The sequence below is a fragment of the Papilio xuthus genome, unplaced genomic scaffold (assembly GCF_000836235.2).
Source record: "Papilio xuthus unplaced genomic scaffold, Pxut_1.1 DF825017.1, whole genome shotgun sequence".
Lineage (NCBI taxonomy): Eukaryota > Metazoa > Arthropoda > Insecta > Lepidoptera > Papilionidae > Papilio > Papilio xuthus.
Window position 1 is genome coordinate 454,449 of NW_013533632.1, and position 120,253 is coordinate 574,701.

Genomic DNA, 120,253 nt, shown 5'->3' on the forward strand with positions numbered 1-120,253 from the left:
GTTTTCTTAAGCTAATAACTCCACTGAAACCAAGTTTCAAACTTTAAGTGACAACTTTCAGGCTTTAAAGTTAATCCGTTAAGATGAACTCCCGCCGGAACTTAACAGCTTATATTTTTCCGAGCGTATTGTGATCGACGTTAGCCTTCAGGCGCTAATTATATTGAAAAGGATATCTTCTACCAATGTAATTTGTATCGTGTTTCCGGCGACTGTACTCGAGCGACTTCAGCATGCTTAGTAGCGACTACGATGTGACCATAAGTTGAGAATATCCATCATTTCAATTTGAACTTTAAACAAAAAAACACAGAACATTAGTTGCTACTGTCTGTTTTCAGCGGATGTACGCTTGGAAGATAATCCTCGGAGTAAAAGGTCGTAAGTGGCGGAATATCCTTTTGTGGTTAAGTGATAAGGGTGAATTGGTGTTTGTGTCCTTTTTATATGGGTAGATGGCTGTGATGTGGGCGGTATCGATCGATGCGCAACTCTAGCTTTAGCGAGAGTAGTAAACAGAACTTCACTTCGCACCGAAGCAGCCGACAAGATGCACGCAATCCGGGTGATCGTCATGGTCCTGACAGCGTGGAATGTAGCTGAATATTATGGTGAGTTTTTATTATTATTTTTTTTTTATTTGTACCTTTGTTTTCTGTCGCGTTTATACTTTTGCGAATTTTAGAAGAAGCCGTGCGATTATTTTTGCGTGTTAATTTTTCGGGAAAGTAGTTTGTGCTCGCAACAGTTCGCGTGTGACACCTGTTACTCAGCGCAACATTTGTAAATTGCCGCCCTTATGCAGTGCTTTTCTTGTTTTTAAACATGTTTCTGTCGTAGCGTTTATTTTTTTATAAATTATAAATTAATGATGTCGCGTATTTCGTGATATTCATTAATTTGCGTTGTTTAATATGTTGAAATCGGAAAAAACTTTCAAACAAAATTCGAAATTATCAAAATATAAAAAAATTCTCTTATTTTTACAAAATTATTAAAAACGGAAAAAAATAAAAAACAACGAAAAAAAATTAAATTACATTAATCGAATCGAAAGCACTTTTTTTTAAAAAAAAAGGAAAAATAGAAAAAAATTATACATATTCGGACTAACAGAAACATTTTAAATGTGTAAAAAAAGAATTATTCTTCAACACGCTCTTGTTACGACGGCCTTCATTAATTTTTCATTAATCAAGATATTTTAACGTAAGTCGAAATTTTAATAAAAAAAATCTTATTTTTAATTTTTTTTTATTATTATTTTTATGCGTCTCGCGAACTATTACACAGTATTTTTTATTATTTATTATTTCTTTACTATTTTAATGTACCTAAATAAATATATAAATTATCAATTAATGAAATGCTGTGCGCATTGTTAACCAAAGTTCTAAAAAAAATATTATAAATATATCAACCACGGATCGCGCGTAACAATTTAAAAAATAACAAAAAAAAAAGATTTGAGTCTACACATATTGAAAGAATAAAATAAACCTTGTCTCTTTATTCCAAGCGTAGAAAAAAGATAGTTTTTTGATGCTACTCAAGTAGTTTATAAAATTAAAAGTTATCCCTCTGTTAACTAACTTAGATTGTCGGATCAAACGTCGATAGTTTGTCAATGAAGCGGCGCTCTATAAAAGTTGCCTCAACTAGCGCGGCAACTGGACAAATTGTTTTAATAAAGTTATACTGGAACGATATCGGTATGACTAGACATACAGAATGATTGAAATGATCGGTCGGTTACGAAAATAAAAAAAATACAAAAATGTATTGTAAAATGATAAAAAAAATATTTATTACTCTTGAGAGTATAAAAAAAATTACGATAAAAAAGAGCGGTCAACAAATGAACACAATATTTTGATTTTTTATAATCATATTACGAACAAACTTTTTGGACACCGGTGCACCAAGGCTCCACGCGAAGGATTCTGACAAAAAAAAACTATGTCTATAAAAATGTTTTTCATTGTTAATAAAATTTTATGAAATGTGGTTTTATTTTATCTCTTTATTTTCACAAATGCTTTTTTGGAGCATGTGTTTCAAATTGAAACGCATATTCCAAAACAACTAATAAAAATGCACGCGGTGGGGAAGACATTGCGACGAATAAAACCAAGGATATTGCGTACTTGTAATACGCAGCTGAAGTTGATTCCGATGTCTTTTTTTTGATTATGATGCTGCGACCGTGAATCAACTGTCGTATTAACAACTTTATTATTCTCTCTTTTGTTTTGCAATGAGTATTAGGGAGACAGAAGTACGTTTCATATATACTTACGACAATCGGAACACGTGAAAAAACATATCGTCCGTCACTGTATTCAAATTGACAGATTATAAATCGTTTTTGTCTGCAAAACAAATTATTATTCGACCTCTTTTGATTCTATTTGTCAAGAATTGTATTTGTAATGTATTTTTCCGGTTTGAAATCATTACAATATTTGAACATAAAAAAAAAATCTACTCAAAATTCCACCGAAGTGTACGTAAGTCACACGAAAGTCCAGATAATAAAATGTTAAATGATATCTACAAAACGTAATACCGAAATATCTATAACAAGTTTGCTCAAAAGTAAATTAATATAACAAGCATGAAACAGTACTTAATTTTACATTGCAACTATTATTTTATTTATTCTTATTGAAAACAAAATATGTAATTTACCTTCTTAAAAAAATTGTAAAAAATGTATATTCTTTAGGAGTATTTATTAGACATAGCAACTGTTATCGAATAGATTTAATGTTAACATTCAAAATGTTTATTTCATCGATCGAAATTGTAATACGTTATTTCATTAAATATTTATCTGCTACTAAATATTCTATTACTGTGTGCTAAGCTTTTTATAAAGAACTGCGCACGATTTCACAAGTATAGTACACGTGAACATTTCTATTCCAACGTATACAGTGCTATTTGATAACCATAGTCACATTTCAAATCATTTAAAAAACTAATTTACATACGAAATTATTTTTCTTGTTTATTTAGATCCTTTTATTTATATTCTATTATTGTATCCAAAAGTATTCATACGTTTCCTAACTGTTCAGTGTATATGCATATAAAAATTGTCAGTTGTGCTGTCGGTACACCGTTTAACAAACGAAGTCTCGGTCGAAAGCTAGTATGTTCTTAAAAATTGTAAACATTGCATGCGGCAAAAGTGAAAAAAAAACGTGCAGCTGATTAAATTGACTTTGGCCTTTGGTTATTGCAATTCTCAAGTTGACGGCGCGGCGGCGTCGAGATGAAATCGCTATTGCGACGTACAGATTCCTTATAAATTAAATTGTTCCAGAGCAAACTTGTACGATTGAACGTTTACTTTGAACGATTGATGATTAACCTTGCCGTCGCACGTATTTTCTTTTTACGTTTTGTTTGCTTTGTAAAGGTTGTAACATTAATCAGTTTATAACTTTCTATATTTAACAAATTTCTATATTTAAACTCAAAAGTCACTCATGTTCGATAAGTAGCTTTTGTAATGCGTACGTGCAAACAAACACAACTTTTATCTTTTTTATATGAGTGTTGATTTTAGTACTCCGACTGGTATTCTGATTCACTTAACCGTACACATCCACTGCTATGCTTCTGTTGAAAAAAATCTTAGTAAACAATATGTTTTTGCGTGGTTAATTCGTCAGTAAAAGTTCACTTTAATTTAAACCTGTCTGGGTGGCGAATCAACAACTGTTATGCAATAGTTGCCACTGTTGTTGTTGAATTATCATAAAGTACTTCGCGTATAAATAGACTTGTATATAATGTTGAATTCTGATTGAAGTAATTTCGATAGTTGTTATTGCGAACAAAGTAATTTCCTATCAACCATCCTGGGAATTAGAACCGTATGTACCAAACACAAATGCAATCGGATTCCAGCCTTGAATTTACAATTCCAAACTCACGTACAAAGTAATAACATTGTTATCTTAGTATTTATTTAACAAAATGTGATGGATGATGACATGTTTTTATAGCAGACTTTCTGCACTTGTTATGCAGCTTTGTTTATTTAAAGGACCTGACAAAGATAAGGTGATTTGTGGGGTACAATAACTTCGTGTTTACAATAACGTGTTGAATACTTCTAGAAGCTTCCAAATGACTAACAGATTAATTTATTTTAATACGCAGTTCGATACGAAATGAATCACTTGCCGTTGTTAACTTGTAGCGCATCGCATAAATTTCCACTCAACAATTCTCAAACTTTCTTCGAAGTCTCTTTATAATGTACTTATTGTTGACGAGAACGCTACGTAGTTTTACCTTTGTTGTATACACTAAGGTAGCGAAACTTTTTGATGATAAAGTATTATGCAGTACAATTCCTATAAGCAGCTTAGAGATACAGGGTGACCGGGTAAAATGTGTACAACGCAGTACCATACATTCATTGGTCGAAATATGAAGACTTATCTAAACATATTTCTATCCAAAGTTTCGTAGTTTAGGCGCTAGAGGTCCTCAAAGTTTTAAAATTATTTGATATTAATTAAAAATCTTTTACAGATTTTGCAAATAAGACTACAGATATTAGTAGATTTTAATTAATTGTTTTTTTTATATAATGTCATTCAAGATCTGGTTACAAAAACTGGACTTGTTTAATATACGTTTAAATTCAAACCTTGGGATGAGACTTAACAAGGTTATATCTCAGTTGCCCGGGAGCTGCTTACGTCATTGGATACTTTTTAATTAAACATAAAGCATTCTAATCAATAGTTTTTGAAATTTAATGGCTTTTAAAAAAGTTCTAATGTTTATTTAAAACTGTTAACTTAATTAACGTAAAAGTATTATAGAAGAAATTAGAAAAAGATTAGAAAAAATTCAAATAAATACTAATACTTTTCTAATAGTATTCACCTTTAGATAGTTGTTTACATTTTAGCTGGCGACTATCAAAGTACATTATTCATAAATAAAGCTTTTGTCTTTTAATTTACGGAAAAGTACAATAATTTATTTGCGCACTTAAATTATTTTGACAACAAACCATATCCTTGACCTTTAACTAGACATAACAAAGAACGACGACGCGCCGGCGCATGGAAAAACCTTAAGTAGCAATTATCATGGCATTTAAACGTAAACAACCCTTTGGATGTCACTGGAAATGTACACCGAATTATTAATACGTTGTATAGCGCATAAATATCAATATAACACGTGTTTTAAATTAATAAAAAAAAAGCAATTGCGTCTAAAAGCCAAGGACGCCGACGACATGTGCATGCACGCACTTGACATTCAATGATGCGTGTTGCATTCTTGTTTCCAATGTGTACGGAAGCGATGGATTTCGGAAATTTTTCAAAGCGGCAACCATTATTGATTTGATATGAAATGAATTTTCATAGAAACATCTGACTAACGTTGAAATGGAAAAACTGAAGTTTGATAATAAAAAAAAAAGTTTTTGTATGTTTAAGACACAAACCTACTATGGCGTCTTTATAGTACGAGTAGCTTTATCAAAATCTATTTATAGATAAAAAAAATATAAGACAGTGCATAACTTATAAAAGTTTGTAAGGAACCGTGTAGCCTGTAGGACAATGAGGAACTAATAATTAGGTTGGAGAGTGATGTTCAGTACTACTTTCGAAAAAATAGAAATTTTCCTGTTAATAATAAAAGCTCAAAGGTCAGCCGGATAATGGATAATTTAAAATAACTTAGTTTTCTATTATTAGAAGCTTTTACATTTTAAAACATAATACAATTTTTTTATATTACTCCCCTGCAATCTTATTTTTCAAGTTATAAATGCGAATGCTTAGATGATTGTTGGATGGATGGATGTTTGTTAGAAGGCATCTCGACAACGGCTCAACGGATCTTGATGAAATTTGGGATAGATGTAGAACATAGTCTGAAAGAACACATAGGTAACTTATTTAGTTGTTTTTTTACTCCGCGCTGACGGAGTCGCGGGCGACAGCTAGTCATGTCATAAATGCGAATGTTTGGATGTTTGTTAGTAAGTATCTCTAGAACGGCTGCATGGATCTCGATGATATTTGGCATAGTTGTAGATAATAGTATGGAAGAATACATAGGCTACTAATTAAGTTTTTTTGCTCGCGTGCGACAAATAGTATTATTATATTTCTATTACTTTTATATTTATAAAATAATAGCCTTTTTTAATAATTTTGAATTTCATATAGTGACGTTTCATTAAATTAATGGCACAATAGTTTTTTTTGGAAAAAATGTGTTATATCGGAATAATTCAGAAGCTCGGTAATGACAGGCAACAACTTAAAATATTCAAATAGTTGACGGTTGTATACCTAAGCGTCTATACTCTAGCATAGTTAAGGAGTTCATAGTTGTTGGAACGTGTGCCCTAAGTGCTAGTATGCGATAACTTGACTATAACATGCAATAAAATACTTTACAAGTTATCGACGGTATTCAAACTCTATAACTATCGCTCAACTACCGCTAAATATGTCACGTCGATTAGAAAATTAGTTTAACATTCGAATTATCTCTAAAATATATAATGTTTTTCTAATTCTTTTGCAATCCTTACATCGGTGATTGAACTAAATTAATTAAAAATTTAAATTAAAATTGCCAAATATCAAATCAAAATGTAATCATGATAATATTATTATTTAATTATAATTTATAAATATTAGAATGGAGTCTGATTGCTAAGTTTGAACTGATAGTACCAATTTTAATTAATTTTACCAACTTTTAAATGGGCATCTTCGCTTTGCTTATTCACGCGATCAGCCGGGGGCGATAGCGAACTGTCATAATTTAGTTTGACTTCTATTCATCGGGTCAGACAACTTCGTCTGTCAATCTAGTGTGACAAGGATCTTGTGACATTTTTTTTAATTTAAAAAAAGAGAGTGATAGAGAGCTGACACAATTTATTTTGACTTGTTTACACCGGGTCTGAAAACTATGTCTGTCAATATAGTATGACAAGGATCTTGTGACATTTTTTTTTAATTGAATGCGAGTGATAGAGAGCTGTTTTAATTTAGTTTGACTTCTACTTATCCGGTGAGACAACTTTGTCTGTCAATCTAGTGTGACAAGGATCTTGTGACAATTTTTTTTAAATTGAAAGGGAATGATAGAGAAATGTTATAATTTAGTTTGACTTCTACTCATCGAGTCAGACAACTTTGTCTGTCAATATAGTATGACAAGGATCTTATGACATTTTTTTTTAAATTGAAAGGGAGTGCTAGAGAGCTGTTTTAATTTAGTTTGACTTATATACCGCGCGTCAGACAACTTTGTCTGTCAATATAGTATGACAAGAATTTTGTGACATTTTTTTAATTTAAAAAAAGAGAGTGATAGAGAGCTGACACAATTTATTTTGACTTGTTTACACCGGGTCTGAAAACTATGTCTGTCAATCCAGTGTGACAAGGATCTTGTGACTTTTTTTTAATTGAAAAGGAGTGATAGAGAGCTGTTATAATTTAGTTTGACTTCTACTTATCCGGTGAGACAACTTTGTCTGTCAATCTAGTGTGACAAGGATCTTGTGACATTTTTTTTTAAATTGAAAGGGAATGATAGAGAAATGTCATAATTTAGTTTGACTTCTACTCATCGGGTCAGACAACTATGTCTATCAATCTAGTGTGACAAGGATTTTGTGACATTTTTTTAATTTAAAAAAAGAGAGTGATAGAGAGCTGACACAATTTATTTTGACTTGTTTACACCGGGTCTGAAAACTATGTCTGTCAATCCAGTGTGACAAGGATCTTGTGACATTTTTTTTTTAATTGAATGCGAGTGATAGAGAGCTGTTTTAATTTAGTTTGACTTTTACTTATCCGGTGAGACAACTTTGTCTGTCAATCTAGTGTGACAAGGATCTTGTGACTTTTTTTTTAATTGAATGCGAGTGATAGAGAGCTGTTTTAATTTAGTTTGACTTCTACTTATCCGGTGAGACAACTTTGTCTGTCAATCTAGTGTGACAAGGATCTTGTGACATTTTTTTTTAAATTGAAAGGGAATGATAGAGAAATGTCATAATTTAGTTTGACTTCTATTCATCGGGTCAGACAACTATGTCTATCAATCTAGTGTGACAAGGATCTTGTGACATTTTTTAATTTAAAAAAAGAGAGTGATAGAGAGCTGACACAATTTATTTTGACTTGTTTACACCGGGTCTGAAAACTATGTCTGTCAATCCAGTGTGACAAGGATCTTGTGACTTTTTTTTTAATTGAAAAGGAGTGATAGAGAGCTGTTGTAATTTAGTTTGACTTCTACTTATCCGGTGAGACAACTTTGTCTGTCAATCTAGTGTGACAAGGATCTTGTGACTTTTTTTTTTAATTTAAAGGGAATGATAGAGAAATGTTATAATTTAGTTTGACTTCTACTCATCGAGTCAGACAACTTTGTCTGTCAATCTAGTGTGACAAGGATCTTGTGACAATTTTTTTTAAATTGAAAGGGAATGATAGAGAGCTGTTTTAATTTAGTTTGAATTCTAGTTATCGGGTCAGACAACTTTGTCTGTTAATACAGTATGACAAGGATCTTGTGACATTTTTTGTTTAAATTGAAAAGTGGTGATAGTAAGCTAATTTAGTTTGACTTATGCGCACCGGATCAGACAATTTTGTCTGTCTACATACCCAGATAGTATATAAAATGTCAAAATTAGTAATTGATTAAATAAATAAATTCTACTACTGTCTATGTTAAAATTTCAGTAAACGCAGGTAAATCAATCAGTGATTATGTTCCGTCGCAATTCAATATACATTTCTATTAAATGTAACTTGTAGGTGTAATTAAGTCGATTGAACTTAGCGGCACCGCAGCTCGCGGCTTCCTTCATTTATTAATTCAACGCAAAGTCGTTTACAAGTTTCTCTACGAACTGCAACTGAAATCGTTATAGTGTTTAAATCTTAAAGGTATTTTATATCAGAGATACATTATATCAAGATTATAGTGTATTTTTTTGGCTTTGGGCTTTAAGTCGTTAAGTGTACTTTTATGCATAAATAATAATGTTTTTGTACAAGTATTTCGGCAGTGGAAACTTACTGCTTAGCACATCTTATGCTGTTCGTTAGTTCGCGGGTGCTATCAATACGCGTATTTTTGCCGGCGTGACGTCACAACACGACACTATCGCTCCCTGATAACGAAGTGTCCCTTCGATGAACTTTGTTATTAAATAGCACAGAGTTAACGGAGCTCAATTTAAACTTTCTAAAGCAAATCAAATTGAAGAGCAAAACGAGCCAAACTAATTTTAATTATCTAAAAATCTTTCTGAATTTTAGAATAAATATCTAATTTCCTCCTATCAGTGTAAAGGTACTATAAGACTCCGAAATAAATGTCCGACATTAATGATGGTTACACTTGTTCGTACTTTTACATAGCGGCTGATGCGACACTAATTATGTTGTCACAATAAATTTTGCAATCAGGAACACTCGTGTTCAAAGAGAGACATTCTATGTATACACAGCGAGTACTGTGTAGTAGTGTAGTCGTACCATAAGTATAAGAGAAGTGTTGAAAATAGTATTATTTTATTAAGATACTATAGGATATTAACATTTTAAGATATTTCGTGATATTAATTGTGTAAATTTCTTACAGCTAAAGCGGTTCTACCATCCGATGCCGACTATGAGGACATGGCGAAGCATGCAGATGAAAACATAGCAAAACTGCGGACACTCCTGACTGCCGTGGATGTTCCGCCGGCGAGCAATGGCAGATCGACCCTGAAACCCGCTACGACGACAATTAACGCGCAACTGAACGATTGGCTGGAACACGTAAGATAACACTCATCCCACGAAAAGAGTTACATCTCATAAAATATATAATTATATAACCTTTTCGTCGGTTGAGATAAAACTTTGTACCCCGTATCCTTTTTAAAATTTCTAGCTATATTTATCTTTGATAGAGCTGCCACATGTCAAATTGGACGCCATCTCTAGTGAAGAAAAAACAAACGACTGCTACACAACCCTTGGCGCCTAGTTTTTACGAAAAGAATTCGTTCAGTGTCAAAAACAGCGTCCCTCTAATGGCTAGATTTCACACAACCACATGGGGCTTGCATTGCGAAGAATATTCCCATACTATAAAATAAGAAAATCCGTAATAATTAAAATATCGTATAGCTTTGTAGCTAGCGACGTAGCTTTGTTAAATCATTTCAAGAATAAACATCGCGCCCGCGTCTCGTCAAACATTGTAATTTGCTTCCTAATTTAGATCAAATATCGCATAGCTAAATGTGACCATAAGTTCTATAATTTATCGCGTATGTATTTTGCTATGACAAATTTTCTTCAGTGAGCTTCAAATGACATTAGAATGGGTAGTCCTCATTCTCATACGGGGGGATGTAATATAAGAAATAAATTCCGCACCGCCGAAGGCTATAATTACGTCTACGTTGAGACAGCTAAACCTTCAGTAGACTGCTGGCTTTGTATAATTGTTGTTGAACTGAAATAATATCTATCAATTTTAACAAAAAAGAAAATGACTGAAATAAATTAAAATGTAGTATTTTTAATATTTATATTTCATAATTATACGGTATATTTTATGCGATGTAGACCCAATAGTTATTGCCTCCTTTAAATACAAGAACAAGCAAATAATTTTCATTTACCTTAAGCCGTAGTAAATTCTGTAACACACCGCTGCAAAAAAGAACCGTAGCTTTTGAAACAGTATTAGATTTGGTTCGTATCGATGAGCAAGTATCACTGCGCCTAACTGATTCTAAAAACGAGACAACTCTACTTTCCCCTTACGCTTCGTTCTTCTCGATGTATATTTAGTGAAGTTTGCAATTTTTTTTCTTTGGTATAAAAAAAAAATAGTTTTTATCTATCCGGCTGTTTTTTGTTGTTAACTTTGTGCTACACTTCGGTTTCGATATGCTTTGCTTCGGTCCCCTTCGCTTCCCATTACGGGCTGTGTTACAGCTTAAGTGAATACAATAATCCGACGCAAGCTCCCGCGGCCGACGGACAAACCATTAGCCGCTTTGTGGTATTAATGCTCTATGATGATAATATTCTCTAATCATAATGCTCTGATATAATCCGCGAACAGTTAACCCGCTTACCGTGGAAATGTAATTATATTTAAGTCTAATTCACATCATCAAACTAATATTGTAAATGTGAATGTTTGGATGGATGGATGTTTGTTTGAAAGTATCGTAGGAACGGCTTAACGGATCTTGCTGAAATTTGGTACAGATGTAGAATATAGCGTTGAAGAATGTGGGCTACTTATTTTAATTTAGTTGTTATCTACTTCATCCACGTGCAACTCCATAATTAAATGCTTGTTTTTATTTTTTGTGTTTTCTACTCGTCTAATATAAAAAAAATACAGATGAACTTGATAACCTCCATCTTTTTGAAGTCGGCTAAAAAGGGAAAATGCTAATTTATGTTCTGTTACATCCTTCAATCCTTTTTTAAATAATATTTACATTTATATTCATAAAGAAAAAATTGGAACAGATAGGTAAAACAGTTGTATTACAATGTACGAAAACAACGTCCATTTTGTTCTAATTACGCCCACCGACACATTAACCTTACCGACTTTGAAGATATCTGCTTAGTGATATCCGATAGAGAAAAGAACTCGCAACTTATTGATCGTGTTTACGAACATCACAGTTATTTATAGACAAACACAAAGAAGCGGCCTAATATTTTTAATCATTCTTTATAATTGAGTCCACGTTTAAATACGAACGTACAATTTAGGAAACATAAATTAAAAAATCGAAAATGAAAACCAATGTCACAGTAATTGACATACTAGAAAATATGCTTATCATCATCATGAGAATATTCATAACAATTTGATGATCTTTAGTGATATGGCTATATAGATAAAGCACGCGAAAATATCATACTTAGTTTCCATAACTGAAACAGTCACATAAAATATGTTATGGTCTTAATTATTCGTAGACGGAGAGATCATAAAAGTTAAAGGTTCACATTTTTAAATTAACGTGTCGGTGATGTAAAAGAACTGTCCGCTCTAGATGGCTATTTTAAATGGGCCACGACGATGTTGTCTATTTACTTATAAATGTAGAGTTACGTAAAGTCAAGCCTCAGGGCTGCTGCAAATGTACACGGTTGTACAAAGCGAAGTACACTATAGTCGCATTGTTCCAACTATTTCAATATACAGCGGCAAATACATATGCCATCTACAAGTCGAGAACACCGCCCGTTTCTGACTTACCCAGACAAATTGTTAATCATTTTGTAAAAGTCATAAATTGGCATATTTCACAAATTCTAGGACTAACATAAGCTATATTTTTATATTGGAAAATGATCTAATGTAAATGTGTATCTACGTATCACAAAATGGCGATCATGAAAATTTCAGCGTAAACAACCCACGATTGAAGGTCAAGTGCCAATAAAGGCAATAATTTGATCAAGGCTCGTGCGACGTAGCTTCCGGTCAAATGCATTTTAAATTCAATAACTACCCGGTAGAGTGCTGCACATTTCCGTCACGTGCCTCACAACGTAAGTGGATTTATGAATCCATTAACACCTCGTGCCATCACCTCAAAATTTATGCAATTATTGGTCAATTTTAAAGTCATAAATTTTCAAAGGTTCTAGAAAGATAACCTTTCGTAGCACAATCGTAGCGATTTCTCGGGCGACTGGTTAAAAACTTCAAATGCTGAATACAGAACAAGATTCTGTAATGGACATAATAAAAGAAAATAAAACGATGTGTTTTTTTCTTTAAAAAAATAAAGGGGTTGGTTATAATGCTTTGACACGTGTACTACGACAACGGAGGTTCACCGTAACCTCACGGTAAGGTCACGTCGCGTTTAATGCAATAACGCAGTATCGTGCATCGTGTTCTATATTACTGTTAAACTTCGTTACAATTCCCCCTTTCCCCCATCCTTGGCATCCATTATACATCCTGTCTATAACTAGTTCCTGCTGAAAGTTTAGGTGGGTCCTAGTAATTATATTTGCTTGACAATTTTACTGTAATCGAGTAGATGAAATAGCTATTACAGTCGCGTTACATGTCTTCTATAATGTGTACCTGTGAAAATTAAGATATCTTCTTATCTTATTTGATTTTTCACATTATCCTTATCATCAAAGGACCGAATCTCTACTGATGTGCAATACGTATTTGAGTCCCAGCAGCTATTTAATTCAATTTTGACATTGATAACAATTTCCCTGAATATTGTACAAGTAATTAAAATCACACGAAACATTAATTTATTTTCGTTAACAAGAATCACTTTATCAATTTTCGAATATTTGAAGTGAAAACTGTGAATACAATATTTATTTAATAACACGAGTTCGCGGAAGCTTGCTCGTTATTTACACGTTATAAATTATCTGAGTTCATACAGCAAGTGGACCAGGAACATAATGTGTCTTGCGACACTAGTTGAGGTTCCCGCCTTGTGGTTTAACGACGCGTCCCGACTTCGAATAGCTAGTTACTCTACACTACTTACAATTATAAAAGACATTCGTTTAGATAATAACTGTCCTTACATTTTAATAATTTTAGGATTTTATCTTCACTTCAAAAAGGAGGAGGTTCTCAATTTGTCTGTATGTTTTGTAAGGTTTCACAAAACCTGCAAGGACATATAGGCTACTAATTAAGTTTTTTTTCATTCCGCGCGGACGAAATCGCGGGCGACAGCTAGATTACATATGTACATTACATATTATTGTTTTGTGGCCAGATGTTACGTCATAGTAAAAGGGCGTGGCCAAACGGGCATGATGATGAAGAAAATACTGCGAAGCCTTTCGCCTGGACACCGCAGAGCTCCCAATACTACTATCTGGAGGAAAACCAATTCCGTAAGTACAAACATCATCTCCGTTCTTATCCGACTCTTGACCAGAGCACCAGACCACAATGAAGCAGATTAACGTTTACCAAATCTATGTATTATCCATAATTTCAGTTCGTAACTATCCGTTCGTTATCGTCACATCTTATAATAAGCTACGTTTTACGGCTAAATTTTAAAATTGTTCGTACTTTCAACGTATTAATGTAATATTTTCTATTCAGGGACGAAAACAACTGAAAATTATGAAGAAACTGACGATGTGATGGAACACATGAAGAGACTGGGCTTGGCGCCTAAGATCAGTCCGCGCTCGGAGAATAGCAATGCACTTGTAGCTGACGAAGTGGACGAACTCACTCGTGGCTTGTAAGTTTAATTATATGTTTTTTTTACATTTTCATTCTAGCAACAGAATTGAGATGCCCTATTCAAGCTATTTCAGCTCTCTAATTAACTCGTTAACATTGTGTTTTCTATGAAAAAAGTCACAGCACTTTTCCATTTCAAATCTGAATGTATTTTTAGAATTTCATTTGAAAATGTAAACATCATTGGACTCATTATATCGTATCTAAAAGATACCGAGTTGACCTTAAGGTGTTAATTAAAAAACAAATTAATTATTCTTAACTCTAATCCATTACACAAAAAATATTTATAGACAAAGTTACCTTTTACTGGATTCATCCATTATTTTTCTTTTCACAGGAAAATAACTTAATGCCATTTATAAATAACTTCTATATTTTTGTAACATCTTCGTGTTTTCGCATTAAATAGAAATCGGTTTAAAAATAACTTGAGGTCTCCCTCGGGAAACTCTGCGTAGCCGTTACTTTATTTATTAAGCCTCTTAGTTTGAAATACTATTAAAGATGATATATTTAAAAATAAAGTCGGAACACGTTATACAAAATTTAAAAGACTTTGACAAAATTAGAGCGACAAATTATATACAAGAATAATAATAAACCATCATATTTGTCTCCAAAAAGCTGTATATTAGAAAATTACACAAAAAACTTGCACAATTATAAAACGTAAAAATGTAACTCGTGCCCACAAGGTTTTATTAGGCCAAGGTTAGAATAGGATATAAAATAGATTTTTGCAGTGTAGAGAATTTTTCGTTTTGACTTTTGGTTAGATTCCATTTCCGAGAACAAGTTCAATTTAAAATCCGAACGATAGAGTGTGGTTTTGTCCACCAGTGTTACCAAGTTATTAAAAATGCTTTTGTGAAAAAATAAATATCGTCCACTGTAACATGTCAGTGTTCCGTTAGTCGGTTCCACTTTATCGGTTCTTTCATGTTAGTGACGTAAAGGTTAACACTTTTATGAAATTGAAATTATTAAGCTGTTCTGAATTCGTAAACAACGCAATGAAAGCCTTTGTTAAAAGTGACTGTTTTTAAAACTATATTATTTTAGATTTACTTTATGTTCTACTTTAACATAAGCCATGCATCACCGAAAGCTTTTAACAAGGACAAATATGCAATTCTACTTATCGCGTCATTCTTCTCTGTTTTCTATAACTTGTTTTTCTACTTTTCGTGTGCAACATTCTTGGTGACCAGTAAGGTCACTAAGGTGGTATTCATAAGGATGAATACCACCTTAGTATATTATATTAATATGGTAAATATAAATATTATATTACTATAGTAAGGACCAGATACAGGACACTAACTTTAATAAATACGATGGACAAGGGTGTGCCAGCAATGTCATATTCAACAGCGAATAATCGTTCGGGGTGCGGTCATCGAGAAAAATGATGCCTCTATCCGCTCTGCCCCCAACCGTGTGGGGTGGATAGGGAAGGGGGGGGGGGTCAGATGCGGCGGACGTTGACAATGAACTCACAAGAACAATATCCCAAGCTCTCAGTGAAGTCCCGCAACATATCGTAAAACAATCCGATGTCTCAATTTAAGACAATTTTAAAATTCATATAAACTTTTATAATGTCAAATTCTAGTCTTAAATAACAATAAGAGAGACGTCTTTATGAAATTATATTTAAACTTTTATTAATTGCCACCTATTTTCCTTTTTTTGGTGTCAGGCGAATCCTCGTAAGATACCCTGCTTTTTGGACGAAAGACAGTTATGTGAGATTCCCACTCACTTAAACCCTTCGGTGGCAAACGTATTTTTTAAAAGGAATACATTGGTAGATCGTAAATATATTTAACAAAATACATAAGGGAAATCAAGAATAAAATATGTGAAGTTAAAAGTATGTTGTTCGATTTAATTACCAGTGTATGTTGATGGCGCTGTAATCATGAGCTGAATAATAAAATCTTTGATAACAGTAACAGTAGAAAGGATATTAATTCCAGGGCTAATATGGAATACCGCGCGCCTGTCTCCTTAATACCAGCCAATCTGCGCTGGTTGAAAATATTGCATCCGTCTATTGAAACTTATACCGAAGAGAGGTGAAAGTAGTTTGTGCACCGGCAGGAATCAATATTCGATCTCGAATCTTTTTTTAAACATTAATCAAAACATCCATTAGCAATCAATAATCATAATTTATATTGTTTAAAGGGCAATCGAACAATTTTTTTGTCATACAAAATAATTAAAAAGACGTATAAATGATCGAATATTGATTTAGGTCGTTAGAACTAACCCGACTCCCCCACACCCCACCTCTTGAAACTGTTAGTAGAATCGCAACACAACATTTCTTCGTCGACATGGCATTATCGACTTTATCAATTGGTCTTTAAATTAAAATTTCATGGAAATTTATTTGTTAAACAAAACGAAATGTGATGTTCGATACTTTGATTTATTCCTTGAAATATTCTATCTTCTGTTATTTAATTAAGGTTCTGTATACTTTCGTTCATTTAAGCTGCTTACGTTCTGTAAAATGATTCTTAGAAATGTTATTTTATTTATGAGAAGTTACTTTGATTACATTTTAGTTTATTCTGTGAAGGAGTTTGAATTACGTGTACACGGATTGTATTGTTTTTTTTTTTCAGAAACTGTTTTAAGCATGTCACTTTTGAAAACTTGTTTTTAACGGTATTGTGAGTAGTAATATATGTTAGGAATGTAGCATAGTTAAAGTCGGTACGAATGAACGAGCGTTTTTTTCATGAAATTCGCTTTATGAAAAAAGATGATAGAAAAAAATTTAAATTAACAAAAATATGTATTAAGATATTAAAAGACCGTAAAGTTCGTAGTTAAAAAGATCTCGTTTAATCGTACTATATAAATGTATAGATAGTAATAATTTGTTAGTGACCACTTTGTTGTGAATGTGTGCCATTTGCAGCGACAGCACGGACAGGCCTCGCCACACCTTCCTATACGAAACGAACGCCTCAAATCTCTCTGATTCTATCTACAGCATCGCAATTCTGATCGGTGTCATCGCTGCCATCACTGTGTCCCTTATTGGATTGACTTACGGACTCTACGTGTAAGTATTTATAAAACGGTGATCGTGGTCAAGTTTAGAACACAACGCTAGAAACTACTTGACATATTATGAATGTAGTAAAGATTTTTTAGATGTGAAGTTAGGTCTAACAGTGGAAGACGCCAGCAAAAACAACATCTGTTGCACGAAATTGCCGGCTCTCCCGGTGTAATACCACGACCACACAGAAAACAGGCGTGAAGTGGAAAAATTCCCGATTTCGTCTTAAGTGTGTGCGTTCCTGAGGCCTTGTTTTAGTCCTCTTCCCCTACCCACCCTTTTCTTATAAGGAAAGAATGGGAAGGAGAAGTGGATTTGACGGAGCAGGATGCATGTGAAGCGAAATATTATCTTTCTGTGCGTCCCCTCCTCCGTCAATTTAAGGTAGGCAACGCATCTGCATTTGTAGATGTCTATGAGCAGAGGTCGCTTCGCTGTTTAGGCGAATTCAGTTGGCCGCTTTGCTTTGCCACCTTATGATATAAAAAAATGATAAGAATAAAACATTTCGTAAAATCTTAATTTATTTTTTATGATCGTACGTGTTATGTTCTTAGTCGTACGCGATTGAAGTTTAGGCTCTTGTAATTTGTCAACGACGTCCATTATGACTCCATTCTGACAACATTAAAAATGTTTTGTATATATATGCTATATTACAAGTGCTTGTCATTTGCGATGCTTGCTATAAACATTTAGCAATTCATTTACGTATCGAAGTCACTTAAAAGATTGGCTTTCTCCCATTGAGGTTGTCAAAGCAATCTCCGGGAGACATTTTGACAGACGGTGTCTTTTTGGGATGATGGCAATTACACGAACGCCTACTCTTGTTTATCTGATTGTTTAGTGTAATTTTGTGTTGTTGTTATATTTAGTTTATCGAAGAAGATACGAGCAACAGGCGAGCCCGAATACCCTGCTTACGGTGTAACCGGACCCTCGGATCCTAACGGTGACAGCAGACTGGCGCACTCCGCGCATCTCTACCACTACCAGCATCAAAAGCAACAGATCATTGCTATGGAAAGGTATGTTTACATCTAAAACAGTGATTCCCAATCTAGGCCTGGTGAACTCAGCTCACTCGACACATGTGTAAGATGGCGGGTAAAATTGGAAGTTAACAAGTTAAACAAGTTAAAAAAAATGCATAAACAGGGTTTCATCGAAACCAAAAAAGTTTTAAAACAGGTATTCGATTAAAAAAAAATGGTAACCTTCGTACCATACGTCCTCTCTAAAACCTCTAGACTATCGAGGGTTACCAATTTACGTTGTATAAAAGATAGCAAATATCGTTTTAATTGGATCCACGAACATTGGTTAATAAAAGCGGCTATAGGAATGAAATCTATTCAATTTCTATTCTTAAGAACAAAAATGAAAAAAATCATGTCCCATTCGAGCAGCTTCTATTTCCGTGCTCGTTTTATATGATATTGATTTTTAACATAACATCATTAATAAGTAGACTTAATTAGAGAGAATACGACTTTACTGAATAACGACTTCTTTTATTTTAGTTAAAGTTTTGTCAGATATGTAATTGTGAACAAATTAGATTCCGGTCAGTTTTCGCAGAAGTGTACTAAGGTATTAATTTTAGATAGTATTTGGACGCGCGTTGCTACGTTCATCTGAAGATGTTGATGATTATCAAATCTTAATTGCTAAATATAATGTAAACTAATGATAGTGACAAAATAACTTTATCAAGTTCACCTTATAGTACTGAGATCAATTCTAAATCAAGTCGGGAACTGCATCGTTTTTATACGACTCAACTGAACAAATTGGATTTCGACATTTATCAGAAACAACATTTCAATCCACCGCGCGCTAGCTTTTTAGAAAAAATGTACAAGGATTATTTATTTAGTCCCCGGGAGAAGGTTGGAAATGTTCTACCTTTTCGTTCCACGTCGCCCACGCCGCGCCGTGTGGCCTCGCGCGCCCTCACGCCCACCGCCGCGCCACCGCCGCCGCCGTCGCGGCCGCCCCTTTTCAATAATTTCAATTACATTTACGTCTACAAATAGTTATTTGTAATTTCAGTTGAATACATTTTACCAGATTATATTATTGGAATATTTGAAATATACAAATGAATGAATGATTGGAAACCTCAAAAACACAATATTATACGTAATTGCGAAGATCCCTCGAGCTTTTCACATCAATTTACTTTTGTGATTCCAAAAATACATTGCGAGATACAAATAAGATTTAATGAAATATTTTTAAGTAAGAATTTATTTTAAATTCTATACAGACTAAATAAAATTATTTATATATATATGTTAAACTACATCTATTCCAAGAAAGATTATGTGTGCAGGGGTGGTGTGCCTGAGATTCGTCCTGGATCCGTGTCCGAACCAGAGTCCGATGAAGAAAACGAAGAGGGAGATTACACTGTGTACGAATGTCCCGGCTTCGCTACCGTGAGTACTCTTCCGCAATTATACCTTACGCCTGAAGTCGGCAACATACTGTTGGAAATTGAAATTCATTTTTTATTATTTTTTTATTTTATTTCTTTATTTTTAAAGTTTTTGTTTAATTTTCAGCTACGTTTTGCATTCTACATGCTGCATGTGCATTCGACAATAGTCACCAAGCAGTTGAACGACTTTTTTCTACTTTTGTTCGTCGTGTTTGAATTGCCATCGAATATGAGAAAGGTCATCATCATTTAAAAAGTTTGTCCTCGGCGTTGCAGCAATTCAGAACATTGTTGTCTTAACTACGCCGTTCTCTTGACAACTCCACTTTCTCTTTTACTTAATACTTTGATGTGCCTTTCCTCTAACATGTTTCTTCTTCTCTTTTTATTGTACACACATATGTAAGACTGTTCTCATGAAACATATCTTTTTCAATTTAACCTGGAATATTTCTTACACACAAAAACAATTGTAAACTAACAAAAACCTTATAATTTTCTTCTATTCAACAATCATTTGTCACATTTTGCTTCTCGTTTACTCAATTTTAATTCTTCTCTGCTAAAGGCGGTTTAAGCGCCATTAGCCTTATCGAAGCGCCAATAGTTTAATGGTCAAGGTTGCGGACTTCTGACTTCAGAGAACGTGGTTTCAAATCCCCCCATTGGACTATTGTCGTGAACCATATCCTAACACAAGCTTAAAGCTTAATTGGAATGGTAGAAGAAATATTAGTAAATTAAGAAAAATCTGCTAATATTTTAATTAAAAAAAATACTTTTGTTATCCTTATCAGACATTTCCGTCCAAAAATGTTGTGTGTGCATGAAAGTGTTGTATGTATGAACTTGTGTGCTGCGCGCTGTCGGAATAAATACATTATTTTTGATTTTGTGGTTCACTATAATTTTACCGTAAAATTGCAAACTTCGTGAGTTTTTAATTTCAACAACGTTTTACATTCCAACTTATTCTTTGGATTATTTTGACATCTATTTAAGATAAATAATGAGATAACTTCACTATTAAAGTAATTTATTTTACATCATGATATGTCAAATTGAAATACAGTAAAATACTTTTTTCAATTGTAAATGATCGGTGACTTAAGGATTGTGAAATTACAACATCGCTACTCAGGTTAGCTAACGAAGTTTGCGATTGGACGGTAACACGATGATGTTTCAGACCGGTGACATGGAAGTTAAGAATCCGATGTTCTCTGACGATCCGACGCCGGCCACACCCGGCAAATGCGAGATCGTTCGTCCCCAGCCCAAGGAGTAATCGCCTAGCTCCAGCATCTGCGCTCTCGGCTATATAACGAGGACAACGCTATTGCTCTATTTTGACAACGTATACTATCTACTGATCGATCTCTTTGTAATCGATCCCTTTTTTTAATATTTTGTAGTTTTAATCATTTATATAATCGATAATGATATTAAATCTATGTGAAAACTATTTCATGTCGAAGATTTGAATATGTTAAATCGTTTATACTATCCAAACTTTATGGCGGCTTTATGAAATCTCTAAAATGTTGGGTATCCGTGGGTAGTGAGGGATTAGGGGGTCACGCCTACTACCACTACACCAGCAGCGGGCAAACCCAGCACCAAGCTGGGTAAACATTAGCTCGCAGCTAATTAAAGCTGTCATGATGTTTTGATTGTAATACTACATACTTATGTGTTTGTTCCCGGGTCAGGTGCGCTTAAAGCGCGGCCCGTTATTTACCTTTTATTAATTCGTTAATAACTTCTATAGTCTACTGAGTTATGTTTTTTGTAGATTGTTTTAAATTTGTTATATAATCAGATTATATATTGTAATAGTATACCATCACTTGTTCAAATTAATATTTATAATGAATAGTCTATTTTTTCACGAATATAAGATTATCCGCACAAATTACAAAATATCATTAAAAATAATTGGATATATGAAAAGAAATACATATTTACAAATCTTACAATATTTTACTGTAGATAAAGAATTTACGACTTGCAAATAACCTTCAGTCTGCAGATATATAAACACATCTATATTTATAATTATTTAGGTTTTTTAAAATTCCCTTGTACATTTCAAAGTTGTTATTTTTGATAATAATACCTTGACATTGCACATAATGTGTGTTACAATTTAAAACTTTCGTGTTGGATAGATAAGATAATCTTAATTCTAACTTGGGTGTTATTTCCTGGTAATATACTAATAAACAAAAAATAACGATGTTTTATTAAACAATAACCTCACATTACTTCCGAAACATCCCCTCATGTAAATAAAGTTTGAGTGCCTATCGATAAATACATTCTCACGACAGATAATTCTCTTACTATGCAAATTAAAAAATAACATTGAAATTAAAAAAAAATAACTTCACATGTAACAACTACATGTGAACTTGGAATATAACTAGCTGTCGCCCGCGATTACGTCCGGGCGGAAAAAAAAACAGAATAAGTAAGCCTATATGTTCTTCTAGATTATGATCTATATCTACGTCAAATTTCATCAAGATTTGAGCTGTGTCGTAGATCCTTTTCCATCCATCCAAAAAATCACATTTACAATATTAGTATGATAAGGCTTACTTGTTCCTCAAATCTGCTTCAAGTTTTAAAGACTTATTGCAGATAAAGCTAAAAAAATATGGTTAGGCAACTTCTTGTTACTTCTAGTACATACGAAATTGAAAGTCGGCTTATAGCCAATGAGAAAGTAAGTAGATTTATAACTGAGACAGGTAATGTCTGCCGACTCCTCTACGATCCAAATCTACACATTTACCTCAAAAAAAAAACTGAGTACTTTTGTGCCTTATTTACCAAGTATATCTCTAAGTTACTGAACTCCGGTAGGCTCCAAAGCTTTAACGTCACCCTGTGATAGATTAACTTTAGACTCATCATCTACTGGACATATTGTTCCAATCTTCTCTGCTGATTTCAGTTTTTTCAAATCAGATTCTATTCTCAGTAGTTTCTCCTTGCAAGAGTTTGTACGCCAAGGTCTTTTTGGATCAACAGCATTTGACACGTCTTCGCTTGGTACTTTTGCTGTTCTAGAAACAAAAAATCAAGAAAATAATATAAGTACGAGAATATAAATAACAGATTTTAATATTAAAATACCGGTACAGTAAAATTGATTATCTTTTTTGCAACTGAGAAACAAGAATGAATTTTCTTACTAGTGCTTCAGGCAATGGAAGGTAAACCTAACTTGATATTGAAATTGTGATTTAATAAATTCCTTGAAAATTATTGACATGATACTAGTCACAACTGGATGTTTGATGGACACAGCCTGGTAGAAAACATAGGCTAGTTAATTATGTTTTTTTTTAAATCCGCGCGGACATAGTCGCAATAGATAATAAATGTATAATCAAGGAATACGCACCTTTTCTCCTCACCGAGTAACTCGCGGAGCTTCCTTTCGTTTTCGTCCAATAAAGCTCTATCAGGTATGTAAGGGTTCACATACTCTTCAATCTCGGTACTACTTTGTTCCTCAGTGTCTTCTTCAGCAAACTTCTCGTGGAAATCCTTCACCAGCGGCCGACACCGTTCCGGCAGCCTGTCCTCAGGTACTTCCAGGTCTTGCAGAAGCTTCGATATCCTTGCCTTCTCTTCATTTGTCGACATTATTCACAACAAATACCTAAAACCAACGCTACTAATCTAAATATGTCAAGGTAACTCCATGGTAACGTATATTTTCTGTCGCCGTTACATTGTGTTTACCGCCAATCTTTAATTTGCCTAGGCAAATAAATGTAAATTGCCTTTCAAATGATTTCATTAATAAATCTGTTATTTCGATCATATTCAGACACTTTATAAACGTGATATTTCAATGCCTGTTATTTAGCCTAGACAAATTGAAAACGGGCGGTGAACACGATTAGCCGGTGTCATGTCTTACACGCGCCATTTTATCAAATGTTCCCATCTTAGCAACAGTATTATAAGAGGGAAGTGATCTCATCTAGTACAAAAAGTATTCCGCCTTATTTCCAATGTCACCCTTGACACCAGCCATAAATACAATAGCTATTGTAGTCAAATAAAGGCAACATTGTTCGGGTACACAACTAATGCTAAGTTAAAGATAACCTTACTTTGTTATTTAGCTCATGAAAAGATTCAGGTTACAGGAAGCTTGTGATGTCTATCTTTCCAATTGTTATAAAGAATAGTCATGTAGGTAAAATATCATAGTTTCTTATTAGAATTTTCAAAACAAATTAGGATTTTTATGAAAACCCAAATCGAACAGCGCTTTAGAAACGCGTTTTAAGAACGGGCCATAGAACCAGAACATTCTGACAGTTTCGTACATATTTGATGTTTGACATTTGCATGAATCTGTCAGAATGTATGGGATACTTTGGGTAATGGATCAGAAAGTTAGCACTTTGAAAAGCATGCATTAGAAATAGCTCGATGTATACTAAATAATTAACACACCCTTTTTCTCTACTTAGTTTAATTTAGCTTATAGACATTACGTCGTTTTATTATTTCATCATCATCATCATCATCAGCCTATGCTAGTCCACTGCTGGACATAGGCCTCTCCCATGGCACGCCACTGAGCACGATCCTCGGCTACTTTCATCCAGCTCTTGGCAGCTGCCCTGCGCAGATCATCGCACCACCGCTCCATTAATTAAAAATGTAATATAAATGGAGAGTCTGATATAAAAATGAAACAACATTTATTTAATTCAATATATATTATTGAAGAGGGCGCAAGGCACATACACAAGACATACGCATCCGATATTAAGACACAAAGCTTTATAATATTTCACACATTCATACAATTTAAATGGAACTTTTGGGAAAGATGTATGGATCAACAGATTTATAGATTATCAAAAACTCTATAATTTGATATATAATTGGAGATCATTTTATATACAACTAGCTGTAGCGCGCGACACCTTTCGGGATTATAAAATATGTATAGGCTACCTATTCTCAAACCTACTGAATATGCTTATAAAATTTCATAAAAATTTTGCTTTTCTTAAGCCGTTTTGAAGGAGTATGGTAACTTTGTGACACGAGAATTTCATATATAAAATTGATTCTTTGTAAAAACAAATATAAATATTATTATTAAATTGTCTACTTTGATCTAAAATTACCCATCAAACTATAGTTATAAAATTTAACCCTTTGCGAACTATTCAAAACCAATGAGGCCATTTTTTGTTATTCCATATTATTACAATGATATTTGTAGCTAAGTGGAATATCATAATATTATTTCAAAATGGTATTATTAAAAACATATGTAAAAATCGTATAATCTTGGTAAATAAAGGGTTAATAATATATTTGACACTTCAGTCCTTTTAAATCCATTTACAAATAATTTAATATCGCAAAGATATAACAATCGTTATAAAACCAATATTCTAGGAACTGTTCATTAAATTCCTAACAAAAGTTGCACTTATGAAATTCCACTATCGTAATAATAGTATTAGAACGTTGCTTTGTTTTTTGTAAGATAGTGCGAGAGTTATGTATTTATACAAGTTGTGCGATAATGAAAACCTACGGTAAGACTTGATCAGTGATGAATTCAAGAGGAATGGCTTCTAAAAGGTTAAACTTTTATCAGAATTCTTGATCACAAAATCTGGTGACGAATTGGAGACTTAGATATCGATGAGATTAAATAGTTCGAGATCTTTTCCTACAAACACGAACGAATCTCCTTCCGTTTAAATCTGCCATAGTCCATTTTCAAAGTGAAATATAACTGATTCGTTATTTAACAAAAAAACATGTATTTTCTTTATCAAACCAATATCATATCCAATTAAAAAAAAACAATAAAATTTCCTCTTTTCATAATATTCTGACTAAATTTTAAACTAATATATATGTTCTCTTATCTGCTGTAATTTACTTAAAAACATATTATTACGACATTTATTATAATTCGTGTTTAATGTATCTTTTTTTACGACATAAATATACCAAAGTTTCCATACACTTTCCCTATAACATATATATTTAATGGAATATAAATGATAAATCTATACAGATCTATAAATACGGCACATTGCGACATAATGCAATACTATTTATTCTTTTAACATACATAACATATATATTTAGGCCCAAATTATTAATTAAACAAACGCATTCAATTGACCAATTATCAATTTCGACAGTTTATAATCACACTAGATATATTATAAAATATCAACATATCGTAAACTAAATTAATTCGAGACAATGCCGCACGAGATTTAAAAAAACATAATAATTAGTACCCTATGTGTGCCTAGTTTAGCGAGATCCATGCAGATGTTCTGAAAATACCTTTAAACAAAAATCCATCTATTAAAACATTCGCATTTATAATATTAGTAAGATTGACTTACTTAGTTAGTTCTTAATATGTCTAGTGGGATCATAAACTGAAGAATTTCACATTCGATCAGTAATATATTTAAATTCTAACTTAAACACGTAATGAGAATCTATATTGGCAAATAACATTTGTTCGTATCAAAGCAAACAAACAGCTTTCCGACAGACTTTAACAAATAACACTACAAACAAAATTTATGATATTTGTACATTTTGGTTGATCGACGACCATTTACATAATAATATATCCAAACATAGCACGGTATTAAAAAGATTTATAATTATAAATATATATATATATAATAGAATCAAATGACTTATAGTTGATTTCCGAAACCAAAATCCTCGTTTAAAACATATAGTTTTCTGTTTAATACAGAGAACTTGCGTCTCAGAAACCCACTGTTAATGTTGCAATTATCAAGGCTTCCGAGCCAACGTGGGCACCAATTACAAATCTTAATACAGGCAAAATATGTGAAGTCACAGATACCAAAAAAAAATAATTCGATGAAATAACGAATTATAATGCATATAGGCTAAAGCATTAGGCGGAATATCACCTATAAGTGAATTTAACAAACACTGCATATTCCAGAGTTTTTAATAAAAAAATGAACCGGTGGGGAGATGATATAAAATTGTCTCTCAATCATTAAAATATAGCAATTAACAACCACCTTCGTTACAATACGGTCTCATATCAGGCAACATACGATCAAACACACAAACAGACTGAGATATCATCCCTACTAAAGAGATCTAAAACATATTACCTCTTTTGACCTCAAACAAATTAAAAAAAAACAATAACATTTTAAAATAAATGCAATGCGAATGACATTTCGATGTTCGGCGATAGTTAACACAAATAATTTGTTATCTTTTAATACAGAATACAAAGACAATTGTTGTATTGTCTATGTTTTGTCAAATGTAAAGTAAATAGAAGAGGTAGAAGCCACGCCCACGCGCCGCCATTACGGTTGCGTGCGTTTTGTGCATTATAATAACGATAAGAACTTCTTTGGCTAATTTATTGAGCACCATAGCCCATTTTGTAAAAGTATTTGATCGCTTCGAGGACGCAAACGTAGCGATATTCAGTACATAAGATAAATATTAATACCGGTTTCACACGAGGACAGCATAGAGTAGTAAACATAGCGGCATTGTACTGTGCTAGTGTTCTACCCTCGTGAGAGACTAGCGTAAGTTTCCACGCCACTTAAATTAATAAAATATATAAGTTAAAAGGCGGCGAGCGTTACTCGAAAGACATAAGATTTGCTGGAAGCGGCTTCTCACTTCTGTTATTCACCTCCTCTATTTTTTCCACCCACTGCTTCGCCACAGATTCAGATCCCGTCCTGGAAACGAAATTATACTTTTAAACAAGTAGCCAATGTTAAATCACTTTTATTCTATCTCTATTCTTCTCTAGAATGATGAAAGTGATGGCAATATTGAGGTAATCTTATTAATATTATAAATGCGAATGTTTAGATGTATGGATGTTTTAAGTTATCTCCGGAACGGGTCAATAGTTATTGATGAAATTTAGCATAGATGTAAAACATAGTCAGGAAGATCACATAGACTACTTATTAAGTTTTTTTAATTCCGCGCGGACGGAGTCGCGCGTAACAGTTAGTACATACTATAGTGTAGATATCCCTTACTTGAACCTGTACAGTGTACCAGCGGCGTGGTGCAGCAGCTGGAAGCAGTCTGGTGGCTCCAGCGCCGCCGCCCAGCCCGCCAGCGGCACCACTTTGCAACGCTCCGAGCGGAAGTCGTTGCGGTTGCTCCTGATTTACAAAAATCGAATTACAGATAATTCCATTGTAAGGGTTACTATTGTTCGATTACTCTATTTTGTTTTAATATCTATAACGAACTAATCCAAGAAATTTTAACTGATTTCATTAATTCTTGATTGTATAAAATAAATGGATAGATGGCGCTGCAAAGTAGTAAAGTTCTCGAGGACAATTATTTAAAAGTAAGCTAACGCGGTCTGTTATTGATTAGTTTTAAAATACTAAAATGTACCCTTTAAATGACTTGGAAGCGTAGAATACGAGCGCGGATCCGGCAAGTTCCAGCCAGAAGCGTTGCCATGACGACAGAGATATCTTCCTCCCATCCTTCAACACCGTCTTCCTTCTCACGTAGCTTTGAAAATCGCATTGCAAAGGCGCAGAGTTGGAAAGTTCACTGTAACAAGAAATCATCCCATTAGATATATACATTTGAATACATTCCTCCTCCAATATATATTCAAATGTATACTGACTACAGAAATGGTCTTTACATCAGTAGGTACCTATGCAGGGCTCCGGGGGGCGCAGGCGCCGCGGCGACCGGCGCCTCCAACAGCGTATCATCCAGCAGGTTGACGGAGCCGGGGGGCGTCGGCCCCGCACACCCCTCTCGCTCCTCCCCCTGCCCCGCACCCTTGCCGAAGATGCTGCCAACAATACCCTTAACACAACCTGACCTTATATACATCTTACACAATATGACCGTACAATTGTAGAATTCCAATGTCATGACAATTGCATTAATAAATATTGCCGTCACACTTTTCTCAAATATAATGAAAGGGACGGAACAATGTCACGGCGTTGGAATTCAACGGTAAAGCGACCTTCAGCCGGTAAGCAATCAGCTCACCGAACGCGGTGTCACCTATCCTATTTTACACTATACATTTCCTCCTGTAATTTAGTTTAAAATAATGGAATCTAGATTCACAAGGGATTGTATATAAAGCAGAGACAAGCGCGAACATAAATGGTCTAGATATTCATGCACAAACGGACGACACAAACTAATATAGATTTACGGACTGTTTGATATAATATGGCTAGTCAGTCAAATTTGAAATTAAATATAAAATGCTTCAATAACTTACTAAATGAAATCAAACAAGCCAACTAATCAAAGAAAATTCCTAATTTTAAGATCAGGGATTTGCGAGGACTGAAAAGTGGTAGTTGTCATGCGTGTCACATTAGCCGTCATGAGATATGTAAAAAATGACCGTAAATCTGCATTTACTTAAAATCTTACTATATAATTATAAATGCGAATGTTTGGATGATTGGATGTTAGAATTTATTTCCAGAAAGGCTGATTAGATATTGCTAAAATTTGGAATGGATATAGAACTTAGTCTGGAAGAACACATATTATGGAATGAGTCTAAAAAAACTTGCAAATTTTAATGTTTAAAATGCAATAAAAGCTAAAGTGAAACAATATTTGGCGCGAATTAAGCGAATTATTTCCTATCATTTTGATTATGTTACAATATTTTGCTTTTTATATTAACCTGTACCCAAAGGTTTTATTCAAAAAATGAAATGATTTTATACTCTATGTTGCAGAACATAATCCGTGACACCATTGTGCAGCATAGACAAAAGCAAAGATTCAACATAAGCTTGGATAGATATATAAAAATCATGCGATAGATTACGGACCGTTTTTATGAGGAAGTTTGATGAATATTTCTTTTCATTTTATGGACGACTAGGTCAAATGAGTTCATTGTTCATAATAAGGGTTTTGTGGCTTGATAACTTCACCAACTAGGAACCGGGCATTACTTCCGTAAAATCCGTACCAAAGTAATATTCACATTTATACAAAAGCTAAATTAATTTAAACAAAGGGTAAATTGTAATCGGTAGCTATGGCCGGGCCGACAGCAGGTAGCAGGCGCACCCGCGGCACCCGGCGTGTTCGCATGCTTGTGCTAAATTACAGTACAACACTACGCAACAACAAATGCAAGCCGTCGTACTAATTCCAATACAAATCGACTCACCCAACACCAAAATTGACCTTGTGAAAATTTCTTGGTAAACTCGCGCTACGAAACCTAAGTGCCCAGTGACGGGCAAAAATAATGTTTCAATAATTTGAATTTCAATAATATTACGTGTGAACGACGGATCGCCAGAGACAAGATTGTCTTTAGTTATACAAACAACGTTTCAATTATCAAAAAATAATTAAAAGTATTGATTAAAACCTTATTAGTAAAAATTGTTGTAAACATCAAAGACAAACTTATCTCTTTCATCTCAAACAGGAAACAATGATAGTTACGTGTAACGGATAACAACGATGCTGGCATGAGGGGCACGAGAAACATGAGGGGGCACGAGAAACATGAGGGGGCACGAGAAACATGAGGGGGCACGAAAGGCGAGGGGGCACAGAAGGCGGAGAGGCGGAGAGGCGGGGGACAACGCCGGCAGCACATCGACAACAACAACGATGTCGATATTGTTACATGCGGTCGTTTTCATTTAGTTGCGTTAAACATTCATTCAGGCTTACATATTCTATCATTCGGTAAAACATTAAATTTATTACATTCCCCTAACCAGCTTTTAATATCATCTGCGAAACATCATTTTACGAATTAGCACATTAATAACACAAATTAGTATTAATAGAAACTAGTTTAAAATAAATAATATCGTTGGATATATCGCGTTTACGAGAGCGTACGTATTGTCCTGTACGTACTTGGAGCCGAGCGAGCGGCACTTTCTATGCGTCGGTATGAACTTGGGCTGGAAGGGGGCCTGCAGCCGCAGCGAGCCACAGCCGATTCGGTGCGACGGCGACAGCGACGAGGGCGGAGCGCCCGCGCAGCCCCCCGCCGATGTCGCAGCCGCCGCGGAGCCCGCTGCCGTACACGAGGACGCACACTCCTTCACGGACTCCTTGGAGCCCGTGCGACTTCCCGTAGGTGACGGAGGTTCCAACTTCACCGATAACCTGGAAAAAACAAAACAAATCATATAGCCTCGCAGGTATCACACTTTTCTTTTGCATTAAAACCACGATTTACTTTCCAAGACTAGTTGTCACCCGCGACTCCGTCTGTGCGGAATTTAAAAAAAATGTGTTCTTCCAGGTAATGTTCTACATCTATACCAAATTTCTGTTCCGGAGATACCTTCTTACAAACATCCATCAATCTATACTTTCGCATTTATAATATTAATAGAATTATAAAAGAAATTGAATTATACCGACGTACAGGTAATTTGCCGCTATAATTTTATTTTCCCGGTTTGATCGGGACATACGCAACACAACGTAGAAAGATATAAAGTTAACAACATGTCAAGGACAGAAGGAAGCGAAATGAATAAAGAAATCTGATCATCATATAGGAGAGTAGGTGAGACCGGAGAGATATGATACTGAACGACGCAACCGTTTTATCATAACGATGAATCAGAATAACTGCGTTGCTAATAATTCCAATGGAAAAGTTTTACTCTTAAATAAATACTGTTATCGCTTCCTTTATTCAGAGTTAACTTTGTACTGTTCAATTGCACTAATAAATTACAGATAAGCTTTAAATAAACATGAACAAAGTCGTGTGAAAGTGTTAGTTATATGTTAAAGGGGAAAAAAGTGTAAGTCACATGTTTATAACAATACAGAAATCTAATCTCGCAACATCAATATAAGTAAACAATCATTGTTTTGGTTAACATAATATACATAATGTAAACAAGCGTTAAACGAGTGAATAAGCGTGATTGTAGTTTTTATTTATCTCTTTATTAATCATAATTAATCCCTAAACCTACACCTGAAGACGTCCATCTCACTAGTATTCACTAGATAGATGGATGTATGAATGTTTGTTACTAAGTATTTCCAGAACATCTGGATGGATCTAGCTGAAATTTGGCATAGACCATATATGGAAGAACACCTAGGAGTGTGCAACAGACAGTTTATAGATAACGTCTAATTCCTTACGAAATAGTAAGGTTCAAAACTTGTTATAGGGACATATGGCTAACTTTATTATCTCACTCATATTCGTTAAGCGGACACTGAGGGAGCCCCTTAATGTAGATGTAATTGCGGCAGTTATATAAGTGGGAACTGAATATAATTTTTCGTCTGTGCGATTTACGCATTTATCTCTTGTTATTGTTTATTTAATACGTACTCGCATTTATTTATATAAGTCAGTTTATTTTGTGTGATGTGCGCATATAGAAATATTCCGACGAAGACGCTTAATGCCTGCGCTTCACATTACTAATTATCTGAATCGAAGCTTCGCTATAAATCGTCCAGTTAATATTTATAAGTAAAATATTCGCCTACATTTGTTGCAATAACTTCAAATCGGTCGATGCCTACAAAAAAACTGTTCCATTTATGTCCAATTGTCCAAGATGGGCCAAGATTGATACTTGTCGGAACCGAGGCGATAGCTTGTACAATGTGAGACGCAAGCATAGCACTATATAAACGTAAGATAAGCTCTCTCTTGAAACATTTCTGGTTGGATGTGCGCTGCGCTGCGCTGCGCTGCGTACGAAGTGTATATTCAGGAATATTTGTATTTTGACGCGAACTTTGAAGTGATAAGATGCAATGGAATATGGAGTAAAAGGTAAAAAAAAACAAAGAACTAAGCATGTAATTATTGCTCGGTATGGCTATAATAAAAAAACCTAACCCTTTTGCGCTAATTTAACCAACAACTGCGCAGTTAACATTTCGCGCGCTCACGATTACTTTTAGGGACAGTCGCGTAATGGAATGATAGTGTAGGGGTTTCAAAGGGTGTGATTGTATTATCGGATTGGTCGATATAGCGAGATAATGATTACTTAGGCGAGATAAGGTGACGTAATATCGTAGGAGGGGTTGTACCGACTTGTACTGATCATCCTCCAAGAACTTCTGCAGCTCCTCGATGTACCGCACACTGTTGAGGTAGGCCGCGACGTGAGGTAGAGGCGGGACCTCGTACTGGGACGCCTGGTAGCGACGTAACGCTCGTAAAACCACTGCCATCTTGGCGGCGCGGTGAGGCGACTCCGCCGGGTGCGCCATATCGATGTACACCAGGTCCGTCAGGAATATACCTGACATACCACACAATCAATATCACCAAACAAGATACATAATATAAAAACTCTTTCATGGATTCAAGACATATTCATATGAAGGACAATTTTAAACTTTACAGTTTTGTCATATATAATTACCTATGTAAGGTAAAACGGGCATACAATGCCTAACTTGTGTGGCCTGAGTTAAAAATAAATCAGTTTCATAATACCTACATAAAATACATACAATTTCGCTTAATATCTGATACATTAAATAAAATTTGAGATATATATGCATACATACATATATTGACTCACCGAGGTAGGGTATGCAAGGCAGTGAGATAGTCCGAAGATATTCCCTTAGGGCAGACCAGTTGTCCTTCTCACCGAATAACTCAGCCATTTTATCGAACTGCTGTTTATCTTTCTTCGACAAACACGCCCATGTCTTCGTCAACCTGATATAAGTTTATTTCTATTATCAATAGTATATGTATACACAATAATATATTAAATATAACAATCGTATCGCAGAGCTAGTGACCTAGTTGTGAATGTCTAGCGCTTTACATTCTGAATATATTAATAACTTTGAACTATCATCATATTATAGTGAATTAAAACAAAATTTTAACTCATATAATCCCAGGAATAATTCAACAGAAATCTATTTGTGAAAATAATTATGAAAGTGTCAAAATAGATACAAAGAAAGGAAGAATTTACTTAACATGTATTTTTGTGTCAAAAGAATAAAAAATGTAGACAATTCAATCTTACTTCTTATTAGTATTAAAAACGGCAATATTTGGATCGATGTCTGAAGAAGGCATCTCCAGAACGGCTGCATGGATGTCGATAAAATTTGTCATAAATATAGAACATATTGTGAAAGAACACATAGGTTACTATTTGTTTTTATCCCGCTCGGACGGAGCCGCGTGCCACAACTAGTACTTAGATAAATGTATAAATGTTACCTGTATATACTGGCGCTGTTCAATGCTGAGATAATAGCGAATAGAGAATGGAGATTGTTGAGTTCATGCAATTTCTTGGCAACCTTTATGAAGTGTGTCAATGTCTCCGCTCGGGCCTTTGGTGATTGGCCATTGAGTATTTCTTGTACTGTCCAGAAGCTCACCTATGATAAGTAACGGCTACATTACAACTTCTCTTAAAAGTAATTTGTAACTATAATTAAAACATCTGTCTGTTCCTAAAGCAAAGGACAGATTTTAATGGAATTATGGTGAGATACTTTAGATGTAAAATATGTTTATAAAGTTTCAGGAAACCTTTTGCTTTTATATTTACGAACAGTAATAACTTGACACTAAATAAGATTCAATAAGTACTCACCCTATTGAAGCGCTTAGTGAAAGCAACAACATTTGGGGCAACTGTCAGCTTATTGCGTTTATTCCATCCACATGTGGTCAGCTCCTCAGCCTGGATGGCCTTAAAGCAAGCCAGGTCAAGGAGTGAGAGTTGATTGGCTATATCCTCAGGGGATATGCGCAGAGCAGAGCAAACTATTTCATCCCAGGACTGATTGATGGACGATGCCGCTGGCAAGCTATTAGTCTTGTACTGGTATATTGGATCTTGCTGACGGTTGCTTGTTCCATCCCCATGGCTAAAACAAATGACAACATATTCTCCTTTAGACAACATATCTTCAGAATATTATATATTTTAGATATATGACATAGTGATGTATGTATTAAAAGCACTTCCATAACAAAAATTAGATTTGAAAATATTTCTGATAAAAATCAATTTTATCTATCAAACTTCTTGGAATTAAAAGTACTTACGCGAAATTAAAGTAGCAGGCACTGTCATCTTTAGTGATAACTTTCTGGCTGCTCGGGGCGGGGTTGACAATTTTCTTGTTTGCTTGTTTACAAGCTGGTGCTTTGTCCTCCAGGGGCCAACTTTCTTCATCTTCATGCTGCAAATATTTAAACTACATAATCACCCACCAATGCACAAATATTTTCCTATGTTTCAAGTAAATTATAAAATAATGAGGAAATTCCTTACATATTTTACTGTTACGAAAAGATATTTAAAGCTGAACATTTAAGAATGTGTACAATGCATGAATGACTCTGGGAATGTCCCACTAAGTGCATATAATTAACAATGCACACAACAGTCTGATAAGTGTAGTGACACATCTATGTCCTTCCCACATCACTCATTATTATTATTATTATATATACACTTCATTACTAAGACCAGAAAGAAATTATAAAAATACTAGCGGACGCCCGCGACACCGATCGCGCGGAATTAAAAAAAAACATAATTAGTAGCCTACTTGTTCTTCAAGACTATGTTCTATATGTATGCAAAATATCTTCGAGATCCATTCAGCCATTCTGATACCTTTGAACAAACATCCATCCATCCATCTAAACATTCGCATTTATAATATTAGTAAGATGTCAGAATATCAAAAACAAGAAAACATCACAGTAGCAGTTGTTTTTAAAAATATTACAAAACATATGCTTAGTAAAATGCATATTTATCAACAATAGTTTGTATTAATTAAAACAAAATGATGAGCAAATGCAAGCACACAGATATATATCTATAGCAATATAAAAATGTTAGTTGAGAGCTAATTTTTATGATTAAAAAAAAAGTAAAAGAAAACTATATAAAACAAACACAATCTTATAATTATTTCATATTAAAAAAGATAATGATTAATAACTTTGAAATAAGACTATGTAAAAGTAAACAAGAAAAAGATAAAATAAATGAGAAAATAATAAAATAAATCAAAGCATACGTCTGATAAAATGATGCTGCATCTTTCATACACAATGGTCACACATTCCATCAATTACCTTCACATCTAGCATACTCAGAAATCTAGGCCTTTGGTTATGATAGGCAATTACATAAGTTTATTCGTTTTACTAATATTTTAAATGTGAATGTTTGGTTGGATGTTTGTTTTAAGATATTTCCAGAACAGCTGAATGGGTCTTGATGAAATTTGGCATACATCTAGAACATAGCCTAGATGAACACATAGGTATCTTAACTTCCATACTTTGTATGTGTTATTTACTATAAATAAAGACTACAAATGTAAAGACTGTGAGATAAATATTTTATCTTGTAACAATTAGGATGCTTTGGAATTCTTTTATTTCAACCCACACAATTAATAACTACACAAAGTTCCTTCATAGAATTCATTAAACTTTATCTTTTGTTTACATCCTGTGACTGTCAGCGGATATAATAGGTAGTGTTAATAATAGTTTGTTGTTTATAAATTAGAACAAGTACAGTTAGATTTATGAATATACTAGCTGTCGTCCACGACTATGTCTGCATGGAATTCAATATAAAAACATAATTAGTAGCCTATGTGTTCTTTCAGACTGCGTTTTACATCTAAGCCAGATTTCGGCAAGATCCATACAGGAATTTTGGAGATACCTTTAAACAAATATGCATCCATCCATCCATCCATCTAAACGTTCACATTTAAAATGTGTATCACATGTAAGTACGACTAAGTACTTCTTTCTACCTATAATTAACAATGGAATATGTTCTCATTGTCAAAATCCACTGTAATGTAGCCATGCCATGTAGGTTTCATACCCAAGAGTTTGGATCTGTATGAGCTGATATTAACAGGGTTATATAACCTTGATAAAAAAAGAAGACATAAAAAACAAATCTCATTGCTAGGGAATATTTATTTATGACACAAACCCCTTTCATATACATACTATTCCGTAATGTAAGAAATGATAGCTGGCACACAATATGAATTTACACATCACCTTATCTCACCCACTTACATCATAGGAAATTAGGATAAAATAAAGGAAGAGCCTGTGTTGAATGCTCTTCATGAAATATAGATATTTGTAGACTAGATTCATTTATCCAAAAGAAGCTACTTTTTTTCTATGTCCGATTATCCGATATCATAGTAAATGGAAATCATTGTCAAATGATTATAAAATTGAATGTTTTAAATGTGATGTTACATGCAATAAACACTAACGGTGTATTGCAACTCCATCGGCAGTATTATTAAAATAAACATAATTAGTACCCTGTGTGTTAGTCTGTTGTAAATCTATGCCAAATTTCAGCAAGATCTGTTGATCCATTCTGAAGATAATTTCTAACAAACACCCATCCATCCATCTAAACTTTCGTATTTGTATTGTATTAGTAAGATTGTTTTTTGTAAAATAAAATATCAATTCTTTTAGAACATAATAACTTACCTCAATGATCCGGAGGACAGCCAAACTTTCACTCAGAATATCCCGTGGCATGTCGGTCGAACAAAAATCGCATATTTTCGTAATATTTTATGAAAACAATTAAAGCACCATATTTTCACATAGAAATTGCAAAACTATAATTAATATTATGTTGCACGAACTGCAAATAAGAAATACGAAGTGGAGATGCTCGGACAAATGAGGAGGTTATCTCTAAGTACACAAATATGATAACAATTAGTTTAATGAGTTGTAAAGGCCATCTTATATTTTAAGCTAACTCAAAAAAGTTGCCACAGATATATAAGTACTACTTGGTGATGACGATAGTTTTGATTGAATTTGAATTAATAGAAGCAAATTCAATTAGCAACCGAACAATCCCTATCGATTGGTGATATCAACTAAAAATATTCTTCGACACTGTTGTAACGATACAAAAAAAATTATCACACTTCATTGTTTAAATTATTTGCTTTGCGGGTAAAAATGTTGTACCATTATTAACTTTCTTATTTATGTGCAAATCTATTAATTTGATCTTAAAAATACTGCTAGCCTTGCTGCTAGGTGATAATTTGACAGATGCTTATGTCAAGTCAAAGTTACGAAAAGCGCTACAGAGACATCTGTAGCTTATTATCTGAAAAATTTCTATTATAACTACCATATACGTTAAAGAGTGGTAGATTTCGGTAGATTTATTATAAATTGAGTTTATCGACGTCGAAAACAAGAACTCTTCCCTATTTTTGGCAAATTTTATGCAAGTAACATGATCCTCATCATCTACCTCCCGTTAATACACTCTTGTAGTATTAGCGCACCAGATTTTCGTCCTCAGATTGATTTGTCTTCCATCATTTGGAAAACAATGAAAAAATGTAACTAATACCTCAATAAACTACCATTTGATTAAAATGATAAATCCTTACTTCCCGTTTGTCGATCCCATCTGAATTAAATTTGATATACAGTTTAGTCCCTGAATAAGGACATAAGCTACTTTTTAATGCGAAAAAAAGATTTTAAGAGGTTGAAAGGGGGTGATGGAAAGTTGTATGGAAGTATGAAAGAGAATATAAATGGGAAGTATTGTCATTTTTACAATAACAATATGGAATATGTGGTTTTATTTTATGTTTACATGTATTTTTATGTTAATGCTTTTTAAATCTAATAAGTTTTTTTTTCATTTTTATAAGTTTAAGTAAAATAATTAGTCTAAATAATTAAAATCCTACCCGAACAGAGTACATATATATTTTTGATGTTCGAAAATAAAGAATTTTAAATTTGCAAAGTATTTCGCGCGGACGAAGTCGGTGGCACAGGTAGTTTTTTAATATTCGGATTCTAATCAGTGGATAGAGATATAAACAGCAAAGGGCACAAAAAATTGTTCTATTTTATGATGCCACGATGCAACTATAGTATGTGTTATTGATTAAGCGAAAGAAGACCGGTTGGTCAGTTTTTTGTTTAATTTATAAATAAAATGACTGATTGAAAAAACAACTTAACAATTCCGAAAAACTGTTAACCTCTTCCTGAGTTCTGATGCTGAGCTAATCAATAAACATATAAGAAAAACAGTTCTGCGGTTAGGCGTGGGGCAAGGGACGAAGAGGAGGTCGAACAGTATCTAGACGTTCATTGGATGCCCTAGAAACAGTCGATCGATAAGAGAAAAATTAAAACTTCGTTGTGTTGTGTCCTATTACACCGTTTACCATAGATTATTTATTGCCTTCTGATATCGCCAAATAATTTTACCAGAAAACTTGAAATATACGAAATATAAAACAAATTCATTACATTTATCAAAAGCCAAAAATGGTCATAAAGTACATGTCAAAAAATACTACCAAATGGGTGAAAATTTATTTAACAATAAACATCGAAATTTGAACGACGCCGTTAAAATCGATTTTTTACACCATCGACATGCCTAGCTTTAAAATTTACTTCCGTTAAACGTTTAATCAACTTATGTCTAATAAATATATTTTAGGTAAAAACCATTTAATATAAAAATATTTGAAAACAAAAAAACGTAGTAAAATTAATAACTTTCGTTGGTACTTCAGTACTATAATATGGTATTCAATTATTTCAGATAAAATTATAAAGTACATGAATTGTTTGCTTGCTAAACTGTTATGGCGTTTGTGTTCTGATACACAACGCATATTCGTATCTGTATTTAATCGCGTAAAAAAACTGACTATAACATGATAAATTTTCTGCAAAAATATAGCGTTACTATGGCAAAAAGTTTTTTATAGATGTGAAGAGTGATCTGTGATTGCGTATCGTTATAGGTTATGTTTCCATCTTTTATTAGTATTTTGGGTGAGTTACAGTGAGACGGTGCGCCGACAGTGTTGTTTCCAAAAACATAGTGAAAAGTGATGTCTGTATGAGTTTCTCACGGATTTCAGATATTCAATCATGGTGGGAAGTACCAAGTATCGCGTATTTTTGTTCCTTGTTCAGGACTGCTTTCAATCTTCTAGATTTTGACATTGAAGTGAGTATTGAATATTGACCGCGACTATTGCGCCGAAGTTGAGGGATTTTTTTATTGCAAAATATTTTTGGTATGCTAATGGCGTATTAAATGGAATTCATTTTACAGGAATTAGAAGAGGCCTTGTTAACAGATGGCACAGAAGAAACTGCGAGTTCGCTTTTGACAGAGTTAATAGTGCGTTTGTTAAACGGCTGTTTCGGCAACAATGATATCTCTGCATTTAATTATCAGGTCACTATTGCTGATTTTTTTTCCCTTCCAATCTAATATTCAAATATAATTGATTCATGATACTAATTTCAATATTAATTCTAGATGTATTTGAGGCGCCTATTTAGGCGAAAATGTCAAGAAACTGGCCGGTATAATCCATTTAACACAGATATTGATTTCCAATTTTTGCCACTTCGGACAAAGGTGGAAATATTATATGCATTGTGTGATTTTCGCTTGGATGCCGAAGATGTCTTTGAGTTATTCAAGAACCTGGAGTCAGAGAGCTTAAGGGTTGAACCTCTTGGGTAAGATCATTTTTTTAATTTCATCTTTGTTTAAAACACTATATATGGTAACTGAACTGCCAGCGTAAAATAGAGTTATTAGTCATATAAGCAATTGACTTACAGATGGGACAATAATGATTCAGCATACTGGTACTTCTATGGGACAAGACTATATCGAGAAGATGTAATAAGGAAGCCAAAGTCAAGGGGCAGGAGGAAAAGAGGGCGTGAAGGCAGGAAGCGTGGCTGGTTTTACGGTGATGACTGGCTGGATGACGACGAGTCGGTGCGAGTGTGGCAAGTGGTGTGCTTCACCGAAAATGACTGGAACCACCTGACAGACAAGTTTAGGAGAGCAACCAGCAAGGTTGAGAAGGAGCTGTACCGCTCTCTATCACAGAATTTCCTACCAGAAATACCAAGACTCTTCCATGAAAAGGAGCGCTTGCAGAGGAAAAGGTAGGCATATGTTTGTTTAATATATGATGAAGGCTGATTATTAACTATAATATCTTTAAAATGCAGTTCTAGCATAAGTTACAAAAATAACCTCTTTTTTTCATAAATACCATAACAGTGTACATTTTTTGTGATATGTTTGTATCACTTAATTATAATGACATGAAATTGTTGTTACATATACAGCTAAATCTTTTATCCAATGGTAGAGAAAGTCACAGTTATTTGACACAATTATTTTGCTATTTTTTCTCATTTTTACATGATAATACTTCACAGTAATAACAATTGGCAAATAGACAGTTTTTGCTGTTCATTTTGTTTGTTTTATGGTAATAGCTGTTTATTTCTTGTTTTGTTTCAATTTTAATTAAAATACAAATGAAGTGAACAAAAATATAAATAATGCAATTCACTAGTATTGTATGTTTTGAAGTGACAGTACTTTTTATTTTACAAGATGGCAGTTATAAAGTAGACCATTTTATAAATCAATAGCTTATATCAAGATGTCTGACTGATTTTAATGTCAAATCATTTATTCCCCAGCTGGCTGACACACTAACAACTATTTTTTTTTATTACTACATTTGTGCAATTAAGCAAATATAAATGTATATTGATTAGCTCATTTTTATTTGTCCACTAGCTGTCGCCCGCGACTTCGGTCACATGGAATTAAAAACGAGTTAGTAACCAATACATTATTCCATATTATAATATATCTTGGTTCCAAATTTCATCCAGAATTGTTCAGCCAATATAGTTACATAGTAACTAACATTCATACATCTATGTAATCTTTGCATTTATTATAGAAGCACATAGAACTAAAATATATGAAACGAAATTGGATGCAGCTTAGATAAACCATGACTTTACAGATACATGATACTGAAGTATTAGTAATACTGTCTTTTGTGTGAGGCGATGTTTAACCAAATTCACTTGTAATGTATTCAGGAACGGAAATGTTATTCTTGTTTATCTGGAAGTGAGGCTATTTTGGTTGTTGTGAATGTGAAATAAGTCATTTGAATACGGTTCAAGAACCTTTATGCTCTTGCGTTGCTTTGTTATGAGATGTTGTTTGCTAGCAAAACATTTTGACAAACATTTATGCAGCTGTGCGAGTAAATTGTGTTTTATTCATTTCCTTGCAGTACCTTTAGATGCACCGTTGTAAACAGTTTGTTATTGTATTTATCGATCAATGCATCAAAATAAATTAAATTTAATTGAGAAATATATTAATTCTGATCAATCTTTCCATTTTAAAGTCATACATTTTTATTTCACGTTCTGAATGTTTGTTGCATTTTTAAATTTTACTATTTATTTTTTGAACCTTTTTATATACTGTAATATATTATTATCCCCTCATTTCTGTACTTGTTTTCCCTCTAATGTTATAAATGTTCTCTTCTAAAATTATTTTGTTTTAGTCCAACATACTTTATATTATATATACCTGTTTATATTTTTTTATGCTTATTAGCACAATATTTTTGTTTATGTTGCTCGCGTCAATATGCCTAAGTGTTCAATGTGTGATTGCTATCACGAATTTTGTTTTCTTTAAGCTTTTGTGAAATGAATGCGAACAACAACCAAAATAGTTACCTTTTTGAGGAATAAAAAACTGAAACAGTTTATTTTTTATTATATTGTAAACATTAACAATGATGTATGTATATGTATATTAAAGTAATTAATACTGTTGATAGTAAGCTGTATCCAATTAACTGTTATGAAGTCTTTTCTACCAGTTACCTGCTAAAATGATACAATTATTTACTCTCATTTAATATACAAAGTATTATGCATTTAGTAAATGCAAATGTATGAGATGTGCTATTTATACTAGTTTTTGATATTTGTAAGAAAATTTAAAAAGAAAAGTAAAATCTACAGATATCTATTGTACCCCTTTAAGGTTGTTAGAGGTCACGCCAAGGCGTACATCCAGCCGCGTGCTGCAGAAGATTGAGGAGAAGGAGAGAGAGCGGAAGCGCAGCCTCCATGAGGCGACAGAGAACGAAGCAAAGAAACAAAGTGCACAGCTCGCGCGGGACACCAGGGCCCGGAGGAGGGAACGACTGAGGTGAGTATATTTCATAATGATACTAGCAAATTGAAAATATAATTATTATTTTTAATTTGATTATTAATTCAAAATACATGAATAATCACTAGTTTGTAACAACTCTAGGTTAGGCAGAAATAATAGGTGATTGGATTTAACTGTAATAAATATTAAATAATACACTTTCATCATATAAATTAAATGCTGCAAAAGGATAGGCAATGATATTGTCATGAGATCATTAAAAATATACAGATCCATTTCACTTTATAGTTTTGTTTCAATAAAGGTAGAGGTACAAAAATAAAACTGATGGTTTTGTTTTAGGACTAAATCCACGTCATCGGATTCATCTGACGAGAGCTCAGACAGTGAAGAAAAAGAAATGCCCCAGAAGGTTTCAAAATCTAAGAAGACAGAAAAACAAACGAAACAATCAACCCCCAAACGAAAGGGCTCCTCGCCGCCCCCGGTGCCGCCTGTGAAGACTGGCAGGAAGACAAACAACTCCTTAGCCTCTGCTACTGGACAAATTGTTATACCCGATACTGTCGAACCTGTTAATAGTACCAGAAGGAAACTGAAAACATCACAAATGTTAGTATTTTGAGATCAATTTAATACCTAAAGTACTAATCTAGACTGATTCTAATATTAATGTGTTTTACATTTTCAGATTTACTCAAACTGATGAAGATGTTCAAATTGATATGTACAAAGTGCTGGAGCAGCTCACCGCTCATGATGACGCCTGGCCGTTCATGGATCCAGTGGAGGAGGACTACGCGCCCAATTACTACGCGGTCATCCGGCGCCCAATGGATCTACATAAGATGGAAGAAAGACTGGATTCTGGATTCTACACAGACTTCAATATGTTCAAAGCAGACTTTAAATTGATTGTGAATAATTGTCGTCTCTACAATGGACAAGACAATGGTGAGTTATTGTTTACATTCAATTTCCTTCAAATTTAATTAAAAGCACTGCGTGAATAATTATGTTTTAACCTGTTTGGACAGAGTATACGACAATGGTGGACAACCTGCAAGCGGCTTTCGACCGTCTCACTGAGAAGTACGTTCATCAAGTGTCATCTTCGGACGAGGAGATTGCAGTGGAGTACCAGCTACCCACACCGTCGCGCAAACACAAAATTAAGACAAGTGAATCTCCCCCTCGGCATCAGGGGAAAAAGAAAAAATCTCAATCAGATGCAGGTTAATTGGCCTATCATACATTTTCTTATGTATTATTTTGAATAGTAAATTTAATGTCTTTTTCGCCTTTCTCGATTTATGATGATTTCATATGCTTCTACACTTATTAATATTTTCACATTGGTTTGTTGCAGCAGAGCCGCAATCCAGTTCCTCGGATCAAGTCGAACTCGAGGAAAAAGAAGATGAGGAGGAAGAGGAAGAGGAAATACCAGAACCAAATGAAGAGGAAGAATCAAAAGAATCTCATAAAATTAAAAAGAAACGTAAAGGTCATCACAGACACGGAAAACATTCCAAGATTCACAAGAAATATTCTCATAAATATGAACATGAATCTAGAATTCGACACAGTAAAAAACATGCAAAGAATAAAGACAAAGACGGTAAAAAATCTAAGAGGAAGAAGAGTAAGCATCAAGAAGTGGAAACGGAAGAGATGAAGCGAAGCGAGTCACAGGAATCCCTGGAGAGTTCAAATAGGAGCCGCAGCGCCAGCCCTCTGCCCTCCATACACACACCGTCACCTTCACCTTCGCCCTCACCGACACCCTCGCCCACTGAAGCAGACCGCCGCCAGAAGCGCCGTCTGCGTGACCAGCGCAACCGTCGTGAGGTAGGCGAGCAGAGCGTCCCGCGCCGGAAGCCGGAGCCTCAACAGTCGGACCAGCTCGCCGATCCAGATTTCTACAAAGATAAATATGACAAAATTAAAGAAAGGCGACGCCATGCCGCCAAGGATGCCTGGGACACTCTCTTTGATTATAAACAAAAAACTATGGATAAACAGAAACGGAACTTACGTATTCCAGAGAAAGACAAAAACCAAAAATTGAGAGAAACAATAGAAAAACTAAAAGCGAAAAATGACAAGTATGGGGCTACTTCCCTTTTTAATAGCTTATTCACATGCCAGAGCACCAGGAGGAGGAGGAGGAGTTCAGACTCCGATACCAAAGATTCTAATGATTCTGCAAAAGAAGATGACAGTTCAGACAGTTCATCAGACGATGAGGATCTAAAACAAAAAATTACTCCTAAGAAAAAGGGAAAAAAGACTACCGCCAGAAATGAATCTGCTACTGTAGCCTTGGAGCAAGCAGTTAAAGACATAAGTAAATGGCTGGATGATACACCAAAAGGTTCTGCTGTAAGCTGTGCATCAAACAGCCCAACACAAACTATATCTACAGAGGACCCAGAAAACAGTCGCCAAGATGATGAATCGTCACAAGGAGATAAATCCTTGCAAGCCAAAAAAGAAACTACTCGCAAGAGACCTTCCTCAAGAGAACCAAAACTAGTGAAAAGGAGGGAGATACAAAGAACTATTGATAGATTGCAGCCTGGTAAAAGCAAGGGTAATCTACTGACAAATGTAAGTAACAAGACTTCTGATAAGTTAGAAGAAACAGACCCTACGGGTCCACTCCACAAATCACGGGAAACGGTTAAAGGTGAGGAGTCCTGTCCCAAATTAAGTCTCGGGTCTGTTCTGCCCTCTGTGGAGTTCACTCTCGGAAGCGATCACAATTTTACCAACGACGAGGACAAAACAGCAAAAAAAATAGAAACTATCACTTCAGCTGACCTGGAGCAACCATTGCTTGAGGAAGACAAAGCTGTATCTAGTAGCGAAGACAAGCCGACGCCAACTAAGAAAGACGCCGAGGTCGAAACGGAACCTACGATTCTGCCAAAGCCTAACCAAGAAAAAGCAACGCCCAACTTGAGTGCCTGGTTCAAAGCATTCGGCGCTCCAAAAGCGTCTGCCTCTTCAACTATAACGTCAAAGAAAAAGAATGAACATGAATCTGATGAAAAGACTACAGATAAAATGAACTTTGATAATAAATTGACCGGCATGAAGATTGCTACGAAATTTGATTTCCCTAACGGGCCGGAGACGCCGGAGGGCGGCGGCGAGAGCCCCTTGCCGCACGCTTCCACCACGCCGAGACAGCGGCGCACCAGCACTGGCAGCTCGGTTTCGGAACGATCCTCCTTCAGCCAAGACCTAGACTCACCTCGGCACCACATGTCATTGACCTCGCCGCTCCTGCGCTCACCCGCATCTCCAAGATACGACGATTTCCAAAAGGTATCCTACCCAATTATAAATGGAACCGTGAGAGCTGGCTTCTATCAAGACACGACGTCGGTTAAAAGTAGCCCTGAAAAGAGTTGCAGCCCTCGTGAAATGCCGCAGTCACCATATTCACCATACTCACAACACGTGTATATCTCGAGCACCGCCACGGGTTCGGCCACTCCTAATTATTTCGTCGACCACAATAAGAGTCCTTTGCCCGCTTATGGACAAAATGCGCCATCGTACTACGAGGCATCAAAATCTCCGCTGGTCAGTAAGCCAGCTCGAAATCACGACGATTACTCCTCATTAGCAACAGATTCATATCAACAAAATGTTTATAAGGAGCCCTTCCCATCCACCTGCTCTCCATACCAACAAGGTCCTGCCAAGGACTATTCACATCCAAGTGTATCGACACACCCTGTCCCAGTGATGAACAACCCAGTATCGTGTGCTTCTGCGCAGATTAATTCTGATTCTAAAACAACTCATTTCCCAGTCAAGAAACGCACTTACAATGAACCTGAAGAATTAACCAAAAAATCTGTGGAACCAAAGGATATGTCAGCCATGACAAAGACACATGATCATCAAAAAATAACGCAACCTTCATACCAAATGTCGAATGCCTCAGTCGATGACATAGCATTGGCGTTAACTGAAAAATCGGAAAACTTGAGTAAAAAGCTTTGCATGCGCGAAAAAAGTGCAATGGAATATAGCGATAGACATTCTGTAGAGACTACAGTAATTGATTACGACAGCGATGTTCGAGAAATCAGGAGTGAGGACGTTATCTCGGATTCAAGCAAGTCTATCGGTATGATGAGAAAAGATTGTGTCGATATGATTAACATGGGTTATATGAACTCGGACAAGGACAGACGAAACAGCAGCGAAATGCGCGAAATCGACTACGCCAAAACTAACACTGCTATAAATCTTGGAATAAATAATCACCAACCGCAAATATCACTATCAAAAGCGAGTATGCCCCCCAGTAATATGACGCCCGCACACTGCCACGATCGCCAGATCAGTGACATGCCTATCAATCACAACGTCGCTCACATGCATCACAAGCAATATGACGCCGCCAACTTTTCTCTTAATGATATTGAACTAGCAAACAAGAAATTATATGGGTGCAACTCTTCTCTGCCGCCTTCCGCCACTGCCATCGACTATGGAAATTGGAAAGTTACCAATCAAATTAGAAAGACAGATATTATGCCCTCAGACTATTCGAACTCATACACCGCGAACCACGAGGATAAACTTAAACCTGAGATTAATCTCACCACCACTGCAGCACTTAACTACAACAAGAACTTGCAGCAGGAACAGTACAATGCATACAACAGCGTGCCGAGGGCCAGTCTGCAGCGGGCGCAAGAGCTGCACCAAAACCTTCAGGGTGAGATACGAATCCCGAACCCGCGCACCATGCATAAGACTGACCACATGATGGCACCTCCGACCCATTGCGACACCGAGGCCATAGCTAAGAACATTGAGACTTTAGCCAAATCACAAAAAAGCGACAAGTTTGCACAAAACCATCGGCTCGCCTCATCGATTCCCTACAAAACTTCGTACAGTACACATTCCTCGATTCCTCTCGAGACTCTACGATCTATACCTAACATACCGCAAATGCTAGAGCGGTACTCCAATGAGGATAGGTACTTATCAAGCTTTTCGAGCACTGGCGCCCCTCTGTATCATGATCCCATTACAACGTCGGTGAACTCTGTTTACTCACAGCATTCACCATCCGTTAGCAGAGAAGACAACATGTACAAGGCGTCGTCGACCATCACCAGCGCTCACCAAGAGCTCAAGCCGAAGACGAAACGGAAAAGAACGACGGAGAATAAGCCGTCGCCGGTGGTTCAACAAACGTACCACAGTCCGCCTTGCAGCACCGACATGCTAAATCCAGTCAAAACTAACATGATGCCGACGAGCGCTTTCAACTTCGGCGCCACGCCTACCCTCGGAGCACCATTGTATGGCGAAAACAGCGGGTTCTCCATAGAAGACTTACGTAACAGCACTAATCAGCTGATGGCGGTCAACTACATGGCAGCTGCCGTGGCCCATCAGCAACGGAACACGGCAGAGACTAGTGCCGAAAAGCTCGTTAAACCTGCACATCAGAACACTACTCATGGCAGTGGGTCCTTCCCGTACATTGCGCACGGACAAGTCCGAGCGGGCTACCCCTTCGTGAGCGCCGAAGCGTCCCAGCCACTGTACCAGCAGTACCTGCAGCGGCACCAAGAGGAGCTGCTGAGGCATTCGGGCGCGCAGATCATGAGCCTCTACTCACCGGCGTATCCCGCCGCACTAGGCGTACGCGCGCCGCCCTACGATGGCATTAATAGACACTCGTGGCTCTGAGGACCGCTTTGCGCGCAAGCTGCGCGCCCCGCGCCGCCGCTGCCGCCCGCGCCTACCGCGTCGCCGCCGCCGCCCGCGCTCACCGAGTCGTCTTCCATCCTGCCGCCGCTGCCGCACCTGCTGCCGCCGTTGCCGCACCTGCTGCCGCCCCTGCCGCCGCTGCTGCCGCAACACTACTCGCACTACTACTGGATGCCCAAGTAAACGTCACTCCAGTGTACCACATATTGTGTTGATGATGTTTGTTTTTAGTTTCAAGTAGTGTTTTATAGACTTTAGGCGGCTAATAGGAAGGAGACCAGTGCACATTGACAATTCAAACTTCTTTATGACTATGTATATAGATATAAGTGATTATGAAACTTCTTTTAGAAGCAATTCCCTAAATGTATGACAAAAACAACAAAAACATTTCTAGTTGTATTATAATAAATATCGGAGTTGAAGTGCAAGATACGGCAAAAGCCAATAAATCAAGTTGTTTACGCATTTGATATGAAATTTACAAGGAAATGACCTTTAATTTGTCACAAAGACAAAATAAGTACAAAAACGAGATAACTGTGGGTTTCGACTGCAGCGACACTTGTATTGACATAGCATTATAACATCCCTGTCGCTCTCTCTCGCTCACATGTGTCACAGCAGTGGAAACTCACAGTAATGAGGACCGAGTGATATAAACTGATGAACAAGTATGTTGATAGGTTTTTAAATTTAAATTCAGACCATTTCAAATAAAATTTAGTATTGACAAATCTAATTTGGACTTGCCCATACCATTTTTATGCAAGTTCAAATTTGATGTGCAAAAGCTACAATAAAATTGCGCGTAATTTGATTGAAAATTAAAATTAAAATCCTATAAACATCACACGATAACTTTGAAAATACGGCAGATGAGATAATATTGAAGAGAATTTGATTGCGACATAAAAATTTTATTGACATTTTCAACACAAATGAAAAGAAATAAGATGGAAACATGATGACAATGGAAAACTTTAGGATTGATGAGGAGAGGAGTACACTATGTATGAATATTAATACCAGGATAAGACATAATAAATATTGAATATTGTAACAGTATTGTACTTTACTATCACTGACAATTTCTGCATTTGATAATGGGAATTAATCAATTATGCTAAATGCACATAGGATGCTGAAAGCATTGTTAGGGAAGTATTATCTTCGATAAAGCACAAAATGATTGATGATTTCTGGTACATTTGATTGAAGAAGGATTTATGTATGTCATAATATATATGTATAATGATGCACAATTAAATATTGTTTTCAAATAAAAAAATATAATAATAATATATATCATACTGGTGATTTCAAGCAGATTTTTTTGGATAAATTAATTTCTATAAATATATTATGATTCACTGTGAAATATTGTTTTGGTAGAAGATTGATATGTATTGTACATTGATCATTGTTGATTTCAGGAAAGTTTTTTTGGAATTACGTAATTTTTTTTTTATATGAAAGTATTTCAGGAATAATTTGGTATATGTGTTATGATGCACGATGAAGGATTTTCATATGAGGAGAGGCACAAGAGTAATTTGTAAATAGTTCGATTTGTGGATTAAAGTAATTTATATCATTGAGAAATAATGAAAGATTTTCTTCGATGATAAAAGCAAGAAGCTTCAGGTTATATTATCGTGGGATTCAGGAAGGCTTTGTAGAACGGATTATTTTGTATGACAATGCACAATTATATTTCTTTTGATGCGATAAATGCAAGAAGCTCACATGTAATGCACGATGTTTGGATTCAGGAAGGATTTATGGGATGAGTTATTTTCTATGATGATGGATCTTGAAAGATTATTTTTAAAATGATGTGACATTTAAATCAGCAGCTTACAATGTTGCATTCAGGATTTGTGAGATGGGCTTCTTTAGATTTTGTATATGGTAAAGACTAGAAGCTATTTATGTTGAATATGGGAAGGATTTTTGGAACGAAGTATTTTTCGAGATGATGCATAATATTGTTTTGATATATATATGTCAGAAGCTTCAAATGTAACAGTAAGATTTATTTTGGTATTGAATGTTGGGTGTGGCAGAAAATTGAAGAAGGGTAAAGGCAGTGAAATGCGTCCAAAAATCAATATTGAAGAGCAAGCGAGGAGTGAAGATGATAAGATTTTTGTGTGTTGGGAAATGCAGAAAGCGTATTAATTGCGCGTGAAATGGAAGTCTAAGAGTACTTTATCGTCGTAAATATATGGATTTTGTGGACGCGAGTGAGGCGCATTGAGGTTGAGGTAAGAGTATATCGGGAATGTCTGCCCGCCAAGCTGGCTACGGCGCGAGTGTTTATGTTTATCGTAGATATTTTTATTGGCATAATCGCTTCGATCATGACAATTATATTAACCAAATAGATGTACGTATATCGATTATATTATTGATGTTTGTGTCGACGTATTGTGCCCCGCGGCGCAATACATCTCGTCGACGTCCCCGTAGTGGATCCCTTACATTATAAGACGTGTCGCAACTATGACGCATATAGCCATGTTACTGTAAGTCAAGTATCTACGACTAGCATAAGATCTATCTTTGATTTTCTCACAACGCTTTTGTTTACCAAGAGACCGCGAATAGATGATTGTCGGTATTCGGTCGTTACGTTGACGATGCTGTCTCTCGGCACCTCTGTTTGTGACGCATGCACTAGCAAAACCAATATTAATTTACTAAAAGCGATAACAAATCAAACGATACAGAATTATTCTGAAACCTTTTTTAAACTACTGTTTCTAACATAATATCGATTTGAAGTTATAAAATAATTGTTTTTGCTTCTACATGCCTCATATTTCTTATAATAAATGTATTTTTATCTTTAAAATTTTTACTCAGATATTGTATTTAATTATTTTGCATTAACGTACGCATAAGCTTTTAAGGCTAATTTTTAATTTCTTACAGAACATCACATTCTCAAGTCACAGAAACAAATTGTTATTTGATAAAATATTAAATTGTTGTTTTAAAATTTTATCACATGATAAAATAGTATTTTAGATTGTTATGTAAATATTTTGCTTTGTTTACGTACATTTTTTGTTAGGATTTATAGTTTTGTTAGATAAGTTTCAATTATAATTATGCAAAGTATATGAAATTAATAATTTTAATTCTTATTATGCGAAATTATGATATAATTATAAAATCAATGTATAAGGAATAAAAAAAATCTTGATGTGTAAAAATGGAAATAAATGTTTTAAAAATAAGATGCCTATTTTTTTTAAAACAAAAGAAAGGCAAAGAAAGAGCTGGATAACCGAGGTGTTCAACGACGCCCATCAACATTTCTTACGTGCAACTTCAATATCCCTTCACCAATTATCACTGCACCGAGGCTAACCAGAAATGAAGAATACACCTTATTTACATTTATTCTTTCAGATAATAATACAAACTCTTTAGAAAATCTACGTTTCTAGTTGAAGCTCTCATCCCATGCTTAAAAATATATCTTCTACGAGCTGTCGCCCGCTACTTCGTCCGCGCGCTATTGTAAAAAACTTAGTAGTTTTACATCTGTCAAAATTTCATCAAGATCCGTTACGCTATTCCGGAGATTCAATCAAGCATCCCCATTTATAACTAGCTGGCGCCAGCGACTCTGTCCGAGCGGAATTAAAAAGAAGTTAATAAATAGCATATGTGATATTCCAAACTATGTTTTACATATGTACCAAATTTCATAAAGATCCGTTGAGCCCTTCCAGAGATACCTTCAAACAAACAGTAGGATGTATGGAGTAAACATTAGAAATTTTCATTTTGTATTATTAATCACCTCTTCAGATAAATTGTCTCTTTACAATAACATGTTTACTTGTTGAAACTTAAGGACATTGATTTTTACTTATCTTTATGTAAACATGTTCTATAAATGCAAGCTTGGAGGTTATCATGTCTGCATGATCCTTTTCACACAAACAACTTTCTTATAAACAAACAACACATCAATTATTCAATATTATATACTTTTCTATGGTAGTTTTTTAAATTTTATTATCTTTAATTTGTATTGAACAGAAAGGTGACTAAGTCTCAAACGATGTTAACCATAGAACAAAGTGAAAGGTATGATAAGAAAAACTGAACCCACCACCATATCTAATTATTATAAATGCAAAAGTTTAGTTCGATGGATGATCATTAGAAGATATCTCCAGAACGGCTGCATGGATCACGCTGAAATTTGGCATAGATGTAGAACATAGTCTGGAAGAACATATAGGCTACTGATTTTATTATTCCACGCTGAGGTAGTCTTGGGTAACAACTAGTGGGATAAAAAGCCACACAGAGAGAGAGTATTTTTAGCCGACTTCAAAAAGGAGGAGGTTATCAATTCATCTGTTTTTTTTATTAACTTAATTTATTCAGTAAGACATATCAATGTAAGCCCAACATAGTAAGAGCTCTTGACATTTCACTCATCAATGAAGAAGATAAAGGTTACAATAGAATATAGATACTGATGCACTATGATTTTTACCCTCATATATTTTTAGTTAGAAAAAAATGAAGGTACCTCTATATTAAAAAAATATTTTGAAATAGTGCTAAGACTGACAGATAAACACTTTTGGACAGGTGTATGGTTTATCAAGTTTGTAAGAGAAGAAACCAAGATGCCAATCTTTTAATTTTAGAAGAATATATTGAAGCAAGTGGTCATGGATCGGCCACATGCTTCGTCGGGATCCCAGTCATATTCCCAGGGTGGCTCTGGAGTGGATCCTGCTAGGGACAAGATGTGGCCTTCCTAAACAAACATGGCGGAGCTCAGTGGCTGCCGACATGAAGATAATCATGGCTGACATGGCCCAAGACCAAACACACACCCCAAGATAGAGCGAACTGGTGGCACACTGTGGATGCTCTCTTCCCCATTACGAGGACATTGGACTTTAAGTCAAGTCAAGTCATATTGAAACACTTCTATGCACAGTTGTCACAGATTTTTATGTGGCCACATGAGTTTACATTTTTAACTGTTTCGTACTGAATCATTTAATGTAACATATAAAATACATTTGCAACAGTCAGAATTCACAAAAGTAACCATTTGTTACAATTTTACTGTTCAACATTATGCCTATTTATGCTATTGCCTGTAAATTATTTCTCCCTCAAGAAGTCAAAAAAATGAAAGATTAACAATAAGACACAAATAAATAATAAGTTTTTATTAGGATTTATTAATAACCCTTTGAGACAGTAACATCATATGGGCAATCACAATTAGATCATTTAATTATAAGAATTTATAAATAATTAGTAATACAGTATATTTGCAGTCAAAATTAATCATAGTAAATTAGTAATTAAAAATCCTCCATAGAATTTGAAAGTGCATTTGTAGACATACATAATTGGGATGCATTAAGACATTTTATTGACTTCACTCTCGAACTGCACCTTCCGTAGCTGAATCATTTCTCTGATGTTATCTTCACTTTCCCTACGTTTTCTTTCCAAGTACTCCTTTTTGTTCTCTAACTCAACGATACGTTCATTAAGCATACAGACACGGTCGTCGATACTTTCCTTTAATTCACCTAAGTCTGCCTGAAGAAACATTCTGCTCACTGGAATATAAGCTTTGGTATCATTTTCCAAAACCTGTAACTCCTTTCGCGAAGAATCAATATACTTCAATACTTTGTTCAATGCTGTAATTTGAACGTCGATAACGTTGATTTTCTTTCGGGTTTCGACAATTTTTACTTGTAATTCCGAAAAAGCTTTCTTCAACTCTAAATCCACAAGTTTCGCCATATTTTAATTTTGATAATTTTTATTATATTCAATGAGGTATTGGGTGAGGTTATTTTCAACTTTTTTTAAGAGAGTAGAGATTGAGATTGACATTGGCAATTGCAAATGGCAGTCGAACAATTGTCAACTTGACAGCATTGCTTGAAGACAAGAGAAGAAATATTGCTACATTTCGAATAATTAACAAAAATCGTAATTATATTTTCCGACAATTTAAGTTTAGTATCTTGAAAAATTAAAAAATAATCGTAACAACTTTAATTATCTTTGCCATAGAGTAAGGATGACTATTAATTTATCTATGACAAAAGTTTGTAGCGTTGTAAATTCTCCGAAAAAAATTAAATACATACTTGGAAATCAGACAATCAACTTATTTAAAGATTTAGTCAATTAACTAAAATATACTTTAATTTATAAAGGATAATCATACACAAAACTATGCATTAACCCCCGTCATTCTTCTACCAGTATACGTTGTCGTTTTACTTTTTATCTCTTTCGCGTTTCTATCGACTCTCTCTCGAGTGTCTCGAATGTGACATGGCGTCCATCAAGATGTATTGCGGCCTCTTATAAAACTGTAACGGTGGTCTTATTTTACATTTTGTCACTGATGCCGTAAAATATTCGTACATTTGCATTGATGGTAATGCATGCAAGGAAACCTCAGCGAATAAGCGATGGGTACGTTACGTTTTCTTATGCTAAGTATTAGCATATAATATATAGATGGCGGTCGCCGATCGACAAGTGCTATGTGGATCCTACGAGAACACTAAATGTTTTTTCTGATTTCAGGTACTTTGAGAAGCACCAAACCCATCCGTATCAGGTAAGCCTTTCTTTCAAATTATTTTCAAATGACATCATATAGATAATAGTTAAAAAACATGCTTACATTATCCAGATTCGAGTCATTCCCGATGTTATTACACTGGAAGCATCTTTTCCTGCTAGATAGCTTCATTTCTATCAGTACTTTGCTTGAATTAGTGATCAATTTAGGTGTCTTTGTTGTACACTTTCCTTGCAATAATCTAATTAACTCGAAGACCATATTAGCATTTTTATAACTTTCGTAATTTGTCATATATTTGTTGGGAGTATATCGGAAACTTATAAAAACTTAACGTATTCAATTTATTGGACAAGCTCTATTCTATATATGGGCTATTTTCAAAGATTCCTTACTGACAACTTGTACATACATAACCTGTGCAACTTTTACTTTCGCATTTTATAAACAAACATGTTTATGTTTACTGCTGCATTTGTGTTGGTGATGGTTGTATTTATTTAACAATGTTTGTTTCCCATTCAGAAGTACAATTCCAAGATTGAGAGGACAAATAGTGACTACATTCCTGATACACGCTATGCATCACTTAGATCACCAAATGGCAATGTGTTTACACATGGACATGGCCACAGCGGCCACACCGGTCACTCGACCCACTCGGCCCACCACCACTACAGTCATGTGTCCGACCAAAGGCCACATACAGTACCAAGAAATTCCTACATGCAAAAAGATTCCGAAAAGGAGAGAGATCGAGACTACAAATCATCTAGAAATAAGTACACAGGTGGGTTTCATTTCATTATCAAAGTACTCAGAGAGTTCTATCAATAAGCAACAAAAAAGCTGTGCTAATACTTCTGGCTCTTTGCTACTTTGGTATATAAGCAGCTAGTGCATTATATCATGCCATATTTAAAAAGCTACTGTGATATAAAACATGTCTGGTATAAAGAAAGTAAGCATTTTCCTTGCCTCTCAAAACTAAACTCAAAATAAAAGCAAAACCATTACTAAAACATACTATATTGTTTCATCTAAGTTTTACTAATTATTGAGTAAATGTTATAATTATATGAGTAGTTATATAACAGCAAATGCGAATGTGTTTGATACATAGTGAAAGCGAATGCACATATACAAATATTGACATTTGTTTATGTACACAATCTAGTCATTTTCATTACTAATTAATTAATATGTTTTCAAATTGTACACAACAGTCTCCATCGTATATGTTCAGGTTAATAATATCTATTATTAACGATTTTCAGACAGTGTTCGATCACCGAAAGAGAAACGTAGCAAAGAATGTGATAGAGAGAAGAACAACCATGAACGATGTGAATCTGAGAAAAAAAGTAGGACTAGTAGCATGAACTGTAGTGTTAGTAGGAGTAGTAAATATGATAAAAGAAGTGCACCAGTTTCAAGCGTGCCTGCAGGAAGTGAATGGTCAGAACATATTAGTTCATCAGGGAAGAAGTACTATTATAACTCTATCAGTGAAGTGTCACAGTGGGAGAAGCCACGGGAATGGGACTCCCGCAGGACAACATCCAAAGATTCCACATACTCTACCAGAAGCAGTGAGTATTGCATGCTAACTCTTTTTAATATAATATGCTATGTACTAAAATTCATAATTATCAATATTTAATAAGTAGAAAATTACATTTATATATAACTTGAATACATTTAATAGTAAAATTATGTTTACTTATTATTATAAACCACATATTTTAAGGAAATGATTTGTTAAGTATTGCATGGGGAAGAATGACCAATGTGGTATTGTAAAGAGCCATGTGTTATTTTTTCTAAACCTATTTTATATGACAGAAGAGACAATTAAATGATTAGGAAGTTAAAAGGTAGTTTTCAGATATTTATATTATATATTGTTTTATATTTAAATCTATATGCAATAGGGGTTTTTAAACTAATATATCTATCAACCTTTTACTGTTAATGATTTGACAAATTTTAATAATTAACATAATAATTACTAAATGTCATAACATTAAGTGTACTTCATTCCAAAATAACTATTTAAGTAATTATATTATTCAATGGCAATTGTCATCTATATCAAGTTTTATAAATAAATTGATCTCCCAGAATTATTTACAAAATAGTTTATCATTAATTGTAATTGCCAAGTTATTAGTCTGTATTAATCAACTCAATCTAGGACTAATCCAATCACATCATAAGTCTGTTTTATTTTCTGATAGTGAATCTATCATGTCCAAACATTTAAATTTGTTCATGTTCCATTATAATACACCACAATAAGTTTCTTCAGTGTGCTCAGGTAATGAGCAATTTGTATTATAAATAATTATGTTTGTAGCATATAATTACTATGTTTACACATTGTCAGGACCTATATATGTAGTATCCTACTACATGTAATACCGTTATTGTAATCTATAATGACCAAAATAGATATAGGCAAAGACAGGACTCTTTAGGATGGTCCTGGCACTCCTCTCTCGCTTCTTCTAAGCATGTCAGTTTTGTTTGCTCTGAATACTGCCCTTTTTAAATATTGAGAAATATTGCAAACATAATGGACCATCCTATGAAACACAACTAGAGCCAAATAATAAACATTTTGCCTACATATATTGGAACTATGCTGTGCTCATCACCTTGAAATATCCAAATATCTCCAAAAATACTTATCACAGAGATTAATCTTTAAAGATTATATTTGACATGCTTTGTTATGAAGCTTGGCTTTAGATTCTATTATTGAAAATTTGGGGCCTTCTATTATTTAAAATGCAGACACAGTGATGACCTCCAAAATATGTTCATGCTTTGTTGTTGCTAAATATAATGCCATAGAAAAATTATATCTCTGAATCATAAGCTAGGATGGGAAGATCCTTCCCTTGATACCAATTTTTAAGTTTTTCTGGCTATTCCCTAACTAACATCTCTATTTTTAAATCCGTTATTTTGATTTACCACTTTCATCTCAGAACCTCCCCTAAGTTTTTTGCAACATGCACAAATAACATTTATATTTGTATCCTATATTACATTACATACCAACATATAACATTTTCTAATATACATCAAGTAGATAAGTGACAGTGTGTTTGAACTAAAAATAATGTGATTGTAGTACAAGAAACCACTTTCTAGTTCTCTAAGGGAAATCTGTGTGAGGAGCCTAATATAAAAGCATTACTTTACTGATTTGTCAATACCAGTATATGTATTGTATGTTTGAAGTAAACTACAATGTAAATGTTCATTATTAATATAAAAAGTATAATGTTAATATGAAGTTGATATTCATGTACAAAAAATATTTTAGTCTAAAATCAAAGATATTGTCAGTACTGACCAATCAAAAGTTTATACTTTTATTTATGCCAAACAGACTACATTTAGGCAAGGCGTAGTGTCTGCTAGAAATATACTCTGGCATCTACACCCCCTGTTGATAGTCACAAATCATCTGCATATATAGATTGATGGCCAATGTTAATTTCATTGGACTATTTTGGTCAAGAGGCTGCTTGTTTGTCTACTTTCATTTGCTATAACAAAGCTTTCCCCATTTAAGATCTCTCACACTAGTTGTAACCATTTTCATCAGATGAGTTGAAATTTTTGGTGTGATTTGTTCATTTCTCTTACATTCTTACCAGACAGTGAATAAAGTTAAGAAACTATTGCGTCCTACATAATACCTTATTTATGGTTCTATATTTCATCCAACTAAATTTTCGCTAAAACAAGTTAGTGTTACATTGTAAGATGATAGGTTGTTGTTATTGTGTGTCAGTGTAGAGCATATTATCAGAGACCTAGGTCTTATCTAGTAACATTAAGCATTTGCAATTGACCCTATATTGAGTGTTTTAATTTATTAGCAAACAACTTTCACCTCACCATCAATCTTATACTATTTGTATTTCTTGATGTACTAAATCTCACCGAATAAGTGTAAATTTCTTCCAAATTAAATTGTACTTAAGTCATGATGATATTGTAGCAGGCAAAGTATGTCACTACTTATGAGAAAATGTTACATTGTTGGTTTGTTAACAAAATCACTTTCTGTACAAAATTACAAATTGTTACTAGATATCTTTCATAAGTTATATTTGTATATTCCCTGCCTGTAATATAGCTTGCAATCACATTTTATAAAACTGTGCAAATAGTTAGAAATTTAAGGCATTTGAAAGTATTTTAACTCTGCGCTATATCCATTTCAATTCATTCTCTTTGAAAAAAAAACATAATAAACAACATGAATCAATAGAAGTGTCTATTTTATGCTTAAATTCGTAGTCCATAGGGATTTTGTAATCAGTGACATGCCCTTGGGTCGCCATCCCTTAGGTAAAACACAATTTACTCTAGTTAATAAAGTAGTAATCTATTTCTATTAATATCAGGTCAAAAGTGTTCCACTATATATTTTTAAGGAATGTTAGTGCAATTTCATCCTCTTTAATGAAACTTTGTAATTTGATTGTTTATATTTCTTATATAAACTATAAAATCACTAAACTTAATATACTAATTTGTAACATAGATAGCTTAACAACTATGAGCTACTGCTAGTTACTGCTGTAACAACCTGTACATTGACATTTGTATTTGTCCAAATAATTTCTATTGAGACGGTTTTTGGTTGTCACGTCATGTTCGTCTTCACGCGAGAGATGTATGTTGTATAATGTATATGATTGTTTTTATACAAGTTTTGTGTATGCAGATCGTGACAGAGAGAAAAGGTCGCGGTCGCGGTCCGGAAGGCGAGAGTCGGAGCAGTCGCGCAGCAAGCGTTCCAACAACGCCTCAGACCGATACTGGAGTGGACGCGATGACGATTCGCATCCGCACGAACGACCGCGAACCAAACACTCGCACGATGCCAAGGGTAAGCACCATACTAGGCATAGAGAGAGAGAGAGAGAGAGAGAGAAAGAAGACAATCAAGATATGAACAATATCTTTGATACTGAGATAGTTTTGTTATATGTGCAGTTTTGTAACTGAAATGTGTACTGGTTGCAAGTGTATGAAAGTGTTTGTGTTGACTGTGTAAGCAGATGGGCAGACACAGGACATGGACATCTCGCCGGACCGCAGCACGCCGCTGTCGGAGAGCTCGTACCCGCGCGAAGTCCCGCGCTCAGACAACGCCGTGCCCCCAGTCGTCGTACTCGACAACTCTAACCAGCAAGTAAGTACTACAAACAACACGCTGACACTATCATAACATACTTTATATTATATGTATCTGCAAATTTTTATTATATTTTAATGATTATAAGAGTATTATAATGTTCCTTGTATTATTAGACGGGATCGCTGCTTGCGGCGGCGTTGCCGCGTATCGTGGCCACGCCGGTGTCGATGGGCAGCGGGGTGGCGGGTGTGACGTGTTCGGGGGGCGCAGTGGGCATGGCGGGGGGCTCGGCGGCGATGGCGGGTGTAACCGGGTGCTCGGACGCGGGCGGGTGCACGCCGCATCGTGACGCTGGACCCCCCACGCCCACGCACTCGGAGAACACAGACCCCCACGCGCCGCCCCTACACCTCGACACAGCGCTGCCCAGGAAAAGTTAGTGCCCGATACATATTTAAGTTTCGTCTAGCCTTGACACTGACGCCTGAAATATCGTTTCGGTTAAAAAAAAAACTTGTTTAGGTAACATATTTATATTATTAAACAAGCAATATATTGTATAATAAATAAATAAGAATAAGCTAGCAATATGTATATTTTTATATTGTATTAAGATAAAATGTGGTTGTGGTGTAACAGTGGAGTGCCTGGGCAGCTACTCGTCGGTGGTGGGGGGTCCGCTGCAGCACGCCGCGCCCATGCTGACCCCCTCCCTCATGAACTACGTGCGCGCGGACCTCACCGCGCACGTCGCCGCCTGGCCCGCCGACATACTAGAGAAACAGGTATCTACCTCAGCACCGCCTTTCTCCTCTCCTACACACTTAGCTTACCTCATAACACTAAACTCGCATATATTTTTTTCCTCCGAAGTAATCTGTTGTTTAAAATCGTATAAAATAATTGTGACAATGATGTGTGTTTGCAGGCGAACAAGTTTACGGAGGAGGCGTACCAGCTGGGCTGCCTGCAGTGCACGCGGGTCTCCGCTGAGCTGAAGTGCGCGCGCTCGCTCGTACGACACACAGAGATACAGGCCACGCTGCAGGAACAAAAGTAGGAATATACATTATAACTCTACTTTACCAGAGTAATTTATAAATATAGTTATATAAATGTTGAAATTGATTGTGCAGGGTGATGTATTTGCGGCAGCAGATAACGAGGCTGGAGGAGCTCAAGTCGCAGAACTCGTTCATGTCGGACGACTAGGAGTCCGCGTGGGGCCGGGCCGCCTCGGATATGCCGCGCGACCCACGCGTCTACCACACGTGACGACCGTGTCATCGCAAAGTCGCGCCCGCCCCACGCTAACACTTCTTTCATAATGAAAATCATCGGTCAGTCTTAAGGGTACAGTGTCTTGTAACGTGTTTATTTGTAAAGATGGAAATTATAAAAACCAATTTGCTAGGTGTCCGCCGCTCGTAGTGTGCATTGTGCGGCCGTTGTTGCCTGGCCGCGTCCATTGCCCGCCACGCATACAACGGTCTTACAACTTTTGACCATTATTCTGACATATATAAATACATTAAAGCATCGTCAAGACAACAGGTTCATTGTTGTTCATTGCGGAGTGCACATCACATTTGAAATATATTAAATGCAGCACTTGTTATATTATTCCTTATTAAATGACACGCAGCAAAAATATTTGACAGAAAGGTTTTGTGAACAATGTGTCTCAATGACAATTAATTGTAATTATATTTCAATTTCAAAGCCTTTCAAATGTATTTGTTTTTTTAACAATTGATATAGTTCGTTTTGGTGAATCCAATATGTGAACTTTTTGTTATTCAATGTTTCATTTGTGTTGTCCATAATATGCCATTTTTTTATTACAATATTGCCTGAAAATATGTTAATATGTTAATTTAAATTTATCATCATAATGTTTTCAATGATTAATGCTAAACTAATTTTACATTTGTTAAATAATAATGTGTAATGTACCATCATATTAATCTTTTTGTCATATATATGACAAAAATTGGAGGAAATTTCAAGAGCAATGTATAATTTGAATAAATCAATGTAATAATAAAATGATTAAAAATGTTTTCTGTTTTGAGAATGAATTGTAAAATATTTCAGTGTAGTTCACGTGTAGTGTATTTTCGTATTATTCCTAAGCGAATACTTAAATTAATTGGATAAATAATAGCAATAATAATTGAGCAATTGAATTCACAGAGAATTATATTTTGAGAATAACTTATATTGGCTTGTGAATATTCTCTCTTGTTCCTAAAATGTTCAAATGTATACATTGAAATACTTTATAATTATTCATAAACATTCTTATTGTAATATTAATCCAATGTGACTTGTATTTATCCTTTTTTTTTTCATATTTTCTTTATTTTTTAATTTGTAGACTGTTTACCAAACCCGTGAGGGATATCAGTTCAAATATTTGTAATGAATGTGTGTGGACGCAATTATTCGGAAAGAGACGAGCTGAAGATAAATTGTTATAAAGTAAATGTTGCGCTTTCATGTATTCAAGTAAAATAGAACTTTGTTAGCGGCAGAGATTATACCAAAAAATATCGACTTGCTATTCAGCGGAATGTCTCTTTTCGATATCAATTATTATTATAATGAAATGTACCAAATTCAACTTCTTTCATTAATACATTTGTCTGTCGTTTTCATTGCCTTTGTGTATATTATTTTAACACGCATTCAAAGAGAGAAAGTTGTAACAATTTCTAAATTAGTTTAATGATAATAGTCGTATTAAAAGAAATTATTAAAATTAATAATTTGTTAGTGTGTTTGTGTCGAGTGCGCGTCCTCGTGAGATGTAACTGTAGAATTACATTGCGGTGACTCTTGTTTGATATATGCTGTTGTCTCTGTTTTTATCAAAGGGAATGAAAGAGATGTCAATATGTGTCAAAACAAATGTCAGTGCAGTGGAGTTGTGCGTAAAGCCCTCATTCGCACGGGTGCTTTTTTAACGCTGCGTTACAAATCTGTTTTAGAGACTCGCGCGAACGATTTAAAATCAGTCGTTTCGTTCGGCCAGAGCTCGTAATGCAATACTGCGCGATAAAAGCGTCGCGTCATAAAAGCGATGCCGTATGAAGAAATATATAGAAATGCATTTGTTATAGTGGAATGCATTTTAATGCGCGATAGAATAGCGTCCGTACAAATGGAGGCTAAGTGTGTGTGGAGTGTTGTCAACATGTCAGCTCCACGCGATGTCCCTCTGTATAACATAAACATGGTCCTGATTGTTTATATTGTGTTTATTTTGTAATGGAAGTAAATGAATGTTTATGGTTTGCGATTGTGTGTTGCGTGTGCGAGGCAGGCCGGGTGTCGCGCACTGTTTGTCTCTGCTGTGATATCCATTGCGGGCGCGACACGGACAGCTCAACACTGAACTAATAGCTACCCCACGCGCTCTACAACATTTAGAGGGGACAGTTTACAACAAATAATGATAGAAAAGATTGTAGATATTGGTATTTTTATGGAAGAAATGTTTTACATATAAGAAAATCTTTAGAGAAATAAACTCATTTGTAAAACTTAACATTGAGGTAAACATTCAAAAATTTTCATATTGCAGTTACGTATGAATTAATGAAAATGAAGGTTGAATAAAACTAATTTTACGTATTTTTGGGTTTTATTTAAACATTTGAATTCCTGACGCTGCGACAATGTTACGAGTACAACTCAATGTAACCACATTGTTACATGTCCTGGAAGGTAGCTGCTATAGTTTTATTGATATTAGGTATATGGATGTATATATTTAAATTAATCTTCTAATAAAATGCTTCTCTCGTAACGCTTTATACACCACAGTTATAGTCTACAAAACAATATTCATAACAATAAAATAGAGTAACAAAATAAAATATTCTACAATAAAATGATCTAGAACAAAATGTAATCATCTCAAAAGTATTCAGTCCGAGAGTTGTGTGAGCAGTGCGGTGCCGCGCAGGATCCAGAAGTCCGAGGGATGATCTGCCGGCAGCAATATAGCGATGACAAAGTTTGTGCTGTGTCCAGTAGTGGCGAGCACGCCCGCGCGCGCCGCCGTGCGGTACAGCGGCGCCTCGTACCGACCGCCAGCCGGCGGCGCGCCCACGCGACAGCTCACCCGCACTGCCGGCAGCCACGACCATGTCTGACCTGCACACCCACATGGTATGGTAATATTGCGTCAACCTACCTTATTAAAAGAAATGTTGTTGTAAAACATCAACTGGATGTATTCGAGTTTGTCGAATGAACTAAAACACATGCATATATGCCTATCCGAAGAGTTTTCTTCGATTTATTTTGATTTTAATGCCACCTTGTGACTGAAAATGCAAACACAAAAATGAAATAAAAGTAGTGAGTAGTAAAGACTGTATAGTCAAGGTTAAATAAGCTGGTAAAGTGATTATGGATGTGTACCTGGCAGAGCGTCTGCGAGGCAGGCGTTGGGCACGTCCCAGCGACCTGCTTCGATGTACAGGCCGTGGATGATGATGCCCTCGTCTGGCGCCTCCAGCCCTCCGTACACATCCACTTGCTCCTGCACAACGTAAACGTACTTTGCAATCAATATTGACTTGTGTCACGTGCTTAAATAGGTATATATATGCAGTTTCTATAACGGTGATCACTTTTTCTCTTTTCCAAAAATACGTAAACAGTTACGCAAACCTTAGGGTGCTTGTTAAAAGTGTAAATATCGTCTTGATATATGAAGACAGAGGTGGGGTGGAAGTCGAAGGCAAGCACGTCAATAGGCAGGCGGTTGCGGCGCGCGTGAGTCTGCAGCGCCCCCGTCAGTAGGCCTTGAGGGAAGAACAGCCCCGGCAGCCAGCTGCTCTCGCCACGCCCCTTGCGCCACCACGCCTGCACCACATTTATAAGATTAATGAAGGTCAAGCACATTGAGCCACTCCCTACATCGAGAAATATCTAGAATCTAATAAATATTTGAATGTTCGATAGGAAACTGTAACTTACCTCTATAAAATCAACGCGCAGTGCGAGGTCGTGCAGCCAGCTGCCGAGCGACTTGAGTGAGTTGTAAGCGCGGGCGTGCCACATGGCGGGCACGCGTCCGTTAGCCAGCGCGTTAAACACCTCTTCCAGCGCCTCAGACATAACCACCACGCCCTACGCACATGACACGCTGTCATTCAGATAACATTCATCAGGTATGTCGAGTCATTATTTTAGTAGTATTTTGTACCTGCACAGCGCGCTGCAGCTCGCGCAGACTGGAGTGCAGCAGAGCTAGCAGCGTGTCGTACTGCTTGCGCTCGTGGTGCAGCACCGTGGCCAGTGATAGCGGCTGCCCGCGCTCGTCCACCGCGAACACTGACTCGTGCGTTACCGACGTGTCCACCTTACAGCAATAGTATATATTACTTATACGCTAGTCAAAGAGAGGCGCAGTATTGTTTTATGAAGGCTTTAACATTAGGTGTGCAGTTAGACAAGAGCACCTTGTGGGGCACGGAGGCGCGCGTGGACTCACAGATGCGCCAGACGAGGCGCTCGGGCGGCTCCCCGCCCGCGCCCCCCGCTCGCGGCTGCACCTCCGCTATCGTCTGCAGCAGCGCGGTCGTCTCTTGCCGCTACAAAACATAGTTTGTGACAGTATTAAAGCTTCAGATGAACAGCAGTGTAAATCGTAATTGGTCGTAGCTTGGTACTGACCTCGTATGTGATATTGGCGTTATCGTGTAAGCCGAAAAGGCCGGGAGGCTCGTTGTCAGGAAGGCCGTCAATGTAGCGCTGGGCGTCTACAAGCAGCGGGACGCGCGGGCAGGCGTAGCGGCCGCATGGCGAGTACGAGTGCTCGGGGTTGAGTGCGGCACGCGACACCACGCGCCGCAGCGCCGCTGCCAGACACCGCTGGTCCCACATGTCCGTCACACGACCGCCATACGTTATCTCACCTGCACGTGTTTACACCACACCGACTTCTACTTATCTTCCAGAAATAAACCATAGCATTGGTTACCATTTGATATTGTTAAAGATGATGACAAATACAGGATAACCGATGTACTAACTGGTGATATACTCGAGCGCGTCCCAAGGTATCTCCCCGCCGGCGCAGAACATCTGCAGCGTGAGAATGGCGCACTCGCGGTCGCTGTCGCTAAACTCGTACGAGATGTTCCAGCCGAGTGGACCGAACTTCTTGCGCTCCTGCACCAGGGCGTGGAAGATGCAGATGCCGAATACCAACGTGCGCCAGTCCTGCTCCAATACTGAAAATAATATTTACACTAGAAGGTAGAAAAAAAAAACAAATGAATCACTATCAACATATTATCTCTCACCATGATTCTCGTAGAAATCTGCATCCATTTCAATTAGTGCTCTTTTTACATTGGCTTTTAGACCTTTAGGTGGTTCGTTGGTAACTTTAACTGAGTTCTGTAGCACAGAAACTGGGAATTTGGGAGTTGGCATAGAACTTAGATATAAACGAAACTCTTCATGGATCGGAGCCTGGTCGCTGGTAAAACTTTCTACAATCATCTCCAGATTTCTCATCCAGGATGCTGCCAAGTGACAATTCTGTGGATTTTATTAAACGAAAATGCTTTAGAAGCAGAAACCAAAGTTATTTTAATAAATTGGTTACAATTCCACGTGAGAAAATTAAAATGGTAGTACACAATATATCTCACCTGCAAAAATACCCAATCTCCTTTCGGCTTGGCATCGCTGATCATCTTTTCAGCAACCGGCCCCTGGCCCTGTCCCAGAGAAATGAAGTTAACGCGGTCGCGCATGCCCTTGTCCGTGGCGAACTTCTGGAACGCGCCAAAAGGATCTGAACCTGTGCTAAGCACAAACACCAAGGGTGTTGTAGAGTTCGTATCAGCATATCTGAAAGTAACAACAATTAACACTAAGAATATTTATTTCTGGCAGTTGTAGATCGTGAAATCGATTTGTCTTCCATGACTTACAGTGTCGGCAACTGCACTGGCGGAGATTCGATGAAGGCGGGACCCAGCGAAAGAGACACGTACTGCGAGCTCGCAAACACAAGCTTCTCTTCGCGCAAGCATTTGAGCAGCATCAGTTTTTCAAACGGCGATAGCCGATTGTCCCAGTCCACCGTCGGCTTGCTCGTGTTCGTCTTGTCAACATGAATCTCCTGTTTTATATTTCAAGCATTTTGAATAATTTAGATACAGTTTGTATATTCGTTTTTTTTTAAATATTTTATATCATAAATTTAAGACTATATGTAATTATAGAAATAAGGATGTATATTTTAAATTGCTTATACATTTTTGTTGAATAAAATCTAAGAGTTTGTAGTGTATTGTTAACAAGTTCAAGATGGTAACAAGACAGCAGTCGTACCTTCATTATTTTACGTTAAAGTTAGATGTAGGGATTCTGTGTAAAATGAGGAGTCTTACAACAAAATATTCTCCAACATTGAGTGGGATGCGCTTGAGACAGTCGTCAGGGAGGCCAACAAAGGCAGCCTCGTGCTCGTGCAGGAAATTCACCGCCGCCCATGTCTGCTCGGATATCGCTTCCGTCGCAGGCTTCTTTGGCATTCCCTATGAACCAAACAAATATACCGTAAAATTGGTAATTTTTTTGACATAAAAAAGTAAAATCACCGGTTGTAATGTTGTGGTTATTCAAAAATGTGTGTACTGACGCCGGCGGGCGCACCCGCGCCGTGCATTAGGTAGTGCCAGTAGGAGTGCGGTAGCGCGCCTGAGTGCAGCTGCACGGCGGCGGTCAGCAGTATGGAGAGTGCGAGCCGGTGCCTCGCGAACAAGGCGCGAGACACCGCACGCTGTGTCGCCAGTGTGGCGCTGTCCACAAGCGCAGCCACGCGCGTCTCTACTGTGTCGCCCTCCTTTGCCGGCTCCTCCACCACGCGCTTGAATATCTGCAGTAAATTTATGTTATTACCATACTTGTTTATTTCAATCACAATCACTCCATTTTCCCAAATTGACTTTCGTCGGTTGCTCACTTGTGTAAAGTACGACAGGGAAAACTGGTACATGGGGTCGAGGTCCGCAAGCTGTGCAATAGCGAAGTAGAGCAATGCGCCGCGCGCTGCCACCTCCCGGTACCGCTCGCGCGCCGTGCCTATGCTACGCTCAGTAATCTCCGCTTCGGCCAAACGCGCCGAGATAATTTCAGACGTTTCCTGTAGAAAAACATCATATTATACATTTTTAAGGGTTCCGTACCTCATAGGAAAAAAACAGAATCCTTATAAGATCATTTGTCTGTCTGTCAAGACCCTTTTTTGTATAACTAAAAGTTACGGGTGCTTTCAATATGTAGTGTAGGGTGCAATGGTTAAACTGAAGAGCAGACATAGACGCTGCGCCGTGCGGTGTTACCTTGCTCTCGTTGAGCGTCTCGATGAGGACCTCATCGTCGAGGATGTTCCCTGTGGAAGCGTGAAGCAGGTGCAGGATGCGCTCCTCGATGTCGAGCAGTGAGGCGCGATCCGCGGCGATGCGCTGCGTCAACTGCGTACGCTGCAGCTCCAATTCGGGACGCTCCAGGCTCACTACCTCACTTTACAACATATATTTATTATATTACTTACTTTATAATGATGTGTGATTTAAGACGATATGAGTATTATTATAGGTTTGAAGATTTTTATTTAATAAATTTTTAAGAAAGACAAATTGTTGTAATTACGCGAGCAGTTGTTCCTCCAGTCCAGAGAGCGTGACGGTGAAGTTAACCAACGTGACTTGGATGCAAATCTCGGGCAGATAGTGCGGGTTGCCAAGCTTCGTGGTCAAGTAGAGCCGAAAGTGCGGGTCGTATTCTATGTCGCTGTCGCCGAGGTGGATTAGCAGACGACCACCCTGATATTAAACTCTTTTATATTGGTACACTCTCACTTATTTGCAAAACTAATGATGTTCAATTCTGTTGGTGTTTGGTGGTAGTTGCGGTCATACTACTGCCAGAATGAAAACCTAAATATGAAGCCTATAGTAGTTTAGTTAGTGATGTTCATGTTAGAATTTGTATTTCTTTCAATTGACGTGTGTCGTAGGTGTGCTGGTAATACCTGCATGAAAGTTTGTTTAAGCAAGAGCGGTGTGAGTGCAGCGTCCAGTTCCTCGCCTACGTCCTCCAGCAGCAGCGGCCAGCCAAGCCGCACGCAGCTCTCCATTATCCGCAGCAGATTCGGTGCCGTCGGCTTGGCCACGTGTAGACCGTTCTCTCGTTCCATGTTCTTTATCCACCGGTTCGCCTGTAAATCGCACATCGACAAACAATGTCTCTGTGTGTGAAAGTGGCGCTCCGCACGGAGGTAGTTAAACACGAGTATGTGGAGATCAACCTGTTGCTGAGGGTCTATGGCGAGTGGTCGACGGCCGGCACTCACGACCAAAGTAGCGTTTTCAGCAGAGCCGGCGTCTCGCGGCAACCCCTGCGATTGCCACGCCAGCCGCGCCCCCGGCCCCGCCGCCGTTCCCACCAGGCTATAACATAAACAGTATGCATCAGTATTGTCTTGTTTAACTCGATAATATACGTGAAATCATGTACTGTATGTCCATACGATTAGGGAGAACGACAAACGTACTTATATATAATTTAGTTAAAGTAAAAATACAGACTTACTCGAAAGTGGGAGACGCGGGTATCTGGAGTTCTGCACAGTGCGCCACCCACTTGTGCTCGAGTTCTCGGCGGTAGTGCGCGGGGAAGGCGCCAAAGTACGCGATGCACCCGGCCGCCACCAGCACGTTGCCCGTCGCGTCAATTAGCTGCAACGACGCCTCCTGGAATCCACCAGAGAAAAGTTAAATGTTAGTTTCGGCTAATTTGGGAATGCTTGATAATTTTAGGGCGCTGAGCAAAGTGCTAAGACCTTAAATTTATAGATAAACAAAATTCCTAATGCAGCTACAGGTACCGCTTGGAGACTTAGGATAGATAACCTTGACGCTATTCTCCCAGCGTGTCTGTTCATCGGCTAACGCCTGCGTGAGGCTACCAGCGCGTGCCAGACGGGCGGCGGCCAGCTGCACATCCGCCTGCAGCCGGTCTCGCTCCTCCTCTACAACCTGCAGCTCGCGCTGCATGGCCGCCAGCTGCGCCTCCACGGCCTCTACTTGCTTCTGTTTGGCGCGTAACTCCGCCATTACGCTGCGCAGGATACCCGCCGCCTCCTTGTGCCTGCAACCGACACACAATCTTCGTGTAAGTGACTGAATGAAAATTATGAAATACAAAATATTAAAATGTTTCACTGACTTGAGGATCTTGGGCTCCACGACTCGAAACACCTTGGCATACATGTCGATGGCCTGCACCCACAGCACCATGGAGCGACACACCTACGCAAAACAAAACTGCAATTCACTTCTACATCGAGACACGCCCATCCGAGTACAAAGTACTTACGTTATTTAGAGTTATTTATCTAGATGTAAGTAATTATTTCACGGATATATTAGGCATCCTGGATATCAGTGGGTTAACAAATATAATAAGTTACCTTGGAGACTTTGACGACGGTATCGGGATTAAAATCTTTGTGCGTGAGATAAGTCTTGATCTTTTTAAGGGTGGCGTCGGGGATGTGGTCTTTATCGTACTCTTGCAGGTTTCGGATAAAGTTCACATCGGCCAGAAGTTTCTTAGTCGAATCCCAATCGGGTCTGCAAATTATTTTCTTGTATCATTCGGTAGACCTTTGGTTCGGTCAAATAAGCTCAGATTTTCTTATTTTTTAAAATGAAAAAAACGTGTAAGGTAAACTGACTTTGCTCCTAACAGAATGCACACGGGCTCCATGACGAAGCGCACGAGCGTTGGAGGCTTCTGAAAGGCTTTAAGTTCATTGATATCGGCTTTATTCAGCGCCTTGAGTGCATCTTGCGCAGCCTCCATGGCGGGCATGGCTAGGGCCAGGTCGGCCTTCGCCTCGTCCGCAATCTGCCTAACCTCGTCTGCTTTCATCTGTCGAGGTAGAAAGCGATGTGTAACATGAACGTGTTGTATTTGTTTAAAATTTTGTAGCAAGAAACCAAATCGAGTCGAGAAAGTCCATAAACCCCACCTTGGCGTTAGCCTCGTCTATGAGTAAGGCGCTCCGCACGAGGTCAGCAGCACGCCGCTCATTCTGTAGCCGCGCCGCAAGCGCTGAGCCCTCCGCCGCCTTGCGCGCCAGCAGCGGCTCCATCTCCCGTACGGCACGCTCCATCGCACCCACAGACTCGTACGCGCTATACAGCTTCTATAACATACAAATGTGTAATTATCCATACTATTATATATCCACACTGAAATGTGATATACACATTTGTACACGTCACGCTCACAATGAAAAGCAAACTATAATATATAGGCCAACGAGTTCAACAACATACCTCGAGGCCGCAGGAGACGCGGTCGCGGCCAGAGATGATCTCCTGCCGTTTGGCATCCAGCAGCGAGAGGTAGAGCTGAAGCAGGTCGAGGTAACTGCTGGGCGTCGAGTAGAAGTGTCGCCGCAGCTCCGTAAATAGGCGCTCTGACATCACGTCCACGTCCTGACACAAAATAACACAGGTATACATATGTTATCAATTCATAATTAGCTGTCGTAAAGATTTAATGTTACACAAGGTAAAAGTTTAACTACATGTACCTGATGCATAGAGACGCAGACTGTGGATACGTCATTGATGAGCTTGGCGTCGGCCAGCGGTGCCAGCGACTGGCGCGCCACCGAGTGCAGCGCCCCCGGTGGCCACTTGGTCAGCCAATCAATAGTACAGCAATTCACCAGGGAGGGGAACATACGACAGCGCCGTCTGAATACACCACACACCACCACATTATAATATCAAATGAGTGAGCAAACAATTTTTTTTCTATTAACATACGAAGCAAGCCCAGAGATCTACAAAGGTTACACTCTCACGGGACAATGTTACGGTAATGTAATTACCTGAAACCTTCGCCGACGGGGCTCATGCAAATGCAGAGATGCAGCTTGGCGCGTACGCGGTTGATGAAGAACCGATAGAGGGCGTCGCGGTCGGAGAGGTTGACCCCAGCCTTTGCAGCATCTTGTCCGCATCCCGACTGCATCTGCTCGTACGCGTCGCCTTCCAGCAAGTTATTTACTTCGCCTGTGAAAAACAACATACCAACTTATTACTTAACCGTTAATGATCGGTCGAATGAATGAGTACCACTGAAACATCAAATACTTTCGTAACAATGGAAGTTCAACCACCATTACCACAGACAGAATTTTACAGATTGATGTACCCGTATTAAGCATATTGTTGACATCTTCGAGAAAGTCGTCACGAGAGAGCTGCGAGTCGGTGCAAAGAAAGACGGTCTCTCGTAGCGCCACACCCGCGCTCATGTACATCTTCACCAGGTCCTCGTGGAACTCGGGCACGTCATAATTCCGCTTAAGCTCCATGCCCATGCACCTGCCTCGGAAACCATTCCATCAGTATAGAGTCCATACGACCTTGTCCCTGTTTCATTCTTTTTCGATTTTATTAACATAATACAAAATGTAAGGCAGTGTATAAATCGCTGCTTTTTTTTTATAAAGATGTAGTAGGTGTGCAGTTTGACCGTGTTATTACCGGCAGTCGTTAAGATGGGCGGCAAGCGCGGCGACGCTGCGCCGACCCGAGCCCGCAGGCCCCACCAGCAGCGCGTGCCCACGCTCGGCACGCAGCACGCGAGCAACGCGCGTCACGTGCTCTGCCATCTCACTGAACACAACCAGCCGCATCTCCGTGCGTGCACTAGCGTTGTACTCGTCCAGGTATTCCTGGATACATCGTGACATTTTACGATATATAATAATTTTTTATAAGTATTATACTCTGAGAATATAGCTAACCTTGAGCACTGCCATGAGTTTTTCCATGTCTGGAAGTTCCCGGTACACCCTCATTTCTTTTGGCAATGAGGGATTTATGAAATCTCCAAATAACAGCATTGGCGGCTCTTCAATAAGCTCTCCTTCCGGCAATTCCAACACCGGTTCCTTGAAGTTCTTCTCGCAAACATCACACATTAGCCTATAGAAGAATGTCTTGTCTTCTACGCAAATAAGCCGGTCATGGAAGACTCGCAAACATTCATGATAGAATAGCCTAAAAAAAAATAACACAGTTTTGATATTTTTTATCTTCTAAACAGATACTGATGCAATTCAAAGACGATATGAATGTGAGTTATCTTTTCATGGTGTAGCTGGACATAACGAAATCTATTAAAGTAAATGCAGATACCGTAGCATTTCCCGTGGGACGCGTACGTACGCCGCCCGAGCTTGCAGCGCGCCCTGCACGCACTTGGAGAGATCTCGCAGATTGAAGACATAATGGGCGCGTGCAGGCGTCGGCAACAGCTGCGCGCACACGCGCCCGTATACCTCCACCGCCGCGCGCACCAAGTTGTCCCCCAGAGAGGACACCTCAGTCACAAAGTCCTCCATGTGCCCGCCCAAGATCGACTATAACCAATACAATTAAAGTGATTTTACCAATATCGTGTACTTTTCTCAAAAGAAGTCAAAGAATGGTGAATGTTTACTTTAAATATAGTAATCATCGCGGTAGAGTCCGGTGCGGCGACGTGCAGCATGGCGAGGTGCCTCACGAAGCGCGCGGTGAGTGGGTTGCGGCCGCCGCCGGGCGGGGCGCACGCCGCCACCACTACCACGTCGATGATCTCCTTCCAGTACAATTTGTCGCGGTCGTGCCACCCACCGAAATCCAGGAACTGCCTGCAAATATAAACAGACAATATAATAATATATTTCTCAATTCAGTTTGATTAAGGTAGCATTGTGCGTATACAGATTCATTCACCAGGCGTGTTGTAATAGTTTACCTGAGCAGTTCGATGGTGGGCTGTGCACCGTATATGTCGAGACGTGGCATGTTGACATCGTCCACGAACACAACTATGCGGCGGCCGAGAGGCGCGCCCAGCGCACGTCGAGGTCGTTTTTCCAGTCGCTGTTCTATCGCCTCCTACCATCATTAGAGTCATAATTATATATTGGATACCAGAGCAACTCTGTATTTGAAATAAAGTAATTTAATATCGCTATAAATGTTTTCATTAATTAATTTCTTCAATTGTAAATAGATTTAAGTTAAGTATAAGTTACAGCAATATGTTCTTGCCTGTGTTTTCTTGCTGCTGGTCTGTGCAGAGAAGTTGAGTGTGATAGGTATGAAAGAGTCTGTCGTTTGCATCTTGTTTAACACTTGCAGGATGATGCAGGTTTTGCCGACTCCTGGACACGATAAAAATCGTAGCATAATCGGCTCTGCAGTCAAACTAAGTTATTGTCATCGTCCATAGAAATTAAGAAAAAATCCTTTGCGCAAGCCGTTTGTTCTAAAATATTTCTTAACAATGTTTTTAGTACATAAGTACAGACTAAAAATAAAGTTTTATGCAATTATAATAAACATTTAACAAGGACCTTGGAAAAAGGAAGGCCTTGTAAAGATAGAGATCCCGGTATGTTTATACCCGTGTCTCCAGTGAAAATGGTGGGCCTGTTTGCGGCGAGCCAACGACGTAGCAAGTGGCCGTAGCGCGCCGTGTCTGTGGTAGGCACCAGGGTCTCGAAGAACGGCCGGTCGGGATCATAGGTGAAAGGTGGCGTAGACTCGGACCAGGGCCGAGCGCGCCGCAGTTTCGTATCCACATACACCTCGAACAGGTTCATGCCAGACGGCAGGCTGACAAATGTCATTGGAAATGTTACGAACAATTTTCTTTAACTACTAACTGGTGTTATTTTTGTACTTTCTACAATGCTTTTAATAAAAACTACATTTTTTAAACAAATTATTCCGTATTCCTCTGAACTTTGTTGATGTTGATCATACGCTTGGTCTGTCTAAATTATTTTAAGCGCTCTAAAAGCAAAATTCGCAGCACTTTGACCAAATTAATTGAATTTTACTTCAGCGTCGATATTGGAAGCTCGATACTATTAGCTCGGTAAAGGTCGGACCCTAACTTTGTTAATAAAATGTAACCGTAAACTAGTTACAGGCCTTTTGGTCATGTCAAAGGATAATAGTATTAAATATGAAAAGTCTTTTAACGAACACCGGTGATTTTTGAGTGCCTTTTAGTGTGGTTCTAACATTTCCTTTTTACTCCATTTGCATTTAATGAAAATGTTAACTTAATGTAATGTTGTTGCATCAAAGTAAGGTGACGCACATAATAAAATAGAATACGCACAACTCTCCCTCCTCGAAGGTTTCGAACTGTCTCTTGATGAACTCATCGAAGGGTCGTCGGAAGGACTCAAGCAGGTTGCCGCCAGCGGCCCAGGCGTAGCAGAACTGGTAGCACAGAGCTAGGTAGCTGCGCGCCGCTGATTTGTCCGGGAACCTCTCGCCTGGCTCGGCCAACAGGCTGCCCAATAGACTACACAGGGCCGCCACCTTGCTAGCATCCACCTACACACACCAAAATATGCACTCTAAACTTTTTTCTATTCAGGAAAGCCTCGTTGTATGACGATTATGTACACTGTCAACAACATTTATAACAAAGTAGAGTATGTACCTGTTTTATCCCGACTGTGCACTTATGTGAGACATAATCGAGTCCATCGGGCAGCATCAGAAACATTTGATAGAGGAAGTCAGGGTGATCGCCGGTGAGCAGGCCTTGAGCTGCGGCGCCCGCGATCCAAGAGCGCGCGTACGGCAACACGCCCATCTCGCGTGGGTCCACATACACCATGCCGCAGCGCGATACCGTCGCCGGAGACGCCTGCGCCAGGTCCCCCACCTACACATTTCACATTAATTTCTTGCAAAAATGAATAATAGAATCATGATATGCGCGCACTAACCTCAAAAAGCATGTGCACGTGAGGTGTAAGCTTAATGCGCTCGGAATTGGCGAGGCAGAGCATTTTGTTGTCGTCGAGCACGGTGTTCATGTTTTCGATCCAAACGGCATCGACGGGGCCGTCGCAGATGATCCACTGGTGGTCGGGGGCGGTGCACTGTACAGCAATGCGCAGACTGAGCGGCAGTACGCCGTCGTGCCACTCCAGCGTCTGCAGGTTCACCTCGCCGTACAGCTCGCCGATGCTCAAGCTTTTGGGGTTCATCGTGTACATATGCACCGGCTTGTTCTGGGGGCCTTCCACCTCCTCCTCGTACAGCCGAGCGTACGTCGCTCCCAGTATCTACGTACCGAATATTGGACAGTTACTTGCCTACGACAAACGCCATACTATAATATAACACGATGACCCTTTATTATACTCACGTGTAGAACGACAGTCTTGCCACCGCCGGTAGGTCCAACCAGCATCACTCCCCAGCGCACGATCATCGTTTCGTGCAACTGGATGACCTTACGGATCTGGCAAGCTTCCACTTGCAAGTTGCGCTCCAGCAAGCAGTACTCTAAACACCAGTTGTTATAATAAATGTAGATCAAGATTTCGCAAACACATATACATTAGAATTTAGAAAAAACTACACCGCACTGTTAAAGTATTCGCATCAAAAAAATGGAAAAAAAATACGATAAAGTTACGTATCGTGAAGTGTATAAAATAAAATTAAAAGTGCAAGTTTTGACGATCACTTAAAACGGGCGAGCAAGTGGAACTTACTGATTGCCTCCTCCATGACACCGTAGTCGCGCACGGGCAGCTCGAGGCCCGGGAACAGGTCGGAGAGGATGCCCGCAAACAGCAGCGCGTCTGCCGCCAGGAACTTGGGCAAGTTGCTGTCGTTGAGCGCACACAGCAATGTTAGGTCCTCCACTTGATCAGGGTTTGCACGCTTTAGAGCGCCTGCCATCACCTGATACGAAAAAAAACTGTTTTACGATAGGAAGACAGTAAGAAGTTTTTTATTAATATGCATATAACATAAAAAAATAAAATAGAAAAAAAAATTAATTCAAGAAAATAACGACATTCTAACCAGCACACTCTTGACCGCCCTCATGCCGAAATCGTAGTGGTCCTGCTTGGAGAGCTGCTCGCTGGACAACTTGTACATCTGCACCATCTTGCGCGCCAGAACTTTGGAGGACTCAAAGCCCTCGGAATACAAGATCACTTCCGCGATCAGTGCTGTTACATACAACAATTAGATTTAACTACCAAATATTTTTTTTGTATCAATCCATCATACTATACCAAATAGAGCATAGCAATAACAGTAGGTAGTGAGCGTACCATAGTCGGGGACCATCATTGAGATTGGTCGGAAGAGCGCCTTCAAGTTGTCTGGCAGCTCAGTGCGGCCCGCGTAGCCCGGGTTCATGGTGATGAAGGCAGCACACGTGCGCACCAACTTTATCTCTCGACCCTCGAACATGAATCTATTAAATTAAAACCATTGTAATCACATCAACAAAACATCTGATCTTAGCTGAGAAGTATCGATAAGTGTGTTGCTGGATAAAAGACAATGTTTTGGACCTGGAGAGTCTTGCAATCTTCGCGTTGCGGATGGTGATGAGCTGTTGGGCGATAACGGACAACACCTCGATGTCAATACGATTGAACTCGTCAAAACAACACCATGCGCCGGACGTCGCCAGTCCAGAGAAGAACCGGCCCATCATTTTGTAATCGAGACCTGAATACGATACGTAGTTATACTACAACCTTCAAGAAATGTATTGAACCTAAGTAGATGATTAAAAGTCTTGTTCACAAATAATTTGTACCTTCAGAGCAATTAAATACGACGCATTGCACAGCGACGGCTTTGGCCAGATCCTTAGTGGTCTCTGTCTTGCCGGTCCCCGCTGGTCCGGCGGGCGCTCCACCCAGGTCCAGTTGAAGCGCTCCCATAAGACACAGGTAGCAGCGGTCCGTTAATGGAGTTATCACCAACACACCTGATTATACGTTTCTCTTATTATTCACATTATTTTAAAGCACATTTTCCTTTTCTATTTCTAGAAAACCATAATTGTACAAAAGCTAATAGTCATTTCGTGTTCAAGACATTTCAAAGGAAAAATTAAATAAAAACATTATAAAAAAATGAAAATATTAACTATTTCTGCTTAGTTGGGAAAGTTTCGTAGTAAAAATGAGTTGCGATATCACCTCCAGCGCCCAAGTACTCGTGGCCGTAGATGTACATAGCACTAGACATGCGCGCCACGCAGTTATCCAGATCCTCTTCCCAATAGTAGCGGATCATCTTCAGCCACTCGAAGTCCGTGCTGCAAATAGAAACGGAGATGCATTATATTACTATACGTATTAAGACGTTTAAGTAAAGAACCATGGAAACTTTACGTCTGATGTAAGTATTTTTTCAAAAATTACTGTTTGCACAAAAGTTGTTGAGCCAAAAAAGTGAGACTTAAGAGAGATAACAAAATAAATGCTATTTGTTACTGACTCCTTCTGCACACGCTTCTCGACCATATTGGAGACGGAGTCACGAGCGTGCACGTCGACGGTGATGAGTGCGCAGAGCACGCGACGGAAGAGCGCGCCGAGTGGCTGGCGCGTGAGGGCGGCGAGCGCGTTCAAGTCACCCACGCTGCGCCTTTCGAACTCAGCAAGTCCTGTCGTCACGTCCTCGCCCTCGGCGCTGCTCAGCACCTCGTGGATGCCTCGCGCCCACATGATCTGCGACACGGTCAGCACCACCTGCAACAGAATATACATTACAGGTAAACCCAGGGCGAAAGGGTACACCCCCCCCCCGCTTGTTTCGTAAAAAACAGGAAAAAACTAAAATAAAATACTAAAATTAAAAAAAAAATACTAAAATGTAATTTGACCTGGTTTGGATGCAGGGCGGACCATTGAGGTCGGGGGCGCGTCTCGTAGTCGCGCAGAGCATATTTCATGCAGCGCTTCACGGAGGCGAACATGGCCGCCTCGACTTTGCCCAGCCACTCCTCCACATTGCCGCGCGCCTTCAAACCCTGTACACACAGTGCCTTGAGGATTTTCGAAGCCAAACAGAGCAATTAGTAGGATGTGTAAAATAAATAGTTTACAGGTAATTGGGACTATTTTTAAGTTAGTTGATAAGAATAGGATTTGATATGACCTTGCCCAGGTTGACGCGCTCGCTCTCGGGCGAGAGCATGGCAATGATATCAGTGGTGAGGTCCTCGGGGCGAGCAGTGAGAGCCAGGGCGGCCTGCAGGCGGTCGCGCGAGCGCGGTGACATCTCGCGCTCCACCAGTGTGCCATCCTCTGCCACCTCCATCTCGCTCTCCGGCAGCTTCACGCCGAACTCCAGTTTGGCGATCGCGTCAAAGCACTTGCGCAAGTGCGGCTGTACCGCATGCGGGTTGCGAGTCTGCAACAAACACGTTTGCTCAAAAATACTTGCAAATATTTAATTTATAAAATAATTGTAAAGTTGTGTCAAGAGGCCAATGTAAGAAAGACGGTGAGCTTACCTGCGCCAAGATCTCAAGCAGTTCGTCGTTAGAAAGGAAAAAGAAGCGTGGGAAGGCAACACGCTTGGTCTCGAGGTACGCCTCCAGGCACTTCATGATCTGGTCCAGCATCTCGTTGTTACGAACCAGCTCCTCGTACAATTTTGGTTGAGTCGCCGCCGGCAACGCCAGCGGTACCTGCAGCAACACAACATATTCACTTACACATTTTCAAGCAGAACCCACAAATTATACATGAACGAAGTTTATGTGAACAAGTGCGTCATGCAACATCTAACTTATTGTTACATTAGACTTAAGGCATGTAAAAATCTCAATATACTTGGATGATATTAAAAAAAATCATTATAGATTATCTACCTTAGCGACTTTACGCATATTATCCTTCCAAGACTTGTCGACGATGGTAAAGAGCCGAGTTTCATTTGGCAGCTGTCGTTGGATGTCGGGTGCGCTGAAGATCGCCTCCAAATACATCCACGTCTGCTGGCATTGCTGCCACTCCTCCTGCTCGTACAGAACGCTCATTACATACATACTTTTAGTTAAGTCACGATATAGAGACCTGGTCTAGGAAGGCAAAAGTAAGAGAAGAATGGAAGGATTTGGAAGAGGCCTTTGTCCACATGGGACAAACGGATATAAACCTAAATACTAACTTAACATAAACTTTAAATAATATAATGTAATGTAATGTAATGAAAAATATCTGAATAAAGGCTTATTATTATTATTATTATTATAGAGATGTCTGAGACACCTAACACCCAAACGAAATTCGTGTCAAGACAAAAGTAGTATCGATAAATTAAACTCTGTTAATAGTGTACTAACAAGTGTTTTGCCGAAAAGCTCGAGGTTTCGCTGCCACTCTTCGACTCGGCTCTTAAGTGGGCCGCAGCTGCGCGAGCTGAGAATGGTGTTAACGTTGACACAGCTCTCGTCCAGCGCCGCCTGAATCTCCTCCAGTCCGCCCAGCATGAACACGTCTCGCGAGTCCTTGTGTGGCAACACCGGGAATTCCAATGCCGCCCATGTCTCTTCCACCTGCACACAGCAGCACACGTACATCACAAAAGGAAAGACCTCGGCCTAGTATTCATTGAAATCTTATCTAACGTACCTTCTTGAGCAGAGCCTCAAGGCCGGCCTCTGAGTTAGCCTGAGCTGCGATCTCCATGAGCTCCTCGGCGTGCTGGAAGGCGCCGAGCTGCTCGAGGTCGGCGAGCGTGATCGGCGCACCGGGCACGAAGCGAGTGTGCAACACCTCCTCCACGCGCACCCAGTGCCGGGCCTTCAGTGCTGGACTACGCAGGTACGAGATCACCGGCAGCTGCACACGAAACATACAGTCAGACGTTGCACATGCAAAAGTGACTCCTGGTTTTGTGTTTGACGGGAAAGCATGGAGAAATGTATATAGTTTCAATCCACTTTGACGGGGGAACAGGGAAAAAACATAAATAGGAAATTTTGTATTTTGTTTTAAATATAAGCGGAAATAATTTTTTTCTATTAAGATGGTATAGTATCCAGATAAAGTTCTACCTTATCCTTCATAACGTCAATAGAATGTTTGCATCTTGGCACAATCTTGTTTGGTGGCAATGCTTTGTCCATCTGGTTAAACTGCTTGCCATAATTGACGGCGGCATTCTGTATATCGTCTACATCCAGGGTGTGGAAGGGCGCTTCGTACCTGTGTATCAAGTCGCGCAGCAGTGAGACAAGTTACCACTAGAAAAAGTTTATATATTTTAAAGGTATCATTATTAAGTAAAAGATTTTATGTTTTATTTTATCTTTTATAAAAAATGAAATCAAAAAGAGTTTTTGCTGAAAATTTGTTTTATAAATAGCTAATATATTAATATATCAATATTATAAATGCGAAAGTAACTCTGTCTGTCTGTCTGTAATGAAAATGCTACCTAAAGACAAAATTGCACGCGGACGAAGTCGCGGGCACAGCTAGTAGCTAATATAGCAACTTTTGCAAACTTTGTATGATGTATAGTTTGTCCGATTTATGTAACTAAAAGATAGTATATTAGAATTTTTTTGTCTCAAATAAGTCCAGGGCGGGATATTATTTTGAAACACTAACCAACTGTGATAATGTTCATCCCACTCCTTGGAAGATTTCCACAACATTTGTCTTAATTTCACATCATTGATCGCCTCATCCAACTGGTCGAGTCGTGATGGCGGAATCTGAACACGACATTATTATTATAATTTTTACACGCCGGTCTTAAATACAGCAAAATGATTATTTCATAATTTTAACATCAAGCATGTCACTCACTTTAAATATTTTCTGCCAGTCATGAATCTGCTTGTCTCTGGCGAAGCATGCCATAAGCTTAGCCATGAGGTCGTCCAATACCTCCAAAACCTTGGCCATGTCAGAACTGTCGTCGTAGAGCCAAGGTTGCTACAAACAGTGATAAATTAACATATAACTTTACCGAAGGTAGTTGTGGAATACTATCAGATGTAGTCAAAGTACAATATAACTGTAGAAAATATAAAAAACGGAACTATATAAAATTTAAAGAATAATTAACCGTTTCACTAAAATTAGTTAATTGATCGATAAAGTGATGTAATGATTTATTTATTTATTTATTTATTATAAAGTTGATATACTTACCGCGACCTGTGCGTGCAACGTGTTGACCTCTTCCATAAGTTGCATCAGGTCGCGGCCCACCTGTGAAGCGAACTGTCCTGCCAGCTTGCCACGGGTCTCCAGCCGCGCGTCCACGCTGGTCCGCAGCGTGCCCAACGCCACGCTCAGACCTATACAAATGAGCAATTATCTTTTATTTTATCACAAGTAGTTTTTCTTTTCGCTTGTATTTTTACAGTTTAATATTGCAACATTCTTGGAGCTTCAAATTCATTAAAGATTCTTAGAAGTTCACCAAAAAATTATGTTACCCAAGTAGTCGGTCATATCTTCAGGCGAAACTGGAATATTGAATTCTCCCATAAAGTCGTACAACTCGCGCAGGTACTCCAACCGCTCCTCTAGGTACGCGACGCGGCTCTCCAGGCCATCCAGCAGGCTGTTGAATTCCACAAGCTCGGCCGCCGTCTCCGGTTCCCGACTGATGTCCTCGCCGATGGATTCGATGCCCTCCAAGATCTCGTCAATACAAGCACGACCCACGCTGAACAAAAGATCACAATGTGTAATACAAAGCTAAGTTAGCACTATTTCAATAAATAGTCTGAAGGCGAGCTCACTCAGGAGTGGTGTTCAAAACGACATCGAACAGTCGCCTGGGCTGCGGCCTGAAGAGCTCCTGGAACGGGCTGAGGTTCAGGAAGATGATGCCGAGTGGCTGGTAGCTGACCACGTCCTCGATCGTCTCCATTTGCTTCACCAGTTTGTCGCAGAGCAATTTGAATACATTGACGTCTCTTTCGTCCCTGATTACGTTCAAGTCCATTTCATGCGCGGCTTTAAATTCCACCATAAACGTTTTCATTCTGTTTAAAAATACATCTACCACCTCGTAAGCTTCTTTGATAGCGTTAGGAATATATAAAATATCTTCTAGCATTTTCTTATCTTGATTCATAAGGAAGTAAAGATTAGGTGACACTCCTGCCGACCATTCGACTTGTTTGCCCATGATGGTGGGCTGCACGAACATCTGCAGGTCGTCGTCGTTGAGAAAGTTGTGGAACGTCCGTACGACCTCATCCCAGTACTCTGTTACCTTGCTGATATATTCGGAAATTATCTTCTCGCTGGGATTCAACTCTACCTCGCCGCTGGGCAGCACGTATGCGTCCACTTGAAATAGAGCCCACTGTGCCATGAATTTTCAAATTATTTTAGATACTATATAGAGAGCGCTAAGATAAAATTAAGCTTGTAAATAGAACGGTCTAAGAAGGAAATATCATGTTTTAGAATTAGAATACCACGTACCTTGCATATTTCAACTGGCCTAGGCACTACCTCCAGCACGGTATCGACATCAAGTGAGGTGAGCAGGTCATGTGAGGGCGTGAACGAGGCGTGTGTACGCAGCAAATTTGCCATGTGCGCGTTGGAGCGATTCGTCAGCCCGTGGAGCATATAGTTCGTCATGTAGTCGATCAGCTTGATGAAGCTATAGAACAACTTTCATGTTATCAAGTGATTTTAAATTCAGCCAATAAGAAGAACTAACTACTTATAGTTTATGACAGAGTTGAGTGGTAGATAAATTACCAAGCGAGTCGTTCGCAGTACTTCCTCTTGTTGGCCTTCTGTGTGTAGGACATGCCGCCGACGGGCCGGCCGCGCACTATGGCGGGCGGTGGCACCTCGTGATCGTCGACGGTGAAGCCGCGCAGGCGCAGTGCTTCGTGTCCCGCCACCGTCACCGCCTCGTGCGCCACCGATCTAAACTCCGTTATGCGCCGGCGCACCATCTCCAAACGCATCATCTGACAACAAAGATTTCATTGACTACCAGATATTCACTACTTTTATTTTAATTTTTGTGGGTAATTTACAGACTTTACTGTCGAGTCTTCAAAGTTGGTAATTTGTATCTAATTCTGAGTGCGGTTTACCTGTGCCTCATTGAAGTAGAAGAAAGGCGTATCCATGTGTCGTGTTGTGTCAGCGAGCGATACCTCCAGCATCCGACAGCACAGAGCCTGCACCGTCAGTAACGCACGCGCCAGCGGCGGTGTAAGGATGAACAGCTGGCGGGAGAGCATGTTCCTCAGCCGACTGTACTTGCGGAACCGAACCGATTTGTGCCATACGTACAATGCTTTCCAATATCGGTACACTTTGAAGAATGTTATCTGCATCGAAACGAATATTATTAACCTGTCTGCTCGTATCCCACTCTATGAGGAGTGGACGCACCAGTCTTCGTTTTCTAAGTCGAACTAACATTCATTTCAGTAATAAATTCAAACCTTATTTACCATGAGTTTCTGAGACTAAAATCTCCGTTTAAAATATTTATCTCTGATATTTCGCAGATAATGACTGGGATGACGATATATTTTAAACAGAGATTTTAGTGTCGAAACCAACGATTTTTGCAATATCAGACAGAACTTTATTTCCAAATATAAAAACAGAGAGATGGATTTTGATGTACCTGCCCACCTGAATAGAAATATATTACTATTTTCAAATATTCAAGAAGTAAAGGAAGAAGATGAGGAAATGGTTCATATTATGCTACGTGCTATCGTTTCGTCAATGGAATCTGACAAGATTGTAGCAGAATCTTTACATATATCGTTCGCTCACTTCATGTAGCTGCACGAAGACGGTGTACTCTTGTTCCCAGTCATTGAGCTTTGTGAACACCATCTCGCTGGTGTAGTGCGTCACACCGCACGGACTTATTGTGAAGTAATTCTTCCTATCCAGCTCTTCATACTTAACAACTCTGTTACAAGAACATTATGTTAGTTGCCTAAAAACCAATTTGCTAACTTACAATGTAACAAAAGTCGGTTAAAATACTGTCACATAATATATAAATAAATTAATAATAAAAAAATACACGCGTGCTACCTAATCAAAGTAATATTTTCTCGACTTTACGGTACATTCTAAAAGTAAATTATACACTTTTATTTACACCCGAAATCAAAGTGCATGAATGGGTTGATGTATATGAATATGTGAGAGGCGAGAGGTATACCAGAAACAATAAAGAATCTAGTCTTCTAGCGTCAATTGTCTTTATAAACTTACTTTAGATAATATGGCGTAAAGTATACATTCTGTGGATGCACAGCATATATCATGTACAGGAAGCCGCACTGGGGGTTTGAGCGCACGTGATCTATCACCTCCTTCTGCGAGGCCACCTGGGGCTTCAGCTTGAGAGGGTCTGCGGTTGGTTCCTCTTTTCTTTCATCGTCCATACTGCTTCTCGACTCTCGTATCTTTATTGCTTTCTTTTTCTTGACTGAACAACATTGGTATTGATTCAGTTAGAAAAGTATTTTAAAAATAATAGTATTATATTATTTACCAATAGAAAGCATTTATTAGCGTTTAATATAGATAAGTTATATTTTTCTACTCATGTCAAGGTAAGCAGACTTATTTGTTTTGAATAAATAGACTAACTCCTGAAATCATTATTCGATCTCGAAATATTATTGATTATCCGCGATTTTCATTCATTTGGTACAAATTTTACAGATTGAATATAGTTTCTGTAAACAATATTACGATATATAAACGATATTTAGAAGGCGTTTTGTGTATTTTTTTGTGCAGCCCCAAAATAATTAAAATAATTTTAGACTTGATCTTAATCTTCGAATAATGATTTCAGGCTGGAGAGGTAATGGCATAATTTGCAACGCACCTTCCTCATGCTTTATTGGTTCTAATTGTATTTTAGTGCTTCTTCTCTCCCTCATATATCTATCTTCTTGCGCTGCGGCGAAGCCAGTCTACGGAAATTGTAATTGGAAATTTTATTTCTTACGTTTGGATGGACGTATGGATGTTTGAAACAATGTCACTTTAGAGCATCGGAATGGGTCTGGATGAAATTTGAAGTGATAGATTGCACAACAACAGTTAGTATATTTGTGTACTTTGGCGGATTAAACTATAAAACTACAATTTTGTGTATCTGTGAGATGTTCAGATATATGTATGTTTAGGTATAAATATATAGTAATATATCTGTCCCTGTTTACCAATGGTTCAGGTTCCTTTTCGACAAACTCAATCTTTTCCAATAATTTTCTGTGCGGCAAATGGAACGGTATATCCCGCGGTTTCCTATAAAAATAATTTAACAAAATTCAACGTATCTTAATTTGAGCTATGTTAAAGATACTTACGAAAAATGCAATAATCGCCCTGCGTCTAAATATTTAGTCTAAGTCTAGTCTAGTCTAGTCTTATATCGAAGGAAAATTTGTTGACTAATACCAATTCTTCTTTTTGGGATGGTTGGCAACAAAGCTCGTTAGATCGTTAATTAAAGAGGGGCGTTAATAGGCGTTGAGGCAGAGGGGGTGAAAGGTCGGAAAGGGATACTATTATATCTATCCCCCTTTTATCCGTAGGAAAAATCTGTACCTGGAAACCTGTGCCGTAATATTTTCGCGCCAATTTTAAGGGCTTAACTAATATTTATCGTAGCGTAAACGCTGATATATTAACAAAGCTTTTTTGTTTGGCAAAAATAAAATAATTGTAGAAATAATACCTAGAATAAGTCGTAGGCACTTGGCGAACATTTCTCTGAATCGTTTCTATCGCTGGTAATGTCATGGTAGAGCGGCGTCTGGTATCGTTCATCTTTGACCGGTTTTCACAATATTCTTGAAATTACTAGAATATCTTATATAATATACTTAAATTATTGACTCTGCTTTTGGTAAATAATATATAACAAATATACCATAATATTAAGTAAATAAATATCCATTGTGACAGTTTAAAAATTCAAGGAAATATCAAGAAATTATCCTAGGCAACCAACGTTTTCAATCAAAAAGAACTTTTTTAAATTTGAGATAGGAAGAACGACTGAGCTCTGTAATAATAAAAATCGGTGAGAAGATCGGAAGTGACATAATTTTTATCACAGTTACTAAATAACTTAGCAATTTTAGGAACTTCCTAATAAGTTAATTTGATGCAGAGTAGCTGGATGCTGTCTATGCAAATTATTATATAAAAAAAAACTGAAATTAAAAGACCCAGAGCCTTAGTGCTGCTTATTTGGTACTACTATTGTTATGCAAGTAACTGAAGAAAAGTGGGAAATAGCATATTCTTCTCTTTTTCCACTTTTATTGTGTTTTTTTTTCTCCTTGTCGTTTTGTTGTTTGCTTAGCATAGACTTTGAACTTTTTCAAACTATCCTCTGTATATGGACAGGCTATAAGCTGTGGCATTTTGTGCATTTGATTTCCGCCATTTTGGCGCTGACAGTTGAGGTTGGTGGCGGTGGTGAGGAATCGAACTAATAATAGACATAGAATTAAACTGTCAAGAACTTCAACCGACGGGTTTAAGTCGGAACGATTCAAAGGCTGTAATTTCCAGGTGATGATCTATCCATTTATAGGGAACAGTTATGGTGAGAGTGGCGCTGTTATCGCACTCAGTTCTGACCGTATCGTATCGGCAATCGTTTACATTGTTTAGTCTTTGGTCGAGCCTTGTTTAGTACATTGGCGCTATTTCTTAATAAATAAATTAGGTAAATGGTGTAATTACTTTATAAAATATATATTTATTGTGATCCAGTAAATTACGTTTTATATAACGGTATATTTACAATATTATAGTAGTGCAGTGATGTGTATAAAAATGAACTTTAAATATCGGAACCAACTTTCACTGCATCTGTTTTAATTGAGCGTGAAATGATCTGTCAATAACCGGGCCCCGTGAGATAATATTTTATAGAAAAAACTTATTACTTATTCAGGGTTGAATATTTAAAATACTATGTTCGGTTAAAATTTATATTAAAAATACTTACATAGTATTCGATACGATAGCACTCTGTCATGATAAAACATTGACTTATTTTTTTACTTGATTCCATTTTTTTTTAAATCAATACAGCAAAAGTGAACAAAAGAAATTCTACCTAAATAAATTTAACGGTAATATGGTAGGATTTTATTATTGCTGTTGCTACCATCTAAACATATGGAATCATTGCTTATTAAATAGTTTGTTGGAAATTATGTAGGGTTGTTACATTTCATCTTATTGATATGTGCAGATTTTTGATAAAAATTGTAGAAAAATAAATTTTAGTTAAATAATTAGACAGCTTTGCATGCAGAATACAGTGATTTTTTTCTATGCTGTTATAATATAGTGAAACTATTCTTAAAAATATGAGAAAGGTTTAATATGATAAGTAAATTACATTTTAATATTACAGTTTAGGCTAGGATTTTAAAGCAAAACCCAGCTTGTTTTCATATGATTAAAGACAGATTAAAGTCATAGTGCAGGTGTTTAAATCTTGTATGATGTTTTAATAATGAAGTAAAGTCTTGTTGCATTTAGCAATGCTACTAGTAACACCCGTCTCTTCCTTAAATTGTGATCATAATATGGGTTATTACCACTTTATTATGGATAGAGGATGAGGATGGGCTCTTGGTTATTATGAATCTCCAAGTGAATCCTCGGAAATCTACATTTTTACTGTAAATTTTTTGTCATATTAATACTATAAATGCAACAGCTAGTTACTAAGTTAATGCTGGAATTAAGGAAAAGGCGGAATATAATTTTTTTTGCTGTGATCGTTTTTTCAGTTATTTTCCAAAAATTGAATAATAAAGTTATGTAAAATATGTTTAACTTATATTATAATTTCTGTGAGCGAAGTGTTTTACTGGAAATGTTTTGGTATTTGTGCAATTAAGTGTCAGTTCATTTGAACAGCATTTTAATTTAATTGTTGATTCTAGGTTTTTTCATCCCAATGTTCCCGGTTTACTCCAGTAATTAGTTTTAAATTATGTTTATTAGCCACTTGTTTGTTAATGCATTTGCATTGCGAATCTCTACCAATTATATTAAGCAATGCGAGATTCAATTGTTCAGCTTATTGTTTGCTACTCATTTAAAACTTTGTATGAATGTCAGAGCTGGGTTTTGCTTTACAAATAATTTATGTATGAATCTTATTGATAACAATTTTGGTGCAACTGCCATGTCTAAGAACTGTTCTCCATACACTTTTGCATTGCGTCTTAAATGCTAATTTATTTGACAGAAACAAATGGATTCTCTAAGATAAAGTGGGCTTCTCTAAGATAGCTTCAGAAGAGGCGCCTAGTGTTAGAAGACATTGTAGAATTGAATGGCTATGTACTACTACGCAAGCAAACTGAATGAGGCGTCATGTAGCGGGTGCTCGGTGAAGGTGCCTCCTGTCAGCGAGCCCGCAACCTCCTCAACAGACCTTGTACCCCTCACTGCTAACCCCACGTTATTACACGGCTCTGGGTTGTCATACTATGATGTAAGTTCCAATCAAAAATGCCGGCAATGCCAAGAAGTTTTTAAAGTTCAGTCATATTGGCGGAAGTTACCACTTACTATGAATGCAAAATGTATATGGAATATATTTTACAGATTTATTTTATAATGCAGTCATAACACTTATAAGTTATTTAGTTATATTAATGTTCAGTTTAACTGTGGGTTATTGATTAACCCTTATGTCCATTTTGTAAAGTATACCATACATATAATTTTATATAAATCACTATAAAATTTTTAACTTAGTTTTTTGCTTTTCTTCAAAAAAGAAGTCTTGCCACAATAAAGGTTAAATATGCAATCAAACATTGTCTCTTTATAGTTGTTTAGTAAATGTATTGCTAGAAATGTTGTTATTGTTATTAATATATTGAAATGTTATAATTATTAGAATGATGATTACTACTCAATGGTGAGAGGCAACAAACTGATGTCAGAGTCAACCTGCAAGCACATGGTCATGAATGGAGGACTCGGATTTATTTCTGCACAGAAAGTGGAGCCTGGACAGGTCTGTTTTACAAATATGTTAATACAGTATTTTTTTTTCAGATAATTAAACATGATAATTTTTAATATTTTATTATTTTCTATAACATTTTCTAATTAGAATTGATATACCCACAGAGTAATAGTTGCATATGTTTAGAACCAGGGTAACGGTGGCGTTAGTGTGAGCATGGGTGTGGGTGTGGGCGTTGGTGTGAGCGTGGGCGTGGGCGAGGAGGTGGAGTACCGCGACGGGCAGCTGATGAGCGCCAGTCTGGAGGCGCTGGTGGACATGCTGCGGCCGGGTGCGCCGCCCTCCTACACATTTACATTCCTGCTGTGCTCACGCCTCTTCCTCAAGCCACATGAGCTGCTAGCCAAACTTTGCAAGAGATATTTCAAGAATTACGACAAACCTGTAAGTGTAATTCATTATATGTTTAATATACATTTTACTCAAGCTTTTGTTAGTCAAGCTTTTTAAATATCTTTTACTTCAACCAACCCGCACTGGGCCAACATAGTTGACTATGGCCTGGTCACCCTCAACTTAGATTAGGCTGCGAGAACCTCAGTGGGGCCATACAGTGAGCTGATGATGTTTAAGTTATTGCTGTAAATAAATTAATAATTTTTACGTTTTTTTAATTTTTCAAGGAAGGCAACTAAGTGAAGTAGAACGGAAGATGAAAAATAATATTTGAAAATACAACACAGAGGCAGAATAGTAGTGTGTTGACAGTAGATGTGCATCAAATAATAACAGTATTGTAGTTTTTACTGCTCTAATGCTCTGTACCCTCGTGTGAATCTAGCATCAGTTAAATTACAAGGGTTTTACTTGCATCATTTAGTTTATTGTCTAATTTTTTTAAGTATTTTTGTATAATGTAGGCCGAATGTATTCCTGTATTGTGTATGTGTGTGTGTGTGTGTGTCAGGGCAAAGTGGAGGAGAGCAAGGAGTGCCCGGAGAAGGAGCTGGCGGACATGGGCGCGCTAGTACGTGTGCTCACCCAGTGGACCGGCATGTTCCCCTATGACTTCCGCGACGACCGCGTCATGGCGCTCGTCAGGACTATCACACAGAGGTGACCATAACAAAATCCTAATTTAGAAACGGCTAATGCTATCTATATGATATTAATAAAATTGTGAGTTTTTATACCTGGTCATAACAAAGAAACTAAAATTTTTGTCTGACTGTCTATATATGTGTTAGCGAGACCGCGTATGTTTTGGCGAAACTTCGGAACGTTTGGACCGATTTTGACGGGATTTAACAGGAAGGTAGCTGATGCACGCGGTCACGTTATAGGCTACCGCTGGTAATAAATAAGAAGGGAAGTGAATTTATTGGCTTGGTGTGTATGTAGATGCGCGACGGAGCAGATGGCGGGCGTGAGGGCGGAGGTGTCTCGCACCCTGGAGCGCCTGCTGGACCGGCTCACCGCGCTGGAGCAGTACGAGCAGTCGCTGCCGGAGCCCGCGCCACTATGCACAGTTGAACAACTGCCACAGGTGATAAATTGATTATGACATTTTATTACCAAAATAACATTTCAATCGTTAATTTGATACAAAAATTACTTTAAACACTTTATTAAACATACCAAAAATATTATTCTATTTCTCTCGAAACAATAGATGATGTTTTTAGATGGCTATTGCCATCTTTATATACGTTAAACTTGAAAGCTTATTGTTTGCGCCAATTCGACGTTGAGCCAAGCGCCTACCGTTTTATAAATAGCAACGGCTTAACTTTTAGCGTACCTACATCGGTTAACTGTAACGATAATTTTTTTTAAATATTTATGTAATTTTTTTATAAAATCCCAGGGCGACATCCTCACACTAGGCCTGTCACCTGTGGAACTGGCACGTCAGCTGACCGCAGTGGAATTGTACCGGCTGTCGTTTGTGGGCCCCGAAGAGTTCCTGCAGGCCTTCGCCCCACCAGCCACCAAAACACCCGCCGCGCCAAAGACCACACGCAACCTGGAGGCGTACGCAGACTGGTTCAACCGACTCAGCTATCTCGTCGCTACTGATATTGTTAAGGTATGTATATAACCAAACAATGCATAAACGTAACGCAAACGTCATTAAAATTTAGAAATTAATTATGATTATACTAGATAGAAATTAAAAACAAAAAAAATTACTAGCCACTGCGTTTCTTTACACGGTGTTTTACATCTATGCCAAATTTCACAGGTATCCTTTATTTAATCTTAAATGGAGAGCTTTATTTGTTTGTGTGATCATTGCAGCCAGTGAAGAGCAAGCAGCGAGCGCGTCTGCTGGAGCAGTGGGTGACGACGGCCCGCGAGTGCTTCAACCTCGGCAACTTCAACTCCCTCATGGCCATCATCAGCGCCCTCAACATGGCACCCATCGCCAGGCTCAAGAAGACGGTACACATAAATATAAACACACTAACTGTCGCTCGCGACTAAGTCTGCGCACGATTAAAAAAAAATACAGAATATGTAGCCTATGTGTTCTTCCAGATTATGTTCTGCACCAATGCCAAATTTCAGCAAGATCCGTGCAGCCTTTCTAGATATAACTTCAAACAAACCTCCATCCATCCATCTAAACATTCGCTTGTACAATATTAGTAAGACGTAAGATTGAATTCTCCTGTATGTTGAGTTTTGATTCTACGGCACCATCTTAAAATTACATAATAGTGTTCAGCCGTCAGCGATGCTGCAAACTATAAATGTATAATTGTATGTTTATTGACAGTGGAGTCGCGCGTCCGCAGTGTGCGGCCAGCAGCTGCGCCAGCTGGAGCTGTGCGTCGAGCCCGGCGGCAACCACGCCAGGTGACCACGCCCACCTCCTTCACCCACACATCCATTCACCACGCCCACCTTGCTCGCACCGCTTTTGTTACTTTATAACTCTCTTTACTGTTTTCTATATATTCTTCTAAATATTAAACAAAGCTTGCGAATAAATATATAGAATATTAGATCTGAATAAATTACGCTAAAAACGAAAACTGATATTGTTTTTCACTAACTGTATTTAACAAACTTCAACAAAAGCTTTTATTCATTGTTAACATTTATCGTCGCTTCCATGCTTAAATATATTGTCATATCTATTCCACTATATACAGCAAATTTTTGTCATTGATTTTTATAGGTGAATCCTCCTTTTTTACCGTACACTCTTTAGATAATGCAAAAAGGTGCCCGGTATATCTGTTTTGGCTTTTGGAGATTAATTTTATAGCAGTAAAATAAAGAATGGAGGACTTTGTGTACTCTTTAGTATTGCGGGATCAGTCTATCTGGGGGTCTAAAGTCTTTAGGCGTGGCTTGAGTCGGGCACTGACGTGTGGGGCGTGGCTTGCGCAGGTACCGCGCGGCGCTGGCGGCGGCGCCGGGCGAGACGGCGGTGCCTCTCCTCTCAGTCACCTGTCGTGACCTGCACTTCGCGCACCAGTCCGCGCCCACAAGGTCACATACACACAGATACTGTAAACCCAATCATTCGTCTCAAGAGATCGTAACTAAAGTCATACTATACATATAATGCTTAGATCGTCGCAAACCTCGTCCAATTGTGATTATTTTTACCAACATTTTATATTATGTACTTAAAACCTTCGAAGCTTTATTTTACTATCCTCATCTCATTATGTACTCGCTGACAAAACTAAGCCACCATCGTCTGCCAATCGCTGACTTACTTTTAACACATCACTGTGAATCATACGTAACAAAGCTTTTATAAAATACATTATAAATATTTTACCATAGCACTAAAATCCAATCCATCAAAAACTTACTCTTCACTTATGTTACGGCTATTATGTTGTGAAATATTGATACGTGATATATTGAAGTAGGGTGCCATAGTAAAATGTTTGTGTCATGTGCAGAGTGGCAGGCGGGCGCGTCAACTTTGAGAAGTGCTGCGCGCTGGCGCGTCCCGTGCGCGCACAGCTGGCGGCGCGCCGGCTGGGCGAGGCTCACGGCACGCCGCACCGCCCTGCACACGCTGTTAACGCCCACGTCACGCACACTCCCACCTGGCGCTTCTTCGTCGACAGACCCGCGCTCTCCGAAACAGGTCTGTTACTTATATTTACAAGTACTTAGTCGAAAAACTAAAATGATGTGAAGATGTTAATGCGAATTAATGTTTGTTGTGTTACAGCGCTGGAGCTGGTGTCATTCGAGCGCGAGCCCCCCGCCGACCATCTGGAGAAGGAGCGACTGAAGCGCCTCAAGGGGGCAGCCCCCTAACTCTCGCCCCCCCTTGTGCGACACGTCATACGTATGTTCCGCAACATCTAGCTCTACCCCGGAGAGCTGTGGCGAGACACGGCGCGCCTGGCGCACAACGACGTGCCCTGGACCGTGCACGAGTAAATGCTCGTGTTCACACGGAGTAAACCTCACTTGCAATAAAACGTTATTGGACCATGCTTCACACACTTTCCTTTATCAGTATTATGTGTTTGAGTGTGTGCGGCTGGCCTGCGAGTGAAGTTTCCTGCGCCCCTGTCTGCAGCAGCTCTCTGGTAAAAGAAGAAGGCGTCGCCCCCGCTACGCCCGCCCACGTCCGCCCCGCCCCCAGCAGAAAGAAATGCCACAGTGCGCTCTCTGATGAAGTATTATGGCTGTGCTTTGATTTTGTATAATATTTAGAAACAAATGGAAGCGGAGGCGGTTTGAATTGTATATATGAGAGGCGAGCGAAAGCGGCGCGCGACCCACCGACCAACAAATAGACTATTCAATCCAGTGAAATGTTTGAACTGCATCAAAGACTAATAAATAAATGTGATTATAATACGATCTGTTTGTGAATATCGAGCCATGTAAGTGTGCTATAGTTGTGGAGTCATAGCGCGTATTCGCTTTGACTTATTTTATTTTGGAAATATTCAACTAATTATAAATGTCTAGTCTGTTGGTTTAAAAATATATTTACGAGAGCACGGCATGTCAGCTACATTGTGCAAAGATATATCTTGCTATTCTAGCACTTTGATAACATGAAGTGATTTAGTACAATTTCTTAACAAGAAATAAATACTTACGATGTTATAAAATAGTATGTGTTCTCGTGAATTTTGCCATAAATATTTAGATCTCAAAGCGAATGTCATAGTATTAATAAAATCAGTGTTTTAATTGTAATGAGTCGAATTTGTACATATTAGCTACTATGCATACACAATAACTTAATACCTTGTGCCATTGAAATAAAATTGTGCTCTCGTTTTATTAGAAATTAGTCTACGTACATCATACAAAGATGGTATTACGTCATAGATATCAGATCTTATGTTATTGTGTGTGATTAGTATATTGATGTTGTAATTCTCATTTTTGCTCAATTCTTTTTCTAATAGTTGCATGAATTCAACATTTTTCTTGCCGATGACTACATTTCTATGGCATTCTTGTCACAAATGTATTTACAATTGTATGACAAGTAATGTTTAATTCAAAACTAGTCTTGCCCCAGTCCCATTGGCATCAAGTGTAGCCACTGTAAACCTCCATACATAAATTCCCTAATAATTGTATATATAATTAGATTTTAATGTAACTCATTTAAATAATGAATCTCTAGGATAATCTCAATTTTAAATAAATATTGTAAATAAATGGATTTACATAGTGTTATAAAAATGTGTTTTGTGTTGTGTTAAGTTGTGTGCTTGATTAAGCAACAACTAAGTTGAAAGTGTAAGTGGCGAGGTGCCATAACTTCAGAGTTCAGATACCTTACTTTAGATTAGGAATGAAATGTATCCATACGAAAAGAGTTGCATTTTTATGTAATTCTTTATCGAGATATATCTCTTTACGTATTATATTTACGGTGTTATGTCCGTGTTTTCTTTTATAATAACTTATTAATAGATTTAAATGCTCATCAGATGTTGTACTTATATTAAATCATAATAATCATATGATAATATCGTTTTTTGAAATATATTAAATTCAATTTTTATCATTTAATATTAAAGATTAAATATATGTATTACATGTATAGACGTTCATAGTAAAATGATTCTTATCTACACTTGTAATAAAGTTCATACAAAAATATTAAGAATTAATTAAAATAGTACTATACATTTTTAAATATCTATATATGTGTGTGTTTTTATATTACGAACAGGTACATAAATATGTAGTACTCATGTGCCCTAAATGTGTAGTTGTTCAAATTAACTTGATCTCTCTATACTGATGTTATTATTAGATAGCTGAACACATTTTATCTTTTTATGTCTGTAACGATAGACATGTTTGTGTCATCAATTTAAACATAATATCAAAAATAAATCCTTAGACAATAAATGTGATTGTCAGTCAGTGACATGTAAATATAGTTACTTATTACAATTGAATACAACTATACAATCGCTACCCACTGCCTGTTAGCTTTAAATATTTATTATGTATCATAAGTTAAAAATCAACCTTTTATTTTTTTATTTAATTTAATCTTAATTGATATTTATTTTTTGATTTTTTTTTATAATGGTGCGTTTCACCAATTGTTAATATTAAGTTGAATTGTTTTGTACTGATGATTGTTTGATGTACAAACATGTAACTTGTACTTAAACTTACATTCCAAGGTAACAGACTAATGTGTTACTTACCGGCCGTACTATGGGGCGTGATGATGGACACTAGGGGGCGTGGCTGTGTTTATCTAACACATTAAATTATCAAATATTTTAATTTATTTTTGTGTTTCATCTGATATTTTAATTTTATTGTCACGAGATGTTGGGCAGCTAATGTTATAGCCAATTTTTTTTTGTCTGTGACGAATTTTAAAATGGCAGACGACTCGCCCACTTGCTCCGTCCTATCCATTCATGCTCCATTATAGCCACGAAAATACAGTATTCGGCATTTGCTTTAATCACAAAAATATTATCAATGTTTAACGCATTGTGTGTGTGTGCGGTGTGTGTGTGTGTGTGTGTGTGTGTGTGTGTGGAGGATATGTTTTTGTGTGTCTGAAGGCGTGGCAACAGCGACGTCCAGTATTGTGCATCTATTATAATAAGTAAGAGAACTATTGCATGGATCTCGTTCATAGATTTTAATGTAAATAAAGCTATTTATTGTGAATGTTTCGTGGTGGGCGTGGCTGGAGGCGTGGCGTCGCTCACGCAACCCCCCGCTCGCGCCGACTCACGTGTTAAAGTTCAAACATATTCTTTTCTATAAATCATGTTCTAGATCGAACTTCAAGAATTTATTTATTACATAGATGTGTCGATTTAGGCAAATGATTAATATATAATGTAAGAAACTTTAAAGTGTTCTACGTATTACTGTCTTTACAAAATTTCATGTTTTTTTAAATGATTCTATGGATATAGTGTAACAAAAATAGTATTTCCTAAATAAAATTGTTGTTTTGATGTGAAAGTGCGCGCATCGCTCTCGCCTCGACCTCCCTACACATCTCGTTTAATCACTATTTGTGTGTAAGTTGTGATTTATGCGAACCCTATTTAATATATTATTAGCAATCTTTTTTGGTATTGAGATGTTATTTATAAAGTATTTGCAAAGCACACCTGACGATATCTATCAGATAATCGCCACGTGCTAAACAAAATTACATAGGTATTTATTTACTTCTGCACAACTATTATTAAGATTTTATATGAATCAAAATATATTGAATAAAATACACGATAAGTGTGCCACGTCATATTGTTCCTATTCCTAAAACTAGTTTTATGTATACAGTCCAATGATCACAAAATAAATACCAAAGTAAGTTTCTTCAATATTCTATTAATAGTTAAGAAATGTCCTTTTATGATATACAGGTGGAGGGGATGGCGGGCGCGCACTACTTGTTATCCATCTCACTTATTAGTGTGAATCAATAAACATATTATATTGAAGCGATACATAAATCTACCTAAATTATATATGAATAAATCTTATCACTTCCCTTTGCGCCTTTTATTGTCGACGTTGTTTATATTTAATACGATATATTTAAACTGAAGTTTTTATTTATTTATTTATTGTATCGACAACATAGACAAAGTATGACATGTACAAAATGTTGATACGCTCATTTGAATAGTTAATTGGCTACGGAAATTATACAATCATAATACTAATTATTATCTACTTAATAATAAAATAGAACTAAAGTTATAATGATACGTTAACTTTGTAGGCAATGTCAACACTTGATGGGCGTGCCGTCGGGGTTAGTGGGTATCTTGGGGCGGCAGACCTTCTTCTTGCCCTCGGCGCCGCTCACCATGGTGCAGGTGAAGGTGAAGAAGCCGCACGAGGAGGACTTGGTGTAGTAGGAGTGGGAGTACTGCTTGCGCACGTGGTCGTCCGCGTCGAAGTCGCGCGCCACCGACTTGGACACGGAAACGTAGGGGTCACCGCGCGGGGGCGCCAGCGAGCGCAGCTGACTCGCACCCACCCGCCCGTAGCCCGCTGGGGGAGCGTACCGGACGCGCCCACTGCCGGGCGTCAACGTCACCGTCTGCGCCTGCGACGGTGACTCGCGCGACCCGACTACGTAAGTCTTCTCCTTCGAGGCGACCGACTTGACGCTGCCCGTGAAGCCCGCCGGTATTGTATAGCCGCCTGTGCCCGGCACCCGCTCCCCCGGCTGGTACGTCCTGCTCTCATCGGGCCGCTCGGAGCTCTTCTGTGTGATGGCTGCGTCGTGGCCGACGAGCGAGCCGAGCACGATGTGCTGTGTGTTCCCGCCGGTCGTCTGCCGCACGTCAAGCGTTTTACGAGGCGCCTGCAGCGACTGGTGCGTCAGCGGATCTCTTGGTATGTCATCGTAATTGCTGTATTCGCCCTGTTCCTCTTCCGCTCCGTCCGTGTCATACTCGTCGGTCGGCGCGTCCTCTCTGTCCGTTGTGTACTCGTATTCGCCACCGTTGCTTCCGTACCGCGATTGGAAGGAGCGAGTGACTCCGGCGGTAGCGGCCGGTGGAGCCGCCGCAACGTTTGTCTTGTGGTGATCGAGGTGAGTATGACTGGAGTATCTTGTTTCAGAATTCTTTAGCGTCTCGTCGTCCTTCACGGTTTCGTCTTCTGCGTCATCTGTATCCAACGCTGTCATCCCGCCGTCCGTCGAGCTTTCGTCGAGCGGTGGAAGAGATTCCTCTGATGGCACCAATTCAACAGAAGGAGTGGTGTCGACAGGTGCTGGTGCGTCTAATTCGGTTGGTTTTTCAGTATCGACGTTAATATTTTTTTCACTTTCATCAAATACATCTATTTTATCAAATGACAAGCGATTTGGAAACACCGCATCTTTGTCAACGCTTGCGCCTGCCTGTGCGGCTCCGTTGTATGTGATACCGTACTTAAAGGTGCCATGGAGTTGTGATTGCGACTGTCCCGTTCGCCCGCTCGACTGAGCCGAAGCGACGCCTCCGCCGACGAATGGTGTCTTCTGCGTGTCGTGAGATTTATCGCCATCTTTATATGGTGTAAAACCAATTTGAGCCTGTGAGGAAGTGCTTCCCGGACCACGGGCCTGAGCGTCAGCCATACCACCCTTTACACTCCCTTGAACTTGGGAATTAGATGAATGATACGCTCCACTTGTCAGAGACTGTGTTTGGACAGATCCCGTTTCTGAGCCCAGTTGCACATTCGCTTGAGATTTGTTATTCCGACCACTTCCTTGTGCGGAACTAGATGCCCCTTTTTTCCCTCCTGTGACTTGACTTTCGGCTTCTTTGTTTTCTCCAGTTATTTGTGCTTGGGCTGAGAAAGAACCGCTTCCGGTGTAAGTGCCCTGTACGTTTGTCTGAGCGCGGCCTTTGTCGTTGCCGCCCCTGGATGTGGCGCTGGCTGTTGTGCCATTGGCGGCTTGTGCAACGCTCGCTTCAGCCTGTGAATCATCTCCGTCTGCAAGATTTCCCACATCCGTGAAATTTTGGGGAATGCCTAAAAGAAAATAATTACTATTTAAAACTAATGCCAGGTACCGATAAAGATAGTAATCAGATTTTGTTTCATTGCCTTTAGTTTTTCAAAAATGTAGTGAGACATATAGGATTTCGATTAAAATTATTTTGGACAAAAACTAAAGCTTTTATCTGGTTTTTTAGTCCAATAACTTACCATTGTAATCATTGTTTATTCCTGGGTACTGCAACAAAAAAGATACATTTAATATCACTTTTTCTTAAGTAATTTAAATTATTTTCCGTAAGTAATTAAAAATAAATACCCTTGCATTATATCCACTTCCACCTGGGCCACCTCCGTACCGGTCTGTAAAGTCTGTTCCGTAAATAGGTTGTCCATTGGTATATCTTCCACCATCACCAGGTACTCCAAGGGAACCGTAGCCCTCACCAGGTTTGCCACCCTGACTTGGCTGATAGCCTCCCATACCGCCTACATTAGATTGTCCCGGGGGGTAAGACCCTTGACCTCCAGTATTGGCACCATGATAAGGCCCATAAGGACCCCCTCCAACTGGACCATTTTGACCCTGACCAGCACCACTTGAACCATAATTACCCATGCCGCTAGTTGTTCCCGGAATGTATCCCCCAGATCCACCGTTTTGTCCCGGGCCATAATTTCCATAACCAACGTTTCCTGGTCCAACATTTTGACCAGCGCCAAAGTTTCCTGTGGAACCTGGATGGCTACCCATATTGGGTTCAATAATACCACCTCCTATTCCATTCGTTTGTCCTGGTCCATAACTTCCACCACTTTGAGGATTAACACCGGAACCTGTTCCGATACCACCCCCTCCCGGTCCCCCAGTTTGATGCGGTCCGTAGTTGGTATAAAATCCCGTTCCATCACCGGGACTAACCCTGTAACCACCGCCTCCGGGACCAACAATTTGGCCTGGCTCGTAACTTCGAATATTTTCTGGAGCACTAACCTGGGCGGGACCATAACCACCACCACCCAAATTATTAGTCTGTCCTGGTCGGAAATTTCCGCTTGTACTTGGTCTGCCGTCTTGCCCTGGCACATAACTACTACTGTCGCCGGGTGAGCCCGACCCGAAGTTTCTATTAGCCATCGGCACGCTTCCTTGTCCATGTACATAAGTATTCTCGCCACCGGGAATACTAAGTTGCCCTGGTATATATTGTTTGGTTTCTCCTGTCCCTCCGGTTGGATTATACACTCCAGATCCTGGCCCACCATTGCCTACCGGGCCGTAGCTCACACCTGAATGTGGTGCGTTTGGACCTAAGTTTTGATTCGTGTGATAACCAGTACCACCCATGGGAGTTGCTCCTATATTAGGCCTTGTTTGGTCAACACCCATGAGATTTGGTGCAAAACTTCCGCCACCTCCAGTAGTTCCAGGGCTGTAACTTCCTATATTTGAATTCGGTACGTAATTTCCACTACCTGACATCGTACTGTGATCAGGACGTCCACCTTGGGGTACTTGACCTGATCCTGTCATGTAGTTTCCAGGCCCTTGATTAGGACCATAATTATTTCCTTGTCCTAGTCCTAAGTTATTTACACCGTTACCAGAGCCACTAAGTCCGTAAGGGCTTTGACCTGGAATGTTACTTAGCCCTTTGTTTTGATCTGTACTTCCCGGAATTTGCCCACCATATCCATATTGATTATTGGGATTCAGATACTGATTGCCTATGCCTCTATTAAATGGCGATCCTCCCACAGGTGCTATTTTACCATCGGGGCCGACGACGCAACAAAAATAAGGTGAACCACCAGGACTGTATGATGCAATCGGCCAATTTCCTCCTTGGGCAGGATTCAAATTATCGCCTGCAGATCCCTGGTTAGGACCATAACCAGGAAGGCCACCTTGGTTACTATTTATACCTTGAGGATTCGTAACACCTCCTAATGTAGTACCACCGACTCCATTCGGAACACCTGTCTGTTTGGGGTTGTAGGTACCGCTTTGCCCTTGATTACCGGGGATGATATTGTTAGAACCACCTTGCAGTGGTCCACCATTGATGTTTGGTGTAAGCGAACCGCTTTGACCAGGTCCGTAAATGCCTTGAGGTGAGCCACCTGGCCCGTAATCGGGACCTCTTTGCACCATTTGATTATAGGATTGACCCGGTACACCGATTTGATTCGGCAGCGATGCACCATTACTTGTAATACCTCCTGGTGGTACAGGACCTAAACCCCCTCGACCTGGTGCACTCATCAGACTTCCTGGAGGGTAATTCCCACCGCCCCCAGGAGTTCCAACTTGTCCTGGTCCATAACCACCTGAATCACTACCATATCTGTTCCCTACACCCGGTCTAGCATTATCCCTCGGTCCAGCTTGCTGATTTGAGCCGTATCCTCCATTTCCTTGCTGATTCGGCCCATACTGTGTCATGGAACCACCTAATCCTGGCTGATATGTACTTTGTGGTGCTCCTTGACTAAGTGGCGTACCGCCCGAGTTAGGGTAGACATTTTGATTTCGACCTTGGGTTGGACCTACTACCCCCCCAGGAGTTAAACCGTTTCCACCAGTTGGAACACCGTATCCCCTCTCATAGCTCGGTGCAGACGGCTCAGCTCTTCCGTAACTTTCTAAGCCCGGTCTAGCATTTTGATTGTTCATGTAAGAAGTTCCTATAGAGCTGCCACTGGGAGGTCCAACCCATCCAGATCCGCCGTTTTGTCCCGGTCCGAATCCACTAAAAGTTCCTTGGGGTTGCTTTTTCATACCAGCCATTAGCGGGTCGACGTTACCATAACAATCATCGCACGAAGGTTCGTACATTGACTGACTTTGCGCTTGTCCCATTCCGCTATTACCACCTGTTAACATAATACAAGCTTGTTTTTACGTTGCACATAATATATAGGTAGCTACTTCAATTGCATTATTGTATAAATGAGTTTACAACAGGAGTCGTGTGGAGTGGATTACTCACTGACGCTGGCACGCGAGGAATCAGCGGCCGAGTGGGCCTCCGCCTTGCCCTCGTCCTTGCCGTCACGGTCCACGGCGAGGTATTGGGACTGCGTCTGTCCACGGTACCGGCCGCGGGGCGCTGCTGGCGTCTGCCGGCGAACGCGGCCATGCTCCCTAACACTCGTCGTCTTCGCTTCAACCTCCTCTGTTATAATCACGGCATCGCAGAACACGTTCCTAACTTCTCCATTGTCTAACGCCTTTATCTGTAGTAACAAATGAATATATGTAATGAAACTCCTTGACATAATTCGATCGTCACAAACTTGGGTATTAGATTATAATTGCGCAACAATACAGGTCAAGGAGACGGGCCTAGCTTTGTTGATACAACTTATCATACATAAATATGACTGTTACTTTCAAATTATTATTTTAACTAAATTTTAAATTTGATTTGACAATGTTGAAAAAAAATTTAGACTTTTTATTTCCACAAAGTAAAGAACAATCTTCAGTTGATCTCTGTCGCATATCGTAAAGGTACTTTTAAAATATTTATATTACATGTCCGTGCCGTGTGCAGAAGGTTTGAAGATGAGACCATCGGCAAAGTTTCAGCGCACGAGTAATAGTTCTATTTTATAGTGATAAATGAAAATAACAACAGAATTTTCTCAATAATTTAGACGTTCCACAGGATGTTCGGATGTCGTATTTTTGGAGCAGCCTGTCTTTCCCGGACACGCTATGTAGATTAAAATTTCACGTGAACATTATTTAATTTGTTCAACAAGAGAATGCTACAAATGAGACATAATATGAACATTGAAACAATATTTCACTTCAGTCGCAAAGATCAAGAAAATATATAAATTACTGAATAAAAGCTCAAAGCATCTAATTCAATTACAATTTTACTTTTTTATGGTACTTGTGACTTTTTGGTAATGTTATACCACAGATAAATCAATGACAAATTAGATTTGTGGAAAGTGGAAATAATAATTGGGCAATTTTATTTCTATTTTACTAATCATTAAAAAAACCTTTTGTTTAACGAACAGATACAAGTGACCACTGAGATCTAGATTATTAATCTTGTATAACAATAAGTTTGTGTCAAGTTGCTGATAACACAAAACAATTTTAGCTGCGATGTATATGATAAGGAAAGGGAACGACGCTCCGAGTTGTGACACCGAGATAACTAAGTAATCAGAGCGTCACAAAACTTTGGATACATTCACGTATCAATTAAATCCATCGACCCAAATCCATTTATCGACGTACCCATACCGTGTACATTGCAAATTTTGACATTTCGGTATAACAAATCATTATTAATTCAAACTAATATCGCATGAGCAATAATTTTTCGCATAGCTTTAAGTGTTATACATTTGTAAAAATAATTTTTATCAATAACAAACTTGTTTTATGCTTCGAAAAGTATGCAACCAACTCTGAGAATCAGTTCTCCTTTCATAACTAATTTATTGTATAAAATTAAGCGAACAATTCCAAATGGAGAAATAGTATATCAGAGTGATTTGAATTCACTCACCTGAAGTTTGTTAGTTGAACGCTTGGCAATTGAAATGTATATGAAAATTAAATGTACCGTATAGTCGGCCGGTGGCGTTTCGATGTCTGATGTCTGCAAGATGCCGCAAGCCTCAGCAGCCGGGAGGTCCCACTCCCCAGCATCCTCAGGTCCAGCGGGCAGGGGCAAGGCGACACACGGGTGAGAAGTTTGCTTGCACAATATGTACGTCTGTAATGTTAAACATATTTAACAACAAAGTAACAACATTAGCTGCAACTTTAATAACACCTCTAGATACTATGTATTCAAACATGACTTCTTATAATTTGAAGCTAGAATTGAGACATTTTTATAGCAATGTTAACGAAGATTAATTTCGACAATTAAAATGGGATATCAACGCCGACGAAAGAATTCGGGAAGCATAATAATTTGCCAGGCTATATATGTTGTAATGACCTGGTACTGCAGGGGTAGGTGTCTGGTGGCAGTTGAGGCTGCGGCGGCGAGCAGGACCAGCAGCGGCAGCAGAAGGCGGGTTGCGCGGGGCGCGGGGGCGCGCGCAGGAGCTCCCATGCCGTCAGTGTGGCGGGCGAGCTCAGTGTGCGCTGCCAGCGCGCCGCCCGCTGCGCCCGCGCCGCCTGACCCCAGGACCCGAGATGAACTCTTCACAGATATAAGTTCACCCACCCAATTTCGGCGATAGCAACTAATTCTGCTATAGCCGGAGTGCGCACACTAGGAAGTAATGATAAGCGATTGCGATTCAAGGATTGTATCGCTCGTGGCCTAATTTTTTAAGTTCGCAATTGTCTTAGAATTTTACTTCATTGACAATTTTACCATTTTATTTAGACAACAAAGCATGTACGGTTTCTCTGATGTCGCGGATGTCCACGGACGTTGGATTAACTAATATAAAGCGATCCGATGCAGGTTTGCCACTTCACCTATAAATACATAATACGACAGATTTGCACTATCGCAATGAGTTACAGAGGTACGCGACGACAAAGTAAATAGGAAAAGAAACGAAGAACCCCATTTTCTCGTCTCTCAAACGACTTATTAACTTAATGCTGAGTTGTGTCACCACTCGGCAATCGCACCCTCGATATTGTATTCGAATCAATTAATTATCCCTAATAAACTCATTAATTAATATCAATATGAAAAAGGAACAAATGAATAAAACAAATTAAATAATAATTTAATATTTTTATTAATAAAAACTCTAAATAAAGGAATATAAAGCATTTGGTGCGTGCGGTGCGCAGACTACGGCACCGAACAGACTCAACAATATTACATCTAAAATCTACTTTTATCTCGTCACTACACAATATTAAAGCATAATTTTATTTCCTGAAAGTAATAAGTACATTTCAATGGCTGAATACAACAGTCTATTGGTTATCTATCTAATTTGTTTGTGCGTATTTTGTGTGTTCATGCCACACCCTGCTTCTATTTCTTAGTTATTAAGTGTGAAAGAAAAGTATATTTAAGTACTTATATTGAGCAAATTATTTGTCCATACTAAATATTATCAACAGCCAAAGTGTCTCGGAACAACATTATAATATTTGTCTAATGACATGACGGCTTACTAAAAACTTCGTTGTGAAAACAGACATTTCAATTTGGACTCGAGTAACTTTAATCTATAAAAATGTTACCCAACGTTTTATGTTTCATATCATTTTTCAGTTTAAAACAATACTAAACTATAACTAGATGTAGATCTAAACAACATAATTGTTGCTAAACATGCATGGATCTGCTTAGCTCCACTCTCTACTCACACAACAAAAACATTTCTCTCTCTGTATCTTCCATATTGGGGTTATGCTTTTTTAATACTAACGACGCTAGCCGCTAACTTACATTTAAAACGTTACCATCACTATACTAAGACGATTTAAACTAACATTTAGGCGTTAAATTGAGCATTGTGCGTTTCAATTATTGCTTATAATCTAGTTATTTCTGAGCTGACGGCAGACTCTTTCTTTTTGTACGAATGCGTGGGGTAGAGGAACCTTTGCGAATAGTATCCAGTGCTGCAGGGCTCCGCGGGGCTGTCGGTGGGTCCTGCGCGCCGGTAGTACTCCCCAGTGTCAGCGCACTCGCATGCCAGCCGGCTCTCTGACCCGCCGCTCTCAAGCTTGTACTTGGGCACCATCAAGCTCTCCTGGGACTTGGTCGGTTGAAAGTGACTCCGGCTCCTACTGCACACGGGGTAGTGGTGCGGTGTGCCGCTCTGCCGCTGTTGATGCTTCTCCTGCGATTGTTGCTGATACTCGTGGTGGGTCTGAGTGCTGCGCCCGCTGTGACTACGCCCGTGGCTCTTAGACCTGCCCGAGTGCTTGGCGCTAGTGTCGAGGTAGCCGTACCCGAAGCCGTAGCCGCCAAATGCTTTTGTGGTCAAATTATCCCACGACTTCGGCTTTACGTGCTGGTGAGAGCTCTGGTACTGTATCTTGGGGGAGGCCTTGGCCTCGGAGCGGTCGTTGTCCCAGAAGAGCGTGTCACTGCTGAGCGAGGTGCTATAGCTGGAAGCGGAGTTGTCGCAGGGCGCGGTGGCGTCACTAGCCGTGTACGACTGCAAGCTGCACCGGCTGGTCTGCGTCGACTCGCTAGTCAGATAGCGGTAGCGGCCGGCGCAATGACCCGAGTTACACGTTTTCTTCGAGTGCGTGTGACCACAATTTTCTGTCTTTTGAGTCGACTTATCGACTTGATGGCATTTTTCTTTCCTCTTGTGCTCCTTCGAGCATTCTTTTTTCCTTCTCACCTTCTTTCTGGAGTTAGGAACACAATGTGGATCGCAACACGGGCTAGCTAAGTCGTACGCCTCGAGACTGTTCGCGTCCTGGTTATTGTAAGGTGGCATACAGGGTCCGCAGCCGTGGCTGTGGTTGTTTCGGTGGACCTTGGTGTGTTTTCCGTTGCTGGTCGTGTAGACTTCGGAAGCTCGGTGAGTGTCGCCCGAGTTCTCGATGACGCAGTGGTGGCAGTCGCGCCTGTTGCGCGGCGAGCCCACAGTGATAACGAAGCTACCGGTGCGCAGGTCGGGCCGGATGATGCAGGTGCCGTACCGCGGGTCTAGGTACCGGTACATGAACACGCTGCCGGTGGCCGGCTTGGTGTTCGTCACGTTCTCGCTGGACAGCGTCGGCCGGCAGTATCCACCGTTTTCGGCTACGTTGTTCTCCTCGCTATCCGAGATGACGTCCGATGGTGACGATTTCTTTTTTTGCGACGGCAGACTGTGCGTCTTCCAGTTGGCGTCGAATATTTGTCTCTCCCTGGCGTTGAGCTGTTCCAGTTCCCGTGTCTTGGCTTGCAAGGCTCTCTGTATATTGATGTACTTGAGATGGAGCTCAACCTTCCGCACGCAGTCCTCGAAGATGACGACTATGCGCATTCTAGAGTCGCAGCTGTTGATGGCGTCGACGATGGCGGCGTGGTCAGCATGCTCCACGTCGACGCCGTTGATGGAGAGAATGACGTCACCTTCGCGCATGCCCGCCGCCGCCGCCGCGCCCTGCGTTTCCACCTGCTCCACGTATGTTATTACCTCGATCTCACCTTCCTGAAATATATAAAATTATGGCATTAACACATATTTTTAAGCTGAATTAATATTTCACCATTTTCATTATGTTATTTACCTTTTTGTAGTGTATGCCGTAGCTCTGCAGAGTGAAGCCGTATGAGCCGTTCTTCTTCTCGACGATGATGGTGCGCCGTCGCCAGTCCTCCTCGCCCTTGCCTCGCTCACACTTTATCGACTCCCTTATCTATAATACAATAGCAGATTTTTAAATAATTTTATTGATTAAAAAATGTGCCATATTTGTGCAACAACATCTTTTAATATTTTACAAGAAATATCTTATTTTCGAGTTTCAAATAAAATTTGGCTAAGATACAACCACCCCACGTGAAGTTATCGCTAAATTTGCATGTTATTATAGAGATAAAAATATGTACGTTCACAAATAAGAATGCATTAATAGTGAGAAATGCAAGAAATTGTTTTTGTTAGAGCACATTCTACACCGAAAAGTGCAATTCCCTAGACCTTTGTATGTATGAATGTTTTCAGCGCACAATAATGGTGGATATATTTACAGAGTTGTCAAGGGAATCCTCCTTTGAGTCGTTGGTGAGCTTGGCGTTGGCCAGGCCGCTGGGGCAGCGGTCGCCAAGCTTGGGGGAGCTCATGACTCGCGGCGGCGCGCCCGGCTCCGACTGTCGGCCGCAACACTGTTCAATGCAACATATTCATATAATTTGCATTTTATAACCAAAGCAATATGGTGCCTGAAATTATTCGTTCACGTGTCCGTCGTCAGGGTGTGACGGCATGAGCAGAATTGCGCGCGCACTTCACGCATGCGCCAAGGTAACCCTGATTTAAAGTACCCGTAGGAAGAGCGACAGGTCGAGTCAGTCGGCAGCTAGAGCTCCGAACGGCTAGTCATAAATGCTGTTCGAATCTTTAGTTGCCATACAAACACTTAATGTCTGTCTGTCTATCCGTCAGTACGTCCGTTTGTCTGTCTGTTTGTCCGCAAGTTTCCGTATCTTCTCCGAAACGGCTCGACTAATTTTGAGGGGTTCTTTATTGGAAAATACCTGAGTAACATAAGCTATTTTCGGCAGACTTCAAAAAGAAGGAAGTTATCAATACATTTTTTTTTATTCGCAGCTGATGAAGTTGCGAGCTAGATTTAAATATAAACAATGTACAAAATATTGTACTAGAAAAAAGCTCTATGGAATATCACATTTCAAAGAGAATAAGATTTTTTAACTTAACCCATACATTGTCAATTCATAGCTTACTTAAAATAGTTACAAGTTTTATACTTACCCGTAGACATATGAAAAGGTCCAATAAACTGTTTCTCTGCATGATTCGGACGGTTTAAAAATTAAATAATATTCTGAGTTATCCTCCAATGACTGTCTCATTACGTTAAATCACCATCAATGGAATAAAAGCAAGCATTGACGTCACTGAAACCCAATCATTTTGTTATTACAAGTATTAAATTAACTAGTAAAACGAACTAAGCATTTTACCAAAGAATAGTGACTGAATAATAAATATTTTATTAATACCTACAACAGTTAAGGTTATATTAACTATAGTTAATGTTTTGGTTATCTTAAACAATGGTCAAATATATTTATACTTAGTCATGAGGACTTATAGTTTTCTTATCATTGTAATAATACCCGACACCCAGGGTTCTTTTAGCGTTGCCTTACAGTACGCCTTCATTGTCCCGCGCCTGACGCACCGCACGCACGGTCAGCAACGGATTTTAGTTTTTTTTTTGCATGATTTGACATAGCACTACCATCCATCATCTGCACCACCCGTTTTCGAAAGACAAAGTAAATCCATTTTATCCGGGCGTGCGGTGCGTCCGGTGTGGGACAATGGTCGCGTACCTTTACTAGACATTGTCCGTGTTGCGTGCTTTGTTTTCGATAAATTTTGATTCAGACGTCAAATATATCATCTTCAGACAAACTTATTAATATAATTGACTAGCTGTCGGCCGCGACTCCGTCGACGCGGTATTTACAAAAAACTATAATACATTAGTAGCCTATGTGTTCTTCCCGACATCGTTCTACATCTAAGACAAATTTCAGAGAGATCCATACATCCATTCTGGAGATACCTTCAATCAAACATCCATCCATCTAAACATTCGCATTTATAATATTACGAACATATAACCAAAATAATATAAGAGTAGAAAATTGCTCGTTTTCCGGCCGTTTTAATATGAAACACTTTAGTATAACTGGCCTTTGACCCAACAAGAATGCTTACCGTGTAATATTTTTTTACATTTTATTTATCTACGATTGCCCGTCACTGGAATTAAAAAATATGCTCATTTCGTGGTGCAGTTGTTGCAGGTATAAATAGGTCCCATGATATCACCAAAACTTTGTTCTACTATGTTTATTTTAGGTTACGAGGCAGAAGCATCATCTGAACCTATTTCTCTAACCAAAGTTTCTTTCAAATTTTCCGTCTGTCTCTTGTTCGTATGAGATTTTAATATCATTTTAAAATAATTAATTGTGTTTTTTATGAATAATGCTTAAGTATCTTAAATCAATTATTGAAATAAACGACGCCGGGCGCGAGCCGCTAGTGCAAATCAGAAACTTCGCAGCGAATTGACCGATTTTGATAAGACAAATACTAAAATCGAATCGAGTACAGTTATTGTTTGCTACAATTGTAAAATAAATACTGCAAAGTTTACAAAAAAAACTACAAATAAACTATCAAAAAATAGAAACTTTTATAAGTGTTTTATTTAATTTAATTAATCTACACTAACCATATATATAGGAAAGATTTCTTTGATAGCATTAAATAGAGTCCAAACTATTGAAGAGATTGATTTGATGATAAAGTCGCGGGTAGCTGCTTGTTCTTTATAAATTAATTAATAATTTCTATCATCACCAGTTTTAAATAATTAACCTTAACTTAGGGTAGGCTTCGTGCTCCTCATTGAGGACGCATAGCCAATAATGATGTGGTTACAAGGTTCGATAAGTTTTTGGTTAAAATTTAAGTATTCATTAATTAATTTCGAGTAATAATAAACGAAGATGTCTATCTAACGGCAGAAGGACACATGTGACGAAAAGAGTTACATCTCTGATAGGGCCCAAACCAGATGTAACTCTTTTAATGTGATGGAAGCATCGAGCGTTATGCTTTAGAGGGAAATTGAGTACGACTATGTGACAAATCGCTGGGCGTGCTTAATGCTATTAGCAATGTTAATTAACTCACCAGGTTTTAAAAAGTAATCAACATATCACAAACTAACTACGAACCATCGGTAGTCTTGTTGTTTGAAATGTATATCATACATTTATTTACACTTGTCGCACTGAAAGTCTTGCTGAGCGAGACAGTTTTGTCTCAACAATACTGCTTCGAATATTGTTTTTATATGTAAGTTCAACCAGTATGATTACTATCATTTAAACTTATTTATACATACTGTATTTTTAATAGACTCTCCTTTATTTCGCACATTTAACGTCCGGACGTAGCGTATAAACGGTTAAATTACCTTCCTTAATTTTGACAATTCTAAAATTATTGAGTACCTTCCTTTTATTTACATTTCCTTGGAAATAAAAATGCAGATTAAAATTACTAGAAATATATTAAGTGCAATTAATATAAATGTTTAATTAGATCCACCGCTACATGGCGCTTACAGCAATGTATCCGAGAAAAAACGATAAGGCAGAAGTACGACTAGAGAAATTTCTACTTCTCATTTTACCAAAATTAATTTTAAATTGAGACCTTGGGGTGCGGAAGGCCGTCGCCTGTTTAAAGAGATTTCCGCACGCCTCATCGACGCCTCAGGGGATCCAAGGGCTGGCGCGCATTTCAAGCAAAGGTTGAGCCTGGCCATCCAACGGGGAAATGCCGCCAGCCTCTTGGGAACCCTACCGTGCGACTGCAGCGATTTTTTATATTATTGTTTTATTTTTAGTTTGATTTACTTTTAGTATATAGTATTATTTTAAATTATCTAATTTATATAAGAATAAAAATATATCATTAATCATACTTTAATATGTAATTTAATATCTTTGTAAACGATATATATAGAAAATTAATAAAATTTATGTAACGTAATTAACTTTTTTAGATTTTACTCAAAGCAAACTGAACTGGATACACGATGCGATTGTTCTACAACAAACGAGATGCTCTCAAGTTTTGTGTCTCTACCATACTCTATATTAACTGATGCTCAACCTATGAGTCTTCCACAAAATGACTACGAACGAGCCGTTACCTATCCAATCCAAATGATACCATATTTAGAAAATTCTTATTTAGTACAAAAACCAATTCCCAGAGTTCAGAAAGAAACTCAAGAAATTGACAATCATATTTCATTGAACTGCAAGACTTATGAAAGACAATCGAAGGAATTAAAATGTAAAAAGGAACGTAATGAAACAGAAGTTGATGTTGGTAAACACAAAAACTATACAGCACGATCTAAAAAACACCCCTTTGAAATAAGGAAGCCGAAATTAGTTTTACGAAGACAGTTTGATGAGATTACTAATGATACTGTCCCCATGAAATCAACGGTCCATTTTTCTATCAAATCCAACGTATCATCGAGTGTAAACGACAGTGTTACCTTAAAAGATAAACATGGATATATGAAAAATAAAGGAAATAAAAATACCGCAGTTGAAGAAATTGGTAAAAAATCACACTCAAATGAAAAAAACTTAAACGACGAGAACATTGAATATACGACAATAAAACAACTGAATGATAATTTAAAAAAACAGCAGCTGTCAAATAAAACAGATTTTGTGATTAAAAATACAAAACCGACAAATGAAAGTGATACAGGACCGATGTCTTATGTTTTAAAATACAATAACAATGATCTCATGTCAAGAAAACACAATGAATCTCTATCTAAAGCAAATAAAACATCAGAAAATCCTAAAGACACAATTTTAACTACACCGAGTTATATTTATAATTCTGTGAAATCAAATAATGATATAAATCGTGAAATACACGACACAGATGTTCCTTTACAGAATATTATTACTAAAGAATTAACGAACGGTTCTGTTATAAGCAATATTAACAGCAATGAAAATTTCGCAAGTAACGAATTTGTGGATGAAAATATCTCCGATAACATATTTCGCCGACCTAACATTACCCTGGAAGACTTTAAAAATGACACATCACCGCATTCAGTAATCGAAGCGACCAAAAGTATATCACGTAAGACGCCATTTGTATCGGCTACTTTAAATTTTATTTTTGTACATTACATACAAAATAAGATAGAAGGAAATTTTGACAAAATAAATTGATTTTCATCACAAATAAATGGTTATTCGATTTCATCATCGATGCGTTTGATAACCGTCGTCACATAGTTTTAAAATGATCTGTGCTACAAATCAGGTATATAAACCACTGCAAATAAATGTTATTCTTAAATCAAATATGGGAAAGTAAGGAGGGAAATAATTAAAACAACCAAAGTGGTAAGATGTCTTTATTACAAATACTTAGACAACATACCAAATATTTACAACATAAAGGTTACAAAAGGGTTTTTCATAGGTTTATTGTGGGCAAATAATTTACATCCGCTCTAAGGGACGCTCGGCAGCGACTTACAAACTAAACCCACTCCCGCACGACTCAATTACAACCTACAATCGCTTTACACATGCGAATGAAAATTAATTTCATTCTTTACATTTAAGCTAAAAGAACAACCTAAGTTTTAAATAATAAATACGAACCGCACACCGCGAAATGTTACAGGCGGCAAGTCTAAACATTTAGGAATGCCTCGGAAAGAAACTTTTGTATCAGACATTATCTGTCGCTAATTTAACCTACACACATCCAGATCGCACATTACGTTACTTTGATCATAAACAAAACGAAGGTAACTATCATGTTACTTTAAATTAAAACATATAGACAATTCTCTTGTGAAAATTATCTTTAAGAACATCTAACACAGCACAATCGAACTGTTGCTCCCATCTACTGCCTTGGAAACATCCCACAGACTTACTACGACTTAATAATCATTCTGCAAGCTGTTCGTCCCTTTCGTTCTCTTTGAGGTGCATTCTCTTTGCGCAAGGTGTTTTTTTTTATTTTCTGCCCCTCCTTGCCCCCTGGTGTGATGTCGTGAGATTTTATTCAAACCCCTCCCCCATCCCCCAATCTTACGTGACTTTTCAAAATGTGAGTTTCTTACGTTAACCCGCTGGATTGTTATTGTAAAAAGAAAAAAAAAATTGCTTCGTGCTTTTGCTTTTTTTTGTTTCAATCAGAAAAAAATTGCATGATATTTGCCGAGACCCCCCTCTCTCCAACGTAAGATTAGATGAGATGTGACTCGACCCCCTCCCCCCCTTAAACACCTTGCGTAATTTATGGACGCCTCCAAATGTTCTACCTCATCTTACGACAGCTAAAATTCATGATAACATGCATCCTGCTCACACATAAACACACACAGATTAGGGATGTTTTCAAGTTTCATAAAATTATAAATTAACCAATTCAGTCGAAACTTTTTTATATAAAACTACATAAATATATTGTTTGTTTTCCGTATTGTATACGGTACAGGCAAGTTCGAGGCTTTGTATAATATTTACCAATCGTTAAGAATTATAATTGAAAATCACGTAATTCCCAACGTTCGTTGTCTGCACTTTTGAAACTGTGAATTTCCATTGTCCAAACACTCGTAACATGCTCATCCATCTCATTACTACACAAATAGTACACCAAACTCCAACTGACACAATTCTTTAAAATATTACATGAAAGAAATAAGAAGACATGTCCGAGAATTATAACAAATAGTTATATAGATCAAATGTATTGAGACCAAGTAAGATTGACCATGGGTTTCAAAGACCAAAATCCTCTTTGAAAACATATGTTATCTCTGTTCCATCTGACGGAACTGAGAAAGATGACGATATTTTTCATACATAGATTTTGGTATGAGAAACCCACGGTAGATTATTTATTGAAAGCCGATAGTCGTAAAACAATTTTTCAGTCATTAAATACGATTAGTGAAGTCAAAACCGCTGAGTTTCGATTGCACTGACACTTGTACACATAATGTCATCGCTCATATTCTCTATGAAAAACAAAGACAACATGTTTCAAAACGAGTGTCACGGCAGTGGATACCCACAGTTAACTAGTCTCGCGTATCTTATCCCTCCTACAGACATTCGCAACATCCACAGATATCACGAAAACTAAGTCCAAATGTTCCGGAGATTTATCTAAACAGAGAACGCATCTGCGCCACATTGTAGACATTGGTTAAAGGTGTGAACATATATTTAGTAACGCAACAATGACCTTTTATAAATATATGTAAAGCGTTTTCAGTGGATTCTCTATATTATTTGGTGGTCAATGTTGACGTTATAAAAATACTTTTACTAATGGAATGATCTAATCATTTCACAACTATTATATTAATGAATTATCATTTCACGAGTGTTACAACTTGTCCGGAATTACTATTGTCATGTTCGCGCCTTGAACCTTTTACATATCATTTACATGGTATTTTACTATCCAAACTTTACGGCGGTTTCAAGATGTAGATGTTGGGGTACGTAATGGGATGCACAGGCAGGGCATAACTTTACGTAGACACCCTTCCACGAACAAAGTTTGAATACTTTAATACAGATTTGAAAGGACGATGAAGAATAAAAAATATTATAATCATCAGTTCCCACTGAGCTTCTCGAAACCTACCCGAAGTCAGTGGTTACTAGGCCATAATCACGATGACACAGTGCGTGTTGACTTCACACACATCTTAGAATATCTTCGCAGATATGTGCAGAACGATCACGATTTTCCTTCATCGTAAGAATGTCAGATTAAATGTACATATAAATCGAAAAACACATCGGTACACGGCGGGGATCGAACCCAAGACCTGATTAAAAGTGCTTAAACATTAGCCACCGACGCTTAATTCGATCTGATATGTGCATATAAAATTAATTTCTTCACTATAGAGTTTTGGCTATAATTATTATAGACACCCATTTAAACGTCCCTATCTCAGTGTTGATATCTGTGTTAACGGTTTCCACAACATTTGACATCTCTCTTTTTTTCAAAGAGAACGAGTGAGACGAGAATATGTTCTGTAAAAGAGTGTCAGTGGAAATCCTCAGTTATTATTCTTACAGACATTTAAAAGCATAACTAGACGAACCTTCTACATCGCCGACTTAATTAATTTCTCCAGATAGTCTTTGAAATATCGTTGTATTTTATATTTTAATTTACCGGTTCACATCCGACTAGCCTAAGATAAATTCATTATGAATAAACTCATAAATAAGATTCGTATTACATTGTTCATCAATGTTTCGAGCGAGACGCATTGAGTTAATCACTTATTGTAAAGTACCTATTATCAAATACGCCATAATGTTTATTAAAACTACTGTATTAAAAATCAACTACAATACGAAATACAATTACTTATTGACATACACATATTTGTTAAAATTTCATTCAAACCGTGGGTTTTCATTGTCGCAACACTTGCGTTATCTCATTCTATTTAAAGAGACAAGAAAATTATTATAAAATTATTACGGCAATGAAAACGAACACAAATATGCTTTTACTTCAGTCACTTTGATATTACAAAATAAAAAAAAAATGGACGAGATATATAAAACATAATTTCAATCAGTTCCGATAATTTTGTTAAGATATTTTGTGGATTTATATATAATACATTGAAAAATATAATTAAATCTAATACATAATACATTAAGATGAGTACTTATTATTATTTATTATAGTGAAACATAAATGTAAAAAAAAAACATTTTGAAATATTCGTAATTGAATGTAATACAAAACTAAATTCAATATAAGAAATATTTAGTACGGATAAAGAAATTGAACACAAAACCTGCAATAATATTCAAACATAAAAACACACAAACTGACGCAAACATATTCTACTACAACTCTATATGTAAGATTTATATACTAATTATATTAAATCTGAGCACATTACAATTTTTATGAAAATCTTACAAAAATGTAAAACATATTTTTATTTTCATAAATTCATAAAGGTATTGAAGGCAATAGAGGTTTGCTGAAAAGAGGACCTTTTAGTTGATAGACATGAGTTAAGAAAAAGCTTTTAGGTTTGAGATTTTCATGAATTCTATAAATATCTTTCATTCTCTAATTTAAAATGAGATGGCAATAGTGTTAACTTCTTTTTAAATTTACGGTTATATGACGTAATCAAAAACTAAAGTAGTAAACCGAAGTAGCAAAAGGTCATCTTTTCCTGCGTCCCTTATGCCAGTATCACCCGCAAATATAAAGTGCTTTAGTATAATCGCATCACTGCGACGGTTGTCTGAGGTAGACAGTAAACGGATACGTTCCGTTACTCTATTATTTTATAAAACATTGTCGCATCTAGTAGCGCGGTAACCAGGTTACGGTGAACGTAACAATCAGCCCTATATACAATTATCGCATCGTATCTAATAATAAATAGCATTTAAACAAAGCTAAAAAAAAAAACTCGAATCTATAATTTTACCTGCAGGTAATATCTAAACTCTAACGTGGATATTTTCACACGATAGAATAATCTAGATTGCGCACATTTACAGTTATCAATGCTTACATCAAATCATGATTATCACGACCTTTCGAGACATATTCCTTTTAACACGAACACACCACCGACTTTATTGTCAAAGTGGGCATATCGTTAGCACATTCAGTTAGTCATTCTCCGCAAGAAGTACAAATCACATACTGTTCTTTGGCCCATACAATTACCATCAAGGCTTTAGACATTTACACGACACACTAATATACCAGTAAGACATATTTCGTTGTAAAACAAACGCCACAAGATATGTTTTTAGTGTGTCACACTGTCACACTAAGTACTACGACAAAACGCAGCTTGATATTATTGTTTTACTCTGCTGTCTAAGCTAAATTAATATTAACCGTGAATGTATTGCGACACCGCATTTACTCGTGTGGCATATATCTTAGAAAATTCAACAAAAGCTTTCGTTATCGGGGACAAAAAAACAAATTTACAGAAATGGGATACGATTGATGAATGTTACTTTATATCTATTTCTAGTGTACTTTAGTGTATTGGATTTTGGATTACTTTCCCAATTAACAACGACAAATATGTTTTTAAAATTTGTGCATATTCAATCAGTATTTTTATGTGGGTTGCATTCAGGCACTATTTCAGTCTTCAAAAGTGAAGTCTTTTAAATGTTATAAAAACTGGGAAAATTACTTACAGTTATTGCATTACATGAAATGTATAATGGATATGCAAAAATGACACATGACATGTACATCTAATAATTTGACATTAGGACAACATTGCTATTTAATTTCGTATTTGTACATTCACATAAAAAACTACTTTTTTCTTGTTAAACATCAATATTGTCTATGCATTCAAGTTTCTAATAAGGGAACATTTCCACTGTGTATGATGGCAGCTTAGACTATGTTGTATGGAAAATTCCCTTTAGACGGTCGGGTCGTTAACAAGGTCGATATCTCACAAAAATCACACACTACGCTATTATAAATTATTCATATAATATTATTAAGATCAATCTTATCCCAAATTATACTGAAAATGAAGAAAATAGTATAACAAATATTTTGTACATATCAATTCCGAAAATATAAACCGATAAGCGCTAGACATTCAGTACCAAAACATATATGTTTGACATTTATTGCAATAATGAGATATTGTTTTTATGCAATATTTGCACTATTTGCAATGGCAGTCATCAAACATTTAATTAATCATAAGACTTTACGGCAGTGGAATATTTCATGTCCGAATTTTATTCTATATTCCTTTATTTATAGTTGTTACTATAAATAAAGTATTATTTTAAGAGTATCCCATTGGACCGTTCGACCTATGAATGGGAAACATCGTTACATTAGTAACTACACTAATTTTTAAATACCAATACTTAATTAGGACATTTCACTTTAACATATTAACAAAAAAAATCTTTTAATGTATGCAAAAAGCAGTACAATTAATTTTAGCCGATAAATTTTGTCACAATTTCCAATATATTACAGCATTGAATGCCTTCGTTAACTTCTATGTTATACATTAGCAAGTCGATTATCAATAACACGATTTCTTTGTCATATCAAAATTCTTTGTCATATATGTGATATCACTAACTTTTAACCGTGGGATTACATTCCCGAAATACTTGTACAAAAACATGCAGTTATCCCTCTTACTCCCTTTCACAAAACAGTGATCACTATATGTTTAAAAAAACTATTGACAGTGGAATCCCACAATAATATTCACGTTTATATATAGTATTATCATGAGTAACCATCATGTATATAAAACAGTACATTTAGTGCATATACTGTTGTCATGCTGCTATCGTGTATATTTGTCACATAACATGTGAACCTACTTGATAGAAAAAAAAAACATGACAGCTACAGTACAAAAAAACATCACGTTTTGACATTGACATAGTGGCGCTAGTGAGCTGTCATAATTTAGTTTGATTTATGCCTACCTGGTCAAATATCTTTGTCGATGT

The 120,253-nt window shown here is 37.8% G+C and overlaps 10 protein-coding genes across 16 annotated transcripts; 4 read left to right on the top strand and 6 right to left on the bottom strand.

Annotated features, from left to right (window-relative positions):
* The first annotated feature begins 502 nt into the window (after positions 1-502).
* LOC106126351 (uncharacterized) lies at positions 503-21,389 on the top strand. The gene is made up of 9 exons (XM_013323968.1): positions 503-611; positions 9,679-9,860; positions 13,841-13,961; positions 14,179-14,323; positions 17,267-17,413; positions 18,292-18,444; positions 19,755-19,860; positions 19,987-20,100; positions 21,052-21,389. The coding sequence occupies exons 1-9, from the start codon at positions 551-553 to the stop codon at positions 21,148-21,150; spliced, it is 1,128 nt and encodes a 375-aa protein (XP_013179422.1). The 5' UTR covers positions 503-550; the 3' UTR covers positions 21,151-21,389.
* Positions 21,390-22,681: 1,292 nt separating this feature from the next.
* On the bottom strand, positions 22,682-23,543 carry LOC106126352 (uncharacterized). Its single transcript, XM_013323969.1, has 2 exons — positions 23,278-23,543; positions 22,682-22,936 (listed from the first exon to the last, which is right to left on the bottom strand). Exons 1-2 carry the CDS (start codon positions 23,520-23,522, stop codon positions 22,717-22,719), a joined length of 465 nt encoding a protein of 154 aa, XP_013179423.1. The 5' UTR covers positions 23,523-23,543; the 3' UTR covers positions 22,682-22,716.
* Positions 23,544-26,212: 2,669 nt separating this feature from the next.
* RalGPS (Ral GEF with PH domain and SH3 binding motif) lies at positions 26,213-38,264 on the bottom strand. Of its 3 annotated transcripts, none has more exons than XM_013323744.1 (11): positions 37,462-38,264; positions 35,002-35,138; positions 34,544-34,820; positions 34,162-34,325; positions 33,497-33,639; positions 33,001-33,211; positions 30,825-31,079; positions 28,594-28,749; positions 28,332-28,496; positions 27,959-28,087; positions 26,213-27,646 (listed from the first exon to the last, which is right to left on the bottom strand). In XM_013323744.1, exons 1-11 carry the CDS (start codon positions 37,510-37,512, stop codon positions 27,544-27,546), a joined length of 1,791 nt encoding a protein of 596 aa, XP_013179198.1. In that variant the 5' UTR covers positions 37,513-38,264; the 3' UTR covers positions 26,213-27,543. The 3 variants fall into 3 exon arrangements, with proteins under 3 accessions (XP_013179198.1, XP_013179199.1, XP_013179200.1); XM_013323745.1 differs by having other exon boundaries at positions 28,606-28,749; positions 37,462-38,263; XM_013323746.1 differs by lacking the exon at positions 37,462-38,264 and adding an exon at positions 35,231-35,421.
* LOC106126234 (CECR2 histone acetyl-lysine reader dikar) lies at positions 32,646-50,035 on the top strand. Of its 4 annotated transcripts, none has more exons than XM_013323742.1 (11): positions 32,646-32,733; positions 39,906-39,994; positions 40,103-40,228; positions 40,313-40,518; positions 40,624-40,959; positions 41,609-41,647; positions 42,896-43,063; positions 43,373-43,642; positions 43,722-43,984; positions 44,068-44,265; positions 44,400-50,035. In XM_013323742.1, exons 1-11 carry the CDS (start codon positions 32,715-32,717, stop codon positions 48,764-48,766), a joined length of 6,081 nt encoding a protein of 2,026 aa, XP_013179196.1. In that variant the 5' UTR covers positions 32,646-32,714; the 3' UTR covers positions 48,767-50,035. The 4 variants fall into 4 exon arrangements, with proteins under 4 accessions (XP_013179196.1, XP_013179194.1, XP_013179195.1 ...); XM_013323740.1 differs by lacking the exon at positions 32,646-32,733 and adding an exon at positions 39,633-39,816; XM_013323741.1 differs by lacking the exon at positions 32,646-32,733 and adding an exon at positions 39,633-39,816 and having other exon boundaries at positions 44,403-50,035.
* Positions 50,036-53,994: 3,959 nt separating this feature from the next.
* On the bottom strand, positions 53,995-54,637 carry LOC106126256 (prefoldin subunit 1). The gene is given in 1 exon segment (NM_001312501.1): positions 53,995-54,637. A coding segment is annotated over 1 exon segment (396 nt). The 5' UTR covers positions 54,602-54,637; the 3' UTR covers positions 53,995-54,205.
* A 283-nt stretch (positions 54,638-54,920) lies between these two features.
* Positions 54,921-62,097, top strand: wcy (WW domain-containing adapter protein with coiled-coil wacky). The gene is made up of 10 exons (XM_013323788.1): positions 54,921-55,288; positions 55,403-55,436; positions 55,926-56,190; positions 56,678-56,992; positions 60,154-60,318; positions 60,491-60,624; positions 60,744-61,005; positions 61,210-61,355; positions 61,499-61,626; positions 61,707-62,097. Exons 1-10 carry the CDS (start codon positions 55,248-55,250, stop codon positions 61,780-61,782), a joined length of 1,566 nt encoding a protein of 521 aa, XP_013179242.1. The 5' UTR covers positions 54,921-55,247; the 3' UTR covers positions 61,783-62,097.
* A 2,109-nt stretch (positions 62,098-64,206) lies between these two features.
* Positions 64,207-87,448, bottom strand: Dhc16F (Dynein heavy chain at 16F). The gene is made up of 66 exons (XM_013323787.1): positions 87,219-87,448; positions 86,701-86,785; positions 86,361-86,448; positions 85,736-85,952; positions 85,283-85,424; positions 84,583-84,822; positions 84,236-84,453; positions 83,951-84,134; positions 83,257-83,828; positions 82,948-83,180; positions 82,658-82,806; positions 82,310-82,438; positions 82,109-82,215; positions 81,550-81,700; positions 81,125-81,334; positions 80,836-81,048; positions 80,362-80,508; positions 80,002-80,178; positions 79,644-79,898; positions 79,369-79,515; positions 78,981-79,234; positions 78,680-78,798; positions 78,292-78,465; positions 78,041-78,200; positions 77,795-77,940; positions 77,538-77,689; positions 77,222-77,414; positions 76,870-77,009; positions 76,445-76,786; positions 76,153-76,380; positions 75,823-76,043; positions 75,097-75,308; positions 74,742-74,854; positions 74,443-74,585; positions 74,143-74,335; positions 73,839-74,062; positions 73,445-73,700; positions 73,182-73,372; positions 72,847-73,019; positions 72,521-72,704; positions 72,218-72,383; positions 71,958-72,119; positions 71,648-71,824; positions 71,351-71,547; positions 71,084-71,246; positions 70,840-70,922; positions 70,524-70,761; positions 70,204-70,364; positions 69,920-70,061; positions 69,644-69,829; positions 69,262-69,434; positions 68,952-69,132; positions 68,573-68,752; positions 68,249-68,485; positions 67,998-68,144; positions 67,536-67,726; positions 67,251-67,452; positions 66,897-67,137; positions 66,624-66,824; positions 66,265-66,506; positions 66,051-66,182; positions 65,795-65,950; positions 65,566-65,718; positions 65,257-65,451; positions 65,005-65,125; positions 64,207-64,734 (listed from the first exon to the last, which is right to left on the bottom strand). The coding sequence occupies exons 1-66, from the start codon at positions 87,308-87,310 to the stop codon at positions 64,505-64,507; spliced, it is 12,231 nt and encodes a 4,076-aa protein (XP_013179241.1). The 5' UTR covers positions 87,311-87,448; the 3' UTR covers positions 64,207-64,504.
* Positions 87,449-88,166: 718 nt separating this feature from the next.
* Positions 88,167-96,125, top strand: LOC106126485 (ras-GEF domain-containing family member 1B). 2 transcript variants are annotated; one of them, XM_013324177.1, is made up of 12 exons: positions 88,167-88,220; positions 89,766-90,014; positions 90,426-90,545; positions 90,684-90,941; positions 91,465-91,613; positions 91,899-92,043; positions 92,365-92,586; positions 92,799-92,942; positions 93,280-93,359; positions 93,900-94,001; positions 94,427-94,617; positions 94,705-96,125. In XM_013324177.1, the coding sequence occupies exons 2-12, from the start codon at positions 89,853-89,855 to the stop codon at positions 94,791-94,793; spliced, it is 1,662 nt and encodes a 553-aa protein (XP_013179631.1). In that variant the 5' UTR covers positions 88,167-88,220; positions 89,766-89,852; the 3' UTR covers positions 94,794-96,125. The 2 variants fall into 2 exon arrangements, with proteins under 2 accessions (XP_013179631.1, XP_013179632.1); XM_013324178.1 differs by lacking the exon at positions 88,167-88,220 and adding an exon at positions 88,326-88,410.
* Positions 96,126-97,508: 1,383 nt separating this feature from the next.
* Positions 97,509-105,570, bottom strand: LOC106126355 (uncharacterized transmembrane protein DDB_G0289901). Its single transcript, XM_013323973.1, has 6 exons — positions 105,437-105,570; positions 105,053-105,205; positions 103,448-103,694; positions 100,774-103,331; positions 100,665-100,692; positions 97,509-100,487 (listed from the first exon to the last, which is right to left on the bottom strand). Exons 1-6 carry the CDS (start codon positions 105,551-105,553, stop codon positions 98,740-98,742), a joined length of 4,851 nt encoding a protein of 1,616 aa, XP_013179427.1. The 5' UTR covers positions 105,554-105,570; the 3' UTR covers positions 97,509-98,739.
* Positions 105,571-106,242: 672 nt separating this feature from the next.
* Positions 106,243-109,322, bottom strand: ssp6 (short spindle 6). The gene is made up of 3 exons (XM_013323644.1): positions 109,118-109,322; positions 108,655-108,783; positions 106,243-108,575 (listed from the first exon to the last, which is right to left on the bottom strand). Exons 1-3 carry the CDS (start codon positions 109,208-109,210, stop codon positions 106,950-106,952), a joined length of 1,848 nt encoding a protein of 615 aa, XP_013179098.1. The 5' UTR covers positions 109,211-109,322; the 3' UTR covers positions 106,243-106,949.
* Positions 109,323-120,253: the final 10,931 nt, after the last annotated feature.

Excerpts from the sequence above, each read along its gene's own strand:
- LOC106126351 (XM_013323968.1), top strand. The coding sequence starts at position 551 with ATGCACGCAATCCGGGTGATCGTCATGGTCCTGACAGCGTGGAATGTA. Across the intron at positions 14,324-17,266 it reads GACGAACTCACTCGTGGCTT|CGACAGCACGGACAGGCCTC; the intron begins GTAAGTTTAATT and ends TGCCATTTGCAG. Across the intron at positions 19,861-19,986 it reads AATGTCCCGGCTTCGCTACC|CTACGTTTTGCATTCTACAT; the intron begins GTGAGTACTCTT and ends TTTAATTTTCAG.
- LOC106126352 (XM_013323969.1), bottom strand. The coding sequence starts at position 23,522 with ATGTCGACAAATGAAGAGAAGGCAAGGATATCGAAGCTTCTGCAAGAC. Across the intron at positions 22,937-23,277 it reads TTACTCGGTGAGGAGAAAAG|AACAGCAAAAGTACCAAGCG; the intron begins GTGCGTATTCCT and ends TTTTGTTTCTAG.
- RalGPS (XM_013323744.1), bottom strand. The coding sequence starts at position 37,512 with ATGCCACGGGATATTCTGAGTGAAAGTTTGGCTGTCCTCCGGATCATT. Across the intron at positions 31,080-33,000 it reads TTGGAGGATGATCAGTACAA|GTTATCGGTGAAGTTGGAAC; the intron begins GTCGGTACAACC and ends TGTTTTTTCCAG. Across the intron at positions 28,497-28,593 it reads CTGCATAGGTACCTACTGAT|TGAACTTTCCAACTCTGCGC; the intron begins GTAAAGACCATT and ends TTCTTGTTACAG.
- LOC106126234 (XM_013323740.1), top strand. The coding sequence starts at position 39,789 with ATGTTTCCATCTTTTATTAGTATTTTGG. Across the intron at positions 39,817-39,905 it reads ATCTTTTATTAGTATTTTGG|ATATTCAATCATGGTGGGAA; the intron begins GTGAGTTACAGT and ends CACGGATTTCAG. Across the intron at positions 43,643-43,721 it reads AAACTGAAAACATCACAAAT|ATTTACTCAAACTGATGAAG; the intron begins GTTAGTATTTTG and ends TTACATTTTCAG.
- wcy (XM_013323788.1), top strand. The coding sequence starts at position 55,248 with ATGGTAATGCATGCAAGGAAACCTCAGCGAATAAGCGATGG. Across the intron at positions 56,191-56,677 it reads ATCTAGAAATAAGTACACAG|ACAGTGTTCGATCACCGAAA; the intron begins GTGGGTTTCATT and ends AACGATTTTCAG. Across the intron at positions 60,625-60,743 it reads TCGACAACTCTAACCAGCAA|ACGGGATCGCTGCTTGCGGC; the intron begins GTAAGTACTACA and ends TTGTATTATTAG.
- Dhc16F (XM_013323787.1), bottom strand. The coding sequence starts at position 87,310 with ATGAACGATACCAGACGCCGCTCTACCATGACATTACCAGCGATAGAA. Across the intron at positions 80,179-80,361 it reads ATATGCGTAAAGTCGCTAAG|GTACCGCTGGCGTTGCCGGC; the intron begins GTAGATAATCTA and ends GTGTTGCTGCAG. Across the intron at positions 73,373-73,444 it reads AACTCATGGCAGTGCTCAAG|GAATACCTGGACGAGTACAA; the intron begins GTTAGCTATATT and ends CGATGTATCCAG.
- LOC106126485 (XM_013324177.1), top strand. The coding sequence starts at position 89,853 with ATGGCTATGTACTACTACGCAAGCAAACTGAATGAGGCGTCATGTAGC. Across the intron at positions 92,587-92,798 it reads TCGCTACTGATATTGTTAAG|CCAGTGAAGAGCAAGCAGCG; the intron begins GTATGTATATAA and ends TGATCATTGCAG. Across the intron at positions 94,618-94,704 it reads ACCCGCGCTCTCCGAAACAG|CGCTGGAGCTGGTGTCATTC; the intron begins GTCTGTTACTTA and ends GTTGTGTTACAG.
- LOC106126355 (XM_013323973.1), bottom strand. The coding sequence starts at position 105,553 with ATGGGAGCTCCTGCGCGCGCCCCCGCGCCCCGCGCAACCCGCCTTCTG. Across the intron at positions 103,332-103,447 it reads TTCCTCGCGTGCCAGCGTCA|GTGGTAATAGCGGAATGGGA; the intron begins GTGAGTAATCCA and ends TTATGTTAACAG. Across the intron at positions 100,488-100,664 it reads AATAAACAATGATTACAATG|GCATTCCCCAAAATTTCACG; the intron begins GTAAGTTATTGG and ends ATTTTCTTTTAG.
- ssp6 (XM_013323644.1), bottom strand. The coding sequence starts at position 109,210 with ATGAGCTCCCCCAAGCTTGGCGACCGCTGCCCCAGCGGCCTGGCCAAC. Across the intron at positions 108,784-109,117 it reads AGGATTCCCTTGACAACTCT|ATAAGGGAGTCGATAAAGTG; the intron begins GTAAATATATCC and ends ATTGTATTATAG. Across the intron at positions 108,576-108,654 it reads ACGGCATACACTACAAAAAG|GAAGGTGAGATCGAGGTAAT; the intron begins GTAAATAACATA and ends TATATATTTCAG.